At 32.2% G+C, this 132,482-nt stretch overlaps 6 protein-coding genes and 1 long non-coding RNA gene across 9 annotated transcripts; 6 read left to right on the top strand and 1 right to left on the bottom strand.

Moving 5' to 3' along the window:
* The first annotated feature begins 1,711 nt into the window (after positions 1–1,711).
* Positions 1,712–11,760, top strand: LOC124945740 (endo-1,4-beta-xylanase 5-like). Its single transcript, XM_047486232.1, has 7 exons — positions 1,712–1,756; positions 2,356–2,481; positions 9,690–9,918; positions 10,004–10,167; positions 10,347–10,445; positions 10,523–11,299; positions 11,389–11,760. Exons 1-7 carry the CDS (start codon positions 1,712–1,714, stop codon positions 11,758–11,760), a joined length of 1,812 nt encoding a protein of 603 aa, XP_047342188.1.
* Positions 11,761–29,021: 17,261 nt separating this feature from the next.
* LOC124919103 lies at positions 29,022–29,524 on the bottom strand. Its single transcript, XR_007097555.1, has 3 exons — positions 29,498–29,524; positions 29,321–29,395; positions 29,022–29,250 (listed from the first exon to the last, which is right to left on the bottom strand). It is a non-coding gene; the product is annotated as an uncharacterized LOC124919103 (long non-coding RNA).
* Positions 29,525–33,435: 3,911 nt separating this feature from the next.
* LOC124945729 (endo-1,4-beta-xylanase 5-like) lies at positions 33,436–42,357 on the top strand. The gene is made up of 7 exons (XM_047486220.1): positions 33,436–33,480; positions 34,092–34,217; positions 41,143–41,371; positions 41,456–41,619; positions 41,799–41,897; positions 41,975–42,190; positions 42,250–42,357. Exons 1-7 carry the CDS (start codon positions 33,436–33,438, stop codon positions 42,355–42,357), a joined length of 987 nt encoding a protein of 328 aa, XP_047342176.1.
* A 121-nt stretch (positions 42,358–42,478) lies between these two features.
* Positions 42,479–43,212, top strand: LOC124945721 (endo-1,4-beta-xylanase 4-like). The gene is made up of 2 exons (XM_047486209.1): positions 42,479–42,751; positions 42,841–43,212. Exons 1-2 carry the CDS (start codon positions 42,479–42,481, stop codon positions 43,210–43,212), a joined length of 645 nt encoding a protein of 214 aa, XP_047342165.1.
* A 27,463-nt stretch (positions 43,213–70,675) lies between these two features.
* Positions 70,676–74,000, top strand: LOC124943183 (mediator of RNA polymerase II transcription subunit 7a-like). 2 transcript variants are annotated; one of them, XM_047483734.1, is made up of 5 exons: positions 70,676–70,947; positions 71,094–71,163; positions 72,874–73,040; positions 73,296–73,369; positions 73,657–74,000. In XM_047483734.1, exons 1-5 carry the CDS (start codon positions 70,810–70,812, stop codon positions 73,718–73,720), a joined length of 513 nt encoding a protein of 170 aa, XP_047339690.1. In that variant the 5' UTR covers positions 70,676–70,809; the 3' UTR covers positions 73,721–74,000. The 2 variants fall into 2 exon arrangements, with proteins under 2 accessions (XP_047339690.1, XP_047339694.1); XM_047483738.1 differs by having other exon boundaries at positions 70,677–70,947; positions 73,661–74,000.
* A 2,496-nt stretch (positions 74,001–76,496) lies between these two features.
* Positions 76,497–78,149, top strand: LOC124943177. Its single transcript, XM_047483729.1, has 2 exons — positions 76,497–77,128; positions 77,777–78,149. The coding sequence occupies exons 1-2, from the start codon at positions 76,559–76,561 to the stop codon at positions 77,846–77,848; spliced, it is 642 nt and encodes a 213-aa protein (XP_047339685.1). The 5' UTR covers positions 76,497–76,558; the 3' UTR covers positions 77,849–78,149.
* A 1,182-nt stretch (positions 78,150–79,331) lies between these two features.
* Positions 79,332–96,306, top strand: LOC124919957 (peroxisome biogenesis protein 1). Of its 2 annotated transcripts, XM_047460328.1 has the most exons (18): positions 79,332–79,695; positions 79,779–79,952; positions 80,736–80,835; positions 82,122–82,604; positions 83,474–84,199; positions 85,316–85,398; positions 86,146–86,219; positions 86,354–86,576; positions 88,391–88,484; positions 88,849–89,003; positions 89,755–89,982; positions 92,940–93,140; positions 93,775–93,900; positions 94,002–94,063; positions 94,677–94,794; positions 95,305–95,589; positions 95,662–95,722; positions 95,920–96,306. In XM_047460328.1, the coding sequence occupies exons 1-17, from the start codon at positions 79,492–79,494 to the stop codon at positions 95,698–95,700; spliced, it is 3,375 nt and encodes a 1,124-aa protein (XP_047316284.1). In that variant the 5' UTR covers positions 79,332–79,491; the 3' UTR covers positions 95,701–95,722; positions 95,920–96,306. The 2 variants fall into 2 exon arrangements, with proteins under 2 accessions (XP_047316284.1, XP_047316283.1); XM_047460327.1 differs by lacking the exon at positions 95,920–96,306 and having other exon boundaries at positions 95,662–95,907.
* The last annotated feature ends 36,176 nt before the right edge of the window (positions 96,307–132,482 follow it).

Below are 132,482 nucleotides of genomic sequence, written 5' to 3'. Positions count from 1 at the left end.
TTAGCAAAGTGTGTTGGTGGGGTCACAAGATGAGAGGTCGATTGGATTGGTGGTTCGTTTATTGAAGTGAGGGTAAAGAGGTCACGGTAATGATATGATATGGTTGAGGTACAAAATACTATAAGTGAGGTCACGAGATTAGTAATGAAATATTCATTGGAGAACAAATAATATTGGTGGTTAAATATTATTAATGAGATATTCAACACATCATCTTATCATTTCTTACTATATAATTCCAAAAGTCTTTTCTTATTTTTGTGAGTGTTCTTCGAGTTTCTTGACTCAATTATTTCCGTTTGATACATAGTGATTGGATTCAAGTAATTTTGTATAGTTCTCTTTGTGGTGGTTTTTTTGTGCTAAACTATTATAGGTTCTATTGTACCATGGGAAGCAGCCACCGACAAAACTCTCTAGCACAAACGAGAGACGATGAAACTATTTTAAGAGAACTGTAATTTTCATAGGCCTTGGAGCAAACAAGAAGATTTTTTCTTCGTTTTATTTAATAATCTATTGTATTTCTTCTATTATCATTTTTCTGTATTTATATAGTATTATTTATGTGTATTTGTTCGAGATAAGATTACCAACAATCTTAAAATAGTTATCATATTACTTATCTAGAAATTTTACAAGTTTCTGGTTTATTTCATAAATGACTATCGAAATACCTACTTCCAACATGAGGATGTCGATTTCTTGTTAACCATCTAGATAAGCCGGAAATGTTTGACGGCTCAAACTTTAAGACATGTCAGCATAAAATGTTTTTCTCCCTCACGACATTGAGTTTCACACGATTCCTCACGGAGGATCCTCACACTCCTAAGATTATGAGACAAATGTGGCCTCATAAAAGGATGCAAACGTGCATCCGAAAGTTGATGAGCAAGCGGCATCGGCCATTAATGCTTGGCACCATTCATATTTCTTATGTAGAAAATATGTATTGAATAGTTTGTCAAATTCATTGTACAATGTGTATAGTGAAAAAAATACAACCAAAGAATTATGACAATCTCTTGAACGTAAATATAAAACTGAAGATGCTGGTGCAAAAAGGTTTATAGTCGGTTGATTTTTGGACTACAAAATGGTATATTTCAGACCGGTCATTGAACAAATTCAAGAAATGCAAGTTATTTTGCATGAAATTCATGATGAGGGTATGAATCTAGGAGAAACTTTGTAATTGGCAACTATTATTAAGAAGTGGCCACCGTCTTGAAACAATTTCAATAACTACATTAAGCTTAAGTGAAAGGAGATGAACACAGAAGAATTGGTGATCCGTCTACGCATTGATGAGGAAAGTAAAAGTGCTCCACATAAATACTTTATTCAAAATGTGGCTAAAGAAAAATGTGGTGGAATATGGTAAAGACAATAAGAAACACAATTCTTTTGTCAAAAATCAAAACCTTCATCTCAAAGGTGAAATTTTTAAAAAGTTCACGGGAAAGTGTTTTATTTGCAATGACATGGGCCATAGATCTTCCGATTGTAAAAAGTCGAGGAGTGTTTGAGAGGCTAACTTAACTCAAGGATTGTCTGACATGGATATGTGTGCGGTGATATCTGAGATTAACTTGGTGGTGTCTAATCCACGAGAATGGTGGATTGAAATAGGAACTACAATACATGTTTTCTCCAAAAAAGAAGTATTTTCAAGTCTCGAAGAAGTGAAGAATGGTAAAAATAATTCATGGGGAATTCTGTCACTTTGGACATACAAGATGAAGGAAAAGAGGTATTAAGGTTACTTAACTTTGACTAAGTGTTGTATGTTCCAGAAAATTTGGAAAAAATGGTATTTGATTCCTTTTAAGTAAGCATGGTTTTAGATATGTGATTGAGTCGGAAAAATTAATTTATCATAAAGTGGAATGTTTGTAGGTAGAAGTTATGTTAATGATGGGATCTTTAAGCTCAATGTAATGGCAATTAAACTAAGTGTAAATGAAAAAAAAAATAACTCTTCTAATATTTGTTAGAGACTTCCATTTTATGACATGGTAGGTTAGGTCATAATATTTATGATTTGATGCATCGATTAATATAAATGAAGAGTATACCTACATTCAAAATAAATAAGAAACACAAGTGTGTAATTTGTGTTGAAGAAAAATTGACAATATAATCCTTTTAAAACATTGAAATAAATAATAGACTACTTAACTTAATTCATACAGACATGGGTAATTTAAAAGAAACATCAACATGTGGTGGAGACAAATAATTTATTATTTTTATTTATGATAACACAAAATATTGTTATGTGTATATTTTTAAAAGTAAAGATGAAGCCATAGAGAAATTCACTATTTATAAAAATGATGTTAAAACCAGCTTCGTAAAAAGATTAAGGTGTTAAGAAGTGATAGAGAGGGTGAATACGAATCACCTTTTGCCAAGTTATGCGCTCAACGTGGTATAATCCATGAGACGACGTCAACTTATTCTCCTAAACAAATGGTACGGATGAGAAGAAAAATAGAACATTAAAATAAATGATGAATTCACTTCTATTAAGTTCTAGTCTACCACAGGACATGTGGGAGAAGCTATTTTGATGACTAATTATATTTTAAATAAGGTCCACGAAAGAAGCTAGATAAATGTCGATATGAGTTATGTCATTAAAGAAAATCATCATATGAATACTTACGAATGTGGGGTTTCAAGCTAAGGTAGTGTAATATTACCTAAAAAGGTAAAAATTGGACAAAAAATTATTGATTGTGATTAAGACGTCACCCTATTCTTCTAAACAAACGGTACGTCTGAGAAGAAAAATAGAACATTAAAAGAAATGATGAATTCACTTCTATTAAGTTTTGGTCTACCACGGGACATGTAGGAAGAAGCTATTTTGACAACTAATTACATTTAAATAAGGTTCACGAAAAAAGCTAGATAAATGTCGATATGAGTTATGTCATTAAAAAAAATCATCATATGAACACTTGCGCATGTGGGGGTGTCAAGCTAAAGTAGCGTAATATTACCTAAAAAGGGTAAAACTTGGAAAAAAAATTATTGATTGTGATTAAATTGGATATGCACATGACAATAGTGCTTATCATTTTCTTGTGATTAAATTGGACATTCCGAATATTCATAAGAATATGATAATGGAATCAAGAAATATATCATTGTTTGAACATGTATTTTCATATAAGTCTAATAAGAATCACATTCTCCAAAAATATTTCTTGAATAAGATGAACAAGAAAAGGAAAATAAAGTTATGATTGAACATAGACGAAGTAAACGAGTTAAAACAGAAAAATTCTTTGGTCCAAATTTTTGTACTTTCATGATAGAAAGTGAATCTCAAACGTATAATGAGACAATTACCTCATCTAAAGGGCTTCAATGGAAAGATGCAATTAATTGTGAGATAAAATATATCTTGAAAAACCAGACGTGGAAACTAGTGGATCTTACTCTAGGAAATAAACCACTAGGTTGCCGATGGACTTTCAAAAGGAAAATAAAATCTAATGGATCAATCACACAAAAAGATATAATACATAATGACAAAAAATAAATTTATTAAAAAATGAAAATTCAAACGTTAAAGTGAAGGAAACTAATTCCTTAAAAAACTTATGGAGATCCTTAGGAGCTAGCACAACGAATTTTACAAAAAAAAATTATTTTAGAGTACCCAAAAGGCAAATTCGATATTTTGCTTGTAAAATAGGTTTTGGGAGTTTTAAGGGGTTTGGGATGTTATTTTTTCTAAGGTAGCTAGATAATAGCATTTATAATCCACCCTAAATATTTGATCTGAACATTTGAAGTACAACGCTCGAATCTCCGAAAATGGCTCTAAGTTACCATAGTTCCTTTAACTTTGTTGGTTTTAATTGAAATTACTGGCGAATTTGAATTTTACACATCCATAAGGCGATAAACACTTTACAGAGCTGAATTCGGAATAAAATAAGTGAGAAAATATGTTTTAAAAAATTATTAGAATCTTCATGTGGCTTTGACTTTGTCTATTGGAATTCTGTTTAAGAACAACATGAACAAGCCCAAGAACTTTGCCTGGGCTTTTCTCGGTCGGGCCTTCCGTCAACATTTTTTCTTCCTTTTTCTAAAATAATTATAAGACAAATAAATTCATAATAGTATCAAATAAATTCTCCAAAATTCATCTATATATCAATAAATAACTTATATTATATATTGTGGTTTATTTTACCCAAAATTAAGTTTTTCAGAGTCCAATCGATACGACCACCACGACTCCAAAAGTTACTATTTATCTATAAAAATATATCAATAGTGAGTTAATTTATTCAAATCTAAGGGCTTGTTCTCCTTGGATTTTTTAAAAACCCAACCCAAATTAATTTTCCAATCAATCACTTCTCAACAATCACATCACTCATTTCATTAATAAAATACCAAAATATCCTCTATTTTAAAATATTATTTATTATTTTATTTATATATACCAATACCCTTTAAGTCTTTTTATCAAAAATAATCATCACCTCCTCAAAATCATCACCAATCATTATTTTTTTCTTCCTATAGTTTTTTAAAAAACCTCAATCCGAACAAGGCCTAACTCATTATATATCTTATTATTTATTTGAAGTCCGAATTAATTATTTTGAGAGTCTAATCGTCGCGACAATGTCTTCAAAAATATTTATTTATTTTAAAATCCGAGCAATAAGTATAGATATGAATTTTATATAATAATTTGAGATACCCATATTTTGGGTTGACCTAAACACTAACCCTAACTCAAAATATGAATTTGGTTAAGATAATTTACTTTGGGTTAAATTTGGATTGGCTTGAATTTGAGTTGAGTTGGTAAAAGTACTCAAACAAACTATTAAAAAAAATTTAACTCTCCCTCTTCATCCGCTCCCTCCAGCCCTCTACTGATTCTAGATATTCCCTCCTCCCTTATCCATACATTATTAATTTTCTAACTTATATATTTAATTTTGTAAATAAAGTGTTAAAAAAATTAATTTTGATAAGTTTAAAAATGTGTTAAACAAATCAAAACTAATTAAAAATGTCAAAAACATGTTGTTGTTTTTTGGGAAAACGGTTAAAATCATTTCATTAAAATCCCAAAAGTGGGAAGGTCATAAATCAAAGTTAGACAAACCCTAGCTATGATTAAGGATGACAATCAAAAGACCCTAAAAAAACTAATTAGTAGCATTCATACATTCTAAAACAAACAGAGATTATAAACAGAAAAGACTACATTCAAACCTAACTATCCCAGCCTGTAATTTTCGCATCTCATCTATCTTCATTGAGAGGCCTTCTTCCCTTTCCTCTTCCCCTTCCTCTTCCCCTTCCTCTTCCTCTTCCCCTTCCTTTGAAGATGTAAGGAGATTGTATTGAAGAGGATGATGAGTATTGTTGTTTCTCATTTTGAATTCTCTCTTTGTACGAGACCGTAATTAATTTGATAGAAAGAATTGTTTCTGAGAATTTCAGGGCTTTTACCTTTGTTATCTTCAACTTGAATTTCTGTGTTTTTGTCTTCCTTATCTTCGGCTTAAGCTTCAGACTCTTGACTTTTCTAGTTTTTCTGCTCTTCTTCTTTAATTTTATCACATTTATTGTGCAGGAAAATATTACAGAAAGCACACATCTTTGGTTTCCATTCATAAGATATCTCCATTACATTGTGCTTTCCTTTCTGTCAACAAATGTCATTTTCATTGGCAGGACACTCCTAGGATGCACTTCAATACTAATTCTAACAAACGACAAGTGCTCTCCTCCTTCAGTTATTGGGTCCATATACAATGGTTTTCCAATTATACTTGCAAAATGACTAATTGCTTCAGCATTTACATGTGGGCTGGATTGTTCCAAAGCTTTAACCAAAACTGGGCTGTTTCTTTTATTTTGCTTTGTAGATTCATCTCTTTTGACCACTTTTCCAGCTTCATGCAACTTGATCCTATGTAAGTATGCACTTTCTCTAAGATTTCTTTCAGATTTGAGCCCTTTTTGAACTGCATGAAGCTAGAGATCATGTATATTTGCATAAACTTTTTCAAGCCCCTTTTCTCCCACTGTTTAATTAGAGCCTCTTTAGTAGTTGGGAATGATACTCTATTTTTCCAATAATATTTTCAAACACTACAAACTCCCAGTCTTCAATACATTTCTGCTCTACTTTAGAAGACAACTTGAATTCAAAAGGAGAGTTGAGTAAATTTTTCTTTTGTAGGCATGTTCTTCATATTTCTTTTCTGCTTTATTCTTCCTTACCTCGTTGACTTTCCATGTTGAATTACTCCTGATAGTGTAAGTATTGGATTTGGGAGCCTTCATTAGCTCCTTCATTGCATCAACTAACCATTTAACTATTTCCTCATATTCTGTTTTCTTTAGTAAATTCTAGTCTTTGAGATAATGAATATTAAGTTGGACTGTTATTTGTTGAGCTTTCTCTTTACTGATTGTGATTTCACCCTTCTTAGCATGCATTAGGAGTTTTGTAATCTGGTTTTTAAGACCAAACAGGTTGGCTCTTTCATTATAACTAACATTCCAAATTACTTCTTTCTTTCCCTATTTTCCTGTAGCATTTTCTTCGGAGTTTTTAACAGCAATTGCTTCCTTACTTTTGCTGCATTCCTGCTTTTCCTTGATTATTTCTTCAGCAATCATATCAATTTTCTTTTCAGCCACCTCCCTTAAACCTTCCATTACAAATTCTTTGACTTCTTTATACTTATTGTTTTTCTTTCTTCCCATTTTAAAGAAGAATAGAACAAAACAACAAAACAATTGAAAAAAGAAATTACAGAATATGGTATACTAGAAACCCTAAACCAGAAGCCCTAACCTTCCAACCAAGCTCTGTAGATGAATGACCGACCTAACAATTAGAGTCGATATCGTGTCGTTCGTATCGATTGTGTCGATTGTGCCGATTGTGCAATAATAAGCGATCCACAACCTTAATATCGTGCAAATCGTGCAGATCGTGACGTTCGTGTCGATAGTGCAGTTTATGTTGATCGTGCCATTTGTGCTGATCGTGCCGTTTGTGCCGATCGTGACGTTCGTGTCGATCGTGTTATTCGTCTATTCGTGATGAGAGAATTTGCTACCGGAATTTTCGCTAAAAACCTAAAATCTCCAGAGCTTTTCTCTCTCTTCTTTGAGTCGAAATATGATGTCAAAACTATGTTAAACGAGACTAAATAGTTATAATTACTAGACGAGCTAAAAATATGTTAAATGAGTAAAAGAGAATTAAACGATTCAAAGACATGATGAGGCAAAATAAATCAAATATTTGTTAAACGGATTAAAAACGTATTAAACGAGTCAAAATGTGTTAAACGAGTCAAAAATATGTTAAATCTGGTTAAAGACGTGTCAAACGGGGTATAACGAGACAAATATTTGTTAAACGGGTTAAAAAAGTGTTAATCGAGACAAAAAGTGTTAAAATGAGTTTAAAATGTGTTAATTGAGATCAAAATGTGTTTAAACGGGCTTAAATATGTTATTGAGACAAAAATATTTTAAACGGATAAAAAAATGTTGGACGAGAAATACGTTCTTAACAAAATAAAAAAATAAAATTAATTTGAATTATGATCCAACCCATAACTCATAATCTAATCCATATTAGTGAATGATATAAGTGAAAATTAAAATCCATATAGTGAATGATATAAGTTGAAAATTTTAATTTAATTTTAATACTTATTGAATTTACCCATTTTTCAACTCAGTTATGAGTGTCATTAATGTTAACTTAGTGACGTAACAAATATTGTTTTTTTTTTATCATTCCAATTTAGTTCTAGTAAGAATCTATTAATTGGTATTGAATTGAAATAGAAATTGAAATTGGTGGATTCAATTTCAATTCTTAAATTTGATAAATTTTTTAATATTTAAAAATTGAATAGGAACTATTATTTCATTGAAATTGAAATTAATATATTAGTGTAATTTTATAGATCTCAATTCCATTAGTTTAGGTCGGAATTGTAATTTCAAATTTTATTTTATTTATATTTTTTCAAACAAAATAACTTATTATTTTATTATTTAAAACATGATTAAAGTTTTTAATCGATAATATATTTTTTTTTGAATTTATGATATTAAAATATCGAACCAATGTCTTTTTTATGTGAACCAATGTCTTTTTTATGTATTTATTTAATAAGTTACATTTTGAACTAATATTATATATATATATATATATATTTAAAAAGTTAACATTTTGAATCGATATTTTGTTTTTGAATTTAAAAAGTTAAAATATTGAACCGATATATTTTATTTTTTAAATTATAAAATTAACATGTTAAACCGATATTTTATTTAAAAAAATTGAAACTTAAAAAAATATTTTAACACTTGAGTTATATTATTGGTTGTCAAATCAATATTATAATAAAATAGATAATATATATTAAAATTATTATTATTATTATTAATTTTTTCAAACATATGAATTAAGATTGAATTATAATTTATAGTTTTTTTAAACATAGGAATTGAATTGTTATTTACTATTAATTTTTATTAAATTGGAATTAGAATTTCAATGTCAATTCCAATTACATTCATCCAAACATACTCTTAGTGATAAGGGGAGTGAATTTAGGAGAGGGAATGGGGAGGGAGATAAAGGGTGAGGAAAGAGAGAAAAAAATTGTTATTTTTTCAACGAATTAAATTGCACGTAATTCTCTCTCAAATATCTTCTCCCAAATTCCTTCCCCAAATCATTTCTCATAATTTTTTATCATTTAAATTACTTCATTATAATTTATACAATTATAAGTTTTTCTGTTTTGTTATATATTTTACTACATTTTTATTGCTATGTAATTTTCTTAATCATTACACTATATATATATTATTTCTAAACTTAAAATTTATTCAAAATAATAATAATTAGTTATATAATAATAAAAATATATCATAATTGTAAATATATAACTTGAGATTTATTTCTATTATTGACCATCATTATCTTATATATAAAAATTTATTACTAAGCAGATTTATTACTATTTAAATAGATATATTTTATTTAATTATATTAAAGAAAGTTTAATATTGAAATTAATTGGATGTTATCTATAATGGTATAATTATAGCCATTTAATAATAGGTATTAAAATATTGGAACTAAGAATAATTTATCAACTATAAATACAAACCTTTGATTTCCTGACATTTCAACAACAAAGTGTATTTCATAATTGATCCAAAGAGTCTTAAATCAGAAATAGGTTTTGAGAATGGAGAACGAAGTAGCAACAATCTTCCTCTTCATTATAATCTTATTTTCTCTCGTCAACTCGGGTTTGTTTTCTATCGCTAAAAAAATTCTAACAATTTTTAAGTGGTTAAATAAAGAAATACATTTGTTTCTTTTTCTTTGATTTAAAGATTACTAATCATGCATTGTACATACGCATCATGTGCTTGTAGGGTTGCCAGTCGATGCTTTGCCATATGATTATAGTTTCACTGCACAAGTAATATTCTCAATGTCTTTTTAGATTTATGCATATAAAATATTATATATTATTGTTTTTGGATACACTTATTGTTCATATAACCGATTCAAAGGTGGATATATTTCTAAATGTGTACACAAGTTTAAATATTGCATTTTGTTTTTATCTATTTAGTGTCTAGCAAAGCCTTTAAAACCACAATATGGAGGTGGAATTGCGGTGAACACAGAATTAGATAATGGAATAGAAGGTTGGGTAGCATTTGAGGATTCTAAAATTGAGTATCGAGTATCCTCCGACGATGGCAACAACAAATTTATTGCAGCTCATCAAAGAACTCGAGCATTTCACAGTCCATCTCAAAATTTCTTCTTGGAGAAAGATAAAATCTACACTTTTTCGGGTACTAATTGATTTCTTATATAGTTTGTTTGACTGTGAAATAAAAAATAGTTAAAAGTATGAGGATTTGTTTTCCTCAAATGTAGCTTGGTTACAAGTTAGCAGTGGAAATGCAAGCATATATGCCATATTTAAATCACCATCTGGGTACCATAAAGCTGGTATTACAGTGGCTCAATCAGGCTGTTGGTCTATGCTTAAAGGCGGTTTATCTATGAACGTTTCAGAGTCTGCTCAACTCTATTTCGAGGTAATGATAAACGTACAATAAATTTTATTTTATTTTTATAGAATGATAATAAATAAAAGATTCTAACATTAAAAGTTATTGAATACAAAAAAACTGTCGTTGTTGTTCTTTCACGTGTGTGCATGTATATGTATATATGGAATTATTTTCATGATTTTAACCATTCTAAACAATTGCAGAGCGATAATACAAATACTGAGATATGGGTAGATAGCATATCATTACAACCATTTACTTTAGACGAATGGAGATCTCACATTGATCAAAGTGTTGAGAAGGTACACTTACATATTGTAATCATATTTTAATACAATTGTGGTATAAATTAAGTCCTGACTATTCACAATTATAATAGGAACGTAAGAACCATGTAAAATTGCGGTTGGTAGATGTTAATGGAAAACCCTTAGCAAATACACACATCAAAATAAGCCTAAGGGTGCCCCAATTCCAATTTGGCTGCGCCTCAAACAGTTACATCTTATCAAATAGTGCTTATCGACAATGGTTTGCCTCTAAACGATTTACAGTGACCACCTTTGAGAACGAGATGAAATGGTACAGTACCGAGGTAACTCAAGGGCGAGAAGACTATACAGTTGCTGATGGTATGCTAAATTGGGCCAAAAGCCAAAGTTTGTCGGTTCGTGGGCACAATGTCTTATGGGACGACCCCAAGTACCAGGTTTCGTGGCTCAATTCACTCTCAGGAAAACATTTCTATCAAGCCGTCGTTAAAAGGATAAAATCTATCGTTAAAAGATATTCGGGCAAACTAATTGCGTGGGATGCTGTTAACGAGAACTTGCACTTCAATTATTTTGAGAGTAGGCTTGGGAAAAAGATCAATTTGTTCAAAATGATAAACTCATATGACCATCATACACCATTGTTCTTGAACGATTATAATACAATTGAAGAGCCAAGTGATAAGGCTAGCTCACCCGATGCATATATGAAAAAAATTCGAAAAATAAGGGACAACGGATATCATGGCCCATTAGGAATTGGGCTTGAATCCCATTTCAATACACCCAATTTAGCTTACATGAGAGCTTCCATCGATAAACTTGCAACCCTAAGTCTCCCCATTTGGCTCACAGAAATTGATGTTGGTTCTTCTCCTGATCAGGTAAAGTTTATACATTATATACATTCTTGTCCTAATCAGTTTGACTTTAACTCTAAATTCTGACTCGGTTTTTTTTATATGATCTTCAGGCAAATTTATTGGATCAAGTGTTGAAAGAAGGGCATGGGCATCCTGCAGTTGAAGGACTAGTAATATGGGCAGGATGGAAACCAACAGGATGCTATAGAATGTGTTTGACTGATAATAATTTCAATAATCTTCCAACAGGAAATGTCGCAGATAGATTTTTGAGACAGTTTATACGCATCGATGACCATCTCGACGTGACCGACGATATGGGTTATTTTGAGGCAAGACTTTTTCATGGAGAATACTCATTGAGAGTCAATAATACAACTTTAGAACGTTACATGAACCTCAATGAAACTAAGGAGTTTGGTTTTAACGTAACAAATCATTCGGACAAACCTCGACACCAAGTTCAACTTATTACAGTTTGACATTAACCCTAAGCATAATAGATCAGTAGATTATAGATAGATGTACAACTTCAAAATTATGAACACTTGTTGAGAGTTATAACATTGTATATTTCTCTCTAATTAAGTGTACTATTTGTAAGGCATCTAATAATATTCTATGAATAAAAATAAATATCTTTTCAATTTAGTTTTCCAACCTTAATAATATCTTTCTCTTATTTAATAGTATCTTTCAGTACATGTGAGAATGTGTATTTAATATTAAGTTTTCTATTATAACATGCATACAAGAAATGTTTTTGTCTGCCAAAAAAAGTTGAAATTATAAAATATAATGGATTTAATATATTCTAGGTGTCACCCGCTAATGAATGTGTGAGGGCAAGAAATTATAGCTCTAGAAATTATATTCTAGGTGTCACCGTCTCCCGGGGAAACGAAATCAAGATCTAAAAGTTAGTTTTAGAGTTATAACTTTAATTTAAAATTAAAAAAAATATTTTAAATATAAATTGAATTTGTGATTTTTAGTTTTTTAGACACTGACTTTTAACACTTGAACCCCTTTTATAAGGATGTAAGGAGTTACATGACACACAAATATTGGAATATCGCAACGTTTAATATTGTTGCGAAATTTGTAGATAATTTTTCTCTGTAATTTCATGCTGAGATAAAAAACACTACCTTAGATTAATTATAAATATATTTTTATTAAGAAATCACATCGTTTTTCATTTCTTAAATAAAAAATAAATAAAAAAAATTACCTATCTCTCAAACTTGAAAGAATTTGTTTCACATTAAAGAAACTTTATTTGAATTTTGTTCTCGAATTGGAAAATGTCACAAACATTAATATTTAGAATTGATCCTCCTTTCTCAATAATTCATATGTTTCCACTAATATTCCAATTAATCAGAATTTTTTATCCACCTCATAACTCTTCAATTTCTCAAACTTTATAAGATAAAATCATAAAAGTTTGAATGATATGTGCATAAAAAAGTTGCATTATGGTTACTCGTATTAGTCATGAGAAGGTTGAATCGGAAACTCATTTACTTTTGCATTATATAAGGGTGTTTAGTATATGAAGTCTTTTGTGGAGTATTACTGATATTAATTGGGTGATGCCCGAGTATTTGAGTAGTTGTTGGAAAGTTTGGATTTATGAGATTAATATGACATACCTACATATTTTGGGTATCATTGATGAATTGATTTTTCTCTCTCTTCTCTCTCTCCTCACCTTTTGTCTTTTTTCTAACTAGTGATATGGTGACACGTCATTCCCTCCCATATTATCTCTCCCAAATTCTCTTCCTTTATCACTCTTCTTATTTAATAATCTATTATATTTCTTCAATCATCATTTTGTTGTATTGGTATATTAATTATGTGAATTTGTTCGAGATAAGATTACCAACATTTCTCAATTAACAACAAAGTTTTAGATTCCATGTGCTTGTGAACTTTGCAATGATCATGAAAATTCCAAAACGCATACTTTTCTACCCTACCCATTTATCAAAGCTATCTAATTTCTTATCTCCATATAACTCTTTCCCTCAAAGTCTTGGCTTCTCAGAATGGATCAAAATCATTTTTGGATTACTCCATTGAAAAAAAAATTACAGAGTTAAATATGGAATTTATATTTTTGGAATCAACTACTCTCACTATAGACCTAAGAGAAATTATGTCTAAATATTTTAAGTATAATCAATTCCATGTTTTTGTGAACTACATTATTCTCTATTAACTTGGACATGAAGACACCAAATACACTCAATTCATTTTTGTGATTGTTAATATCGTTATTTTAAGGTAACTGGAGTAATTCTTTCTTGTAATGAACAAGGTGATATTATTCACGCATAAACAGAAATTAGCTAAGCTATTCATGCAAATATATTAGAAACAATTGCAATTAAGTTAGAGTTTTTATTCCTGAAAGTCAACAATGATAAAGGTTTCATTCTCTTATCAAACTTATTATTTAACATCAAATTATTAATGGCACAAACAAAAGAAAAAAGATGAGGTCATGAGATGAGAGGTCAATTGGAATTAGTGATTGGTTTGTCGAGAGAGATCACGAGATTAGAGGTCAATTGTGATTGGTAATTGGTTTGTCAAGAGATTAAAAGTATGTAGAAGTATGAGGTCACGAGATGAGATGTCGATGGGATTAGTGGTTAGTTTGCCAAGGGATAAGATGCCAATAAGATTGAGATTGGTGGTTGGTTTGCTGAAGGATAATAGACCGGTGAGAAAGGATCGTAAGATCATGAGATTAAATGTCTATAATAATTGGTGTTTGAAAATATATGTGAATGAGATGTTGATTGACCAAAGTGTGAGGTCATGATATTAGAGATCGATTGGGATTGGTGGCTGATTTCCAAGGAATAAGAGGTGTCTAAAAGTGTGAGTTCACAATATGGAGAAGTCAATTGTTATTTTGGTGGTTGGTTTGGTGAGGGATGAGAGACGTGTGAAAGTGTGAGAGGTCACAATATTAGTAATGAGAGTTGTCTATTGGGAAAAAGAATATCAGTGGTTAAATGTGTGAATAAAATGATTGTTTAACCAAAGTGTGATGGTAGGGTCATGAGATGACAGGTCAATTGGATTGGTGGTTGGTTTTTTGAAGTGAGGGTAAGGATGTCACGGTAATGATATGATATGGTTGAGGTACAAAATACTATAACTGAGGTCACGAGATTAGTAATGAGATGTTTATTAGAGAACAAATAATATTGGTGATTAATATATGAATGAATATGTTGGTTTAGCGAAAATGTGAGGGTAAAGAGGTTGGTGATATGATGCAATGGTTAGTTAGACAAAAGTGATGGTAAAATATGTTAGTATTGTTGAGATGGTTGAATACAGAAGTGAGGTCACGAAATTAGTAATATGAGAGATTTATAAGGTAAGAAATGATATTATTGGTTAACCAAGTAATGAGAGTAAGAGGTCGAAGAGGAATAAGCCGGTGTTGATGAGAAAAAAGTTAAATAAATGTTTTCTTATTAAATTTGTTATCCTTTTTATGAATAATAAAAACAACGATGAAAGAGAGGAAAAAACGATCAATAGGCTATCACAACCATTGAAGCTCCCTCATGTTCAAATCAATAGGCTATCACTGACATCTTTGGTTATGGTCGACATTTTTCAAGAAAAGCTTGAGAATAGAAACAGAGCTCTGATACCAATTAATAGGATCGGCTTTATCGATAGAGAGGGGGGGTCTGGCTATTGATGAAGGCTTATGAAAAACGGTTTAAAAAAAATCTTGTTAGGAATTTAATTCGTTTTCTATTCTACGCAAGCCCTTGTAAACACTTGAAACAAAATCAAGGCGAAATTATTTACATAGGTTTTAAGCTCAAGATGAAAAATGTGAAGATGACATAAATAAAACGACACATCAGTTTGTTTATGGATGTTCAGAGCAAACTCTCCTACGTCACCTCTTCTTCCAACCACCGAAAAGATTCACTATAATATGATTCGAATCAAAATACAATTTGCACACACTTGGCTCACTATTGAACAGAACACACTCTGTTCAATTTACAAGATGAAGAATAACACTCAGCTAAAGATGTTTTTGATTCTAGCTCTCTCTTGATTCACACACAGTACAATCAGGAAAGCAGCTTACGGCTTGAATATTCAAATAATAGATTTCTCAGTAATTCCAGTAAGCAAGATGATTGAGAGATTGAAGAGTCGAGTTGTCGAGAGATTGTCCGTTGTCTTTGAGATATGATAAATACTGAGCAGAGACTAACGGTCGAATCTTCATAATGATACGTGGCACTCTTCTATTGGAAAGCCTCCATAGTACACATCAGGTTCTAAGCACAAGGATCGTGGCCGTACACCAACTAGTAGTGCGCCGAATATTCCATCAGAGATGTACCTGGAAAACAAGTAATATGAGGGAAATTCTCTTACGTAGAATTCGTTGGTTGGTTGCGTATAACTATCGTACTGATCTTCACTAGAAAGTGGAGCATGAGTAGAGTACAGCTATAGCACGTGGGTAGGCGGGTGCTAACTTCGAGCATACTACTTAAGCATAACATTCGACGTATTTCAGTTAGACGACCTCGTTTAATGAAATCAAACGTCCCCGTCTAATAACAGAATTCATTAGACCACCTGGTCTAATGGGATTAGACTTACGTTTAATTATAATCACTTCAGACTAATCTGAAGGAGTTAGACTACACGTCTAACTTTCACCAATTAGACTTCACGTCTAATCTTTCACAAACCATTAGACTGCACGTCTAATTCTGGTTCTACTTCAGACTTGTCTGAAAGAGTTAGACTACACGTCTAACTTTCACAATACATTAGACTACACGTCTAATTACGAGATCCATTAGACTGCACGTCTAACTCCACGAGTTAGACTACACGTCTAATTACGGGTCTACTTCAAACTTGTCTGAAGGAGTTAGTCTACACGTCTAACTTTCACAATACATTAGACTACACGTCTAATTACGAGTTTCATTAAACTGCACGTCTAACTCAACGAGTTAGACTGCACGTCTAATTCCGAATTCATTAGACGGCACGTCTAACTCCGCGAGTTAGACTGCACGTCTAATTCCGAATTCATTAGACTGCACGTCTAACTCAGCGAGTTAGACTGCACGTCTAATTCCGAATTCATTAGACTGCACGTCTAACTCCGCGAGTTAGACTGCACGTCTAATTCCGAATTCATTAGACTACAATGCACGTCTAACACCGCGAGTTAGACTACACGTCTAATTCCGAATTCATTAGACTGCACGTCTAACTCCACGAGTTAGACTGCACGTCTAATTCCGAATTCATTAGACTGCACGTCTAACTCCGCGAGTTAGACTGCAAGTCTAATTCTGAATTCATTAGACTGCACGTCTAACTCCACGAGATAGACTGCATGTCTAATTCCGTGCATCTAATACCAAATCGGTCTAATGAACCTCATTAGAACCAAGTCTCATGAAATTTGATTTCGATACACCTGCATCAAAACGCATAAATCATTTCATCATCAAAATCCTAGTAGTCAAACTATTTCAACACATAGTCAAAATAATTTGACCCAACGATTTCCCCCTTTTTGATGATGAAATTGAAAACTTGCATATATATATATATATAATAAAATATGCATTCATCATATAAATAAACTTCTGTTCACTTACAGCAAACTTCATAGAATTCCAAAACTAATATTCAGAACATAATCAAAGAAACATAGTTTGAGAAACTTAACAGAGTAGGAGATAAGAAATTATTGTTCTTCCCTTTTTACTCGAGGATCGGTTGGGCTCATATCTTGACCGCTTAACAGAATTTAAAAAGGAGGAAGAATGCGACTACCACGACTGCTTTCACTTGATCTCCCACCACGATCACCGCCATTGGCACGACCTCTTTGATCAATACCAGATTTCCTACCACGACCACCACCACTGCATCGGCCTCCACGATCACCACCGCTTCGACCTCCGCCTCTTTTAGTTAGCCTTGGATTTTCATCGTTGCTCGACGCTCACCTAGATCTAGTGTCGGTTAACACACCGTCACTTCTTCTACTTGACTCACCTTGGGTGACACGAGGTTGATCTTTTTCAGCATCAGCCTTCGCATTCTCTTTTGCTTGAAATTTTCTCGCAATAGAGTCAGCATACTCCATCCGTTCTCCATCTGTTCTTCTTAAGCAACCTTGAATTTCTACCATCTAGTTTTTCATCAAACTGAGTTCCTCCATAGCTTCTCGATGACGATCATCATTGATGTGCCTTTCAAGGTCCATCATTTCAGATTGACGACTGTAGAGCTTCTTTTCAAATTTGGAGAAATTTGAATTTGAGATGCGAGTCTTATACGTATTCTTCTTCAGAGTATTGTCCAATTAATTAAGAACTTTGACAAAATCAGCAAATTCCTTTCTATCTTCTTTCTGGGTATTTAGAGCCTTTATCATATTTGATGACATAGATGCCACGTTCTTCTGAAGAGAAGAGAGCACAGACGTCATAGACTTTAGAAACTTGATACCATCAGTAGAGGATTCTTCATTAGAGCACAGACGTCATAGATTTTAGAAACTTGATACCATCACCAGATTTTGCAGTAGACCCTCGAAATGTGCGACTTTCTTTGGCAAGTGACGGATTCCAACCCTTTGCTAACAGGAAAACATCGTACAACATTTTACCGGTAATTCTCATCCCATATAATGTCGCTCCCACTATATGTATGAACACTAGCAACTTTCTTCTGTCCATGTTAATTCCCGGACCAAAGGGTCCGAGAGATTGCATTGACTTATATCTTGAGCCACTAATTGAAGAGTTGATGGAATTGTGGTATACCGGTGTGAAGACATACGATGCAAGCAAAAAACACTTTTTTAACTTGCGGGCAGCTCTTATGTGGACTATTAATGATTTCTCCGCATATGCAAATTTGTCTGGATGGAGTACAAAAGGGAAATTTGCATGTCCATATTGTAATCAGAACACCGCATCATTGAGGTTGACAAATTATCAGAAGGAGTGTTACATGAGTCATCGATGATTCCTCTCGCCTAATCATCGTTGGCGCAAAGAGACTGATACGTTTGACGGGCGTACTGAGCATAGAGGTCCTCATGTTCTACTATCGGGTTCCGAAATTCAATTGTAAGCACGAGATCTAAAGGAAATTTGTTTGACAAAGTACATGCCCAATAAAACGAAATTGATTCATGAATCCCGGGGTGATAACTGGAACAAATTTAGTATATTTTTCCAATTTCCTTATTGGAAATCGTTGCTGTTGAGACATAACTTGGATGTCATACATATTGAGAAGAATATATATGTGATAGTTTGTTGGGAACTTTAATGATTTCAAAGAAAAAACCAAGGATGGGATTAAAGCGAGAAAAGATTTGGTCATATTGAACATAAAGCATTCCTTACATCCTGTTGAGGTTGATGGTGTTCTTCGGTGTCCAGCAGCCCCTTATACACTAACAGCAGAACACAAGAAACGATTATGCCAGTTTTTGAAAGATGTTAAAATGTCGGACGGTTTTTGTTCAAATATTGGCGTATGTGTAAACGTAGATGACAAAAAAATATCAGGATTGAAGAGTCACGATTGTCACATTTTATTACAGTATCTCATTCCACTAGCAACACGTGGCCTACTTCCTGATGATGTGTATGATGCTGTTGTGAATTTGTCAAGATTTTTTCGGTTGTTTTGCCAAAAAAGTTTACAACGTGATTTATTGGAGAAACTACATGACGACATTGTCTTGACACTTTGTAAACTGGAGAAAATCTTTCCACCATCTTTTTTTGATATAATGGTGCACTTGCCAGTTCATTTAGCTTTTGAGGCTTGCCTTGGAGGGCCTGTCCAGTATCGATGGATGTATCCAGTTGAACAGTATATGAGCACACTCAAGAAATACCTAAGAAACAGGAACTCTCCAGAAGGTTCAATTAGCGAGAGTTACCTTGTGAATGAGAGTATGAGCATGTGTGCCTGATATTTGGAGGATCAAGAATCACGAGATGCCTCGATACAAACTAGTAATACATTGTCCATATTCTTTGCTACGGAAGAGCTATCTAATGGCACGTCATACACATATCAACCAGGGGATCGTCAACGTGCTCATTCGTACATTTTAAAAAATTGTCGCGAAGCTGAAGAATTTTATAAGTAAGTACTTATAAGCTATCTAATTTCATTACTACTTATAGTTGGTTTAAGTACTTTTAGAATTAAGTTAATTTAACATTTATGCAGCGATTTCAAGCAATCATGTCAACCCAATATTTCCAATGAAGAACGGGATAAACAATACGTTAGTTATTTCAAAGGAAAAGTAAGTATATAATGAATAATTTCCAATATTCTTTTAAACATCACATTCTATATTGGGTTAACGTTAATTTCTAATGAATAATAGGTTGAACAATTAATCGATGACTCCGATAGAACAATGAATCTTAAGATTTTAGGTGGCGGACCCACAATATACACTAAAAAGTATAACTCATGCAAAATAAATGGGTACAAGTTCAACACGGAGAAACACGACGAGAGCTTGACCACCCAAAATAGCGGTGTATTGGTTGTTGGAAATAATGGGGCAGCGACAATTAACTACTATGGAGTGCTCAATGAAATCATAGAAGTATCGTTCTTTAGTGGAAGACGCGTGGTTCTCTTCAAATGTAGATGGTTTGATGTTCTTCACAAAGATCGGGGCATTAAGGTTGACAAGTACGGTTATGTTAGTATCAATATGAACAGGACTCTACGAACTCAAATGAATGACCCATTCATAATGGCAAGCCAAGCACAATAAGTGTTTTACTCTACGGATATGGCATCAAGGAGTGAATGGAAAATTGTTACTCCAATAAATCCTCGTTATTATAATTAAGGTTTACTTGTGTTTATTAAGGAATGGGTTAAAATCGCACATTTTTCTAATATACATTACATTCAACACACACATACTAAGAAACCAAGTCTACAGTGATAGAAAAATTAAGAAAGTTAATTTTCAAACCGGCCACACATTTCAAGTTTTGAATATTTATTCTAAATAATCAAAAAGGGAGAAATTGATAGAAAAATTAAGTAAAGTTAATTTTTAGAACCGGCCAAAAAACTAAACAACTATTAACTTCTATGTGCAGGAACAGATCGAACTGCATAAACCAGCTGGAGCCTCACAAACCGGTTGAAGAACACTTCAAAGAAATCCAGTTCCAAGTGATCAAGTCAAGATCAAGAGGAACCGGTTTCAACATTCTCAAGGGACCGGTTAGCAAAGAAAAGTCCACATCCCAGCCGGACTAGACTATGTAAAAGTCAACCGGAAACTAAAATCTACAGAGATGACGTAATATGACGAAATAGACGTGTCTCGGAGAAATAAAAGAAGATAAGATTCGATCAGAAGCATGCGATAAAAACAATGATGATTTACTGATCCGGCTTCGACAGCCGGAGGGTGCATGCTTGACACGTGTTCGAATCTGCAAACCGGCTACGTCATCTTTACCTGAGGAGTATTTGCATGCTTGCCAAGTGTTAGGAAGGTGAAACGTGCAAGCAACCTCTCTGCACCGGCGTGACTCTGAATTAACCAATCCCACAGTGAGAGAAGAAAGTGACCGTTGGAAGACTCTTCACTATAAAAGGAAGACGAAGCGACTTCATTAAAAACAAGTTATGAAAATCTTAGAGAGATAAAGAAATCTCACGCGCGATCCAAAACCGTTGTGTCATTTACCGAAAGCTATTGTTGTGTTGTGTTATTGTATTACATCAAGAGTGAGTTGGTGTAACCGGCGAGTAGTATGTTAAGGCTCGACCGACAGTATAATTGTTGTAATCTTGAAAGTTAGTGGAGATTCTTCTCATAACCTGAGAAGAAGAGGTGACGTAGGAGAGTTTGCTCCGAACATCCATAAAAAAATCTTGTCTCGTGTCATTTATTTTATTTCCGGCTTATTCACTTAACCTAACCACAAACCAAGACAATCTTACTCCTTAGATCAAACACCGGTCCACTCACATTTTTAAAACCGACTCCTCATAAACATCATTTAAGTCGCATACGTTGCTTTAGACTGAAACAGGCATTTCAGCCCTTGAACCCGGTTCAAGAGTCTGTGACAGTTTGCAAAATGCTGAGAGCGGTTGTAGTCTCTAACTAGACTATCACCAAAGTGTGTTGCGTGTTGTAAGCGGCCACCCTTCTAGAAACCGGAAACACCCCGGTCCTCCAAGGGCATCCCCGATCCTAACATACATGATCCAAATTCGGAGATCTCCGATATTATTATTGAGAAAGTGGTAAGTGTGGTTTATTTTATATGTTTAATTTGTGTTTGTACTAATCCAAAAATAATTGTGTTTGTAGTCTACGTTGCGCACTGCTTTAGAAGAAGACCCGACTAGAAATGAACTGCAGTTGACAGATTACGCTTTCGGGTCTCAAGGACGTGGTAGAGTTGTAGGTATGGGGGCAAGCGTACGACCAACATTGTATAGAGCAGATGCTCGAGGTTCTTCGAGAAGTTATCATCGCACAGACACTCAACAATTACGCGAGGACAACCAAGTTCTACAAGAAGAAATGCACAAAATGCGAGAGGAACGTGAATTGGAGATGAGGAAGTTTCGAGAGGAGCGTGAAGCAGAGAAGATAGATCTGCAAGAGGAGATTGAGGCTCAGAGACGACTATCGCGTGAAGAGATTGAGGTTGAGAGACAAATTTCACGTAAAGTTATTGAGGCTGAGAGACAGCGTTGCGAGGCTGAGAGACTGCGTTCTGAGGCTGAACGTGACCAATATAGGGAAGAAATGCTTCAGATGAAGAATCAGATGGCAATGATGTTATCTATGTTTCCCAGTGGTCTTCCTCCCCGTCCTCCACCTCCTTTGATGGTATTTTGTGTATTTTGGGTGTTTTGAATTATGATATTTGTATATTTTGAATTATGATATTTGAGTATTTTGAATTATGATATTTGGGTGTTTAGAATGATGATATTTGAGTATTTTGAATTAATGAGATTTTTGGGTGTTTTGGATTATAAAATTTGTTTATTTTTGGATTACAGGCAAATTTTGTGTATTTGGTTATTTTGAATTAATAATTAAAATAAAAAATGAAATATTAAAAATTTCTGTAACGGTTTTATAATTAAGAATGTCGTTACAGATTTCTCATAACAGTAACGGTTCTTTAATTCAAGTGCCATTACAGATTCCTCATAACAGTAACGGTTCTTTAATTCAAGTGCCGTTACAGATGCTAATAACAGTAACGGTTCTTTAATTCAAGTGTCGTTACAGATGCTAATAACAGTAACGATTATTCTATTCAAGTGTCGTTACAGATAACTGATAACAGTAACGGTGTTGAATAGCCGTTACTAATAGTTCATAAGTATCTGTAACGTGCGTGTCTGTAACGAGTCGTAAAGGCGTTATATGCCCTTACTGAAGATCAATAGTAACGGTTTATGGTGCTTTCTGTAACGGCGTTAGCCCTTACTGATGCTTTTTTTTTACTAGTGATATATTCTAGGTGTCACCAGCTAATGAATGTGAGAGAGGGCAAGAAATTATAGCTCTTTTTCCATTTTAAAAAGAGTTTATTGCCGTCTCTACTTGCATGCCGTGGTATTTTTCCGGGGCAACGAAATCAAGATCTAAAAGTTGGTCTCTACAATTATAACTTTAATTTAACCTTCTTATAAGGAGTTACATGGCACACAAATATTGGAATATCATAAAGGCACAACGATTAATATTGTTGCAAAATTTGTAGATAACTTTTTTCTTTGTAATTTTAATAGTGTTGAGATAAAAACACTAACTTAGATTAATTATAAATATATTTGTATTAAGAAATCACACCGTTTTTCATTTCTTAAATAAAAATATATAAAAAATTACCCATCTCTCAAACTTGAAAGAATTTGATTCACATTAAAGAGCTTTATTTGAATTTTGTTCTTGAATTGAAAATGTCACAAACATTAATATTTTGAATTGATCCTTAATTCGTTTCTCAATAATTCATATGTTCCCACTAATATTCCAATTAATCAAAAAAATTTATCCACTTCATAACTATTCATTTCTTAAAATTTTATAAGATAAAATCATAAAAGTTTGATGTTCTTATGTACATAAAAAAAAGTTGTATTATTTTTAGTTGTATTAGTCCTGAGAAGGTTGAATCGACAACTTACTTACTTTTTCATTGTCTAAGGGTGACTAGTATCTGAAATCTTTTATGGAGTATTACTGATATTAATTGGATGATTCCCGAGTATTTGAGTAGTTGTTGGAAAGTTTGGATTTATGAGACTGATATGACATATCTACATATTTGGGGTACTATCATAATTATTTTTTGTTAGACTATCTATTTGGAGATAAATTGTCGAACTTTCAATTATTGTAGTCGTCCAATGAGTATCCATCATAATGTTATTATTATGACATTTTTTCATATTCGTTCCGAAAAGCCAGTAAAACCGTCGGAGTTAATCTTTTTTCTCGAAAACTTATGAGTTCAATAACCTATTGAGTAACGTTTTTTCTTTTATTTTCATGTCATGCTTTGTCGTTGTGCTTAAACAATTTTTATTTACTTGAAAAAATTTAAAAAAAAAATTCATAAAGAGTTGAAACTGTTTCCAATCATTTGATTGAATTTCGATAAGTTGATGATAATTTTTTTTTTTTGGAGAGAATCAAATTCAAGACATGTTACCTCAAAATCCGCTCATAAATTTATCTCCACTTCAAATCAATTTAATTAAATATATGATGATAAAAAAAATCATATGAAATTGAAATCTTTCTTTATCAAATTATCATGTGAGTTTTCTGTTGAGATTAAACTAATTCTATTAATTAAATAGAAATGAGAGTTTGGGCAATATGAAATTCACATCAAATTCAAATTTGAAATATTGTTAAAATTTAAATAAAATGAAATTCATACCAAATTTAAATATGAATTAAGATGAAATTTAATCCAAATAAAAATGAACGTGTTAATTGTTATAATTAACATTAATGCCTTAAAGCTTTCATTTTCAGCAAAGGTCACGCATTACTTGTGAAATAGTAAAGACACCCCCTTTTCTTAAAGTGATATTCATCATACCAGAAGAAAGGCATGATCGGCACGGGCGGCACAATATTGTCATATACCGTAAGTCATTAAATCTGCGCCGAAATCACCATTAATCAAAAGAAGCACGATTGGCACGGGCAGCACGATAGACACAAGAGGCACGACACGATCGGCACGAGCGACACGGTATTGTCGTGTGATATTCAATAAGTTTAGCTAGTCTAGGGTTTCTTGTGCATTTTTAAATGCCCCTAGAATTTTTTCTCAATTGCGGTTTATCTGTGATCATCTCTTAGCAGGGACGGACCAAGAAATTATGATAAGAGTGGGCTTAATTTTTTTTAATTGTTTTGTAAAACTAGAATAAAAAATAATATGTACAATAATGTGATTTTAAAATTATCACATTAGTCAATAGAAAAATAATATTATTGTTATTGTATTTAAAATGTAATATATATTTCTAATGATGATATTAATTAGTTTAATAAATTATTATAAATTATTATTTTACATGAAAATAAATAAACATAATTTGAGAGATAAAATATCTACAAATTATAAAATATTAAATCTTAAAAATAATTATCATCCAAATAATCGTAATCAAACAAACTTTAAAAAATAATAATTATAATGAATGCATTTAGAACTTGTTTGATATTAGGTATTTTATAATTTTATCTCAAACTTAATATTTTTTACATTTCACTTTATTTATCTCATTATTTATTTTATTCATGAAATAATAAAATATTATTTATTTAATATATTCTCTAATTTTTCTCTCTCATATATTTAAAGAGTAAAATAATTTATTAATTTTATAAATTAATTAATGTAAAAATTAAATAAAATAAATATTTTATCTAAAATCTCAAAATAAAATAATTAAACAAACTTTAATAGTATAAACTCCTCTCCCCTAAAATCACAACCAAATAATAATATATCTCAGAACTATATATATATTAAAGTACTCTATATAGGTTATATATATAAAAGAAATTATAAAATTTTAGGGTGGGCTTAAGCCTACCCTAACCCATAGGTCCGTCTGTCCCTGTCTCTTAGGGTTTCTATAATTATTTTGTCTCTACCATTATGGGGAAGTGGAATAACAAAAGTAATAAATCTAAATAAATTAGGGATTTTGTGCTAGAAGGAATTAAGAAAGTAGCAGTCAAAGAAATTGAAAGAGTTGTTGAAGAAATTATCAAAGAACAGCAGGATACCAACACAAGTAAGTAATCTGCTCCAATTGCTATTGGAAATATTCCTGCTGAAAATCATGCAGGAAAACAGATGGATAATGAAGGAGTTTAGAAAAATACACTATAATGAAAGAACTAATCTATTTGGACTCAAGAATCAGATTACAAAGCTCCTTATGCATGCCAAAAGGAGAAAAATTGTCATTAATAAGGAGAAAATACTGCAGATTACAATTCAACTCAACATTCATTATCTTTAAGACTGAAATATGCTGAAAAAAGAAAAATATGAAGAAATTGTTCAAATGTTCAGATGCTATAATGAAGGAGCTGATGAAGACTTCCAAATCTAAGTCATATACTATCAAGAGCAACTCAACATGGAAAACCAATGAAGTCTAGAAGAATAACAATGCAAAAAAGTCAGAAGATCATGCCTATAAAGAGAAAATCTACTTGGGAAATACACATACAAAAGTGGAGGTACTAAATTCTTCATTTGAATTTAAATTGCCTGCTGAAGTAGAGGAAAACTGTATAAAAGAATGAAAAAATGTAGTTGTGAGAAACTATATAGAGAAAAACAAAGCATCCTTCCCAATTACTAAAGAGGCATTGTTGAAGCAATGGGAAGGAAAAGGGTTGGATAAGATTTTAGCAAATGTTCATTATTTATATTTTCTGAAATTCAAGAAAGGATCTAATCTGAAAGAAATTATAGAAAATGGACATACATATATAGGATCCAACTATATGAAGTTGGAAAAATAGTCCGAAGACTTGAACCTATTGAGTAAGCCAAAAGAAACTGCACATATATGGTTTAAGCTCTGGAATATACTTGTACATATGTACAATTATGAAGCCCTTAGTCATTTTGCAGGTTTATTGGGTAAACCATTATACATGAACCCAATTACTAAAGGAGGAGAGCACCTATCATTTGCTAGAATTAGTATTAAAGTGCATCCTAGAAGCACACTGTTAAAAAGTATGACAATAGTAGACAGAAAAGGAAAACATACTATCATGGAAATCACTTATAAGTGGAGACTAGACAGATAATCTTTCTGCAATACCTTCCAACATACAAACTCAAAATATGATTTGGCTAAGGAAGAAGATCAGAAAATACATAAAGGTTAGCAAGTAAAGATGCAGGAAAATGAAACAAAGGTGTCTATAATCAAATAGAAAAATGAGGTTAAAGAACATGAAACAAAAGATAAGAAAATTTTGTACAAGAAGAATTCAGTACGAAAGGATAGTTGAAGATTCACAATAAAATCAAGTTAAAGTGGTTGCTGATGAAAACAGAGAGAAAGATACTCAGGCTAATTAAGAAGAAAAGAAAATTCTAAGGTTGATACAGAGAAATCCAAATTTGCTGAGGATTCTAATGTTGAAGTTGAAGTAAATGAAGACAATGATCTAGAAATTCAAGCTGAGAACAATAAGGTGAAGAGCACGGAAATCCTAGAAAATAATTATTTCTATCAAATCAGAACGGGTTCATATAAAGAAAGAAATTAAAATGAGAATAGGCAATATTCATCAACTTTTTTAGTTCATTCCAATTTCATTACAAGAGGAAGGAAAAGGGGATGACGAAGATAACATGTTGGTATGGAAATAAAAATCCTAATTTGAATAATTAGGATTTGATACAGTTTATAATATTTATTTGTAATTTTTGTTTGTATGTTTGATTATTATTAATCAGGTTCTTTATGGACATTTAATTGTCATCTTTTAATCATAACTAGGGTTTGTCTAACTTTGATAATTGACCTTCCCATTTTTTGAATTTTAATGAAATAATTTTAATCGTTTTCCAAAAAAAACCTTAATGCTTTGAATGAGTCAATTAACAAATAATGTTAATTGCTACTGTAATAAAAAAAAATACTTATTGCTATCAATTATGTGCTCATAAATTGAACATTTGTAGCTTGCATTTTCTAATGAAGAGGAAATATTAATGTAATTTGCATTTTCTAATGAAGAGGAAATATTAATGTAATGAAAAGGAAAACAAGGTTAACCATTGATGAATGTATTTTTGGACGTTGAATTAAAGAATTGATGAATGGTTTTAGGGTTTAATTTTCAGCTATATACATTCCTTCATTTTAATTCCTTTCAACACATCATCTTATCATTTTTCACTCTAGAATTCCAAAAGCCTTTCTTTATCTTTGTGAGTGTTCTTCGAGTTTCTTGACTCGACTATTTATGTTTGAAACCTAGTGATTGGATTCAGGTAATTTTGGCAAGTTCGTTATTGTAGTGATTTTATGTGCTAAACTATTGTAGGTTCTATTTAACTTTGGGAAGAAGTCACTGACAAAACTCTCCAGTACAAACGGGATACGATAAACTATTTCAAGAAATTTTGATTTTCACAACCTCATAACAAATGAGAAATGGTTAGGGGAAGGAATTTGGGAGAGGGAATGATTTGGCGCAATCTAATTCTTTGAAAAATTAATAAATTTTCTCTCTCTTCTCTCCTCACCTTTTATTTTTTTTTTTCTAGTTACTAATGTGGTGACACGTCATTCCCTCTCATATTTCCTTTCTAAATTCTCTTCCCCTATCACTCCTCTTATTTAATAATCTATTGTATTTCTTCTATTATCATTTTTTGTATTGGTATAGTAATTATGTGAATTTGTTCAAGATAAGATTACCAATATTTCTCAATTAACAACAAAGTTTTAGATTCCATGTGTTTTTGAACTTTGCAATTATAATGAAAAATCCTTAACGTATACTTTTCTACCCTACCCATTTATCAAAGCTATCTAGTTTCTTATCTCCATATATCCACTAGTAAAAAAAAGACCCTATAGGGATTACTAAAACCTCTAAACCAATCGTTATAGGCCTATAGAGATTGGTCATATACCAATCGCTCTCAATCGGCAAAAGTCTTCTCGTTGTTGCCTTAATTGGAAACGGCAATTGGTAGATAACCAATTGTTATAGGCCTATAACGATTGGTGTAATAACCAATCGTTGCTCACTATGGAAATTGGTTTAGTACCAATCAGTAATGTTTATTAAGGCTATGGTGATTGGTAATTTAACCAATCGCTATAGACCCTTTTTAAAAAATAATAATAAATAAATCTCATTCATCAACGGCTTTCTTCAACACAGTCATTTTTTTTGACACAATCATTCAAATTAAGGAACGACAATATCATCAAAAATGAGATCACCTACAAACCAAAAAGAATTCCAAGATAAGGTTGTTGCTAAAAAAATAAAGGAAAACTCAAATCAATTAATAAAATAAGGCACACACTTAAATAAATATCACTAAAATCAAGAATGAAACTAGGTCTCCATGATATTTGCTCCTCCACGTTATTATCAATATTGTCAATAAATGGGTAAGAACTTGTGGAACCTTTTTCTTCCATATGTATATTGTCATCCATTATGTCAGAATGTATTCAGATAAAAGAAAGGTCCAAAATCACCAAATCAACTTTTTTGGAAGCCTGGGAAGATATCTTAAATTTGTCTTATCTATTATGGATACACGCTCATCTATTCGAATTTTTTCTACAACCTAAATAAAAATCCGAGCCATTAACCAAAAAACTAAAGAAAATAATCAAAGCTAAAGGAAATAGAAATACCTTTCGGATTAAAAACATAAAATCTTCTATGAGAAGTTTTCCTCTTTTAGTAGCAGTATCTTGAGCTTTATGCACCTGCATATAATTCCAAATTGGACAAGTGAAATATACCCATTAATCTAGAGAAAGTAAAGAAATTAAGGACACAAAAGATGTAGAATCAAATTCATGATGTACCATATTAGTGACATACTCCACAACAATTAAAAAAAAAATAACAGTTACATAAGCTCAAATTAAGCAATTTATCTGATGAGTTTCACCTAGTTTAATAATTTAATAAGAATCTACATACAATATTAGTCTAAATATAAGAATGAAAACCCATTTATTAATTTTCTCAAGATACGTGTACAAACCATTCTTAATAAGTAATAACACAGGTCAGTCACATAGCATTTTCTCAAACATGTGATATGCAAATGGTGCATCCACAATGTAAACACTCGATAATTTGAACATTTTCGAGCAAATGGATAAAAGGCATGAAACATAAACTTGCCTTTGTATCTTTTGTATAGTTCTTCCACATGTCTAGAATATGCATACGATCTAACCTGTGGGTGGCTGTAAAATACATCAAAAGCACCTTCAAGATAAAGTGTCAATCACTTGCCTTCAAGGCCTTAACTGTCTTGAAAACATAAACTGTTAAAGCTTAGCTTAATAGGACAGCAATTAAAGGATTAAAGCTTGAAAACTAAAAACACTTACCATTTTTCAAATCTGACAGAAAGAAACCCTTGAATTCCGGATAGAAACTCTTCTATAAGCGGAAGTGCGTCGCCGTCTATTGCCGTTGGGCGAACTCCGTAGAATTCCACTGTTTTGGGCTTTCTAGTAGAAAGACGAGTTTGTTTGGTAATTGACCTAGGGTTGAAACAAAACCAACCAAAAACGAGTCTAAATCGAACAACCGATTGTTTATGAAATGGCAGGATTAGGATTTGAAACCCTAAATTCCGAGATTTCATCTATAATGCCAATGGATGAAATCATTAGAAAAACCGATAGTTGTTCATCGTCGATTAGTATAATCGTAGTCTTACAGTTGAGAGATCCGATTAGGAGATACGAACGTATTAGAGGTCCAATGATAGCTTTGATTAATGCAACGGGAGAGATCCGATTAGGATTGATGATGATGATGAACGGGAGAGGAGATTGAAGATCTAAAGTAGAGATCTATTAATTAAAGGTAATAGGGTTTAGGAAAGGGATCGGAGATAGTAGAGGAGCGGGTTAAGGAAAGGGAAATAGAGATGTATTAATTAAAGGTAATAGCGATTGGTCACTTATCCAATCCCTATTAAGTAAGTAAAATGGAATGGATTTTATTTTGATCACTACTAAGGACTAACGCTTCTAAAACGCGTTATTATCAAGGTAGTAGCGATTGGAATTATAACCAATCGCTACTACCTTGATAATATCAATTGATCTTTACACCAATTGCTATTATTGCTCGCTATTACCCCTATTTTTACTAGTGATCTCTTTCCCTCAAAATATTGGCTTCTCAGAATGGATCAAAATCATTTTTGGTTTACTCCATTAAAAAAACATTAGAGTTACATTGAAAATATGGAATTTATGTTTTTGGAATCAACCACTATAGACCTGGGAGAAATTATGTCTAAACTTTTTAAGTATAATCAATTCCAAGTTTTTGTGAACTACATCCATTCTCTATTCACTTGGACATGAAGACACCAAATACACTCAATTCATTTTTGTGATTGTTAATATCGTTATTTAAGGTAATTGAAGCAATTGTTGCTTGTAATGAGCAAGGTGATATTATTCGCGCATAAACAGAAATTAGCTAAGTTATTCATGCAAATATATTATAAACAATTGCAATCAAGTTAGAGTTTTGATTCCTGAAAGCCAACAATGATAAAGATTTCATTCTCTTATCAAACTTATTATTTGACATCAAATTATTAATGGAACAAACAAAAGAAAAAAAAATGAGGTCATGAGATGAGAGGTCAACTGAAATTGGTGGTTGATTTGGCGAGTGATAAGAGGGGGTAATAAAGGATTGTAAGGTCACGAGATTAGATGTCAATTGTGATTGGGAGTTGGTTTGTCGAGGAATTAAAAGCATGTGGAAGTATAAGGTCATGAGATGATATGTCGATGGGATTAATGGTTAGTTTTCCAAGGGATAAGATGTCAATAAGATTGAGATTGGTGGTTGGTTTGATGAGGAATAAAAGACCGGTAAAAAAGGATTGTAAGATCATGAGATTAAATATCTATAGTAATTGGTGGTTAAAAATATATGTGAATAAGATGTTGATTGACCGAAGTGTGAGGTCATGATATTAGAGATCGATTGTGATCGGTGGTTGATTTCCAAGGAATAAGAGGCGTCTAAAAGTGTGAGTTCAAGAGATGAAGAGGTCAATTGTGATTTTGGTGGTTGGTTTGGTGAGAGGTGAGAGACGTGTGAAAGTGTGGGAGGTCACAATATTAGTAATGAGAGTTGTCTATTGGGAAAAAAGAATATTAGTGGTTAAATGTGTGATTGAGATGTTTGTTTGAGCAAAGTGTCTTGGTGGGGTCACAAGATGAGAGGTCGATTGGATTGGTGGTTCGTTTATTGAAGTGAGGGTAAAGAGGTCACGGTAATGATATGATATAGTTGAGGTACAAAATACTATAAGTGAGGTCACGAGATTAGTAATGAGATATTCATTGGAGAACAAATAATATTGGTGGTTAAATATTATTAATGAGATATTCAACACGTCATCTTATCATTTCTTACTCTATAATTCCAAAAGTCTTTTCTTATTTTTGTGAGTGTTCTTCGATTTTCTTGACTCAATTATTTTCGTTTGATACATAGTGATTGGATTCAAGTAATTTTGTCAAGTTCTCTTTGTGGTGGTTTTTTGTGCTAAACTATTATAGGTTCTATTGTACCATGGGAAGCAGCCACCGACAAAACTCTCTAGCACAAACGAGAGACGATGAAACTATTTTAAGAGAACTGTAATTTTCATAGGCCTTGGAGAAAATAAGAAGATTTTTTCTTCGTTTTATTTAATAATCTATTGTATCTCTTCTATTATCATTTTTCTGTATTTATATAGTATTATTTATGTGTATTTGTTCGAGATAAGATTACCAACAATCTTAAAATAGTTATCATATTACTTATATAGAAATTTTACAAGTTTCTGGTTTATTTCATAAATGACTATCGAAACACCTACTTCCAACATGAGGATGTCGATTTCCTGTTAACCATCTAGATAAGCCGGAAATGTTTAACGGCTCAAACTTTAAGAGATGTCAGCATAAAATGTTTTTCTCCCTCACGACTTTGAGTTTCGCATGATTCCTCTCGGAGGATCCTCACACACCTAAGATTATGAGACAAATGTGGCCTCATAAATGGATGCGAACGTGCATCCGAAAGTTAATGAGCAAGCGGCATCGGCCATTAATGCTTGGTACCATTTATATTTCTTATGTAGAAATTATGTATTGAATGGTTTGTCAAATTCATTGTACAATGTGTATAGTGAAAAAAATACGACCAAAGAACTATGACAATCTCTTGAACGTAAATATAAAACTGAAGAAGCTGGTGCAAAAAGGTTTATAGTCGGTTGATTTTTGGACTACAAAATGGTATATTTAAGACCGTTCATTGAACAAATTCAAGAAATGCAAGTTATTTTGCATGAAATTCATGATGAGGGTATGAATCTAGGAGAAACTTTGTAATTGGCAACTATTATTAAGAAGTGGCCACCGTCTTGAAACAATTTCAATAACTACATTAAGCTTAAGTGAAAGGAGATGAACGTAGAAGAATTGGTGATCTGTCTACGCATTGATGAGGAAAGTAAAAGTGCCCCACATAAATACTTTAGTCAAAATGTGGCTAAAGAAAAATGTGGTGGAATATGGTAAAGACAAGAAGAAACACAATTCTTTTGTCAAAAATCAGAATCTTCATCTCAAAGGTGAAATTTTTAAAAAGTTCACGGGAAAGTGTTTTAATTGCAATGAAACAGGAACTACAATACATGTTTTCTCCAAAAAAGAAGTATTTTCAAGTCACGAAGTTGTGAAGAATGGTAAAAAAATTCATGGGGAATTCTGTCACTTTGGACATACAAGGTGAAGGAAAAGTGGTATTAAGGCTGTCTTCGAGGAAAGACTTAACTTTGACTAAGTGTTGTATGTTCCAAAAAATTTGGAAAAAATGGTATTTGATTTCTTTTAAGTAAGCATAGTTTTAGAAATGTGATTGAGTCGGAAAAATTATTTTATCCAAAAGTGGAATGTTTGTAGGTAGAAGTTATGTTAATGATGGGATCTTTAACCTCAATGTAATGACAATTAAACTAAGTATAAATGTAAAAAAATAATTCTTCTATTATTTATTAGAGACTTCCATTTTATGACATGGTAGGTTAGGTAATAATATTTATGATTTGATGCATCGATTCATATAAATGAAGAGTATACCTACATTCGAAATAAATAAGAAACACAAGTGTGTAATTTATGTTGAAGAAAAATTGACAATATAATCCTTTTAAAACATTGAAATAAATAATATACTACTTGACTTAATTCATACAAACATGGGTAATTTAAAAGAAACATGAACATGCAGTGGAGACAAATAATTTATTATTTTTATTTATGATAACACAAAATATTGTTATGTGTATATTTTCAAAAGTAAAGATGAAGCCATAGAGAAATTCACTATTTATAAAAATGATGTTAAAACCAGATTCGTAAAAAGATTAAGGTGCTAAGAAGTGATAAAGAAGGTGAATATGAATCACCTTTTGCCAAGTTATGCGCTCAACATGGTATAATCCATGAGACGACGTCAACTTATTCTTCTAAACAAATGGTACGGCTGAGAAGAAAAATAGAACATTAAAATAAATGATGAATTCACTTCTATTAAGTTCTAGTCTACCACAGGACATGTGGGGAGAAGCTATTTTGACGACTAATTACATTTTAAATAAGGTCCACGAAAGAAGCTAGATAAATGTCGATATGAGTTATGTCATTAAAGAAAATCATCATATGAATACTTACGAATGTGGGGTGTCAAGCTAAGGTAGTGTAATATTACCTAAAAAGGTAAATTTTGGACCAAAAATTATTGATTGTGATTAAGACGTCACCCTATTCTCCTAAACAAACGGTACGTCTGAGAAGAATATGATAATGGAATCAAGAAATATATCGTTGTTTGACATGTATTTTCATATAAGTCTAATAAGAATCACATTCTCCAAAAATACTTCTTGAATAAGATGAACAAGAAAAGGAAAATGAAGTTATGATTGAACATAGACGAAGTAAACGAGCTAAAACGGAAATATTCTTTGGTCCATATTTTTGTACTTTCATGATGGAAAGTGAATCTCAAACGTATAATGAGACAATTACCTCATCTAAAGGGCTTCAATGGAAAGATGCAATTAATTGTGAGATAAAATATATCTTGCAAAACCAGACGTGGAAACTAGTGGATCTAAATCTAGGAAATAAACCACTAGGTTGCCGATGGACTTTCAAAAGGAAAATAAAATCTAATGGATCAATCACACAAAAAGATATAATACATAATGACAAAAAATAAATTTATTAAAAATTGAAAATTCAAACGTTAAAGTGAAGGAAACTAATTCCTTAAAAAACTTATGGAAATTCTTAGGAGCTAGCACACCGAATTTTACAAAAAAAAAATATTTTAGAGTACCCAAAAGACAAATTCGTATTTTTCTTGTAAAATAGGTTTGGGGAGTTTTAAGGGGTTTGGGATGTTGTTTTTTCTAAGGTAGCTAGATAATAGCATTTATAATCTACCCTAAAAATTTGAACTGAACATTTGAAGTACAACGCTCGAATCTCCGAAAATGGCTCTAAGTTACCATAGTTCCTTTAAATTTTTTTTGTTTTAATTGAAATTATTGGCGAATTTGAATTATACACATCCATAAGGCGATAAACACTTTACAGAGCTGAATTCGGAATAAAATAAGTGAGAAAATGTGTTTTAAAAAATTATTAGAATCTTCATGTGGACTTTGTCTATTGGAATTCTGTTTAAGAACAACATGAACAAGCCCAAGAACTTTGACTAGGCTTTTCTCGGTTGGGCCTTCAGTCAACATTTTTTCTTCCTTTTTCAAAAATAACTATAAGACAAATAAAATCATAATAATATCAAATAAATTCTCCAAAATTCATCTATATATCAATAAATAACTTATATTATATATTATGGTTTATTTTACCCAAAATTAAGTTTTTTAGAGTCCAATCGACACGACCACGACTTCAAAACTTACTATTTATCTATAAAAATATATCAATAGTGAGGTAATTTATTCAAATCTAAGGGCTCGTTCTCTTTGGATTTTTTAAAAAAACCCAACCCAAATCAATTTTCCAATCAATCACTTCTCAACAATCACATCACTCATTTCATTAATAAAAATAGCAAAATACCATCTATTTTAAAATATTATTTATTATTTTATTTATATATACCAATACCCTTTAAGTATTTTTACCAAAAATAATCATCACTTCCTCAAAATCATCACCAATCATTATTTTTTTCTTCCTCTAGGTTTTTTAAAAAACCTCAATCCGAACAAGGCCTAACTCATTATATATATTATTATTTATTTGAAGTCCGAATTAATTATTTTGAGAGTCTAATCGTCGCGACAATGTCTTCAAAAATATTTATTTATTTTAAAATCAAAGCAATAAGTATAGATATGAATTTTATATAATAATTTGAGATACCCATATTTTTGGTTGACCTAAACACTAACCCTAACTCAAAATATGAATTTGGATAAGATAATTTACTTTGGGTTAAATTTGGATTGGCTTGAATTTGAGTTGAGTTGAGTTAGTTAAAGTACTCAAACAAACTATTAAAAAAAAATTAACTCTCCCTCTTCATCCGCTCACATGCCAGCCCTCCAGCCCTCTACTAATTCTAGATATTCCCTCCTCCCTTATCCATACATTATTAATTTTCTAACTTATATATTTAATTTTGTAAATAAAGTGTTAAAAAATTTAATTTTGATAAGTTTAAAAATGTGTTAAACAAATCAAAACTAATTAAACATGTCAAAAACATGTTGTTGTTTTTTGGGAAACGGTTAAAATCATTTCATTAAAATCCCAAAAGTGGAAGGGTCATAAATCAAAGCTAGACAAACCCTAACTATGATTAAGGATGACAATCAAAAGACCCTAAAAAACCTGATTAGTAGCATTCATACATTCTAAAAAAAATAGAGATTAGAAACAGAAAAGACTACATTCAAAACTAACTATCCCAGCCTAGAATTTTCGCATCTCATTTATCTTAATGGAGAGGCCTTCTTCCCTTTCCTCTTCCCCTTCCTCTTCCCCTTCCTCTTCCCCTTCCACTTCCTCTTCTCCTTCCTTTAAAGATGTAAGGAGATTGTATTGAAGAGGATGATGAGTATTGTAGTTTCTCATTTTGAATTCTCTCTTTGTGCGAGACCATTCTGATTTGATAGAAAGAATTGTTTCTGAGAATTTTAGGGCTTTTACCTTTGTTATCTTCAACTTGAATTTCTGTGTTTTTGTCTTCCTTATCTTCGACTTAAGCTTCAAACTCCTGACTTTTCTAGTTTTTCTGCTCTTCTTCTTTAGTTTTATCACATTTATTGTGCAAGAAAGTATTATAGAAAGCACACATCTTTGGTTTCTATTCATAAGAGATTTCCATGACATTGTGCTTTCCTTTTCTGTCAACAAATGTCATTTTCATTGGCAGGACACTCCTAGGATGCACTTCAATACTAATTCTAACAAACGACAAGTGCTCTCCTCCTTTAGTTATTGGGTCCATATACAATGGTTTTCCAATTATACTTGCAAAATGACTAATTGCTTCAGCATTGTACATGTGGGCTGGATTGTTCCAAAGCTTTAACCAAAACTGGGCTGTTTCTTTTAGTTTACTTTGTAGATTCATCTCTTTTGACCACTTTTCCAGCTTCATGCAACTTGATCCTATGTAAGTATGCCTTTTCTCTAAGATTTCTTTCAGATTTGAGCCCTTTTTGAACTGCATGAAGTAGAGATCATGTATATTTGCATAAACTTTTTCAAGCCCCTTTTCTCCCCACTGTTTAATTAGAGTCTCTTTGGTAGTTGGGAATGATACTCTATTTTTTTCAATAAAGTTTTCAACCACTATAAACTCCCAGTCTTCAATACATTTCTCCTCTAATTTAGAAGGCAGTTTGAATTCAAAAGGAGAGTTGAGTACCTCTACCTTTGTTTGGATATCCCCCAAGTAGATTTTTCTTTTGTAGGCATGTTTTTCATATTTCTTTTCTGCTTTATTCTTCCATACCTCGTTGACTTTCTATGTTGAATTACTCCTGATAGTGTAAGTCTTGGTTTTGGGAGCCTTCATTAGCTCCTTCATTGCATCAACTGACCATTTAACTATTTCCTCATATTCTATTTTCTTTAGTAAATTCCAGTCTTGGATATATTGAATATTAAGTTGGACTGTTATTTGCTGAGCTTTCTCTTTACTGATTAGCATGCATTATAAGTTTGGTATCTAGTTTTTAAGACCAAACAGGTTGGCTCTTTCATTATAACCAACATTCCAATTTACTTCTTTCTTTTCTTATTTTCCTGTAGCATTTTCTTCGGAATTTTTAACAACAATTGGTTCTTTACCTTTGCTGCATTCCTGCTTTTCTTGGATTATTTCTTCAACAATCATATCAATTTTCTTTTCAGCCACCTCCCTTAAACTTTCCATTACAAATTATTTGACTTCCTTATACTTATTATTTTTATTTCTTTCCATTTTAAAGAAGAATAGAACAAAATAACAAAACAATTGAAAAATGAAATTACAGAATATGGTATACCAGAAACCCTAAACTAGAAGCCCTAACCTTCCAACCAAGCTCTGTAGATGAATGACCGACTTAGCAATTAGGGTCGATATCGTGTCGTTCGTATCGATTGTGTTGATTGTTCCGATTGTGCAATAATAAGCGATCCACAACCTTGATATCGTGCAAATCGTGCCGATCGTGACGTTCGTGTCGATCGTGCGGTTCGTGTTGATCGTGCCATTTGTGCCGATCGTGCCGTTTCTGCCGATCGTGGCGTTCGTGTCGATCGTGTTATTCGTCTATTCGTGATGAGAGAATTTGCTACCGGAATTTTTGCTGAAAACCTAAAATCTCCAGAGCTTTTCTCACTCTTCCTTGAGTCGAAATATGATGTCAAAAACATGTTAAACGAGACTAAATAGTTATAATTACTAGACTAGCTAAAAATATGTTAAATGAGTAAAAGAGAATTAAACGATTCAAAGACATGATAAGACAAAATAAATCAAATATTTGTTAAACGGATTAAAAATGTATTAAATGAGTCAAAATGTGTAAACGAGTCAAAAATATGTTAAATCTGGTTAAAGACATGTCAAACGGGGTATAACGAGTCAAATATTTGTTAAATGGGTTAAAAAAGTGTTAATCGAGACAAAAAGTGTTAAAATGAGTTTAAAATGTGTTAATTGAGATCAAAATGTGTTTAAACGGGCTTAAAATATGTTAATTGAGACAAAAATATTTTAAACGGATAAAAAAATGTTGAACGAGAAATACGTTCTTAAACAAAATAAAAAAATAAAAATTAATTTGAATTATGATCCAACCCATAACTCATAATCTAATCCATATTAGTGAATGATATAAGTTGAAAATTAAAATCCATATTAGTGAATGATATAAGTTGAAAATTTTAATTTAATTTTAATACTTATTGAATTTACCCATTTTTCAACTCAGTTATGAGTGTCATTAATGTTAACTTAGTGACGTAACAAATATTGTTTTTTTTTTTATCATTCACAATTTAGTTCTAGTAAGAATCTATTAATTGGTATTGAATTGAAATAGAAATTGAAATTGGTGGATTCAATTTCAATTTTTAAATTTGATAAATTTTTTAATATTTAAAAATTGAATAGGAACTATTATTTCATTGAAATTGAAATTAATATATTAGTGTAATTTTATAGATCTCAATTCCATTAGTTTAGGTCGGAATTGTAATTTCAAATTTTATTTTATTTATATTTTTTCAAACAAAATAACTTATTATTTTATTATTTAAAACATGATTAAAGTTTTTAATCGATAATATATTTTTTTTTGAATTTATGATATTAAAATATCGAACCAATGTCTTTTTTATGTGAACCAATGTCTTTTTTATGTATTTATTTAATAAGTTACATTTTGAACTAATATTATATATATATATATATATTTAAAAAGTTAACATTTTGAATCGATATTTTGTTTTTGAATTTAAAAAGTTAAAATATTGAACCGATATATTTTATTTTTTAAATTATAAAATTAACATGTTAAACCGATATTTTATTTAAAAAAATTGAAACTTAAAAAAATATTTTAACACTTGAGTTATATTAATTGGTTGTCAAATCAATATTATAATAAAATAGATAATATATATTAAAATTATTATTATTATATTAATTTTTTCAAACATATGAATTAAGATTGAATTATAATTTATAGTTTTTTTAAACATAGGAATTGAATTGTTATTTACTATTAATTTTTATTAAATTGGAATTAGAATTTCAATATCAATTCCAATTACATTCATCCAAACATACTCTTAGTGATAAGGGGAATGAATTTGGGAGAGGGAATGGGGGAGGAAGATAAAGGGTGAGGAAAGAGAGAAAGAGAGAAAATTTTTGTTATTTTTTCAACGAATTAGATTGCACGTAATTCTCTCTCAAATATTTTCTCTCAAATTCCTTCCCCAAATCATTTCTCATAATTTTTTATCATTTAAATTACTTCATTATAATTTATACAATTATAAGTTTTTCTGTTTTGTTATATATTTTACTACATTTTTATTGCTATGTAATTTTCTTAATCATTACACTATATATATATTATTTCTAAACTTAAAATTTATTCAAAATAATAATAATTAGTTATATAATAATAAAAATATATCATAATTGTAAATATATAACTTGAGATTTATTTCTATTATTGACCATCATTATCTTATATATAAAAATTTATTACTAAGCAGATTTATTACTATTTAAATAGATATATTTTATTTAATTATATTAAAGAAAGTTTAATATTGAAATTAATTGGATGTTATCTATAATGGTATAATTATAGCCATTTAATAATAGGTATTAAAATATTGGAACTAAGAATAATTTATCAACTATAAATACAAACCTTTGATTTCCTGACATTTCAACAACAAAGTGTATTTCATAATTGATCCAAAGAGTCTTAAATCAGAAATAGGTTTTGAGAATGGAGAACGAAGTAGCAACAATCTTCCTCTTCATTATAATCTTATTTTCTCTCGTCAACTCGGGTTTGTTTTCTATCGCTAAAAAAATTCTAACAATTTTTAAGTGGTTAAATAAAGAAATACATTTGTTTCTTTTTCTTTGATTTAAAGATTACTAATCATGCATTGTACATACGCATCATGTGCTTGTAGGGTTGCCAGTCGATGCTTTGCCATATGATTATAGTTTCACTGCACAAGTAATATTCTCAATGTCTTTTTAGATTTATGCATATAAAATATTATATATTATTGTTTTTGGATACACTTATTGTTCATATAACCGATTCAAAGGTGGATATATTTCTAAATGTGTACACAAGTTTAAATATTGCATTTTGTTTTTATCTATTTAGTGTCTAGCAAAGCCTTTAAAACCACAATATGGAGGTGGAATTGCGGTGAACACAGAATTAGATAATGGAATAGAAGGTTGGGTAGCATTTGAGGATTCTAAAATTGAGTATCGAGTATCCTCCGACGATGGCAACAACAAATTTATTGCAGCTCATCAAAGAACTCGAGCATTTCACAGTCCATCTCAAAATTTCTTCTTGGAGAAAGATAAAATCTACACTTTTTCGGGTACTAATTGATTTCTTATATAGTTTGTTTGACTGTGAAATAAAAAATAGTTAAAAGTATGAGGATTTGTTTTCTCAAATGTAGCTTGGTTACAAGTTAGCAGTGGAAATGCAAGCATATATGCCATATTTAAATCACCATCTGGGTACCATAAAGCTGGTATTACAGTGGCTCAATCAGGCTGTTGGTCTATGCTTAAAGGCGGTTTATCTATGAACGTTTCAGAGTCTGCTCAACTCTATTTCGAGGTAATGATAAACGTACAATAAATTTTATTTTATTTTTATAGAATGATAATAAATAAAAGATTCTAACATTAAAAGTTATTGAATACAAAAAAACTGTCGTTGTTGTTCTTTCACGTGTGTGCATGTATATGTATATATGGAATTATTTTCATGATTTTAACCATTCTAAACAATTGCAGAGCGATAATACAAATACTGAGATATGGGTAGATAGCATATCATTACAACCATTTACTTTAGACGAATGGAGATCTCACATTGATCAAAGTGTTGAGAAGGTACACTTACATATTGTAATCATATTTTAATACAATTGTGGTATAAATTAAGTCCTGACTATTCACAATTATAATAGGAACGTAAGAACCATGTAAAATTGCGGTTGGTAGATGTTAATGGAAAACCCTTAGCAAATACACACATCAAAATAAGCCTAAGGGTGCCCCAATTCCAATTTGGCTGCGCCTCAAACAGTTACATCTTATCAAATAGTGCTTATCGACAATGGTTTGCCTCTAAACGATTTACAGTGACCACCTTTGAGAACGAGATGAAATGGTACAGTACCGAGGTAACTCAAGGGCGAGAAGACTATACAGTTGCTGATGGTATGCTAAATTGGGCCAAAAGCCAAAGTTTGTCGGTTCGTGGGCACAATGTCTTATGGGACGACCCCAAGTACCAGGTTTCGTGGCTCAATTCACTCTCAGGAAAACATTTCTATCAAGCCGTCGTTAAAAGGATAAAATCTATCGTTAAAAGATATTCGGGCAAACTAATTGCGTGGGATGCTGTTAACGAGAACTTGCACTTCAATTATTTTGAGAGTAGGCTTGGGAAAAAGATCAATTTGTTCAAAATGATAAACTCATATGACCATCATACACCATTGTTCTTGAACGATTATAATACAATTGAAGAGCCAAGTGATAAGGCTAGCTCACCCGATGCATATATGAAAAAAATTCGAAAAATAAGGGACAACGGATATCATGGCCCATTAGGAATTGGGCTTGAATCCCATTTCAATACACCCAATTTAGCTTACATGAGAGCTTCCATCGATAAACTTGCAACCCTAAGTCTCCCCATTTGGCTCACAGAAATTGATGTTGGTTCTTCTCCTGATCAGGTAAAGTTTATACATTATATACATTCTTGTCCTAATCAGTTTGACTTTAACTCTAAATTCTGACTCGGTTTTTTTTATATGATCTTCAGGCAAATTTATTGGATCAAGTGTTGAAAGAAGGGCATGGGCATCCTGCAGTTGAAGGACTAGTAATATGGGCAGGATGGAAACCAACAGGATGCTATAGAATGTGTTTGACTGATAATAATTTCAATAATCTTCCAACAGGAAATGTCGCAGATAGATTTTTGAGACAGTTTATACGCATCGATGACCATCTCGACGTGACCGACGATATGGGTTATTTTGAGGCAAGACTTTTTCATGGAGAATACTCATTGAGAGTCAATAATACAACTTTAGAACGTTACATGAACCTCAATGAAACTAAGGAGTTTGGTTTTAACGTAACAAATCATTCGGACAAACCTCGACACCAAGTTCAACTTATTACAGTTTGACATTAACCCTAAGCATAATAGATCAGTAGATTATAGATAGATGTACAACTTCAAAATTATGAACACTTGTTGAGAGTTATAACATTGTATATTTCTCTCTAATTAAGTGTACTATTTGTAAGGCATCTAATAATATTCTATGAATAAAAATAAATATCTTTTCAATTTAGTTTTCCAACCTTAATAATATCTTTCTCTTATTTAATAGTATCTTTCAGTATATGTGAGAATGTGTATTTAATATTAAGTTTTCTATTATAACATGCATACAAGAAATGTTTTTGTCTGCCAAAAAAAAGTTGAAATTATAAAATATAATGGATTTAATATATTCTAGGTGTCACCCGCTAATGAATGTGTGAGGGCAAGAAATTATAGCTCTAGAAATTATATTCTAGGTGTCACCGTCTCCCGGGGAAACGAAATCAAGATCTAAAAGTTAGTTTTACAGTTATAACTTTAATTTAAAATTAAAAAAATATTTTAAATATAAATTGAATTTGTGATTTTTAGTTTTTTAGACACTGACTTTTAACACTTGAACCCCTTTTATAAGGATGTAAGGAGTTACATGACACACAAATATTGGAATATCGCAACGTTTAATATTGTTGCGAAATTTGTAGATAATTTTTCTCTGTAATTTCATGCTGAGATAAAAAACACTACCTTAGATTAATTATAAATATATTTTTATTAAGAAATCACATCGTTTTTCATTTCTTAAATAAAAAATAAATAAAAAAAATTACCCACCTCTCAAACTTGAAAGAATTTGTTTCACATTAAAGAAACTTTATTTGAATTTTGTTCTCGAATTGGAAAATGTCACAAACATTAATATTTAGAATTGATCCTCCTTTCTCAATAATTCATATGTTTCCACTAATATTCCAATTAATCAGAATTTTTTATCCACCTCATAACTCTTCAATTTCTCAAACTTTATAAGATAAAATCATAAAAGTTTGAATGATATGTGCATAAAAAAGTTGCATTATGGTTACTCGTATTAGTCATGAGAAGGTTGAATCGGAAACTCATTTACTTTTGCATTATATAAGGGTGTTTAGTATATGAAGTCTTTTGTGGAGTATTACTGATATTAATTGGGTGATGCCCGAGTATTTGAGTAGTTGTTGGAAAGTTTGGATTTATGAGACTAATATGACATACCTACATATTTTGGGTATCATTGATGAATTGATTTTTCTCTCTCTTCTCTCTCTCCTCACCTTTTATCTTTTTTCTAACCAGTGATATGGTGACACGTCATTCCCTCCCCTATTATCTCTCCCAAATTCTCTTCCTTTATCACTCTTCTTATTTAATAATCTATTATATTTCTTCAATCATCATTTTGTTGTATTGGTATATTAATTATGTGAATTTGTTCGAGATAAGATTACCAACATTTCTCAATTAACAACAAAGTTTTAGATTCCATGTGCTTGTGAACTTTGCAATGATCATGAAAAATCCAAAATGCATACTTTTCTACCCTACCCATTTATCAAAGCTATCTAATTTCTTATCTCCATATAACTCTTTCCCTCAAAATCTTGGCTTCTCAGAATGGATCAAAATCATTTTTGGTTTACTCCATTGAAAAAAAAATTACAGAGTTAAATATGGAATTTATATTTTGGGAATCAACTACTCTCACTATCGACCTAAGAGAAATTATGTCTAAATATTTTAAGTATAATCAATTCCATGTTTTTGTGAACTATATTCATTCTCTATTAACTTGGACATGAAGACACCAAATACACTCAATTCATTTTTGTGATTGTTAATATCGTTATTTTAAGGTAACTTGAGTAATTCTTTCTTGTAATGAACAAGGTGATATTATTCACGCATAAACAGAAATTAGCTAAGCTATTCATGCAAATATATTAGAAACAATTGCAATTAAGTTAGAGTTTTGATTCCTGAAAGTCAACAATGATAAAGGTTTCATTCTCTTATCAAACTTATTATTTAACATCAAATTATTAATGGCACAAACAAAAGAAAAAAAATGAGGTCATGAGATGAGAGGTCAATTGGAATTAGTGATTGGTTTGTCGAGAGAGGTCACGAAATTAGAGGTCAATTGTGATTGGTAATTGGTTTGTCAAGGGATTAAAAGCATGTAGAAGTATGAGGTCACGAGATGAGATGTCGATGGGATTAGTGGTTAGTTTGGCAAGGGATAAGATGCCAATAAGATTGAGATTGGTGGTTGGTTTGCTGAGGGATAATAGACCGGTGAGAAATGATCGTAAGATCATGAGATTAAATGTCTATAGTAATTGGTGTTTGAAAATATATGTGAATGAGATGTTGATTGACCAAAGTGTGAGGTCATGATATTAGAGATCGATTGGGATTGGTGGTTGATTTGCCAAGGAATAAGAGGGTTCTAAAAGTGTGAGTTCACAATATGGAGAAGTCAATTGTTATTTTGGTGGTTGGTTTAGTGAGGGATGAGAGACGTGTGAAAGTGTGAGAGGTCACAATATTAGTAATGAGAGTTGTCTATTGGGAAAAAGAATATTAGTGGTTAAATGTGTGAATAAGATGATTGTTTAACCAAAGTGTGATGGTGGGGTCATGAGATGACAGGTCAATTGGATTGGTGGTTGGTTTGTTGAAATGATATTATTGGTTAACCAAGTAATGAGAGTAAGAGGTTGAAGAGGAATAAGCCGGTGTTGATGAGAAAAAAGTTAAATAAATGTCTTCTTATTAAATTTGTTATCCTTTTTTATGAATAATAAAAACAACGATGAAAGAGAGGAGAAAACGATCAATAGGCTATCACAACCATTGAAGCTCCCTCATGTTCAAATCAATAGGCTATCACTGGCATCTTTGGTTATGGTCGACATTTTTCAGGAAAAGCTTGAGAATAGAAACAGAGCTCTGATACCAATTGATAGGATCGGCTTTATCGATAGAGAGGGGGTCTGGCTATTGATGAAGGCTTATGAAAGACGGTTTGAAATAAATCTTGTTAGGAATTTAATTCGTTTTCTATTCTACGCAAGCCCTTGTAAACACTTGAAACAAAATCAAGGCGGAATTGTTTACATAGGTTTGAAGCTCAAGATGAAAAATGTGAAGATTATATAAATAAAACGACAGATCAGTTTGTTTATGGATGTTCGGAGCAAACTCTTCCACGTCACCCCTTCTTCCAACCACCAGAAGGATTCACTATAATATGATTCGAATCAAAATACAATTTGCACACACTTAGCTCACTATTGAACAGAACACACTCTGTTCAATTTACAAGATGAAGAATAACACTCAGCTAAAGGTGTTTATGATTCTAGCTCTCTCTTGATTCACACACAGTATAATCAGGAAAGCAGCTTACGGATTGAATATTCAAATAATAGATTTCTCAGTAATTCCAGTAAGCAAGATGATTGAGAGATTGAAGAGTCGAGTTGTCGAGAGATTGTCCGTTGTCTTTGAGATATGATAAATGTTGGGCAGAGACTAACGGTCGAATCTTCATAATGATACGTGGCACTCTTCCATTGGAAAGCCTCCATAGTACACATCAGGTTCTAAGCACAAGGATCGTGGTCGTACACCAACTAGTAGTGCGCCGAATATTCCATCAGAGATGTACCTGGAAAACAAGTAATATGAGGGAAATTCTCTTACGTGACATTCGTTGGTTGGTTGCGTATAGCTATCGTACTGATCTTCACTAGAAAGTGGAGCAGGAGTAGAGTACAGCTAGAGCACGTGGGTAGGCGGGTGCTAGCTTCAAGCATACTACTTAAGCATAACATTCGACGTATTTCAGTTAGACGACCTCGTTTAATGAAATCAAACGTCCCCGTCTAATAACAGAATTCATTAGACCACCTGGTCTAATGGGATTAGACTTACGTTTAATTATAATCACTTCAGACTAATCTGAAGGAGTTAGACTACACGTCTAACTTTCACCAATTAGACTTCATGTCTAATTCTGGTTCTACTTCAGACTTGTCTAAAGAAGTTAGACTACACGTCTAACTTTCACAATACATTAGACTACACGTCTAATTACGAGATCCATTAGACTGCACGTCTAACTCCACGAGTTAGACTGCACGTCTAATTACGGGTCTACTTCAAACTTGTCTGAAGGAGTTAGACTACACGTCTAACTTTTACAATACATTAGACTACACGTCTAATTACGAGTTCCATTAGACTGCACGTCTAACTCCACGAGTTAGGCTGCACGTCTAATTCCGAATTCATTAGACTACACGTCTAACTCCGCGAGTTAGACTGCACGTCTAATTCCGAATTCATTAAACTGCACGTCTAACTCAGTGAGTTAGACTGCACGTCTAATTTCGAATTCATTAGACTGCACGTTTAACTCCACGAGTTAGACTGCACGTCTAATTCCGAATTTATTAGACTACACTACACGTCTAATTCCGAATTCATTAGACTGCACGTCTAACTCCACGAGTTAGACTATACGTCTAATTCCGAATTCATTAGACTGCACGTCTAACTTCACGAGTTAGACTGTACGTCTAATTCCGAATTCATTAGACTGCACGTCTAATTCTGAATTCATTAGACTGCACGTCTAACTCCATGAGTTAGACTGCACGTCTAATTCCGTGCATCTAATACCAAATCGGTCTAATGAACCTCATTAGAACCAAGTCTCATGAAATTTGATTTCGATACACCTGCATCAAAACGCATAAATCATTTCATCATCAAAATTCTAGTAGTCAAACTATTTCAACACATAGTCAAAATAATTTGACCCAACGATTTCCCCCTTTTTGATGATGAAATTGAAAACTTGCATATATATATAATAAAATATGCATTCATCATATAAATAAACTTTTGTTCACTTACAACAAACTTCATAAAATTCCAAAACCAATATTCAGAACATAATCAAAGAAACATAGTTTGAGAAACTTAACAGAGTAGGAGATAAGAAATTATTGTTCTTCCCTTTTTACTCGAGGATCGGTTGGGCTCATATCTTGACCGCTTAACAGAATTTGAAAAGGAGGAAGAATGCGACCACCACGACCGCTTTCACTTGATCTCCCACCACGATCTCCGTCATTGGCACGACCTCTTTGATCAATACCAGAGTTCCTACCACGACCACCACCACTGCTTCGGCCTCCACGATCACCACTGCTTCGACCTCCGCCTCCTTTAGTTAGCCTTGGATTTTTATCGTTGCTCGACGCTCACCTAGATCTAGTGTCGGTTAACACACCGTCACTTCTTCTACTTGACTCACCTTGGGTGACACGAGGTTGATCTTTTTCAGCATCAGCCTTCGCATTCTCTTTTGCTTGAAATTTTCTCGCAATAGAGTCAGCATACTCCAGCCGTTCTCCATCTGTTCTTCTTAAGCAACCTTGAATTTCTACCATCTATTTTTTCATCAAACTGAGTTCCTCCATAGCTTCTCGATGACGATCATCATTGATGTGCCTTTCAAGGTCCATCATTTCAGATTGAGGACTGTAGAGCTTCTTTTTAAATTTGAAGAAATTTGAATTTTAGATGTGAGTCTCATACATATTCTTCTTCAGAGTATTGTCCAATTCATTAAGAACTTTGACAAAATCAGCAAATTCCTTTCTCTCTTCTTTCTGGGTATTCAGAGCCTTTATCATATTTCATCACATAGATACCACGTTCTTCTGAAGAGAAGAGAGCACAGACGTCATAGACTTTAGAAACTTGATACCATCAGCAGAGGATTCTTCATTAGATGAATTTTCTTGAGATTCTGTTGCCATACTCTGAATAGGATTAAAATGGATATGGATCTATAGGGATTGCTCCGGTTGATCCTTCTCAGACACATTACCAGATTTATTCCGCTCGTCTTCTTCCAATTCCCTTTCAGCTCTCTGAAATTTTCATACAGATTTCTCTTGAAGCGAAGAGGATTGTTGATATTTTCATGAACACTTCTCGCAATGATCTCAGGGAATGGAAGAGGCCTGACATAACTAGCATTTTGATTTTGTTCCTCCTCAGATGAGGAGCTCTCTTCTTCTGTATCTTTGTCTTTGGACGGTTCCCCCTCAAATCTGATAATTTATGGCTGAGTTACTTCAGCCCCCTTCTCTTGGGCTTCCTCTGTTCTTACAACAGGGGATATCACAACTTCTTCATCATTAGGAGCTTGAGCAAACTCCTCAATAACATCTTCTTCAACAACTTCTTCTTCATGAGTTGGAAGAGCTTGTTCAGGCTCTTGAACAATCACTTCTTCTAAGTGAGGATTCTCTTGAACGGGTTGATCCAAAAGACGTCTTTCTTCAATAGAAAGACTCCCAAATTCAATCAGGAGAGCAGCATCTCGCTCATCTGTATCATTGTTATCATCAGAGATATCCATTGGTTCATCATCAACAAAAAGATTTGCTTTAGAGCAGTTAGCGCCATGAACGTATCGGGTAACAACCGAGACGTAATCAGCCATGATGTTGTCTAATCTCTTCAAGACTTTCACTTCCACTTTAAAGTCTTTCTCAATAGGATTAAAATTTTCCTTTCTGGCTTCAAGAATGGGGAATAATGTTCTTCCTCTTAAACACGCTTTAACAAGATCCTTTCTCTTCAGAGCTTCAGGAACATCTGAAGTTTTGGCCCACTTGAGAACCTTCTTTTCATTGGCTACACGCTTCTTCCATTCACAAATTATTTCAGAATTTTTTAAGGCTTCATCATACTTGACAAACAATCTTTCCAGGATCCAGGATTCATAAATTTCCATCTTTTCAGCCGCAATGGCTTTGACTTGATCTAACACGAGGTCAACAATGTTTGTTGCCTCCGAGACATCTTCATTAACAGCAGTTGCAATATTCTTACCTTTTCCAGCAACCTCGACAGGTTTTGGAGCAGGTCTAGGTTCACTAAATACAATTCCACACGACAGTCTTGTGGAACGCATTAACTCGTACGCAGATTGGGGTTTCTTGCACAATTCAGCAGGTAGTTCTCCACGAGTTACCTTCCCGGTTACTAAGGAATCCTTAGAAATGGGATTTAACGAGGGAGACTCTCTGATAGAAATAGAGGACTCCTTTTCAGCAGAATTACCAGCAACAAGAGTAAGAACTGCACCTTGTTCTGGTTGGTCAATCTCTATAGCACCTGCGGCTACTTGATCAGGTTGATTAACGAGAGACTCAGTCCTGTTAACATTTTCAATATTCAGACCAGATGACTCAACAGCGGGCCCTTTAGCAGATTCCTTTTTAGGAGTGAAAACAGATTCAACTTGTTCCATCACAAGAACATCAAACTTGGGCACAACGGCCAAGGGTCTAGAAGAAGTTACCTTTGATGACACCTTCATTGATTTAGACGCACGGGGAGCCTTAGACTTCTTTTCTTTCGAGACACAAGATCTCGAGGATTTTCTCAGGATGGTCGCTAGAGAAGACAAAGAGGACAGGGGAGTAGAAGCAAGTACAATTGGACCTTGCCTGATTCTTGAATTGACTGATTCAGAATCCTTCTTTGTAGAGCTTTTCAGACTGGAGGAACTAGCCTCTGATTCATTGATGGTCTTTTATCTCTTCGCCCCCGTTGACATAATAGAAGCAGACGACTGTCTGGATCGAGTAGCAGGCCTACCACCTGTCTGTTGACTAGAGGCACCTGAGGGAGATTCCATATTGTTCTACATTCTCATCAGGGTGCTGGCGACTGTAAGGGCAGAGAATATCCTGGGAGAGTTGATCTGCTCAGGTTCACCCATCGGAACCCCCAAATACTCCAACAATCGACTTAGTTGAGCCGCGAACGTTATACTTTCCTTGTTCGCTTGGTTGATAGAAAAGCTAAGGTTTTGAAAAAGAGTTGAAGCCCAGTTTACTTGGATTCCCTTTGAGATGACGCACATATAGTCAAAACGATCTTGACTATAGAGATTGAAGGAATCAGCATTCCCTTGGAATGCTTTTGCTATCACATTGTTTAGCAAAATAAAGTGAGGTTTGAGGATCTTCTTACTTCCATTTACATGAATCGCCGAGCCATCGACAGAAAAAGCTTTCTTCATTTCTTGCATTATTTCTGATGAGAGAAGCATGTCGAACGTATGCCCCTCCGTCGGAAGTTCGAAGAACTCCGCATATACAGTCTCGTCGAATGATATTCCCACGCCATTAACGGTTGCTATGATAAAGTCCCCTACCATTGTTGCAGATTTGAATAACTCGCGAACTTCCTTTTCGTAGAATATGAATGGACCACCAAGATACTTTCTAAGACCAAAGTACTCTAGGGTTCTGAACATATCCACCACTTCCGGCTGATCGAAAGTGTAGACCGAGTGAAAATCCACCTGTAATGTATAATGACCCAGCGTGATTCTCTTGTTCACCATTTTTAGAAGAATATGTACAGACACAATATTAAGAGAGATTTAGAGAGAAGGATGCAAATAAAACTAGGGTTCTTAAGAATCTCGAGAGATGAAAAGCTTTCAAACTCATGCAAGGATGTCCTTATATAGACAGAGAAAAGATATACAGGATAACCGTCACTTTTCTTAAGGGTATGTCCCATCAATTAATGTTAGACGTCCTTTCCAAAGAGTCATCATTAAAAATGAGGGTATATCAGTCATTCTCTCTAAACTTGAAAGACGTGTGTCTTCATGTTGTTAGAAGATGACTGTTTAATATTTGAGCGGGAAAAGCAGACAGCTCTTCACGTGGGACAACTGTCCTTGATCAGTCTAATCAGCACGTAGTTAGACGTTTTTCTTACTGCACAAATCCATATAACTAAACGTTTATTAGACGGGTGGGTCCATTAGACGCATACGTCTAATTCCGTGTTGTGAAGAGTACGTCTAATGTCTTTTAGACATGTACATTTAATTACGCATGAACAACACGTGTTAGACGTGTGTTTAGTTAGACGTGAGCATCCACTTGCTCATGATGTAAAAACATCTAACGTCTATTAGACATGTACGTCTAACCGCGTAGGTTTTAAACCTCAACATATAGACTTAGCTGTATAGATTGTGAGCAAAAATACGTCTAAGTACAGACCGTTTCTTTTAGACACCCTTATCTAATAGATCGATTAAGGTCATTCGTCTAAAAAGTATCTTTACTTTCAAAGTAATTTTCCCTCTTATTTTGTATAGGGACAGAAAAGCATAAAAAACAGTTTTTGTGGTCCAAAGACCAAAAATATTTTTAACAGATAAAAACATTTAATCTAATAGAATGGAAAAGGCCATTGTTGATCTTCTAGGTTGTATACTCAAAAGAGTATTATTCCTGCTTCCTTCCTGCAATCCTCCTACATCACCTACAAAAGAAACTATTTACACATTTTGGTACCCATATTTAATTGGGTCCTCGATCAATTAGTCCCTTAGGAATCCATATTTGAGTTATTCTGATGGATTTCCCATTTTGTGTTGTGATTAATACATAAGATTTTGACTTAGTAGATGACTTTCTACTAGCCACTGATCCCTTAGCTTTTGAAGAAGACTTTATTTTAAAACTCATTGACTTTGAGTCAGGTTTTAGATTGCCAGACTTGTTAGTTGTTTCTAGCTTATTCTTCATCTAGCTAACAGTCGGCGGAACATAAATTATTTCATTTTTGAAAGTTACTTCTTCATGAATAGGATCAGATTCAATGTAAGTCATACTCCCTTTTACAAAACTCATTGGCTTAAGCTTGTCAGTTGCTGAGTTTGACTTTTTGCATGACAAGTTAGGGTCATTGCCATCAAATCCCAATCCGGATCTAGATCCAGAAGGTTTTAACTTACTGATCTTATATTTGACAACTTCTCTAGACCTTGTCCATGCACAGACAACATAGTTTAACCTCTTGTTTTCAAATAAAAGGGTTTGAATCTATTCTCTGAGCATCTCATTCTCAGATGAGATCTCTTCAACCTTCTTTTCGAAAACGTTTGACTCTTCAGTTTGAAATAGAATCGGTTTATTTACATATGGTGAAGATTTAGTTTCATTTAGGGATTCTGCTAGCTTTCTGTACTCGATGACCATGTCATCTAGTGCAGCTACCAGTTGTTCCCTTGAAAACCTTTCGGAAGAGAAGTCAAATACCTTAGTCTCCTGAGTCCTTTCTTCATCTTCTCTTGCCATGAAGCAGGCCACCTCTTCTTCATCACTTTCACTGGATGAGAAGTAGGAATCACGGTTGTTTCGTTGGTTCTTCTCGTCACCTGCCATAAGAGCCTTCAGCTCTTTTTCATCATCCTTTGCATCTTCATGTTTCGGCTTCCGGCATTCCGATGCATAATGACTTTTAATACTACAGTTAAAACATGTAACATTAGCTTTAGATTTCTTATTGTCATTAGAATTAGAAGAGTTTGAGTTAGAGTTGTTCTTTTTCATGAAGTCGCCAAACTTCTTCACAAAGAGAGACATGGCATCGCTACTCAGCTGTTGAGCCGCCATCTTCACATCCGGAGCGGTTGGTGGATCTTCAGCAGTCACCAGTGCCTTGGTAATGATAACGGATGTGGATTGATCTTCTTCCATCCTATAGTTCAGCTCGAACTCATAGGCCTTGAGATCAGCGAAGAGATCAAAGAGAGAGATCTTATTAAGATCTTTGGATTCTCTCATTGTCATCGTCTTTATGTCTCATTCCCTTGGAAGAGCACGCATGACCTTAATAGAAAGCTCCCTATTGCTATAGGTCTTGCCTATGATGGATAGGGAGGAGACAATCTTGCTAAATCTGGTGTCGAAATCGTTCATTGTTTCTTCAGGACGCATTTTGAAACTATCAAACTGCTGAGTGGTAACCATAATCTTGTTTTCCTTGGTTTTCCCGTTGCCCTCACACAGTTGGGTGAGTCTATCCCAATCCTCTTTGGCAGTATCGCATTCGATGATGTAGTTGAACATGCTATCATCGAGAGATCTGTACAGAATATCAAGAGCCATGTTGTTGAGGTTGTTCTGCCTCTTTTCTTCAGCGGTCCAGTCAGCTTTCTCCTTATCGATCTTTATATGACCTTCTGTGATGACACTCCACATGTCGTCATGAAGAGAAGAAAGATGAGCACGAACTCTTTTCCTCCATACAATGTAGTTTTCTCGAGAGAAAGTTGGAATGGTTGTAGCACTGACATCTTTGGTTATGGTCGACATTTTTCAGGAAAAATCTTGAGAATAGAAACAGAGCTCTGATACCAATTGATAGGATCGGCTTTATCGATAGAGAGGGGAGTCTGGCTATTGATGAAGGCTTATGAAAAACGGTTTGAAAGAAATCTTGTTAGGAATTTAATTCGTTTTCTATTCTACGCAAGCCCTTGTAAACACTTGAAACAGAATCAAGGCGGAATTGTTTACTTAGGTTTGAAGCTCAATATGAAAAATATGAAGATGAAAGAAATAAAACGACACAGCAATTTGTTTATGGATGTTCGGAGCAAACTCTTCTACGTCACCCCTTCTTCCAACCACCGGAAGGATTCATTATAATATGATTCGAATAAAAATACAATTTACACACACTTAGCTCACTATTGAACAGAACACACTCTGTTCAATTTACAAGATGAAGAATAACACTCAGCTAAAGGTGTTTTTAATTCTAGCTCTCTCTTGATTCACACACAGTACAATCAAGAAAGCACCTTACGGCTTGAATATTCAAAGAATAGATTTCTCAGTAATTCTAGTAAGCAAGATGATTGAGAGATTGAAGAGTCGAGTTGCTGAGAGATTGTCCGTTGTCTTTGAGTTATGGTAAATACTGGGTAGAGACTAACGGTCGAATCTTCATAATGATACGTGGCACTCTTCCATTAGAAAGCCTCCATAGTACACAGCAGGTTCTGAGCACGAGGATCGTGGTCGTACACCAACTCATAGTGCGCCGAATATTCTATCAGAGATGTACCTGCAAAACAAGTAATATGAGGGAAATTCTCTTACGTGGCATTCGTTAGTTGGTTGTGTATATCTATCGTACTGATATTCACTAGAAAGTGGAGCAGGAGTAGAATACAGCTATAGCACGTGGGTAGGCGGGTGCTAGCTTCAAGCATACTGCTTAAGCATAACATTCGATGTATTTCAGTTATACGACCTCGTCTAATAAAATCAAACGTCCCCGTCTAATAACAGAATCCATTAGACCACCTGGTCTAATGGGATTAGACTTACGTCTAATTATAATCACTTCAAACTAATCTGAAGGAGTTAGACTATACGTCTAACTTTCACCAATTAGACTTCACGTCTAATCTTTCACAAACCATTAGACTGCACGTCTAACTCCACGAGTTAGACTGCACGTCTAATTCGGGTTCTACTTCAGACTTGTCTGAAGGAGTTAGACTACACGTCTAACTTTCACAATACATTAGACTATACGTCTAATTACGAGATCCATTAGACTGCCCGTCTAACTCCACGAGTTAGACTGCACGTCTAATTACGGGTCTACTTCATACTTGTCTGAAGGAGTTAGACTACACGTCTAACTTTCACAATACATTAGACTACACGTCTAATTACGAGTTCCATTAGACTACATGTCTAACTCCACGAGTTAGATTGCACGTCTAATTCCGAATTCATTAGACTGCACGTCTAACTCCATGAGTTACACTGCACGTCTAATTCCGAATTCATTAGACTACACGTCTAACTCCGCAAGTTAGACTGCACGTCTAATTCTGAATTCATTAGATTGCACGTCTAACTCCACGAGTTAGACTACACGTCTAATTCCGAATTCATTAGACTGTATGTCTAACTCCAGGAGTTAGACTGCACGTCTAATTCTGAAATCATTAGACTACACGTCTAACTCCGCGAGTTAGACTGCACGTCTAATTCCGAATTCATTAGACTGCACGTCTAACTCCACGAGTTAGACTGTACGTCTAATTCTGAATTCATTAGACTGCACGTCTAACTCCACGAGTTAGACTGCACATCTAATTCCGAATTCATTAGACTGCACGTCTAACTCCACGAGTTAAACTGCACGTCTAATTCCGTGCATCTAATACCAAATCGGTCTAATGAACCTCATTAGAATCAAGTCTCATGAAATTTGATTTCGATACACCTGCATCAAAATGCATAAATCATTTCATCATCAAAATCCTAGTAGTCAAACTATTTCAACACATAGTCAAAATAATTTGACCCAACAAAAAGGTCATTCATATTAAAAGAAAACTTCCTCTCAATCGAGTTATTTCTTCACTATTTTAGTAAAGTTAGGACAAGGACTATAAACTATTGTAATAGAGACAACCTCGTATTCTCTTAGATATATGTTAAACACAAGTCTTTGCCTTCCATCAATGCGTTCCTTATTAATGTTAGTTCAGGCCGGTCGAAAAAATCGAGTGATTGACCAATGTTCTTTTTATGAAACATTCAAAATCAATTAGCATTAGCCTTTGAAGGTTATTAATTTTATCTTCCAGCCTTCCTTGACTTTCATTCTTGGATTTATCGCGTTGGGATATTCCATTTCCATGAATGTGATTTTAGGATAATGAAGGCGGTGAAAATAATAATGATGATCACAAAGAAGTAAGTATTGTTTATTTCAACTTTGTAAATTTGATTTTTATTTATCCTTGCAACGCAAAGGCATTATGCTACTATATATAATAATGTTTAAATTTATAGTGTTCTGATTGTCGGGTCAAGACTATGATTAATTTGGATACTTATGTAAGACCAAATGGATATTTGGGTCGAATTTTTATTATTAATTCGGCCGTAAGTTAATGAGTATGAGTATAAGTTATATCAAAAAAAATTGTAATTATTATTTTTATTTAATAAATATATATATATATATTAAAAAATAAAGAATGCGGTAATTAATTATTTAATTTGAAAAATAGTATATGAAAAGATTTTTATCTTTTTAACTCTATTTTATATTTGATTAATAAATAGTTATATATACTATTCTATTTATATTAATTATTTTATTATCTATATAATGATATATTATATATATAACAATCCATTTAAATAAAAAAATTTATTAATTATCATCATTTTATATTTATATTTTTTAATTTTATCCATATTTAACATATACAATATTATTTTAATTATTTTTAATTTAATTTTTATATTTTTATTCAAAATAGAATTTTTTTTAATAAATAGTAATATATATTTATATCATTAATTTTATTTATATTAATTTATTTATAATTTATAATTATATATATTATATATATACATGGATCATTTTTAAAAATTATATTATACATAAAATATATTTAAAACATAATTTGCGATATATTTAAATAAAAATAAATTAACATTTTTTCTATTATTTGTCTACATTTTATATTTGAAAGGGTTAAATAATATTTTTTATATTGAAAAAATAGTTGTGGTTTATTAATAAAAAATAGAAATGTTATTTATGAATTTTATCAAAAATAATTAAAATTTTATTAGTTTACAAAATATGCAATATGCATACACAAAATTATAAATAAAATTCATTCATTACAAGTAGTCTAATGGTTAAACTGATCATCTTCTACACTCGATACTAGAGTTCGAATCCTTACAAATTCAAATTTAAGAGAATTATATATGGATAAATATCGATTGTGGTTGGTTTGTCGCGGGACATGAGACTGATAACAAAAGATCGTGGGTCACGAGATTAAAGGTCTATTGAGATTCGTGGTTGATTTGTCGAGAGTAATAGACATGTGAAAGTGTGATTGGGGTGATCGTGGGTCACGAGATTAGAGGTCTATTGAGATTCGTGGTTGATTTGTCGAGGGTAATAGACATGTGAAAGTGTGATTGGGGTGTAGTTTGTCGAGAGATAAGAGGTCGGTAGCAAAAGATCGTGATCTCACGAGATTAGAGGTCGATTAAAATTGTCGGTTGGTTTTTCGAGAGATAAAAGACATGTGAAAGTGTGATTAGGGTGTGATTTGTCGAGGGATAAGAGGCTGGTAGCAAAATATAGTGAGGTCACAAGATTAGAGGTCGATTTAAATTAGTGGTTGATTAGCGAGAGATAGACATGTGAAAGTAATGAGGTCATAAAATGATAGGTCAATTGAAATTAGTGGTTGGTTTATTGAGGGATAAAAGACCGGTAATAAAGGATCGTAAGGTCACGAGATGAAAAAGGTCGATTGAGAGACAAGAGACCAGTAATAAAAGATCGTGAGGTCACGAGATTAGAGGTCATCAAGATTCATGATTTATTTATAGAGGGATAATAGACATGTGAAAGTGTGATTGGAGTGTGGTTTGTCGAAGGATAAGAGGCCAATAGAAAAAGATTGTGATCTCACAAGATTAAAGATGGATTAAAATTATTGGTTGGTTTGTTGAGGGATAAAAGGTGTGTGAAAGCGTGATTGGGGTGTGGTTTTCCGAGGGATAAGAGGTCAGTAAAAAAAGACCGTGAGGTCACAAGATTAGATGTCGATTGAAATTGGTGGTTGGTTGGCGAGATATATACATGTAAAAGTAATGAGGTCACATTATGAGAGGTCAATTGAAATTGGTGGTTAGTTTGTTGAGGGATAAGAGACTGATAACAAAGGATCGTAAGGTAATGAGATGAAAAATGTCAATTGGGATTGATGGTTGGTTTGTTGAGAAGGATAAGAGACCGATAATAAATGATCGTAAGATCACGAGATTAGAGGTCTCGATTGAGATTGGTGGTTAAAAATATATGTGAATAAGATGTAGATTTGATCGAAATGTGAACACTTATAGTAAAATGAATATTATAAAGACTATTTCATGATATATATATATAACATGATTAGGAGTATGTGTTAATTTTCTTACCAATTTTGATACTCATATTAATGTAACAATGAGTTTCAATGAAAATTCACATAGATTAACTTACATAATTGTACGAATGTTGCACTTAATATTATAAAGGTATATAATGTTGAGTATCTTCTGAAAAAAGTGTTCATCTTTTTCATTATTAGATTTGTTATTCACAATTCAAAATTTCAAAATTGGTTCTTTTAAAGGTTAGATTTTTAGTCTTTCCCAAAAAGTTTGTAATATTATAATTTGTTTATCAAACGGTACAGTTAAAATAATATGAACTCTCTCACTTAAAATTGTAATTTGTATGACAAATTAACTTAACAGCTAGCATCCCAAAACTTGTGTACTATTGTAGATGTTTCTAAAACAGCCCACATCAAGTTAGAGTTAGTTTTCCGAAACTAAGTAATAGTGAAAATATCCTCATAAATTTTGTGTATTGTATTTTGGTAAGAGATTTACCATTCTAGTTTCATTTCATACCAAACTCAAGTTTTGGTTAGACAATGAGTTATTTAAAGTACTCTCATCTGATACTCAAATTAATGTTACAAAATACAGTTTTCTCCGGGCCCGGCCCTTCCCTTAGTGCCTTATTCTAAACAATATGAATTTCATTTTCATGGTTGTGCACTATTATTTTAGGTTGAAATGGTTGAGTACTATTATTTTAGGTTGAATGGTTGAGTACTGTTATTTTAGGTTGAATTGAAGTGATTCGCTAAGAAGATTATGGACATCATGAAGCAAGAAAATTTCTAGCTTTAATTTTCTTTTTCTTTTTTCCAATTACCAACATTAAATAAGATATAATATTCATTTATGTTAACAGATTTCATACAAGGTATATAATAAAATAAAAGTGATTGCATCATAAATCAATTAAGTATATTTCATTTAACGATAATGAAATGTCACTTTTATTGATAAGTAGTAATAGAGAGAAAGTAAAAAATGTAAATAATAAATAAAAAGAGACTTATCACACACATGTCTAAATATTCTTCTTAGTAATCTTCCTCTCTTTTTGTGGATGTAGTCATTCTCGATCCAAAATATCTCACAAATTTCCACTAGAGTTTTGTTTTTCATCATGTCAATTTTTTCAACAAATTTAAAAGATGAACAGTCAATTCAAGAATGCATGGATTCTTTATTAAGGATTCTCATCACATAATGCATAATAAAAAGTGTTCAGTTCATACAAGTCAAGTAATTTGTTAGAAACTAAAATTATTTTAAGCGGTCAACGATTACAAGGTTTTGAATATTTAAATTAAATAATCAAAAAGGGAGAAATTGTAGATAAATTAGATAATTAATTAGTAGGTAATTAATTATCTAAAAGAACTTAACCAAATCCATCATTTGTGTAGGATAAAAGGAATCCGGAAATCTAAGAAGTTCGGTTTCTATCAAAAGCGGAAATGCAGGAATCGGTAAAACCAAAACCGCTAGTCAATTCCTTCGGTTTTATAAATCGGCATTAAGTTTGGCTATCTACCAAAGAGGAGCAACCAGTTATATGTTCGGTTCGGAAATAAAAGTCAGTTTTACCGCTCAGCCCAGTTGACCGATGTTATAAAGACAACACAAATCGGTCTTATCTAATCGGCTTTATATTCAGCTATCTATACAAGAAACAGAATCAGTAGTGGATCAGTTCGGTAGTGAGAAATCGGTTTTACCGCTCAATCAACTGACCGGTAAACTTATTAGTTATGTATCAAGAAGAAGAATCGGTAAACCGACCAACAGTATGACCGATATTATATCTTCGATTTCATAAAGACAGTGCAAATCGGTTCGGTAGTGAGAAATCAGTTTTACCGCTCAATCAACTGACCGGTAAATTTATTAGTTATGTATCAAGAAGCAGAATCGGTAAACTGACCAGCAGTATGACATGTATTAATATCTTCGGTTTCATAAAGATAGCGCAAATTGGTTCAGTAGTGAGAAATCAGTTTTACCGCTCAATCAACTAACCAGTAAACTTATTAGTTATGTATCAAGAAGCAGAATTGGTAAACCGACCAGCAGTTTGACCGGTATTATATCTTTGGTTTCGTAAAGACGGCGCAACCGGTAGTTTGTTTGGTAATTTATTCGGTAAAATCTTCGGTTCTTATACAAGACACGGAATCGGTTATTTGACTTGTTTCTACCCTAAGAAGTGGAAGCGGTAATATCCATGCAATGGTAACTTGATCGGTTATTTACAAAAAGGGTAAATCGGTAATATGATCGGTAGTATAACCGGTCAGATTCAAGAGGCAGAATCAGTTTTATGCTAAGATAGATTTATATTAAGGCCATCTCCAATCAGACGCCAAACGCAAACGCAAATTTTGTTCCAACCGGACGCCAAACGCAATCCCATAATGGGAATTCACACTCTCTCTTCAAAAAAACCAGTATCACTATTCATTTACACCATTTTTGGTCATTTTTAAAAAATGACCCATAGACTTATTTTTTTATTTTTTTAATAACTTTTAATTTCTATTCATATAAATTAATTCTTAAACTTATATTTTTTATTTTTAAGATAGAAAATTATAATATTTTTTAAATGTATAATTAAATTATTAAATTTATTATACTTGAAATTTTATCTAATTTATTTTATATTTTTACGTTATATTTGATAATTTAAATTTTATAAATTATAAATTTCTAATTATAAATTATACAAATAAACATAGAAAATACTTAATATGTTTGTTTATTTAAATGTATTATTGAATTATTTTGTTGTTTATGAATTATTGATATATATACTTAATTTTATTTTAATATTATTAAATGAATGGAAAAAGATTGGGGTTAAATATGTAAAATTGATAAATATGTAGATAATATTAATAATGTTTAAAAGTTAGTGTAAGAAAGGAATATTCTAAGAATATTCTTTTGGGTTTGAAAATGGGTTTTTGGGTTGGAGATTAATTACTGTTTGATGTGACGTTTATAGCATTTTGGGTTGGAGAATGAGTTTGTGGGTTGGAGATGGTCTAAGAGCAGCCGACAGTTTCCCTGTTAGTGCAACACAAAACATTTTCGATAATTACAGAAGGGAGCCTTCACATGATCAGATTGTGCTATTGTCATTTTAATATAAGTTTGATGAAATCTTTTGGGAAGAAGAAGCCTGCTAAAAGAAGATTAGTCTACCATTTTGGTATAAGTCCAAAACAGTACACTAGGAGAAGATATCTATCACATTACCCTAGATAGTCAAATCATTAGAAGACAAATCTGCATAATGATCTGCTCCTCGAAAATCATTAACACAATTAATGGTCATATTGACTTCTTATCAAACAAGATCAGAAGATATCCCAAGAATGTACTTCAACAATCCTCAACCAATTAGAGCCAAGAAACGATGTACTATTAAAGAAATATATCCGTTGAAGAAGAAGAATATGACTGTTGTCATATTCCTATTTAAGAGAACTCAACTAAACTAGAAAAAGCACCTTACAACCTTGAAACCTTACGAACTGAGAACTTTGCAAGAACTTTCGAACCATCTTTGCTCACGTTCACATATTACTTAAGCATTCAAATTAGTGTGTGTTAGAATTTCACGTGTATTACAAGTTCATCTATTTTGTGTGAGTAGTGAGTGTTGTAAGTTGACAGAATCTGTTTCTATTCAACAGAGTGAGCGTAGTAAGAAGTCGAAAATGAGTAGTAAATAAGCCTCAGGTGTTCGACATACGTACTATAAACTGTTTGAATATTCTGAGTAAATATCCTTCTCAATGTTAGAAAAGAAGGGGTGACGTAGGAGCTTTATCTCCGAACATTCATAAACCGTGTATTGTGTTTTATTTCTATTTCGTATACTCTCATTGCTGTTTAAATTGTTCTTGTGTTTCTTCAAGTTGAAATGAATATTTCTACACTTGAACTCGGTTCAAGAGTTTATGACAACTTGCGAAGTATTGATACCGATATTAACCTCTAACAGGGTTAGTATCAACCAGCGTGTATATAAGCGTTCACCTTAGCGAGACTCTAGTCTCCTTCGGCGATCTCGATCCTAACATAATTTTAGTTTTGTTCACTTAGGTGACAATAGATGATGTAGTATTATTGGCATAGGTGAAATCAAAATTATGATGTATGATGATATTGTTAGAACTCTTTGTAATGTTAGGCATATACCTAAAAGTATTGGTTGTCCAGTTTATGTGCTTGTATTGGGTGATGAAAGATTAAAACATGATCCAAAGTCTAAGTAATGCATCTTTCTAGGGTACACAAAATGTGTTAAGGAATACAAGTTTTGGAATCCAACTACAAAGAAAACTATGAGCAGTAGAGATGCGGTATTTGATGAGCAATCTATATTGTAGCAAAGTAAATACAATATTGTGAAAAAAATTTCTATTTCAGATACAGTACGGATGGATTCAAAAGAACCCTTGGTTGCATATAATAGTGTTGAGATGGATTTAGAACAACCTTTAGTGGTATCTGATAGGGGTGAGAGTCAAATTCAGATTCTGAATGTCGTGATACAAATGGTTTGCAAGACTATAGTCTAGTTAGAGATAGATACACACTACTATGAAGCCTCTTAATAGATTTGGTTATGAAGACATGGTCTCGTTTGCACTACTTATCGGTGATGATGATCTGGTAAGCTTTTAGGAATCTATTATAAGTTAAGTGAAAGATAAATGGATGAGTGCGATGGTTGAGAAATTGAAGTCTTTGCGTAAGAACCAAATATGTGAGCTAGTTGAGCTTCCTGAGGGTAAGAAGGAGATTGGGTATATATGAGTCTATAAGAAGAAACCAGTATTATCAGAAGAAAAAAAAGAGGAAAATTCAAGACTCGATTTGTTTCAAAAGGATTTTCGCAGTAGAAAGGAATAGATTATGATAAAATCTTTTCTCTGTTGGTTAGGCATACTTCAATTAGGGCATTGTTTGTGTTAATAGCCAGTTGTGATTTGTACTTAGAACACATGGATGTTAAAAATTACTTTTTTGTATGGTGATTTGGAGGAGCAAATTTATATGAAGCAACTAGATGGGTTCACTCAACTTGGACGTAAACATTTGGTGTGTAGGTTAAAGAAATTGTTGTACGGGTTAAAATAGTCTCCAGGATAGTGGTACAAACGGTTTGACTCCTACATGATTAAAATTAGTTATAAGCAATGCGAGTATGATTGTTGTGGCTATGTCAAAAGCCTTGATGACGGGTCTTTTATTTTTCTGTTACTTTATGTGGATGATATGGTAATTGTTGCACAACATATGCATGATATTGTTAGCTTGAAAGTTTTGTTGGGTCATTAGTTTGATATGAAAGACTTAAGTGCTGCGAAAAAGAATCCTTAGAATGGACATTCATAAGGATAGAAGCTCAAGAAAAGTGTGGTTATCTCAAAGGGAGTATGTTGAGAAAGTACTAGATAGATTTGGGATGAGCATTTCAAAGTTAGTGTCCACTCCTTTAGTGAATCATTTTAAACTTTCTTATGAACAATGTTCGAAGACGGACAAGGATATTGAAGAAATGTCAAATGTTGCATATGCAAGTGCAGTTGGTTGTTTGATGTATGAGATGTACACGACCGGATTTGGCTCAAGTTGTGAGTCAAGTTAGTAAGTTTATGGAAAAACCAGGTAAGAAACTATTAGGGTCTCCAAATTAATGCATCGGTCCTAGAATAATTCCAGCAACCTTTCTCGGCACCCTTTCTTGGTCCTATTGTGCACATGGGCCAGATTTTTATTTGTTATTTTAATATTTTGTTTTGCTTTCCTTTTCTACTTTACAAACCGAATTCTGTTATTTTTTAGTAGTTGTTGTAACCGAATATTTTGGGGCAAGACATCACCTATATAAGGCTGATCTTTCTTCCCCAAGGACCCATGAATGGAATAATGAAGATATGAACTTCGCCCCCATTTGTCTATTATTATTTATTATGGACTGTTTGGTATAGACCAACAATATTTCTCTTCTCACCATTGGTTCTTCTATCCCCTCATCCCAAATTCTCTAATAAAAAACCTTTCGATGCCCTTTGATTATAGAATTTCCACCGGTCCTAGAGATTAAGAACTTGATTCTTGAGATCAAGAACCCATAAACACACCTTACGAAACAAGTCGTAACATTCTTGGTCTCCCTTCAAAATTCGTCGCCCTCGACGAAAAAGACCGTGGCCTGACGAGCCTCTAATGCGCATGCCCCTATCTTCAAAGAGAACTCTTTTTTCTTGTTGTCCAATCGAATTTTCAGCAGGTCCAGCAAGTGTCGGGGTGTAGGACCGCATTTATTTAAAAGTCTTCGGTCTTCCAGCTCTAAAATCAGTCCTTCTTTCGGCCCAGCACGCCAGGTGCAGCAAAAGGGTCATTTTTCTTCCGGGCATACTCTAGAGTGTCTTCAAACAACCCTGCCCAGTTCTTTTTTTGGACCAGCAATACATGTGCAACAACATAGCCATGTCTTCTAGTAACCTTCCTGGTTGGGTGTCGGTTGTTAGGTTGCTGGTTGAGCCCTTTGATTATGTGCTGGAAATTTTCAGGAATGTCTTTCAAAACAAGTGAAACAATTTGGCATTCGTTCTTACTCTTTATTTGTACCGTGGCAGCAACATTAATATTTTCTAAGGTTTTTTCTAGATGGTTTCCTTGTATTATGTTGACCTGCGACCGAGGGGTACCTTGCTGGATCGTGAATATGTACAAAGAAATGACATGTTCGTCCCTTGTCTCAAGCAGCAAAGGTGGGTCATAAAAACATGATTCTTGGACGGGTTCATGGACTTCTTGGACTTCTTGCTGATTAGTCGGGGCCATTAATATTTTGGATTTGCACCTATGATTGGGCTCCCATTTTTCATTGCAAGTATAACACAGGTCTTCCTTGGGATCGGTTGTCCAGTTCGTGCTCGGCCAAGCCGTGTTAACATTGCATGGTTTGGGCAGTGGCGGCGGCTTGGCGTTGTACAAGGGTTTGCTGCTCATTAGGGACCCATAAGTTGCTTCTTGAGCAGCACTAACCTGTTCAAGTTCATGCATTGTCTAATGGGGGTGTCGTGTATAGGAGGACCGAATCGCAGCAAGAGATCCCTCTTGAATACATCCCACATTAAGGCTTCCATATGGTTGCGATTTTGCAAATATGAGTCATGCCACGTTCTTGCCCCTTTTGAAAAGTGAGTGCGGAAAATGTCTAGTTTTGTGGCATCATTCGTCTTGCCCACCTTAAAGACTTGCTCAGCAAATATGAGCCAGCCCTCCAAATCAGTCCCATCAAATTCAGGAATATTAATATTTGTGAGTTGGGTTGGAGGAAGGTAGTAAGAAGCATTAACATAGGGTCGGGTGCTGGGATCTTGGCCATTATTAAATGCATCACTTTCAATGGATGTCAAGCTTTTTCTAGCAGCATACCTTCTGTCCATATTTTGTTGAAAGACATTGTACACAACAGCCTGTTCGGTCATGTGTTGTTGCAGGGAAGCTTGCATGGAGGCATATTGTTGAGTCAGGCATTCGAGTAGGGTCTTAAGAGCATCCATCTTTGTTTGCTATCGGGTTTCTTTCATTTGAGGATCGTCTTGCTCTGATACCAAGAATGTTACGACTTATTTCATAAGGTGTGTTTATGGGTTCTTGATCTCAAGAATCAAGTTCTTGATCTCTAGGACCGGTGGAAATTCTATAATCAAAGGGCAGCGGAAGGTTTTTTATTAGAGAATTTGGAATGAGGGGATAGAAGAACCAATGGTGAGAAGAGAAATATTGTTGGTCTATACCAAACAGTCCATAATAAATAATAATAGACAAATGGGAGCGAAGTTCATATCTTCATTATTCCATTCATGGGTCCTTGGGGAAGAAAGATCAGCCTTATATAGGTGATGTCTTGCCCCAGAATATTCAGTTACAACAACTACTAAAAAATAACAGAATTCGGTTTGTAAAGTAGAAAAGTAAAGAAAAACAAAATATTAAAATAACAAATAGAAATCTGGCCCATGTGCACAATAGGACCGAGAAAGGGTGTCGAGAAAGGTTGCTGGAATTATTCTAGGACCGAGGCCTTAATTTGGAGACCCTAACAGAAACATTGAGAAGAAATCAAATGGATCTTCAGGTATCTGAAGGAAACTTCAAATTATGGTATTATTTTTGATGGTCAACGAGTTGATTCTATAGTTGTTGAATATGTGGATTCAAACTATGTTGGTGATATGAATGATAAAAGGTCTACAATTTGATTTTCCTTTACTCTTTGTGGGGACCTATATGTTGGAAATCAACACTCTAGTCTATTGTGGCACTATCAATAACTGAAGAAAAATACATGGCAATAATTGAAGCTACTAAAGAAGCATTGTGGCTTAATAGGCTAGTAAAGGAACTGGGTATTGAGCAAGGTGGAGTTCAATTACTTTGTGATAGTCAGAGCGCCATTTATTTGGCAAAGAATCGAGTGTACCGTGTTAGAACGAAGCATATTGATGTGAGATTTCATAAGATCAGAGAGTTGATTGCATCTGGTGAGATATTGTTACAGAATGATCATACTAGTGAAAATGCAGCTGATATGTTGACGAAGTCAGTTACCATCGACAAGTTCAAACATTGTTTAGGCTTGTTGAATGTATCAAGCTACTATAGGAATGATGGTAAGTCAACTCAATTGGAGTGTCTGAAACTCTATATTGTTATCTTCTAAGAAGGCTTGAATATCTTGAGGGGTGGAGGTATGTGATTTATCTTCTATGAGATGGAATATTCACCAAGGTGGAGATTTAATGTATGTGACTTATATATACACATGTTAATTAAATTTAGAGTTAATGGGTTGGACCTAAAGTATTTAGTCTTTATGACCTAATTACTATTCTATAAATACCATGTAATACAAGGTTTAACCCTAAGAGTGAAATAATATATTTGTATATACTCCTGATGACGTAAAAAATTTGGCCGAACATCGTTATATATTGTGTTCTTTCTTTTTGTTTTCTCTATTATTATTAGTCTCGAATCAACACATAATATATTAATAATTAAATATTATAATATCTATAATATATATTTGATGATGCAATATTGTGTGTTTAATTCTCAATTAATAGGAATATAACAAAACTAAGTATTTTAAGTGATATGATTTTTTTATAAAACACTAAATGTTTATGAGTATAATTTTTATTAAGAAAGTCTTAAAATTATAGTCAATATCATTGTTTTTCAAAGATATTTATTATCATCAAATACAGGTCATCTATGTTAGGAATAAGGTACGCTTAATCCCATCCCGAAAAAAAAAATAGTTTTTTACGCAAAAAATGTGACATAATCTCATATTTTAAAAAAAAATTAATTTAATATTTACATTAATTCACCCGTTTTTATTTATAATTTTCTCAAAACTTTTTAAATGTGATCCATGTTTTTTCAAGCTCAATCTACTTTAATTCTTAAATTTGTCCCTATTTAAATATTTATTTTTCAAAAATAAAACTTAAGTTTTTTATGCAAAGTATTCATTATGACAGAAATAGATTTGTGAATTAATGTTAAGTAATTTTTTCAAGAATAAAGCTTAAGTTTTTTATGCAAAGTGTTAAGTAATGAACTTTCCTCACACCTATATTATTTTTATGTTCATATCTATCTATATATATATATATATAATGATGCTTAATTTTTAAAGTGTCCGGATTGCCGGGTCGAGAGTTGTGATTAATTTGGATATATATGTGATAGTAAATAGATACTTGGGTCGGATTGTACATTGACCCGATAAACTTAAAACGGTTAAAAATAAAATTAAAAATGCTATAGGTATGGTTCAAACTTGCAACCTAATAAAACATGTACAACCCTTTAACCAACTAGGCTAATAAAACTTTATTTTTAAATTTAACACCAAATTTGATGAACGTGGGACATTTTAAAAATATAAGTTCAACTTTTTAACTAACTAATCTATAATGATGCTTAATTTTTAAAGTGTCCGGATTGCCGGGTCGAGAGCTGTGGTTAATTTGGATATATATGTGAGAGTAAATGGATACTTGAGTCTGATTGTGGGTTGACCCGTCCATAAACTTAAAACGGTTAAAAATAAAATTAAAATTGTTATAGGTATGATTCGAACTTGCAACCTAACAAAATAAATACAACCATTTAACCAACTAAGCTAATAACACTTTATGTTTTAAATTTCAACACCAAATTTGATGAACGCGGGACATTTTAAAAATATAAGTCAAGTTTTTAACTAATTAATCTATGAGGAGTGATAGAGAGAGGGAATTTGGTGAGGGAATGACTTGGCACCACCTTCATTGGTTGGAAAATGTAAAAGTGGGAGGAAAGAGAGAAAAGAGAGAAATTATTTGATTTTTTTTAGCGAATAAGATTATGCCAAGTCATTCCCTCACCAAATTCCCTCACCTAATCATTTCTCTTAATCTATATATATGTGTATATATATATATATATATATATATATAATGATGCTTAATTTTTAAAGTGTCCGGATTGTCGAGTCGAGAGTTGTGGTTAATTTGGATATTTATGTGAGAGTAAATGGATACTTGGATCGGATTGTGGGTTGATCCGCCCATAAACTTAAAACGGTTAAAAGTTGTGGTTAATTTGGATATTTATGTGAGAGTAAATGGATACTTGGATCGGATTGTGGGTTGACCCACCCATAAACTTAAAACGGTTAAAAGTTGTGGTTAATTTGGATATTTATGTGAGAGTAAATGGATACTTGGATCGGATTGTGGGTTGACCCACCCATAAACTTAAAACGGTTAAAAATAAAATAAAAAATGCTATAGGTATGGTTCGAACTTACAACCTAACAAAACAAGTACAACCTTTTAACCAACTAGGCTAATAACACTTTATATTTTAAATTCAACACCAAATTTGATAAACGCGGGACATTTTAAGAATATAAGTTCAACTTTTTAACTAACTAATCAATATATATAATGATGCTTAACTTTTAAAGTGTCCGGATTGCCGGGTCGAGAGCTGTGGTTAATTTGGATATATATGTGAGAGTAAATGGATACTTGGGTCGGATTGTGGGTTGACCCGCCTATAAACATTTTTACCATAATATTATTTTCTTGATTTTTTATATTATTACTCGTGCAAATGCATGTGATACATGCTAGTTATATCAAAACAACAAATTTATTAAAATATTTGAGAATAAATATTGAGCTATAACATTTATCCACATGATGTTCAAATTCAAGTATCACCTACCTATCTTTAAAGAATTCACAATTTTTAGTTCCAATATTTTTAAATAAAAAGGTTAGATACAATGTTTAAAACGAGCCAAAAGTGATTTTTTAAAACAAGTTTAATTTTACTTAAAACGTCTTAATTAAAAATAATAACAGTAAAATCACTTAGTTATTAGACCTCTCTATAAATAAAATGAAAATAATTTAAGTAACAAAAGTCAAATGAAAAAATATTTACAATTCAATTTAAAACTTATATATATATATATATATATATATATTAAATTCAAGTCACATTTTATAATTTTTCTAAACTTAAAAATTAATTACAACAAAATAGGATCAGGAGGAAAGAGAGATCCCCATTCCCCGCCCACCTTCCTCTTCCGCCATCGCCGTTCTACCTCGCCAACTGTCATCGGCGGCGACATATAGTTCCGTTTCAGGGAAGAAGCTTGGAAATGTCATCATCGGCGACATATCCACCACCACCTCCATACTACAGGCTCTATAAAGACTATGCTCAGAACCCTAAATCGGCTCCAGAACCTCCCCCACCAATCGAAGGCACTTACGTTCTCTTCGGTGCCAATTACAATGTCAGTACTTCTCTCTCTTTCTGTTTTATAACTGAATCTTGTCGTATGGTCTGCAATTTAATTGCTATATGTTAATTGATTTTGCTTCTCTATAACAAACATACCTAATTGCTCTTTTTTTGTGTGTATGTTTTGGATGTTGATAGACAGATTATGTGTTGCCTAGCCTAGAAGAACAAGGAGTTCGTCAATTGTATCCTAAAGGACATAATATAGGTATTTTCAAATTTCAATAACTTTTTGTTAAATACTATTAAAGTTGAAATTGTTGGACGTAATGTTATACATGATCATCTTGTCTGGTTCATAAAATTGGGAATGTCATGTTCTTTAAATCTATGTTCTGCTTGAAGCTAGACTTGTTCGCGTTAAGTTTGAATTTGATTGGGGCGAGAGAGACTCGTATTAGTGAGCAATACAGTGAATTGATCATAGCATTTCAATATATTGAGCTAGTGAGCAATTGCACTATAAGTTGATTCCTCTAGACGGAAACAAAGTAGAATTCTGCAATTAATTTATGCTGCTAGTTTAAACTCATATACTTTTATAGGCCTTGACACAATGCTATATGGTTTTGTCAAGCATTCTAACTTCTGATTAGATATTATATGGTTATTCTCAATCATGTGATTAAACTATTGGACATAACGAGTTTATTTGGAAACTGGTGTTTTGTCACAATTACGATTTCATTTTTTTGGTATAAATATATTATAGTGTGTATTTTGGCTTCATTTAGTTTAGGGGTTTTATTTTCAAAATCATGATCGGGATTATTTTCTAGATGTGATTTTGTCAAACATAACAAATGTAGATTTTGTTTGGATCATGATCCTGATCATAAAGTGGTAATAAATTGGCTAAATGTTATTAGGAAACCAGTTAGATCATGTTTACTAAAATTGGAAATCCTTGTTCTTCAAAACTGAGTTTACTTGAGGCTGAACTGGTTCCTTTATATTTTGGATTTGACTTGAGTTTGAGTTTCATAAGAGAGGCTCATATAACTGAGAATCACAATGAGCTGATCAATTATCTTAATAGATTAAGCTGGTGAGCAATAGCTTGGTGTGTAAAATCACAAAATAGACCAATCTTCATTTTCTGCAATTAATTCTACTGCTACTCTATTAGTGCAAACTTTAACATATAAACTTGTACGAAGATTCTCAATTATGTTCACAAAAAGTTATACAGAACATGTTTTGATCATCTTGCATGTCTTTAAAGATGGAATCTTTATGTTCTTTAACTTAAATTACTTTAATCTGGATCAGTCACATATATATTTTGGAGTAAATGTTTATTTTGAGTTTGATAGAGAAGAGAAGGGCTTATATTACTATGTGGGAGTTACAATGAATGAATCATAGTGTTTAACAGATCAAACTGGTGAGCAATTTCTTGGCATAAATGGAGTTTGTGAAAAAGAGATAAAGTAAATAAGTCTTCATTGTCTGCAACTGCAACAGAATTGAAATGTTTATGATTTCAAATCTATTTTCAGAAGAAGAAGAAAAACTATATGATTTTTATGTTTCAATTACATCCTTCTCACTCTGGATTGTAATTCTATGATTTCTCCAAACGTAATAATTGAATTGCAATTCAATGTCAGTTTATATAAAATTAGAATTAGAACGTAGCCTAACTGGAGTTCAATATTTATTTTTATGAAATTCCAATATAGCTGAAGTGGAGGGCATCATGTAAATTGTTATCAAGGGTGATTTTGTGATTTCAATATTGAAATGGATTAGTAGTGAGTCTAGTGACATTAATATTTAGAATACTTACAGTCTGCAGTGATTCTTATGTTCTTGGAGATATTTTTGTATGAATGTTGTGTTAATGTGTATATTTTAGTATCGCATTGTTAGGATTATTGATGTTGGAATTAACACAGTATTGTGCGACTTTCAGACTTCAAACATGAACTAAGGACACTAAACAGAGAATTGCAATTGAACATGTTAGAGCTTGCTGATGTACTCATTGAACGACCATCTCAGTATGCAAGGAGAGTTGAAGACATCTCCTTGATATTTAAGAACTTGCACCACCTCCTCAACTCATTACGTCCTCACCAGGTACAAGTTAGAGATTGGAAACTGATATTTTGTCGCAATTATTTTATAGATCATGGTGTAATTTTTGTTGTTTCATTTGAATATCTTGACGATGATCAAATTATTTTCCAGAGTCCATCTTCTACACGATTGTGATTTTTGGAAAATAGAACTGATTTAGATTTTTGTAAATCATAATTTTCTATGCCACAATCCTCTTTCTTTTGCATGTTAATTTTTGCCATTCGATTTTTACCCTTTCATCTTCTTTGTCAGGCAAGAGCAACACTAATTCACATTCTAGAGATGCAGATACAACGTCGAAAGCAAGCCGTTGAGGATATTAAGAAGTACATTTCCTGTTTTTTCTTTTTGTTTCTTTTCGATTTCTGCGCTCTATAAGATAACAGATTCGTGGTGGTTGTGGCAATTTCAGTGTTGATCCTAGATAATGGATACAATTTGACCTATTTGGAAATGAATTTCTAAATCTGGGTCCCCATTTACAAATGCAATCCCATCAATCCACATCTTGGATGAGAAATATGTTATTTTCGAGTCAATGTCTTTATCCTAGGATGATGCTGGTAGTAGTAGTAGACTTTAAAAATGTTGGTTTTTGTCTTTCTTTGTGCAGAAAGAGAGAAGATGCTCAAAGACTTCTGAAAGAGGCACTTGGAACACTAGAAGAAGGACAATAGTTAGCTGTAATGTATCTTGACTTTGTTGAATGACTTTTCAGGTATTAATAGAATATGATGATGATAACATCCTTAATTTCGTCGTGAGGTTATTCTAGCTTCCTAAATTTTAAAAAGAAAATTAATTAGTTTCGTGTTTTAGTAGTAGATGGTGCTTACTGAATTACATTACCTAATGTCAGCTCGGTTTGGTGGATTATAACATTAATCTATAATCCTAAAAAGGTTAGAATAACAAAGTATCCATTTGAACATAAGTAAGAATTGAAATTTCATTTTTTAGACTCTTTAATTTTATTAGAAAATTCCAATTCTCCAGTTGCAATTTAAGACAATGTTCAATTTGGGCTATCAATATCTAATTCCAATTTCCACAAGCAAACTATTCATTAATATTGAAAAACTCTTTTATTTTCAATTACAATGTAATTTTTTACTCAAGTATAACATTTTCATTCTTTATTTTATTTTATAATAAATAGAATAATAAGATAATGGGGAAAATAAAAGATCAATAATTAATTAATTTTATATTTTTTTTTCTCACACAGTTATGCATTATATATGTATATATTATTTTGAAAATTATTAAAAAAGTTTTATACATAGAACAAATTTAATATATATAATAATAAATTTATATCAATAATATATATATTTTAAAAAATATATTATAATATATAATTTAAAATTAATAAATTTATATTTAAGTATATTAATATATATATATATAAAAATTTAAATTTAATTATATATATAATTAAGATATTTAATAATTTAAAAAATTAAGGATAATTATTAATTTTTTACGGCGATATATATAATGAAAATTTGTTACCTGGTTTATTTGTAGGGTAACATTACTTTTATTTAGTAAATAAATAATCACATTATTTAAATTATCAATCAATGAAATTTTATTTATTTTATAGTATTTTAAAATATTTAATAAGAATATTTTCAACATTTTACCTAAATATTTCACCTTTTCTCAAGTTCAAAGTTATAGTAACCATTTTTTTTTTTAAGACTGGAGAGTTTTGACTTAGTTATTTAAAGACAAATAAGATGATTAAGTATCAATTTACTTTTAAAATTTACAATTTTAGAGATGGTTTTTTAGTAAATTTATAAATAGATAAAATTTTAAGATTTTAAACCTAACATAATAAGATTTTATTGTTTTAAGAGTTTATAAATAATTTTACATTAAAAAGAATTATATTTATAAATTAAAAAATAAAGTTATTATTTATTTAAATAAATTAATATAATTAATTTTGTAAATATAATTTTTTTTTATAGTGTTATTAGTTATAATTAATTTTAATTAATTTAATATTTAAATATATAATTTTTTAAAATTAATTAAGTATAAAAAATTTAATTATATATACAATTAATAATAATAATAATATATAATTAATATTTTTTAAAATTAAACTTTTACATTAAACTCGTTCTAACTATTATTTATTTTAAACTTTTTAATTTTGATTAAATTGGTTAACTTTTTTTTTATTTGACTTAGTGAATTCAACATTTGTAAGACTATTCATTCAAGAAGAAGGCTGAGAACTTTACTAGAGAGGAATTCAGGCTGGCCAGCCCCTAGAATAAACCCATGGATTAGGGACAGGACCACCCTGAGAAGAATGTGAGGACCACCCTGAGAATGAATGTGATTCATAAAGTTACAAAATATGCTAAATAATATGACACATTTTAGTTTATAATATTTTAAATATCAAAATGTTAAAAAAAATATTTTTTTTGTTATTATTAGTGAGATATTACAAAATATGAGCCTTTAGAATTTATTTTCAGAACAATTTTAATATATACAGTATTATTAGAGTACACATTTTAAAATTATTTCTAAATAGAAGTAAAAGAAATTAAATCTAACTTTTTATTTTTTTATTTTATATTTTTCTTTTTAAAAAATAATCATATTATTCAACAAATTATTTTAATAATGTTTTAGTTAATTTATTCGTTATCTTTTTTATTACTTTATATATATATATATAAATTAATTAATTAATTTATAAAATATATAAATATATATTTACAAATTAATAATTATGGATAAAAATTATTATTTAATAAAAAAAATATTTGTTTGAATTTTATTTTTAATAAGTCTTAATCTCCATTATACATCATTTGCTCTTAATATATATATATATATAAATTAAATATATAATTATAATATCCTGTCTATAATTTTTTTATAATAAATATATAATATTTAATATAATTAAGAGAAAAATATTTTAATTGATTAATTTCATATATTAATTAAATAATAATAATACTATAATTTTGAAAATTTTGTAGGCCGAAGATGCAATTGAATAGGGTGCTTTATCATTATTTTTTAAAATTTATTATTTATAAAAATTCAGTTATTTAATAAATTGAAAAATTAATATGCATAGAGCACCCAATAATTAGGCTAAATTTAAGAGAACATAGGTCAATTTAGTTGTAACTAGTTCAACTCATGACTCTATTCATTGGAGGGTCTATTTAGTATTTATTGCTTTGAAACTTTAAACATGTTCAAATAATATTTTTTTTCTGTTTGTTATGATTTGAATGTTTATTTTGATAAATAATATAATAATTTTAATTTATTTTGATACCTAGATTTAAACTACCTCCTTAATTTTAGTGTTAAATTGAATAAGTCTTGAGAAAATAATATTATAAATAATGTTACAAAATCATAAATTTTATTATTCAAAAAAGAAAACAAAAAAGAAAGAAGCTTGAAGACGATGGTTTGAAGCCTGCGGTTTCCCAAATTTGTCATTCCCTACTAAGAATCCAATGTCCTTCTCTCCTCTTCACTTTTCCCCTTTTTGTAAACTTAATTCTCTTCTTCTAAACCCTAATTCCAGATTCAAAATGGGTAATTTCAATATCATCTCATCAATAATTCTCATTTTTCTTCTTTCACTTACATTATCTCCATCATCCGCTTCAACAATCTACGATGTTCTTCGATACCATAACCTTCCAATCGGTCTTCTTCCAAAGGGTGTTACTAATTTCACTGTTAATTCATCTACCGGTCGATTCCAGGTTCTTTTGCCGTCTGCTTGTAGTGCTCAGTTTGAGTCTCAAGTGCGTTATGATTTTAATGTTTCTGGAACAATCCGATCTGGAAGAATTGGTAATTTATCTGGTATGTTAGCTCAAGACCTTTTCCTATGGTTTCCTGTTAAGGATATTCGTGTTGATGTTCCTGATTCTGGGCTCATTTACTTCGATGTTGGCGTTGTTCGTAAGCAATTTCCTCAATCTTTGTTTGAAACTCCGAGGGATTGTACTGCCGAGGATCCTGATTCTCCTCCTCCTGATCTTTTGATGTTTAAAGATGGTGATCGCATTATTAAGGTACTGATTCAAGATAAACCCAATGTTCTATGATCTTAATTGTGCTTAGTTTAATGGCTTAATGCAATGAACTTTGATTTCCCCTGCATGCAGTTAATTAGTCTTTAGGGATATAAAATCTCTTTTGTAGATATCAATCTTGAGTTTTGACCATGGATTCACAAAGGGTAAAAGTAAAAACTCAAATCAAGACTCAAACTTGCACTATATTAAAATTTGGGTTTGAACTGCACTTGCACAAGATGATCTAGAACTAGGGTTTGATTAGCTTAAACACTAACTGCTAAATGATATGGTTTTTGTTTTTTTAAATGAAATTTCTGTTTAACAAGTTCATTGATTTGCATTGAAGTTACATTCATTGATATTATTGAGTTTTCAGCCAATTCTAATAATTTAGTTTCCTGTTTTACTCATAAAGACTCTTCCTTTCACTTTGTTGGTTTCTTGTAATCTTTAAGTCTTTGTAATTGGTATGATTAAGATTCAACTTAAATGTCACATACAAGTTTAGCCTTTGATTGATAATTATTGAGTTTTCTGGGTATTTTGGGTATTTTAATTCGTGATTTGATGGATTGAAGAGAATCAGATTAACAAAATCAATTTTGTTCTAATGTTTCATAAAAATCTTCTCTTTCAATACAGAATAAGATGAAGAATCGTTACAGGCCTAAGAAAGAACTTGATGTGAAGCATGTTTCCATGGCAGCTTCATGAAATGGAAGAAGAAGAAGATATATGAGAGAGCTGATAATTTTTTAATTTTTTCGTTTTTTTGTTTTGTTTTTTTTTCGTTTTTTCGTTTTGTTTTTTTTGCTTCGAGTGCGTGTTATCAGATTTTCCTTGGCTTCTCTATTTGTGCAGTCAACATATTATTATTGTTGTCAAGAGAAGGCACAAGTAAAATAGGTAATATACAATGATTTAGAGGTAGTGAAAGTAACACGAAAAACATATAACTTGCCATGTTTCTTGCACGATGAGAACTGATTACATTCGTATTAACGGCATTTATTTCTATCTTTGTTTCTTCTCTATCTGTTTCTAACATAGAAATGTCTAAATATGATGTTGCTTACTTACAAATTGGTGGGGGTGCATTCATCAAATCTTTCATGTTTGGTATTAAAATCTTCCTAAAGACACTAATAATAGTTGAAGTTTGAATAGTCCATAACTGTTCTTGTCTTCTTGAAGAGAACATAAAAGATAAGCAACATGAAATTATTGTTCAATTTTAAAAGTACCATTTATCCAGAATTGTGTGAAAATATTAATATTATATATATTATTTTTTTTTTAAAAACTTCAAAATCAAGAGTGTAAGGCAAAAATATATATAAAACATTTGTAGAAAACAATAAATTACAAGCAATTGGTAGAAGTATATGTTAAGAACAAAAATTTGTAAAATTAAAAGTTTATTTCAAATATTAATATACTTATTATTATTTAAATATTTAATTAAATATAAAATTAATTCAAACATAATAATACATAAATGATCCTATTTACTAAAATGGATTATATGAATTTCATTGAATAAATAATATATATTTTTGTAAATTTATAAATATAATTTTTTTTTCTCATAAATTAAAATTATTTATAAATTTGTAAAATTATAAAATTTTACTAATGTAAAGAGACTGTATCTATCTATAAATTTATTTTGAATTATAAAAAATTATTTAAATCAAATCTTGATTTGTGAGTTTGATTTATAATAAAAATTTCTTAAAAACACCCTCATGAATCTTTATTTTGTGAATCAAGTAAAAACGTTAAAAATTAGAGTCTAGATAGGGACAACGAAGTTGAGAACGAAAGTAATGCGACGAATGACGAATCTAACGGGTTTACCACTTGTGCATGAGAGAAAAATAAAAAAAATCTCTCGAACATGGCCATATTCGAGATAAAAATCTCCCGAGAGCATAATTATTTTCTTGATTTTTTTTTTCTCTTGGACATATAACAGAGCACATCAGATTTCGTGGCATTTGTTTTCGGTTTTCGTATAACTTTTGCCCAAATCATTTTTCAAAGAATTATTTACAATTTCTTATCTAAATTATAAAAAATAATAGTTTCCAAAGGATCTTTTCTTCTAAACCTTCTTCTTTTCAATTAAGTTGTGTATTATCCTCAAGTTACCCGTGTAAACAAAACACGCCCTTAATACTCAGTTCAGTAACTTCAGCTCATTCCTCCAAAGCCGTATGTTCTTGAATCAGAGTCTTCTTCTTCTTCACCAAAAATTGATAAGCTAAGCTAAGCTAGCAACCATACAGAAATGGCATACCATTGATTCCTTCTCATAGAGTATCTCCTATTTCATATCCAACCAGTTGACTAACATGGAAGTCGAGGTAAGGACAGTTGCATCAATAGAGAATTGCTTCATCTCCCTTCCAACCCTTCTCATCCAAACTCTCGAGAACACTTTCTCTGGTCCTGGCTCTCTCCCTCCATTTCTAGCACTAGAACTCCGTTCCCCAAACACCGAGAATCTCTGGTATGTCGCCTGGTCTGGCTCTGCATCTTCCTCTTCTGCAATCGAGGTACAATTCCATTGTTTCCTTCAATTTATGCAATTGGGTATCTCTTAATTCCTTCTTTTGGATATTCAATTTCATTTTTGCAGATTTCCCAACGGTATGCAGAGTGTATCTCTCTTAAAGACCGAACTAGAGTTCAAATGCGTGCCGTTCCTAATTTTCCTAAAGCTACTCTTGTGACAGTAGAACCCTATACAGAGGATGATTGGGAGGTTTTGGAACTGAATGCAGAGCTGGCAGAGTCCGACATTCTTAGCCAGGTTTGTTCCATATATGATCACAGTTATTTTTTCTATCTCTTATAAGAGCCCTAGATAAGAGATTGAATCAGTAATTTGAAAAATATTGTAATTAAAAGGATAGTGTTCAAGATACAAAGTCACAGGAGGATTTGTCCGAAATATAGACACCATTGGTCAAGGAAATAATAATACATAGGAGAATGATCAAACATAGTGACCCAGATTATCAAATACAAATATAAGAAGAATCCTTCCATTGATAATGCATGCGTATAAGCCTCCCAAGTTCCTATTTGAAATAATCTCAAATAAACAGTTCCTTAAGAGTAGAGTAAGCTGAGACCCAACCACTGAAAAACCCCTACGACAACAAATATTTATCTCTGATCAAGGGATATGTTAATACCAACTACTAGATTGGGTGTTGCTTAAGAGTAATCAGCCTCGTGCATGGCCTGTTGATGAAAATTCTAGGAGAGATGAGATGAAAAGATCTTCCCGCGTAATTATTCAAGCAATCCAATTGACCGAAACACTCTATAACTTTATATCCACTGCTCGAACCAACATATGAATGAGAACAAAAAACACAACACAGGAGAATTAAAAGAGGCGTTAGGTTTGAGGACAAAATGAAAATCAAAACAAGTAGAATATCTCTCTTTGATCCCTTTTATGTGGCAAGGCAAACAAAGTAAATATTTCATTTTCTCTGTAATCATCTATCATGTGCCTGGTATATTTTCATATTGATTACATAATTAAGTTGCATCCCAACATTCAACTTTACTTCAAATGCAGGTTGGGATTGCTCAAGAGGCTATGAGATTTCCCATCTGGTTGCATGGTCGAAATGTTGTCACGTTTACTGTAGTTTCTACATTACCCAAAAGTTCTGCTGGTAAGGATATATGCTAACATGGTTGTACCAATGAAAGAAAATGTGTGCAAGATAATGGATTATTATCATGTAGCTATAGACTAGGTATGTCACAATTTTAAAGCACTATCCTTGTTTTCTTCTAAATTGACTAGAAAATGTTATGACCAACAATCATTACTGTTTTCCTTTTCAACACTTCTGTTGGTGCATAGCCTATTATAATAATAATAGTTATGATGTTAAAATGTCCATTTTCTATATTACCTGGTATTGAATGACAACATAAACTTTATAAATGGAAATTCCTTCAGAGAGAAATGAGAAAGAAGACCTAGCATTGGGTAAATATAAGCTAATATGGCATTCAGTAGACAGAACCAAGAAAACCATACTCACTATGTAATATTTAGCTCGAAATTTGAATAAAACCATAAACCTCTTTCTACATCTCTTGGCCAGTGAAATTTTATCAATCCTTAATTGCAATAGCCACAAGTCTATATTTTGTATCAGGTAACATCCCACGGCCTAGGTTGCTATGCTGGAGATTTAATAAACATTGGGTGGGTACAAGAACACCTCACTTTGGAATGTGTACAAAATTATATACAACAAAGCCCTTCATTTCTTGGAACTCCTGTTAAAGAAATTTTTTTATTTGTTTGAAATGGGATCCACTTTTTATAAATAACAAAAAAGATGAACACGAGGAGCGTTCAAGTTACTAAACAAAATTACAGCTGAAAGAAAAATACACCAGACACAGTAAAAAGAAACGATAAATTCCTATCAGATCGTAATAGTCCCATCTGGTGCATATCCCTCTCTTTTTTGGTTGAATATTTTTCAAACTAGACAAATCTAGTACAAAGTATTTCCATTGCTTGCATTCTAAACCATGTACATTACAGGTCAATGCTTGCATTCTAATCAATATTGCTCCTTAAGAGGAAGTTTTGCATTTAACTCCTGTACTTCAGGCTTACTTATATTTTTTGGCCTTAGAAGAGTGAATAAGATGATTATGTTCATTTAGTGTATACACCTTCATGCGATCATGGCTCTATTTTATATCTCCCCATCTGAGAACGATCTTGAGGCTCTCTCTCTTTGCATACGGTACATTTCCTTGCATTTGTCTCATGTGATTCAACTTCTAACAATATTACTTTAATTGTTTTGTGTAGATGCCTTAGCTGTTATACCTCCCTTTTGCTTTTGTCAAAATTTTGGCTGTGGTGGAAAATTAATATATTATAAATTTCGTATTGAATGATGAAATGCTTTGCATGTGTTTTTTCTAGTACAACTTGTGCCTGGGACTGAACTTTCCGTTGCACCAAAAATACGCAAAAGAAGTCTAGGTTCTTCTAAAGATTCTTCTATGCAATCTTTATCTGAGGAGCATTCAATGAGAAAAGCATTGTTGCGGGTTCAAGATCCTGGAAGTAGATTAATGCATAGTTGTGAAGCGAATGGGGTGGAGATGGATGTTGAACTCACATCTGCTATATTCATCCATCCAGAAACTGCCAAAAAATACAAGTTTGAATCACCTCAATTAGTTGTAATTGAGCCTAGATTACCATGGAAGGGTACCATAAATGCTGTTAGGTCAAGCAGTAAAGATGGTTTGGTTGCAGATCAACATAATAGTGAAATCCAAACTAAGAAGCAGAGTTGTACTCAGGTAGTTGTTAATCTATTGATATTGGAGTCCGTGGCTAAGGGACATGTAATGGTTTCAAAGTCTATTCGTTTGTATTTGCAGACAAGCATACACTCATGTAAGTTAACTCAGCAATTTGAACTAGCATAAATTTCATGCTGCATTTTATTTTCTTGCTGGTATATCACCGTATATTTAATAGTCATGTATGCATACCATTCTTGTAGTATATTTGTTGTGGAGTTTGGCTATGCTGACTTGTGAATGGAAATGATAATCTTATTTTCCTTTTACATATTCTTTCATTTAAGAACTCAGAATTTTGAAGTGTCTTTTGATGTTTGTGAACTCACTTGTCATCATGACAACGTATTTCTTCTATCTGTTGTAAGATGAAAATATCTTATATCAACCAACAAAGTAGCTGCTCTGTAGCTACATGGATCTTTTGCACCATGCACAAATGAAGAGTTTCTTGCAGTTTATGTATATGTTCACCAATTTACATGAATGGAAGCTTGCTTTGTTGTCCATCTTCAACCTATATGTTGGTCCTAGTGATCTTTCTTTAATGCTGTTTGTTGGTTGCTAAACTGGATATCCTGTCTTTCCACAAGAAAACCCTGGATATGTATTGTTAATGGTTGAATTAGGACCTTTTTTGTTAATATGATGGATGGAGTTTTTGTTTCCTTGTCCAAATATCCACCCTGAAATCTGTTTTTTTGTTGTTGTATTATTCCTGTGCCTATTCCTTTCTGTATTCTTTATGGAAAGCAAGGTGCATAAAAGCCGATTGTTGGATGTTGAGAGTTTTGTTTTGCTAAACTTTGGGGGCTCTTATATTTGTTATGTTCCAACAATTTTCTAGCGAATGGTTCATGTATTGGTGAATGTTGTTCTAGTTCCTAATATCATTCTGCTTCATATTATTTTGTACTGTGCTCTGAAGTTGAAGGTGACAGTCAACTCTTTCAACCATTACAGGGATGTATGTGAAAGGATGCAGCTTTAATATGAAAAAGGAATTTCCTTTGCTTTCAGTTTCTCCATTTCAATTTAAGATGTTTGGCAACTCTGAGGCTTTTGATGATAACAGCTATGAGGCTGCTAGGAACCAAGCTAATCTTACCACAAAAGATCCTTCTCTCAAAATGAACTTAAATGCAGATACATTTGATCGGAGTATACACGAGAGATTTGTAGCAGCTCTTTCCAGTAACTCACCTTCTAAAGATGGTGAAGAGATTGATATTTTATCCAAAAGAGAAGTGGGATTGTCCTGTCTCTTAAAAACATGGTACCGTTCCCAACTTCATGTGATTGCTTCAAATGCGAGCGTGCAACTCAATTCACTGGCCTTAGGAAACACAACTTTGCTTCACTTTGTTTTGAAAGGTGACAAACTTGTTAACAATGGAAAGGTACAACCATTGTCTAATGTCGAAACCAGCAAACCATCAATTGATGTCATGTATCTTCTGCAAACTTGTGATGAGCCTTTGCAACATGAGAATTGGGATGCATATGAACTTGATGAGAGTAATTGGGGTTCTAATGATGTGACTAGCTCAGATGCATTGGAAAGGAAATTGAAAATGGGAGAAAGTTTCATTCTTCCTACAATTAAGGAAAAAATCTCGGACAAAAACTTTAAGTTTCACATTTCTTCCTTAAGCTGGATGGGAACAGCTGCTTCTGATGTTATCAACAGTAGGTACTCTTCCCTTGATTGTTTGGATGTTTGATTCTCTTACACCTCATTAAATGGAAAAGTATGGTTCATGAATATGTTTGTTATTTCCTTCATTTGATTGTTCTGGTTTTCCCCCCTACAGTTCTCATGCTCATGGTTTTACTAATGAAAGCGAACATGTTTCATCTTGTTTTCTAGTGGACACTCTTTGTTTTGGATTATGGTTCTATTTTACATGTTACATATGCTTTCATGATAACCTCAGATTTAGATAATTTATTTACATTAAAAGAGTCAAAGATCATTTACACTGCTTTTGTATTTTTTTTCATCATAAGGTTTTTGTACATAGGCAGTTTCTTCATTCTCTAACTTAACATTCGTTCTGTAGTACCATGTTTATCTTCCATTTAGTTTTGCTATATCATTGCTAGGTGTCATTTCCATACACATCATTTCCTATTTCTTAAAGTAAGTTTTTATTGCAATATGGGTTATTTATGCTCTTCTGTACTTTTTAGCAGATAAACCCCAATTTAGGCTTCATAGTAAGTGAAACATATGGGTATGCTAACACATCATAAGCTTGAAAAAGCTTATTTTATTTTTGTGCTATTAACAAGAATTTTGTTGAAAAAGGGTAAACTTTTCATTAAAAAAAATGCTTGTTATGTTCGTGGGTTACATAGGGAAAGTGAAAAAGCTCAAAAAAGATGCAAAAATGTTATTAACGAGAAGTGCCTAAACATTCATTGCAAAATGCAGCTATATTTTGGTTATACATCAGAAAATACTGGTGATAGCAGTTAAAAATCGTGTATGTCAATATAAGCCTATTAGAATAGAACTTTAACCAATTGCATATATTGTGATGGGCACAATTATGTCTTATACTTTTTGACCTCCCACTGAAGTCTTCGATCATTCGACTAAAGCTTGGGTTCCTTAAAGACACATTTGATGTGGTAGAATGATAATTACGTGTGCTACCACATTAGATTTGTGACTGTTATAACATGTACTTATGACCTCTATCTAGTTTGGCATGGATGCTAATGAAGCTTTATTATATGACCATACTTGTCTCCCAAGAGAACTTTGATATCACTAATATTCCATGTTTTCTCATGCAGGATTGAGTTTGTTATTATCTCCAGAATATCAAATTACTTACAATCTGCCCCTTCCTGGACATATTCTTATATATGGGCCTCCTGTAAGTAATATTTTCCTGTTATGTGAAATCTTACAAGGGTTTAATAAGAAATAATGTGCTTCTGAATTCTTTTAGTTTAATTCTCGGTGGAAATGCAATAATTTTGTTAAACTTGGTGATGTAGACTATTAAGAGAATGGTGATAGAAATCCATGAAAAACAAGGAGGTAGAGAGCCTTTAGTTGAAGAAACATTGTGGTGGAATGAGGTGCTCATAATAAAGTAAATGGTAACATGTTTAAACAAGCTTGGCAAAAGAATAAAAATGATCACAAAATATAAATAGTTAAGCAAAGAGAGCTGTTAAAGATAATGAGAGAAAAGCTTGTTCTTAACTGTTCTGTAAGCAAATGATAAATGCCAAAAATTGGGTAAATGACCAAGATTTAACTCACATGAGCTAAATTGTTTAACTAGAGTCTTATATTTCACCCCAAGCGGTTGGAAAAAGGGCTCGTGAATTTCAATTGGTATTTGTTGCACATAAAATCATCATCAACATAATAAAAATCTTTATAGAGGTTTAGTTACTATGTTACCTACTGTTCTTTTTTGTTGCCTTTTAAATTTCTTCCTTATCTGCATCATTTCCTTACTCATGGCCTGTGTGCGCTCTAAAATTAATAAAATATTGCACGTTCAGGTGCAAACAATATATAAACTGTTTTGAGTGCTTGTTTCATTTGGATTGTCATAATGAAACTAATTATTACCTTTCTGATGTTTCTTTTGGAATACTTGTGGAAGGGTTCTGGAAAAACATTATTGGGAACAACTGCTGCAAAATTTGTTGAGGAACATGCAGAAATCTTGGCTCACATGTATGACCTTGTGTAGTCTTTTAATATAGTTTGGTCCAGTTGTTTTTTTGCTCTCTCAAATATTTTTTTTCCGAATATGCCAGAATTCTCTTGAAAGGAGTTTCGTCTTTCACTAATAAAATCTAGATCTCTAGTGTTTTTGTAGGTTGTTCTAAGTTTTCTTCGGAGAAGTCAGCAAATATTCGCCAAACACTATCTGGATACGTTTCTGAAGCTCTGAATCATGCACCATCTGTGATCATTTTTGATGATCTTGATAGCATTGTATCATCCTCTGACGGCTTGGAAGGATCTCAACCTTCAGCCTCCGTTGTTGAGCTTACACAGTTATTTTTGGATATTATGGATGAATATCAGGTGAAGTATATACAAGGTTCATACTTGTTTGATTTTTGGCATGCATTTGGCTATATGGATAAACCGGAACAACTAAGAAAGGTCCTGGAATTTGTGATATAGAAAATGAAATTGTGTTGCTATTGTAAGTGAAAAATGCAGAAAGCCCTTATTAGTTTTATCTTGTGACTATTTTGAGAAATATTATCTTCTCCTGCTCTGGAGTTGATATCTTGTGAATAGCCCTTTCATAGACAGACTGAATTATGTACAGAGATCTCTACTTACTACACTTCTTACACCTTGATTTTAGTATGGTAGCTGTTACTTTGTGGAGAAAGATCTTGGCAAATTATTTATTTATTATTATTTATAAAAGGCTTTTGTTTAGGAACATGGTTTTCTAATTGACTATAAAGGATCAGTGTATCATGCTATGCTTAGTTGGAAAGTTCAGCAAGGGTACTGAATGTATGAACCACATAGGCTTCCCACCTTTTTCATTGAACAAAGTTCATTTCATTAAAAGGAAAAAAAAACATAAGAACACATGTTAGGTACAAGAATGCGTAGGCTTCCTACCTAGAAGGCAGTGGAATGAAACAATTGATATTTTTATTTCCGGAAAGGTACTGTAGGAACTTAGTGAAGACAACGATTTGGTTGTATTTCTTGAATATTTATCTCATAATGAAGCTATGCCTTAAATAGGCCCATAAAGGACTAATTAGGAAAGAGCTACATAAGAAAACTCAAATGACTAATTAGGAAAGAGTAATTAAGGAAACACAAATAGACTAACTATGATGATTAACAAAGTCTAATTAAGGAAACACAAAAGACTAACTATGATAATTAACATATTTCCCATACTCCCCTCTCAAATCCAAGTTAGTAATTTCTACAACTGACTTGGATTTGCAACACAGTTTTAGGATTCAATAGTAACAACACCTTTGTTTCCCTCTTAGGCTTTGTCTTCCCTCTCTAGGTTTCATTTCTCGCTCTTAAGGCTTCGTCTTCATTGTTCTATTCCTCTGTTTCAACAGCTTTTTCTCGAACCTTCCTCGTATCCATAGCCTACTTTGTCTTTAGCAGCTTCGTCTCTAACTCAATTTACCTCTTTGTTTTCAATGGGAATAGATGAGATTTTGGACTCTCTTTGCTAATTAGTAGGAATAATTGAGGAGGGATGGAGCTCCATCTTAGCCACAAACTAATCTGTTGTCATTTTTCGTGTGTTTTATATTCGTCCATCCTGCCAACCAGTCATTCTGAGATACAATGGGAGCTAACCATGTTGTCTAGCACCCACGCTGATGAACTGAGTACAAACTTAAAGTGTTAACCTCTTCATATTAGAACTCTGCCTTGATTCTTCATGCCCTTTCGCTTTTTCGTGATTGGTAATTGAGACGGTACACAGATGACCCCCTTGCATTTTATTAGGGCAAGGGGTCAAACAGCTAAATCATGTCTAGGTTGTCTATCATCTGAATATCTTGAGCTCTACCTGAATAAACAACTTCATTTCAAGAGTGTCAATTACCTTGATAGCAAGCAAGTTCCATAAACATACTGCTGCATACTGTTCTTTATAGAACACATGTTAGCTTAGGCATCACTTGGAATTTGGCTGACTCAAATTGTCAATTTGTTATCCTATCTTGGGAGTGTCTATATATTTTATTTTTTCGCATGTTTCTGTGGTTCATTTTTCGTATGTTGAAGGTCAGACTGCAACATCAATTACTTCAATGTTTTAGATCCTGAACTAATTCTCTTCTCTCCATTTTTTGGGCTCTCTAAATGGACTCTCTGGGTTACATTACCAGGAGAAAAGAAGAAATCTATGTGGAATTGGCCCAGTTGCATTCATAGCTTCTGCACAGAGCCTTACTAAGATTCCACAATCCTTGAGCTCTTCTGGTTAGTCATCATTTGTCTGTTAAATGCCTTTTCTTGTCATATCCATAATATAACCTTCATTCTTTTCACAATTTTAATATATATACTCTAAATTTATATTATTTTAATATGTATATGGTTTGATTATTAGATATTCACCTTGAATTTATCCATCCCCTTGTTTGTTAAAGAGTTGTTTTGATTAATTCAAATAATTCTTTATAATTTTATTAATTAAGTTATCAATTAAAATCAAATTATTTATATTTATATTTTATAGAATGGCAGTTGAATCACTGATGGTAGTGGTCATTTCTCTTTAAGATCTCACTGTTATTTTCTTTTTCTGATATCCCTCTTTATTGCGGCATGCAACTTGTGCCAGGGAGATTTGATTTTCATGTCCAGCTGCCACCTCCTACTGCGACAGAACGTGGTGCTCTACTGAAACTGGAGATCCAGAAGCGATCCTTAAGTTGTTCTGATGACATCTTATTTGATGTTGCTTCAAAGTGTGATGGATATGATGCATATGACCTGGTATTTACTCATATATTAGTTCTTCATGTTTTTCATTTTTGTAATTGTAGAACTCAATAATTTATTTAATATATATTTTAAATGTTAAAGTTTGTATCAACAGAGTTATTGTGAAGACGACTAATAATAATACAAACTATACCGAATCTGTAACACATGACTTATAGCAAGTCTTGAATACGTGACCACATCACTATTCATTGACCAAGTCATCCATGAGACCACGCTGCACAACTCAATAATTTACTACTCATATAAGTCATTGTAGAATCAATTACAAATCATTTAAAAAAAAAAGAAATCAATTACAAATATACTAGGGTTAGTGCTAATGCCCTAGGGTTGAATAGCAATTAGTAGCGGATAGTAGTGGTTACAAATAAAATAGTATAAGTAGATTAGTAGTGGTTACGTTGTAGTTAAGAAATTAGTTGAATACTCTTGTTTGAGTTCTATCTCTCTTATCCCAATTGTATTCTCCCTAACATCTAGGGGTTCTATCTTTCCCCATTAATTATTCTCTTCTCATCTTAATATAATTCTCTTTGATTCAATGTATCGCTTCACAATTATATTCTTTGATTCTATATATCAAACCTAATTCTAGTCCAAAGTATATCATAGACAGCCATCATTTACTTTTAATTGTTATTTTCTCCAATTTTATTTGTTTTGAAATAAGTCCAATTCCTCATATGGAACTTAACACTCTTGAGATATTTACATTGTCAAAAACTATTTGTTTTTGCAGGAAATACTGGTTGATAGGGCTGTCCATGTTGCAAGTGGCCGCTTTCTCTCCCCTGATGTGATTTTAGATTCGGATAAATTTGCTTTGCTTAGGGATGATTTTATGCATGCAATGCATGAATTCCTTCCAGTTTCCATGCGTGACTTAAATAAAACTGCACCAGAGGGAAGTCGATCTGGGTGGTTAGATGTGGGCGGTCTTACAGACATAAAAAACTCTATTAAGGAGGTATTTATCATATATCCTCTGATCTGTTGTTGCATGTTATCATTTGGTGAAAGAGACTTTTCTGCTAACTTCTGTAAACAAATTTTCTTTGCTGCTCTCTATGTCTGATGTTTTTTTCCTTCAGAAATTTATATTAGCTTCACTGTCATAAATATTCTGAGGTAGCTAACATGGACCTATGGAACTGCAGGTTTTACCTGTTTGTCTCAATTTTTCTAATGAGTTTAATCTTCAGTTTTTGTAACATGTCTTATGAGTATATTTGTTTATTCATTTGATAAGGCGTAAATGTAAAATTTTAGTTCTTGTAATTGATTAGAATATCAACTTCTAAATTTAAGGGAAGGGCATGCATTAATAAACTTATAAACCTGCTACCACAATAGGGCAAATTTAAATGATAATCATGATCCAAGTTATTTGATACTTGAACTAGAATACATGTCTATGGGTTTTCCTGGTTGAAAGGGGCATATTTTTTTATTCTCTTGGAGGCTTTCTGTCTCTAGATCTTTGTCATCTACTGGGTTGGTTTTGAGTCGTTGAAGCCTGCTTTTAGGGATGATGTATATACATGTTTGATGCCTTTTGGGATATTTTTTTAATTCTATTTCCTGCTTGTAGATATTTTTATAAAGAAAAAGAAGAGAGATAAAGCTATATGTTAAGAAGAAGCAAAAACTGATATTTTAATTGATATCTTTAAATGATATATGGAATACAATAGATACTAGACATAGGAATACTAATTAAAGGAAAATAATTAAATAAGAGGATTAAGTCCCAAGACTTGTAGTAGATATGTTATAGGTACACAGGATATTTTGGTCCTTAAACTTGTAGTAGATTTTGAAACGGGCAACATGTATCAATAATTTACTAGAATGTGAACAAAAATCAGGAGTTGGTAAACGTTTTCTTTCCATGTTGGAATGTTCAAAGGAATCCATGTTTCACAGTTTGATTGCCATAATCTTAATTTTGTGAACTTGGGGTGCCTTTAGTGTCTATCGATCTCTGAAAACAAGGGGATGGAGATAACTCATTTGCATGTTGAGATGATTGAGCAGACAATCTACATACCAGCATACCCAAATAATGAAAAAAATCTTTTAGCACCTGCTTTACTAACGGAAATACATGGGAGGGTAAATCAAGATCAATTAAACCATCAACAATTAAAGGAATTAACTAAAGGTGACATTCCAATTGAAGGACAGTTGGGCAGTTAGCAACATAAAGTAAGGAAGATTATGCCAATCAACTAACTATTAGCTAAAGAATTGAAGACTCTCACTGCTGATCAAATAGACAGAAATAAAACATGAATCCAGGGGGGAAAGGGGCGATTAAAGAAGAAAGCCATCTGAATTACGAGTCTCGGCACCATTTATCACTCAAAGACCAAGTGGCTTACGAATTATAGAAGTAGGATCCTTACCTTTCTTGACTTCTTAGTCTAGTAGTTATCTTTCTCCGATGCTTTGGGCTCGCCAAAGCACTTTTTCTTTCTAATAAGGTACCGCCATCGTGAAGCCTTTTCTGATTCTTGATTATCTTCTGATCGAGTGAATGGGGATCGATTTGCGAAGTGCTATGAGATCTCATGGAATAAGGAAGAATTTAGAACACTTAATCTCCTCTATGGTCGAGCGTCTTGGGGATCTGAACCCTTTGAGGGTGAGATTATTTCTGTAAACATAGGGGTCAAATGACAAGGTGAGAAAAGAGCTAGAGTTACGAACTCTAAAGAAATTCAAATTGATGTGCTCAAGTTATTTAGTTAGCATTAGGTCCTTGATGGTTGCCAAGTGATCATTTGATGCGAAGAGATGCTATGAAAGGGAAATCTTTCCAAATTTGAAGATGTTTTTGATAGGAATGGGAGACATGATGGAGTTCAACAAGGGACACATATTGATCAGGCAGTCTTTTCCAAGAAAATGACATTTTTCTGAAGGATCATTGTGTTATTCATGATGTTTTTTTAATAACTTCATCCTTTTGTGTGTTCTATTTTTTTTTTTCAATCTGAGAATTGGGAAGGGGAGGAGCATTGAAATGATTAGATTCATTGAAGAGCAATTACATTTGCTCAAAAGACACCAAATTATCAAGAGGTTTGAAGATATCAAGAAAGAGAATTTGCACTCAAGAATTAATTTCTTTGACATTTTGATCCAAATAATCTTGTTATGGGTTGTTAGTAGCTTCCATCCTTGGTAGCTACTTTGCCTATTTGGAAGCTTTACTCTTTTTTATTTGTTTCTCTTTCCTTCACTTTTCTTTCTATTCGCTTGTAATCATGAATTCACTACCTTTATGATCCTTTAATCTATGCAAGGTTTAACCTTATTAAAGAAGATTGTGAAAAACTTATGATATGGAAACAATTGCTACATTAATGATGACAAGAGACTCATAGTCAAAGATCTCAGTCAAGACACTCACTTGCGATACTACATTCTCCTTACCTCTTATATATTGCACCAAAATTGTAAACCTAAATTTGTAAACCCATTTCTCATGACTAGAATGATCTTTTGTTAGAAAATGCTTTTAACTCTCATGATCAGGCTTAAAATGATGAAAACTGCAAATAAGACTTTCACTTTCCATAGTATGAATAAGGACTAGTAATTCATTTTCATGAACGGAGAGTAGCCCGTGTCTGGATGAAGGAACTTTATCCAATATAATAAGAGGTCACACAGCCTGCATTTTGCTAGAATTCTCTACCTTTGGTTTATCATCCTGTTAAGCTATAATTGCGGAAGTCTAACTTTATGGTTGGCAGCAGCTTCTTTGCTTATGTTTGTATATTTTGTGATTTGTTGCTCAATTATTATTAGTGTAATGAAACAAGCATATTATTGCTAGTCTTTCCATCCATTCCCTCTGCTAGTTCTTACATCCAAGTTCCACTACGAGTTTATGCTCATCTGTTTCTTTGTCAGATGATTGAATTACCCTCGAAATATCCAAATGTATTTGCAAAATCTCCTTTGAGGCTGCGATCAAATGTTCTGCTATATGGTCCGCCTGGTTGTGGGAAAACGCATATAGTCGGTGCTGCTGCTGCTGCTTGTTCCTTGCGGTTTATCTCTATCAAAGGACCCGAACTCTTGAACAAGTACATTGGTGCTTCTGAACAAGCTGTAAGAAACTATGAGTTCATTTTTCAGTTTATTTCATGCATAGGTTGATTTGGATTGGATTCTTGATCTCAGACTCGTTAATATTCTTACCTGTATGTCAATTGTTTCTGAGTTCACTATTGTCTGTTACAACAATAGTTACAGGCTTGGGTTTACTCTGTTGCCTTCCCTTCATTCTTCCTTGCCATTCATTTACTGTTTCATGGAAATGTTGTCCTCTGGGAATCATTGACATAAAAAAAGATAGTATCACATGCATAACCTTTACAAGCATTTGAGCAATTATCCTCTTAACAAGTATTAATGGTAATAATTGTACAATTTCTAACTAAATAGTATTCAACAACAATGCTGTGACTTTTAAAAAACTACAAAATGTTGGTAAAATTGGTTGATGGCGTCAAATTTGATTTTTTATGTCCTGAAAAAATAAAAAAGTTACAATAAATGGATTCTGATCTATGTAACCTATATTGTATAAGAATTCTCCATGTAGGAACTTGAGGATAGCATAAAAAATAGTTTATTTGTTTTGAGAAAAGACATTGCCTTTTATTATGTACCATGAATTTTTGTGGAGTGTTGTCCTGGTAGTTATGTATTTCACTTCTTCAATCCAATTCTTTGGCCTCAGGTTCGCGATATTTTTGCAAAGGCAGCTGCTGCAGCTCCATGCCTTCTTTTTTTCGATGAATTTGATTCTATTGCTCCAAAGAGAGGTCATGATAATACTGGAGTGACTGATCGTGTAGTTAATCAAGTAAAAATTTCTTGTTCTCCCGACATTTATTCCATTCAGTTCTACTTCTAGGGAAAAAGTGTTTTTCTTCACAACTTTTTTTCTTATACATTTCTCTTCAGTTCTTAACAGAATTAGATGGTGTAGAAGTCTTGACTGGAGTATTTGTTTTTGCAGCAACCAGGTAACCTCTGTTTAGCTTTTAAGATCTTTGCATAGTACAAGTTACTTCCTTCTATTCAATTTACATGGTCTTTCACCAAAAACTGTGAGAGTGTTTTAACCAAAAAGGCTTTCTTACATTGTAATGGAGGTAGTAGCAAATAAAATATTACTATGGAAAGAACTGTTAAAAATTTATGTATGAATGTGCATATGACAGGTAAGAATTGAAATACTATGTGATGCGTAGAATAAAATGTGAATATGTTGTTGCCCTTAAAGGTGATCTGTTTGCATTGGAACTTGTTCATTGATACAGTTACTTGTGCATATAGCAATATAGTATGTCTTTTAGGGAAAACAATGATTCTGTTATTATTGATTATGATCATACTCTTCCCTTATGTTAGTTAGAGCTCTCAAAAGCAATTTGTTCTATAACCTTAATGCTAATAATTTTCTATTTACTTAAGGTGTTGCCCTGAAAGTGTCTGGGATGATGATTTGTCTATTTGGTTATAATGAATGTTAAGTTTTGGTATCATGATTAGAAACCCATTTTTTAACCATTTGAACTTGTTGCTTATGCTTATGCTCATCTGTTATTAATCTCTTCTCCCCATTTAAACTAGCAGTAGACCAGATTTACTTGATGCTGCACTACTACGACCTGGTAGGCTAGATCGACTTCTCTTCTGTGATTTTCCTTCAAGGCAAGAGAGACTGGATATTCTAACCGTTCTTTCACAAAAGGTTAGTGATAGTATCTAATTGGAAAACATCAGTGAGTTGCATTCTTCGGAGTTTGTTGTATATAACATGGTCTTTTGCTAGGTTAAAAAAACAAGATTTTTAGTGATGGAAGAAAAAGCTTCAGTTTCAGTTTCAGATTTTATCACTTAATCTAAATAGTTAATTGCTAATTTGAATTAACTTCATTTGATAAATGTTATTTAGGTTCAGCTCAAATTAAGTAGAAAATAATTAAGCTAGAAAATCTGGCATAACATATATTAAGAGCATATAAAATAGACTTTAACTAATTTTACTGCAATAGTTCCACATTTTATCGGACATATCGAGTACTTAAAATTAAGATATTTTCTAGTTCGTCATTTATTTTCGAGACACTTAGAATTCAATATTCAACATTCCACACATAATTTTCAGTTTTATCAAACGCACCATAGACAAAACTAATTTGTGGGGCAATATTTGTATTCTGAAACATGATATTTATAATAAGTTAAGACATGAATGCAGCTGCCTATGGCCGGTGAGGTTGATCTAGATTCTATTGCAAATATAACGGATGGGTTAAGTGGAGCAGACCTCCAGGCTCTTCTTTCAGATGCACAGCTTGCTGCAGTTCATGATGCTTTAGATAAGGTGGAGATTGACAAGCCAATTGAGAAGCCTTTCATTTCCAATAATCTCTTGTATTCTGTTGCTTCCAAAGCAAGACCTTCTGTATCCGATTCAGAAAAACAGCGATTGTATAGTATTTACAACCAGTTCTTGGATGCAAAAAGATCGGTCTCTTCACAGGTTCTCTTTCTCTTGTGAATGTCTTTTATATGCATTTATTTATAAACTAACAAACAAATAACTTGGTTGCAGACTAGGGATGCCAAGGGCAAAAGGGCTACACTGGCTTGAGTTTAAGAAGATTAAATTGTAGGTGCGTTCCATTCCAGTTCTCAGTCATTAACACCAAAAATAATTTCCCCTATTTTATTATTAGTTCCAATAAACAAGAAGGGGGGATAGTTTATTTTCAAATAAGTATAGAGCTGTGGAATTTTGTGTATTCGATTTTGAAAATAAAACATTTCAATAATATGGTTGATGTTGATGATTCTTGAATCTTGGTGACAGCTATTGTGATTTATGATGATTTTCCGTCGTATGGGTTGGGTTGGAAACTTTGTTGATATATTTTGTTCATGTTTGGAAACATATATCTGACCCAAGTGGGTTCGAGTATAACCCGATCTAGAGATGGCCACACCCTAACCCCAAGGCTCACAAGGGGAGCGAACTAATGGAGTTATTAACTCAGAAAATTGCTTCAAAAATAGGGATTTCATTTGACAAGTAGGTGTTCTTTCACAATGGACTGCTTCAAATTCCCTTTGTGAGAGGATTATATAAACAACAATGAGTGTTATTTGTTGATTGTTCAATTCAAATGTCCAAAATAAATCTGGGAAGTAATGCTTGTATACATTTTTGTAGAATGTTTGGCTCATAAATAATGTGTCATAGATTATCTTGAGTGTCTTCAATATTTTAAGTGTCTTTCATTTAGTTCTCTTGTCTATTTCAAAAAGGTCATGTGGCCATATGTTAGATTGCATTTACTATGGCTTAGTGGCTGTGTTCTAGGGTTTATTTTGTATTTCATGTTTGGAAAAAGACGTAAACAATCCTAGAACAAATTAGGGATGACAATGGGTACACTATTGTACCGACCCTGTACCCAATTTCAATATAGTTATTCATCCATGTCCCGTGATCCGACAGTACTCTAAATATTTATATTATAGCATTTCTCTCCTCATTCTTGTCTTTGTCAACTTTCACTAAGAAAAAAAATGAAAATGAAGAAAGGCTAAACTTGTTCTTATTATTATAAAGAAGAAAGATGTATTAGGGTAGGAAAGTTCTAAATATTACATATCATAACTTATTATATATATGAGCTACTTTTACGTATGAATTGGGAATGAGTTTTGAGGCTAGTTATCAACCAACACCCAAATCTGATTTGAAATTATCCAAGGTATCATGTTGGATGTATCCTCATCCTATATTCTGCAACACATAAAAGATGGATACTTGGATGTATATCCTCATCATATATTCTACATATTTCATAAGATCTCAGTCTTATTCTGGTTAATTTATTGATATACCTTTTAAAAATATTTATAATTATATTTAATTAAAATAGTTAAAACCAAAATCTTAACAAATATAAAAAAAAAGGTTTGACTAACCAAAACATTAATTTTCAAATGTACAAACATTCAGAAAATCTTCAATTTGATTTATTAAAAACTTGATTTTTTAATAATAATTTAAAATTTCATAAGATTAAAAAGTTATTTAACAAATTCAATTCAAATATTACTAAGGTGGTGTTTGGTTGTGAGATGTGCTTCACCTAATATATCCTAAAATTTTACATCCAATTTATAAATTTTAAAATAATTATTTTGAATAAATAAATTTAAGATAATTAAAATTAAGACCAAATCATAATTAAATAATTGATTAAAATAATTATTGTAATAATTAAATTTAAATTAATTAAAAAAAATACTAAAATAAATAAAAAAATAATCAAAGATAAAAGTTGTATTTAATTTTCAAAAGAAGTTAAAATAAATAATTTAGGATAAATGTTATATTCATTTTATCCCAAATTAATTATTTATAAATTTCAAAAAATATAAAAATATAAAAATAAATAGGCAAAATAAATATTATGTCTATTTAAAATATTTTGTAAATTAAAAACAAATCAAATGGATAAAAAAAAATCAATTTAAAACAAGGCATACGGCTGCAAAAAGATCGTGATTAATTGGAGCCAAAATCGGAAGAATCTGCACAATTGTCAGATGAGCTCCCATGCCTCATCTTACGCCTAACAGCCAACTGTGTCACTAACTACAATAGAAGGCACGTGCTTCGCGAAACAGCGGATCAACTAACGCGCGCCTCAACATCGTTAGCCCGAACACTAACAGAACGCCCATACGCGACGAAGTGGCGACTGAACACGGTTGAAATGCCCAAACATTCACATTTCATCCCTAAACGATGACGGTTCGACCTCTGGTTTCTCTTATTTCTTGCGACGAACATCAATGATGATCGACCGAAACTTTTGATTTTTTAAAAGTCGAACTCGGCCGATACTCAACCAAATTCATTTATTTAAAGGCTGAAATGATCACCCTAACACGGTGATCTTTTCACCTACGATTATAAGAGCAATCATGTCCTTTAATGAAGAACAGACAAAAGTCATTAATGAAATTTTGTCTAAAATTCGATCTATTTGATCAATAAACCGACTTAAGAATGCTATAAATAGCTCTACTCAGCCAAAACGAAGACAATGATCATAATCCCAAGCCATCAATCCACTTTATACAATGAGGAAATAATTGATTAATATTGTTGAGTATAAGTCCTTGATTTATAATTGTTAAATATATTGTTTGTAATTTGTTAGATGGTTTATAATAGTTAATTAACTGCTAAGTGTTGTTAGAATTGTTAGAGGTATTGTTAAGAGTAGTTAAATAACTGTTGGAAGTTTTAAATAAACTGAAAGTTCAGGGACCACTTTGTATAAGTATAAATACATGAATAAGATTAATAAAATATCATTGGGTTATTTTTTCTCATTTCACTCTTCATCATATCTTCCAGCTATTAATTCTTACATCTATTAGTTTATCTTGTAAACAAATTCAGATTAAATTTGTTCATAGTATCAGAGCTTAATTAAGTGAAGAAAAAAGATCAATTCAGAGTTATTCAAGACATGACATCTAATTTACTAACTCCATTAGTAAGTCCTAACCCTATCTCAAGCCCTAACGAAAATCTGATGCTATTTCCGTCAATCCCTACCATTCTAATTCCGATTCTGACAAATCCAGTCCAAATTCATGTTGATACACCGATTCCGATCATCAACCACATGCCAACAAAAAGGAAATACAACAATGATCCACTTATCATTCATTCAACTGATCATCCTAGTCTCTACATTGCTACATCGATTTCACTAATAGAGAAACCTACTTTGGATGGAGTTTAAGTGTGAGACTAGCATTATAAGCCAAAATAAAGATAGGTTTTATTGATGGCTCTTATTCGCAACCAAATGGAATTTGATGAAGGTAATCAATGGGAGATTGTAGATGCGTTTGTAAGAACATGAATTATGAATATGATCGAACCAAAAATTGTAAAAGATTCCAGTCAAAGAAAACAAGTCGTGATCTGTGGATTAAAGTAAAATCCCGCTATGAAGGCATCAATAGACCAAAAAGATATGGATTACAAAATGATATAAGCTTCGTGCAACAAACAGATCTAGATCTTAAAGAATATTACTCTAAAGTAAAGCTTCTATGGGATGAGAAATGAGATTGAAATCACTTCATAGGTGTACATGTCAAGCAATGAAAATTGATTGTGATAGATGTTATCTTGAAGCAAAAATGCTTCAGGATGACGAAGAGCGGAAACTATTACAGTTTCTAATGGGCCTAGAGGAGAGGTACGAGTATGTGAAGGATCATATTCTACTTCAAGATTCTTGGCCGAACATTTACAATGCTACAAAATGTGGAGAAGAAATTAAAACAGAAAAAACCTTACCATGAGTCAGCAATGATAATGGAAGAAGAAGATTCAAAGACTGTAAATCAGTTTATTGAAAAGAGTAGGTGTTCTTTCACAATGGACTGCTTCAAATTCCCTTTGTGAGAGGATTATATAAACAACAATGAGTGTTATTTGTTGATTGTTCAATTCAAATGTCCAAAATAAATCTGGGAAGTAATGCTTGTATACATTTTTGTAGAATGTTTGGCTAATAAATAATGTGTCACAGATTATCTTGAGTGTCTCCAATATTTTAAGTGTCTTTCATTTAGTTCTCTTGTCTATCTCCAAAAGGTCATGTGACCATATGTTAGGTTGCATTTACTTTGGCTTAGTGGCTGTGTTCTAGGGTTTGTTTTGTATGTCAGGTTTGGAAAAAGACGTAAACAATCCTAGAACAAATTAGGGATGACAATGGGTACACTATTGAACCTTTACCCAATTTCAATATAGTTATTCATCCATGTCCCGTGATCCGTCCCTGTACCCAATTTCAATATAGTTATTCATCCATGTCCCGTGTGATCCGATAGTACTCTAAATATTTATATTAAAGCATTTCTCTCCTCATTCTTGTCTTTGTCAACTTTCACTAAGAAAAAAAAATGAAAATGAAGAAAGGCTAAACTTATTCTTATTATTATAAAGAAGAAAGATGTATTAGGGTAGGAAAGTTCTAAATATTACATATCATACATAACTTATTATATATATGAGCTACTTTTACGTATGAATTGGAAATGAGTTTTGAGACTAGTTATCAACCAACAGGTATTTCAGTTTTACTCCGTATCCGACCCAAATCTGATTTGAAATTATCCAAGGTATCATGTTGGATGTATCCTCATCCTATATTCTGCACAACATAAAAGATGGATACTTGGATGTATATCCTCATCATATATTCTACATATTTCATAACATCTCACTCTTATTCTAGTTAATTTATTGATATACCTTTTAAAAATATTTATAATTATATTTAATTAAAATAGTTAAAACCAAAATCTTAACAATAAAAAAAAAAAAAAATTGGCTAACCAAAACATTAATTTTCAAATGTACAAACATTCAGAAAATCTTCAATTTGATTTATTAAAAACTTAATTTTTTAATAATAATTTAAAATTTTATATGATTAAAAGTTATTTATCAAATTCACTTCAAATATTAGTAAGGTGGTGTTTGGTTGTGAGATGTGCTTCACCTAATATATATATATATATATATATATATATATACTAAAATTTTACATCCAACTTATAAATTTTAAAATAATTATTTTAAATAAATAAATAAATTCAAGATAATTAAAATTAAGATCAAATCATAATTAAATAATTAATTAAAATAATTATTGTAATAATTAAATCTAAATTAATTATAAATATATTAAAATAAATAAATAAAATAATCTGAGATAAAAGTTGTATTCAATTTTATCTCAAATTAGTTCCAACGGTCAAAAGAAGTTAAAATAAATAATTTAGGATAAATGTTAGATTCATTTTATCCCAAATTAATTATTTATAAATTTAAAAAATATAAAAAAATAAAAATAAATATTATGTCTATTTAAAATATTTTGTAAATTAAAAACAAAGTCAAATGGATAAAAGAAAAATCAATTTAAAACAAGCCATACGGCTGCAAAAAGATTGTGATTAATTGGAGCCAAAATCGGAAGAATTCCGCACAACTGTCGGATGAGCTCCCATGCCTCATCTTACGCCTAACAACCAACTATGTCACTAACTACAATAGAAGAGACGTGCGTTCGCGAAACAACGGATCAACTAACGCGCGCCTCAACATTGTTAGCCCGAACACTAACAGAACGCCCATACGCGACGAAGTGCTGACTGAACACGGTTGAAATGCCCAAACATTCGCATTTCATCCCAAAACGATGACGGTTCGACCTCTAGTTTCTCTTATTTCTTGTGACGAACATCAATGATGATCGGCCACAACTTTTGATTTTTCAAAAGTCGAACTCGGCCGATGCTCAACCAAATCCATTTATTCCAAGGCTGAAATGATCACCCTAACACGGTGATCATTTCACCTACGATTATAGGAGCAATCATGTCCTTTAATGAAGAACATACAAAAGTCATTAATGAAATTTTGTCTAAAATTCGACCTATTTGATCAATCAACCGACTTAAGAATGCTATAAATAGCTCTGCTCAGCCAAAACGAAGGCAATGATCATAATCCCAAGCCATCAATCCACTTTATACAATGAGGAAATAATTGATGAATATAATTGAGTATAAGTCCTTGATTTATAATTGTTAAATATATTGTTTGTAATTTGTTAGATGGTTTATAATAGTTAATCAACTGCTAAGTGTTGTTAGGAATAGTTAATTAACTATTAAGAATTGTTAGAGGTATTGTTAAGAGTAGTTAAATAACTGTTGAAAGTTTTAAATAAACTAAAAGTTTAGGAACCACTTTGTATAAGTATAAATAAATGAATAAGATTAATAAAATATTATTGGGTTATTTTTTCTCATTTCACTCTTCATCATATCTTCCAGCTATTGATTCTTACATATATTAGTTCATCTTGTAAACAAATTCAGATTGAATTTGTTCATGGTATCAGAGCCTAATTGAGTGAAGAAAGAAGATCAATTCGAAGTTATTCAAGACATGACATCTAATTTCCTAACTCCATTAGTAAGTCATAACCCTAACTCAAGCCCTAACGAAAATCCGATGCTATTTTCGTCAATCCCTACCGTTCTAATTCCGATTCTGACAAATCCAGTCTAAATTCATGTTGATACACCGATTCCGATCATCAATCACATGCCAGCAAAAAGGAAATACAACAATGATCCACTTATCATTCATTCAGGTGATCATCTTGGTCTCTACATTGCTACATCGATTCTCACTGATAGAAAAATTTACTTTGGATGGAGTTTAAGTGTGAGACTAGCATTACAAGCCAAAATTAATATAGATTTTATTGATGGATTTTATTCTCAACCAAATGGAATTTGATGAAGGTGATCAATGGGAGATTGTAGAGCATGAATTATGAATATGATCAAACCAAAAATTGTAAAAGATTTCAGTAAAAAAAAACAAGTCGTGATCTGTGGCTTGAAGTAAAATCCCGCTATGAAGGCATCAAGGGACCAAAAAGATATGGATTACAAAAGGATATAAGCTTTGTGCAACAAATAGATCTACACCTTGAAAATATTACTCTAAAGTAAGGCTTATATGGGATGAGATGATGGGATTGAAACCACTTCATAGGTGTACATGTCAATGAATGAAAATTGATTGTGATGAATGTTATCTTGAAGCAAAAATGCTTCAGGATGACGAAGAGCTAAAACTATTACAGTTTCTAATGGGCCTAGAGGAGAGGTACGAGTATGTGAAGGATCATATTCTACTTCAAGATCCTTGGCCGGACATTTACAAATCATGTACAATGCTACAAAATGTGGAGAAGAAATCAAAACAGAAGAGACTTTACCAAGAATCAATAATGATAATGAAAGAAGAAAATTCAAAGACTGTAAATCAATTTATTGAAAAGAGTAAGAACAAAAGTGTATATTGTTCTCAATGTGGAGAAAAATGACATATAAGGAAGACTGTTTTAAGCTTGTAGGCTATCCTGATTGGTGGAAGCAGCCTAAGGAAGGAACTGTGAAGAGAAAGAACACAAAAATTGCAGTAAATTCAACTGCTGAAAAAGAAGATGTTGAGGACATATTGATGGAGGAATATTGAATGTATAAACAGTTTTTGAAAAATATGCGAGAGATTAAGAATAAAGGAAGTGGCTCCACTTCCTCTACAGGTAAGTCATCTTATCATAATTCATTTAATTTGAATATATTTGATTATAACCTTACATGAATGAACATATATAGGCATAAAAAATAAATGGTTAATTGATTCCGAAGCATTATGGCATATATGTAACAACAAAAGTTTTTATAGTGATATTAAGAATCTTAATTTTCTTAAGACAATGTACTTAGCAGATTAAACTTGTAGAAACATAACTAAAATAGGAACAATGAATATTTTGAGAATTTTGAACTTAAGGGTGTATTATTTGCACCTTCTTTCAAATATTGTTTAAAAGCAGTATCTAAACTTACAAAAGAAAAGAAGATGAACTGGGTTTTCTCATAATCCAATTGATTTTTATAGGACCTTAATAAAGAGGTCAAAGTGAGTATTGAGAAAAGGATTGAAAATCTAGATTTTCTTGAAGACAGTACATCTTTGAACAATATATTTTTTTTTTATTTTAACTATGTTAATAATGTTGTTGATTTCTCTCTTTTCCATGAGAGACTTGGACACTCAGCAAATGGTATATTAAAATATGTATTTTCTGACTTGGTTAATAAAAAAAATTCATTGTTACACATGTCCTCTTGCAAAAATGCAAATATTACCTTTCAAACAAAGTGTCTCTAAAACTATGAATTTTTTTGAATGAATACATATGGGGACCATATCGAGAACCGCCCATTATAGATTCACCATATATGTTGACTATAGTGGATGATTTCACTAGATGTCGATGGATTTATAAGACAAAATTAAATGCAAATGGAAGTATTGATAAGTACAAAGCCATATTAGTGACAAAGGGGTATAATCAAATAGATTAAATATATTTTTATCAATTTTATGCTCCTATAGTTAAAAATGTAACAATACGAGTATTGTTTGCATTAACGGCTGCAAATAAATAGTATTTTGCATCAAATAGATATAAATAATGCTTTCTTACATGGTTGTCTTGAAGAGGATTTATATATGAAAGTACCTGGAAGTTTTGAAAGTATTTTATAAAAATAGGTATGTAAACTTAATAAAAATTTATATGGACTGAAATAATCATCTAAACAATGGTATTTACAGATATATAATATTTTGAATGATATTGGTTTTATTAAGTCTGAAAATGACCATTGTTTGTTTATTAAAACTGAAGGCATTCATATCATTTGTTTATTAATGTATGCAGATGATATTCTTATAGAAGGGAATTCATAAAATATTTAATGTTAAAGAAGCTATTAATATTAGATTTCAAATTAAAGATCTAAGAAATGCTAAATATTTTTTAGGTCTTGAAATAATGTAAATTGATAAAGGAATTTACATAAATCAAAGAAAGTATATACTTGATTTGGTTTCAGATTTAGGTTTGATTGGTGGTAAACCAACATTCACTTATATGATTGAAGGTATTAAACTTACCAAAGAACCAATTGATGATTCTCTTTGTGACTGTGAAAAATATAGAAAATTGGTTGGAAGAATGTTATATTTGAACTTTACTAGGTTAGACATTGCTTATTTAGTTCAACAACTTAGCTAATATATTAATAAGTCTTTTCAATCACATTTTAATGAAGCAATTCAAGTTATCAAATATTTGAAAGGAACACCATCATTGGGTTTATTTTATTCATCTCAGAATAATCTTAAAATCACTGCTTTTTGGATAGTGATTGGGCATCATGTTTTGACACTTGTAAATCTCTTTCTGGATATTGTATATATGCATGAAATGCATTAATAGCATGGAAGACTAAGGAACAATAAATTATTTCTAGATCTTCAACTGAAGCTGAATATAGGAGTATGATAGTCACAATTTGTGAGTTACAATGAATTAGTTTTTTTCTTCCTAATTTTAAAATGCAGGTTGAATTACCAATTATTTTTCATTGTGACAACAAAGCTGCAATGCATATAACACATAATCCAGTATTTAATGAACGAACAAAGTATATTGACATTGATTGTCATATATGGTAAGAAATAAGTATAAAGAAGGTTTTATTTCTTCAACACATGTTGTTTCTGTCTTACAAAATGCAGATATATTTACCAAAGCACTTGAAGTCTAACAATTTCAAGAATTGAGATTCAAGTTATTCTTACAAGATTTTCATTGATATTGTTGAGTATAAGTCTTTGATTTATAATTGATGAATATTGATGAAGAAATAATTGATGAATATTGTTGAGTATAAGTCCTTAATTTATAATTGTTAAATATATTTTTTTGTAATTTGTTAGATGGTTTATAACAGTTAATTAACTGTTAAGTGTTGTTACGAACATTTAATCAGAATTGTTAGAGGTATTGTTGAGAGAAGTTAAGTATCTGTTGGAAGTTTTAAATAAATTGTGAGAGAAACGCACTTAGAGAGAGAATTTTTCTCTGAAGATTTTTTTTCTCACATCGGGCACGACCTGCACATCAACGCCGCCGGAGCTTTTGACATCGGAATGATCTAAAATTTCTCCAGCAGGTGCGTCTCTTTCCCCCTACAATCTAATCGAAGGAATTTCAATTTGAACGGAGGAATCGGGAGAAATCACGATTATAGTTTCTAGATCGGATATTTAGGTCGTTTTCGGCACGATCGGCACGATCGGCACAATCGGTACAATCGGCACATTCGGCACAATCGGCACGATCGGCACAATCGGCACGAATAATACAAACGACACGGATTCTCGCCGCGACTGCGCTTCTACATCAGAAGTCAGTCGCCATCCTCCAGCACCTTCGATCGGTTGTCGTGCGCCCTCTGGAATGTGTTCTGTTGTGCAAGGAACGGTCGCGGTCATCTTCTCTTACCGTTGATCGGAGCATTTCGTCAAACCCCCTTCTGTAGAGACTTGACGTCGAATCGGCGTCGGTCGCCCTCCTCTTCTCACTTTTCGTTTACAGGTTAGTTCGGACATCGGTCGGGACATCAAACCACACCGCGAGGCGCGAGTAGGTCTCTATTGAACTTCTTTATCGCCGTTTGAATCAAGTGTTCGGTCTGGAGGAAGCTTTTGTAGCTACAGACCGTTCCAAAATTGATTAAACCCTTTCTTATTTGAGCAATTATTTTCAAGCCCCTGTTCCGGTGCGATTGGTTTCCAATCGTGCTGTTTGCGCCCACCCTTTGTTGCAGAATTCCAACCTCTATGGCTCCTTTGAAGATTATGCAGTTTGCGCTTGATCTTTCCAATGACTGGTACGCGCCCGTCCAGTGTAGTTACTCGGGCAAGGGCGTCCTTCAAGTCCTCCCTGATGATCCTAAGAAGGTGCTGAAGGGGCCGTCGACAAGCAGCAAGGCTATGTCTGATAGACGAACTCGCAGGTCTCTTAACAATCCCAGGAAGCAGAAACCAGAAATCATGGATGAAGTCCGAAACAACGGAGAATATGCGCCTATTGATTCTATGCCAAATACATCATCGGGTATGAGTTCTTTTCCACATGCTGATGAATTACATGAGAATAGTTCTATTGGGAATTCATACTGTAACAATATGCATGTTCATAATAGAAATGATATGATTGAATTGATAGGAAAAGACAATACTGCATATAGAAATGATAGGACTTTAATTCCAAAAAATTCTGTTGTTACTGGACTTGCTACACAGAATGGACCGTTAAAGTCGCTGATTGGTACCCTAGACCTGACCGGTCATTCTGTTGGGAAATTGGATTTAAAATCTTGTCTTGTTGAAATTGATGACAATCTGGTCGCTTGTGCTGAAAATTCGGTCCCAATGTTGGAGATAATCTGTCAAAAAGGCTCTAAGGTAATGCAGGAAAATGACATAAATTGTACAGGTTTATTGGGTCCTATTGAAAACTCAAAATTGGGGTCTGTTTCTGAATCAGGTGAAAACATTATGCTGAGATTTATGTCTGTTTTAAATGATCATACTGAAGTTGGTACTGGTGTTCCTATTGAGGTAAGTATGACAGAGCTGAATAAGACTGTTGATCGAGAATTACTAGGTTCTAAAAATATTACAAGGTCGGGGTCAGTTTCAGAAGCAGGAAAACATGACAGTTTGGGTAATTCAGGTGCAAAGAAAGATCAGAAAACAAATTTTACCGGTCCTGCTAGAGAGGATGCTAAACTGGGCAAAATAGATCATTTTGAAATTGCCTCTACAGGGTTGGAGATATCAGCTGCTCATAGTGTATTAGGTCCAAAGAAGGATATAATTTCAGAGTCTTGTTCTGCAATGAGAAATCTTACAAATCTAAAAGACTCGGGTTCCATTAATGCTAAGTCTACCTGTCCTGCTAAGGATCAAATAGAAAGTCAGATATCCAGACTATGTATTAGGCTTGAAAAAGGTTGGACAGAAGACACTAAATGCGCCCAGGATTCTGAAACTGAGGCTAAAATTGCAGGATCTTCTAAACAGCCTGCACATCTAGCTGAAACTGTTAAAGGACATAGTCTAACAGAATCTGGAAACACTGAAGAAATTGAATCTGAGTTAGAGCTATTCATGGAAATAAATTCAGCTAAATTAGAAAAACATAATAATACAGATCTAAAGGATGATGAACTGAACTTGATTCGTTGATTGATGACATCATGAATGACAATCTGGGTCTGGGTATGGATCTCATGGAAGATAAAAATAAGTTGGGTCAGAATATAAGTCAGGGTATAAGAGGTGAAGAATGTATGAAACTGGAAGAATTAGCCAACGGTTTTCGCTTGGCCGGGTCTGATGAAGGGTTAACCAACGATTTTCGCTTGGCCGAGTCTAATATGGGGTTAGCCAACGGTTTTTGCTTGGCTGGGTCTAAAAAAGATTATTGATCCTGAACACGTCGGTCCTGGACACACTAAAACTACTCATGGCATTGGTCATATATCTTCAAATGCCGGTCCTAGCTCTTCAAATGCCGGTCCTAGCTCTTCAAACGCCGGTCATAGCTCTTCAAATGCTGGTCCTAGCTCTTCTAATGCCAGTCCTAGCTCTTCTAATTCCAGTCCTAGCTCTTCTAATGCCGGTCCTATCTCTTTAAATGCCGGTCCTGACATCACATATCTACCTTCTACCGGTCCTAATCGCCAAGATAATAAATCTACTAACAAAGCTATGAGCCACCGGTCGAATCAAAAGAACCAAAGCATAAATGTTGATTTGGAATCAGACGATAGCACTGACTATGATGAAACAATAATATGCGACCTCAAATATCATAAGTCCATGAAGAAGATATCGGCAACAAAGATCAAACCAAAAGCAAAGAGGCATAATTCTTCCAAAACAAGTGCTGAAATTGAAAAGATCGATCAAGAAACCGGATCGAATAATTCTAAAACAACTAAGAAGGGTAAGAATGGATCGAAAATCAAAGAAAGGAAAAATATGAAGGCAAATAACTCAAGTTCTAAGAAGAATGCTGAAGTAAATCTCAAGGAAACTGTGACACCCGAGGCTAACCCTGAGATATTGAACATGGGTGTGTTTTCTCCAATCGTTAATCTGGATCCTGAAATGCCAATTGATAGCATTCAAAAGAGGAAAACTGATACACAAGAGAAGAGCACTAAAGGGGATATTCTAAAGAAGATCAGAACAATTGAAGGCAACGGTTTTGTGGGAAATATAAGGTTAGATGGGCCGAAAAGAACAAACAAGTCAGGAAAGATAGCATCCCTGAAACAGTCATCTCCTCAGCTCCTCCTACTGCTGCAATTCTTGGCAAAGAAAATACTCAGGCTGATAACAAGGATCCTACTGCTGGTCCAACGTGGTCAATGAGGAAAAACGAAATAGCAAATTTGGCAGGACTGAGAAACTAGATGAAGAAGCTATTTTTCCAAATTAATAAACAAGAGATTACGATGCCCCAAAAAAGAAATGATCAATTGAATGCTCAGTTAAACAGTCACTATCTAAAGAATTGGAATCTCTTCAACAAAGACCAATATGATGAAGTGATCAAGTGGACGGTTGACGCCATGAAGGAAATTTCGAAATGTAATAAAACAAAGGTGTACACAATCATGAGCAACCCAAACAAAATCTGGAAAGAATGAAAGGTGTGGAATGGAAATGCCATGAGCGATCCAGAAAAGGGAAAATTCCAGATAGACACCTTATTCCCAAAGGTAATTACACTTGATCATCCGCACCGGTTTGAGCTCCCTCCAAAAATTGAAGAAAAATGTGTCAATGCATGGGAGTTTGTCATAGTTGGTCATTTTATGGGCAACATGAAGGCACCATTTGCTGAGGTTAAAAGAACGTTGATGGGTCAGTGGGAATCCTCTGGTCTAGAGAGGATCACAATCAATGATCACGGATTCTACTTTCTATCATTCAGGAATGGAAGCGAAATAAAGTCGGTCATAGAGAGCGAATATACTTTTATCAGGGGGAAAAGATTCAAGTTGTACAAGTGGAGCGAGGAACTTAATACTAATCATAGACCGCCTGAACTTGAACAAATCTGGGTGAATCTCAAGAATGTTCCACCACACATGTGCAACCCGATGGGCCTGGCCTATATTTCAAGCATTATAGGCAAACCACTTATGTTTGACCCAGCAATGGAAGGCTACGAGCGTGCATCTGTGGCCAGAGTTAGTGTCGAAATCCATCCAAGTAGCTCTCTTCCAATCAAGCTTGAACTTAAAGATAGACTGGGAAATTTATTTGACATTGGAGTATAATACGAATGGAAACCAAATCGATATATATGGTGTAGCACTTTCACACACGCTACGAATAAATGTCCAATCAATAATAATCTAAAATCGAAGGCCAATAACAACACTCAAGTAAGCAATATCAATGACTCTAACCGGGCTCAGGTTGAGAGAAATGTGAACAGGTCTGAGCTTAACAGCAATGAACGCACTAAGGATGATAAGATGGGCAACCAAAAGAAAGAACATATAACGGTAAAGAAGAAGATAGGAAAAAGAATGAAGTGGGTAAGGGTACAAGCTGGCCCTACTAACGTTGATCATATTGGTCAGGTTCAGGGCACCGGTCCTAGGGATTCTGTTTTCTCAAGAATAGGTCCTGTTCAAAATGTCAGTCCTGGTCAGGGTATCGAGCCTGATAAAGCAGGACATAGACACACCAGTTCTAGAGTTTCTCATAAAGCTACTATTCCTAGCCATATTGACCATATTAAGCCTGGTCTTGGACTTGTTAATCATAAAACTACTCAAGCTACCGGACTTGCTACTACAGGTCCTGATGAAAAATGTGCAACCATTGCTGATCCCGACTATATTGGTCCTGATACTGGCACAAGTCCTATTATTGTGGATGATACTATTGTTGGTCCTAACTCCACCGATCTCAATACTGATCAAAGAACTGGTCTTGATGTAACTACATGTCCTAGTTCCAAAGTTTCTGAAATTCAAAGATCTATGGGACGGGGAATACTTAGCCCATATGAAACAAGCAAAATTGGATCTGAAGGCACTCTAATAGGTCGTGAGTCTACTCTTCACAGTTCTAGGAATGCAAGCAGGAACCGAAAAAACAATGTCATCAAAATTCGAAATGACCCGATCCTTTGACTCAGAGCCACCTTTCGAGATGATGAACAGGAGAATCTTGGAATAAGTAATAAAGAAGCTCTTGAGAATGGACTGGGAAATCTTGGTTTGTGAAATCAAAAGATCAAGTGCAGAAGAAGACAATTTGGTCTTGAATAAGACAGTGAGCCTTAGTTCTGAAGTAGGGAAAATTAAAACCGATAACAAACATGAATCCAGTAGTGAAGAGGTTCAAAGTCAGAAAAGACCTACTAAAGCAGAACAAGATGAAAATCGAAGACAAAGCAGAAAGATCCTGGATCCAGAAGCTACTAAATCTATCACGGAAGAAGATGAGATCTACATGAGGTAACCCTCACTCAATGAAATAGTATTCCATGTAATCAAACTGTAGCCATTGAGGATAGTGAGGCAAGTGATGCTTATGATTTCTCTGATGAAGAGGTCTAGGACAGTCTGGAAAGTCAGGAACCCAACACTTATATTCATTGATGAATATAGTGACATGGAACATATGGGGACTCAATGACCCTCTAAAATTAAAATAAATCAAGAGGATCATTGAGAATCAGAAGATCACTATTATGGGTATTCTTGAGACAAAAGTCAAAAGTCGGAACGTTGAGAAGGTTAGCAAACTGTGTATTGATAGTAGCTGGGAAATCATTCACAACTCAAATGACAAAACGGGCAGAATCTGGATTATTTGGGATAACAAAGTTGTTGAGGTGATGACTCTCTTTTCGAATGATCAAACAATCCTGGTGGAGGTCAAAGACAGAATCACAAGAATCGTGTTTAATCTTGCTATTGTCTATGGTAGCAACTCAAGCACTGGCAGAAGACTCCTCTGGAATTGTCTTAGAAACAAGATCGGTATTGATAAATCTTGGGCTGTCCTCGGTGATTACAACGTAACCAGAAACGAATCTGATCGTAGCCCAGAATCTGAAATTACTCGGGATATGATTGACTTTAATGACTTCATCAGAGATATGGGTTGTATTGAGCCTACCAATTATGGGAACTTCTTCACTTGGTCTTCTACGAGAGGGAATGAGCAAATTAGAAAAAGTAGAATTGACAGATGTCTGGTAAATGAGAACTGGATTAACCAATTTTCGAGATGTCAACTTCATGTTTTGAATTCGGGTATATCTGATCACTGCCCGATTAATTTGTTTTGGGAAAAAGAAGAAAGATTCAAAAGGCCCTTTAAAATTTTCAATTTCTGGATGGATAATGATAAATTCAAGAGTATTCTCGAAAGTGTATGGTCAACAGATGTCAGAGGTTCCAACATCTACAGGGTTTCTGAGAAGCTTAAGCTTCTGAAGAATCATCTCCAAAGCTTTGACAAGAAGAAGTTCATCAAAATATCTCCAATAGAGTTCTGGCTGCTAGAGAAGAACTGGAAGAGGTTCAGAAAAAGTTATTAAGAGATGATAGTGATGAACAACTCAATGAAACAGAAAGATATGCGCTTGAAAACTTCAGGAAGCTGAGTCTACTTGAAGAGAATTTTGTTAGACAGAAATCAAGACAGAACTGGCTTTCGTTGGGTGACAAAAACACAACTTTCTTCTACAAAAAATGCAAGGCTAGAAACATGAGAAACAATGTGTACAGGCTGAAGAATGATGATGGTGAATATAATCAGGGTCAAAAGGGTGTCCAAGATCTGGCTATTGATTTCTATAAGCAGCTTATGGGTACAAGAAAGCAGCATCAAAGTCACCTGAATACCTTGTATCAAATTATTGATAGGAAAATCTCTGCAGAAGATAGTCGCGAGTTGATAAGGGTTGTCACGAAGGTTGAGGTTAAAAAAGCTCTGTTTAGTATTGATGGGAATAAAAGCCCGGGTCCTGATGGGTTTAATGCATAGTTCTTCAAAGATAATTGGTCGGTTGTGGGTAAAGATGTTACTGATGGGGTTCTGGAGTTTTTCAAAAACAGGAAGATGTTAAAGCAATGGAATACAGCGGTCCTAACCTTGATCCCCAAAACTGCGGTACCTGAGAAAGTACAAGATTTTAGACCAATTTCCTGCTGCAATGTGATTTATAAAATCATTTCAAAAATCATTTCTAAACGTTTTAAAAATGTAATAGGAAAAATAATAAATCTTAATCAATCTGCATTCATCCCCGGTAGGACAATCTCTCATAATATTCTTCTCATGCAGAGCCTATTAAAAGGCTAAGGGAAAAAGAAAATATCTCCGAGAGTGGCTTTCAAAATAGATATCAAGAAAGCTTTCGACTCTGTTAGATGGGAAGGCATTCAAGACTTTCTGGTTGTTTCTGCTTTTCCTATGATTTTTATCGATTGGATTATGCAATGCGTTTCATGATCCTGCTTTGTTGTTAGCGTCAATGGAGTCCACAAAGGCTATTTCAAGGGTGAAAACGGGGTAAGGCAAGGGGACCCCCTCTCTTCTTACCTTTTCGTAGCTATCATAGTGATCTTTGAGAGCATCTTCGCGATGTTCCGAAAGAATCGTCCATATATCTTTCACCCATTCTATGAGGTAGAGGAGGTAACACATTTATGCTTTGCTGACGATTTGTTCATTCTAGCGCACGCAAACGTTGATTCCATTAAAACTATTAGGGCTGCACTAACGTTCTTTTCTGAGGTAACATGTTTAACTATTAATGAAAGCAAAAGTGTGGCATTTTATGGAGGCGTGAAGGACGAAACAAAGCAGGACATCTTCAACATCATGGGCATCAAGGAAGGCAGCTTTCCCATAAGGTACTTAGGAATTCCGTTAACTGCGAAGCAGATCGAGATCTCACACTGCAAGCCGCTGATTGAAAAGGTAAAAAACACGATATCTGGCTGGGCAGCAAAAAAACTTTCTTATGCAGGGAGGATCAAACTTATCAAAACTGTGGTTATGGGCATAGTTGGCTATTGGGCGCAACAAATGGTCATTCCGAAGAAGGTAATGAAGGAACTCGACACGCAGATGAGAAACTTTATATGGGGTAGTAGTGGAAGAGGGGGAAAGAAAGTCAAATGGACCGCTATCTACAAACCGAAGGATGAGGGAGGCATCGACTTGAAGAACTGTATCGAGTGGAACAAGGCTCTAACCTTCAAGCATCTGTGGGCTTTGGAGCGCAACCAGGAGTCACTATGGATCAAATGGGTGCATACGAGGTTTATGAAACACGAAACCAGCATCTGGACCTGCAAAATTCACGAAGGTATGAGCTGGTCTCTAAAAAAGATTCTTAAACTAAGAAGCGATATTGCATATCTTTATGACATCCGACTAGGGGACGGGAAAAACACTCTATTCTGACACGACCCTTGGTTTGAAAACCAGCCTATCATCGACAAGGAGGAGTTTCAAAATACTCGTATCAGAAGGGACTGCGCAAAAGCGAAAATCAGAGACATCAAAGACGAGAATTGGAACTTGCTCTTGAGAAGAATTCTAGAAGGAAAGAGGATACTTGATCATATAAGTAACATACAACTACACGACAGACCGGATATTCATGAATGGAAAGTTGAGGACAATGGGAAGCTGGTATTGAAGAAAATATGAGAGGTAATCCGGGAAAAAACACAGAAAGTAGAATGGGCTCCTCTTGTATGGTCAACGAAGATTATCCCTCGACACCAGTTCATCCTATGGCTCGCCTTCTGGGAAAGACTCAACACTCGTGATCATATCAGTAAGTATATGAGCATCCCGGACGCGAGCTGTCTTCTATGCATAGGAAATGAAGAAACCATAGATCACATATTTAGGAGCTGCTGTATTGCTTCGGAGCTTTGGGACAGATTCTATAAAAGTCTGGAGCTGATCAGTTTCCCGAGCGAATGAAATGAAATCAAAGAAGCAGCACTACTCAAAGCCAAGGGAAATAGATTTGCAACAAGCGTGTTCAAGTGCGGCTTTGGAGTAGTGGTGTATAACATTTGGCAAGAACAGAATGCAAGAGTATATGACAGAACCCGCATGAGCATTGACAAGTTATGAAAAGATATTGTATCAGATTGCAGCGCCCTCGCGGTAACGTGGAGAAGAATTCCAAGCACGGAACAAAACTGGAATATCTGCAGGAACTGGAATTTACCGTTTTTTAAACTCACTAGAATTGAAAGCATTGTAAACAGATTATTCATTTACGTTTTTAGCTTTTTAGTTTTTATTCAGAATGTTACGACTTCAAAATCATTTTAGGCCTGTCTAGAATGATCTCTTAAACTCGTGGTTTTTTTTACCGTTTTTGGGAATTTTTAATGAAATGACGCTAAGTCGTTTCCCCCCCCCCCCCCCCAAAAAAAGTATAAATACATGAATAAGAGAAATAAAATATTATCGGATTATTTTTTCTCATTTCAATCTTCCTCGTATCTTTCAACTATTGATTCTTACATCTATTTGTTCATCTTGTAAAAAAATACATATTGAATTTGTTCATACGAAATTCGCCATTAAAAATTTTAAACTTTTCTTGAAAATTTTGAAATTTTGTATAATGTCGTAAGGCTTGGTTCTGGCCCTTCTGGGTAATCATAAAGATTCTAAAATGTTAAAAAAATGTTCTCCAACTCATTGTACTTTCCTCGATAATCATTGACATAAAACGTAGGTACTATTATTTAAATATTATCATATAATTTTAAATGCAAGAAAAATCTGTGCATATTAAAACTTGAAGAAAAATTGGTTAAATAAAACGTAACAAAATTAAATTTTTAAAAGACAAGATATTTTATAACATAGAGACCGTTCTTTAACGAGTACACAAAATATAACATCAAACCTCTTTTCCGAGTACTACTAAACATCGAAATTAAAAAAATCTTAATGAAATATATGTTTATACACGTATATAAAATATTTTATTGCTTTTAAATTGAAAATTAATTAACAACTTTTTCATCAAATAAATAATTTATTTTTAAATAACTTAAAATACAGATTTTTTAATACTATTTAAAATTGATCATAAAATTAATTATTGTTATAATTAATTTTTAAATATTAAAATACATTTTGTATTCATTTTTTAAAATATTATTTTATTAAAAAAACACGCAAATTGACGATGAAATACTCATTATTAAAAGGGAGGTGTTTTTCCCACCTCTTTGATATTCCAACTCCCGACATCACTTCTCACTCACCTCCAAAATTACTTATTTATCCTATCACTTTTATATATTTACATTTCTTATTTTATTTATTTTATTTCATTAAATTATTAAATTTTTTTTATCATTAAATATAACTAATCAATTAATTTTTAATATGTTTTTTTTTCTATTTTATTTATTTATTTAATTAAAATTACAAATTATTATTATTTTTATATTATAATTGTTTAAAATATATTAAATATTGAATTGTGTCCAATTTAATAAAATATAAATTTAATATTTTATTATATTAATTATACACTTATAAAAATAATAATGGAATGATTCAATTTTTTTTTTATAAATAAAATTATCTATCAAATGAATAAGATAAAGTCTTTAATATATTATATATTAAAGATTAGTCAAATTAAATATAATGTTTTACTTAATAATATATACGATAACATTGCATAATATTTTTAATAATATTTTTTATTAAAATATTTCATATTTAACTTTTTAAAATATTTTAAAAATATTTATTTTATATAAAATTGTTATTTTATTTTAATTAATTTATTATAATTTTACTATTAATATATAATATTTAAAATCTAATTGGAATAAAAAGAAACCGATAATGTGCAAGATCGTGCTTCCAAGGCAATTCATATATTATTTTAATTGAACATGCATGTGCCGGGTAGTTGGTGAGATGTTTTCTCGGCGCATTTCAGCTCAGCATAAATAAACTCCATTGCCTGTAGTGAAATTCAAAACCTTACTTGATAAAAAATGTCGTCATGTAAATGTGTATGGCGTGGAATGTTGAGAGATCTCTCGAACGACTTTTGAATTTCCCCAAATTGATTTGTTAACATCTTGTGTATTTTTATAAAAGATGTTTCCAGGGATGACATGTATCTCCCAAATACATTTTAAGTCTCGTATGTGCCCCTTTCGCCCTGCAATAGAAAAATGCATTGTGTTTTAATAATGGTTGGAATTTAAATAGTACAGTATTTAAAGTTAAAAAGTGACTACACTTTTGACTTGAATTACTCTCGAGGTGCATACATCTATCAATCCATGCTGAAACAAAATGCTCTTTGTAAGAGTGTAACAATGTCTCCCAAATGTAATTTAGGGCACCTTGGAATCGTCTATACTCCTCGCGCATGACTTCCCACTTATGATGGTAAGACCACTGTGTGGTTTAGGGCACCCTAGAATCGTCTATAGTCCTCGCGCATGACTTCCCACTTATGATGGTAAGACCACTTTGTGGATGAATTAATGAGTGATTGCCATGACACATTAAACATGTTCCACTTTAGACTAAGCATAGGCTTGCATTTTTTCATTACGTACTGGTTTATGTGCAAAAAACAGAGGATGTGACGTGCCGTAGGAAAACATATTTCAATGGAATTAATAAGCGCCATATCCCGATCTAAAACAAACACCGATGGCAACAATGTCCCATTTTCAAGCATCCACTTCTTTAAGGTACCTAATGCCCATGTTAGTTTCTCTTCCCTCTCATTGCTTAGATATGCGAACATAAGAGAGTAAGTTCGCATTGTGGATGTGATACCCACAACCTCCAATAGTGGTGACCGATACTCATTGGTCTTATATGTGGCATCAATGATCAACACGGATGGACAATTGACAAAAAGTAACAAACTTTTAGGGTGAACCCAAAGAATATCCGTGATTTCATTGGTGTCTGGATTTGTACGGTAATCATGGAGGTAATTTTTTTAATTAATTGCTCAAAGACATACTAGACTTGATTGAGACCGGCCTGTTTGGCGAATTTATTTGGGAAAATGGCATTGTAAATGGTTTTGATCCCTGTAGTGTTTGACGTGTCTCTTTGTTTCAATATATTAAGAACTTCACGAGGTGTGATGCTATTGGCCATGTCGAGCACAAATTGTCGCTACATTGGTTTTAACCTAGACGGGTACTCTTGACCATACATAGATTCTGTTGATTGATGGTTATAGAAACCACATACAACCCTTAGACGCCACATCACACCTTTTGGAGGTATTAGTATACCTCGCAGCTTGAATGGGCGTTCACATTTTTTGTCCCTATATTTCTTTTAAAGGATTGCCCATCAACAAAATACCGTGGCAGTTTGTATTTTCCTCCTCTTTCACACATTAAATGACACTTTGGAAATTTACCATGGCAGTTTCATTGATTGATATTAGTTTTTTTTTATAATTGATATTAATCTTTTCCAAAATAAATAAGAAATATGCATAAAATAACGATAATAACTAACATTAACGATTGTTGTTGGCGATGCTCTCCGAACATCATTCTCAAATGACTAACTATCTGAAAATGAACCGTTAGGTGAGTTATCAACAAAATAGATTTGTAATATTATTAGAAATATTATGGTTTGACTAATTGTTAATATATAATATTTTAAAGATTTATTTGATAGATAATTTTATATATAAAAAATTGAATTATTCAACTATTGTTTTTATAAGTATTTTAATATATATATAATTAATATAATAAAGTATTAATATTTATATTTTATTAAATTATATACACTTCAATATTTATATATTTTAAATAATTATAATAAAAAAAATAATATTTTATATTTTTAATTAAATAAATAGAGTAGAAAAAAATATATTAAAATTTAATTAATTAATTATATTTAATGATAAAAAAACTTAATAATTAAATAAAATAAAATAAAAAAGATAAATATATAAAAAGTGAGAGGGATAAATAAGTTATTTTCGAGATTAGTGAGAAGTGGGGTAGGGATATCAGATGGGTGGGAAAAATAATTTACTTATTAAAAGTATTTGATTTGTTTATAATGATTTTGATTAATTTGTTTGATTTAAAACAAATTAAAAAATATTATGTTAATTGCATCAAAATAAAATATATTTAGTATATAATATTTATTTATTTATAAGAAAATATTTTATTTATTTATATTTATGTTAATTTATCTCTGCTAATATTATATTTATATATATATATATATATATATTAAATATTTTTAAAAGTTTTAAAAAGAGTGAAATAGCAACAAGTGAAGTGCTCCATCTCAAGCGCGCGTTAATAAGAGAGTGGTCAAACGCACTTCACCTTAAACAAATTAAATAATCCCTTACCGTACTAATTATTTCAATTATTAAAATATTTTTGATTTGTTTATAATACTTTTGATAAATTTGTTAGATTTTTTTTATATTTTTTCAAAAATATTAATTAACCATAATAACATAATATTTTTTAGTATATAGATCATTTTAAATAAAAATAATAAAAATAACACAAAAACAAAATATATTAAATATATTAATTTAATGTGAAATATAATAATTTAATGTGAAATGTAATAATTTTAATTTATTAAAATTTGTTTATATTAATTTTTCTTAATTTGTTTGATATTTAAAAAAAATTACAAAATATTTTATTTATAAAAATATTATGTTAATTGTATCAAAATAAAAAATATAATATTATTTATGTTTAATATATAATAACTTTCTTATATTCATTTATTTATAAGAAAATATTTTTTATATATATTAATGCTAATTTATCTAAGCTCATATTATTTATATTTAATATATAATATTTATATTTTTTAAATATTTCCAAAGTTTTTAAAAACAAGTAAATAGCTAGAGAAACACATTCTTTTATTTATTTATTTATATTTATGTTAATAGGAGACATGAGAATGTTTAACCTTGAAATGCATAAATATATATTTATATTTTATTATTAGTTAAATCATTATTATCATATTAATTATTTTAATTATTAAAAAAATATTTGATTTTTATAATAATTTTGATAATTTTGTTTGATATTTTAATTTTATTTTTAAATATAAATTATCAATAATAACATAATATTTTTTTAATATATAGATATTTTAAAAATAAATAATAGGAAGAAGACAACAAGTAAATGTGTTAAATATATTAATTCTATATGGTGAATTTTAAAAATATATCAAATAAATTTATCAAATTTGTTGTAAGGAAATTATATTTTTTAATAAATTAAAATAATTAGATGAAGCTGTTTTTTTATTAACGTTTGAAGTGCACTATAAGGTAAAGAACATAACTTGTCATTTTTTCAGATTTCGGTTTTTTAACCAAATTGTAATTATTAATATAATATTAGAACCATATTTTGATTGGTCCTGAGCAAAGACACATAGTCCATACAAAAAAATTCAGGCTGAACAGATTAAAATATCGATAATTTTACTCTTTAAATAACTTTGTGATATATATTCACTCTTATTATAAAAGTTGAATGATATTTTTGTTATTTATTCTCCCTTTTCTCCTAGTTTTCTCCCCCCTCCCCTCCCCTCCCCTCCCCTCCCCTCCCCTCCCCTCCCAAAATTCAAAATATTTGTTTTTAGAAATCAAACTTATACGACAATCTAAAAAAACTAGTAGAAGCATATAAGTATTTATTTTTAAAAAGTATATAAAATTGTTTAAGTTCTTATATTAATAGTTTGTGACAAGTAAATATTTTACTAATTTTAAAACATTTATAAATAGATTTGTTATGAGATTCTATATTTCTCTTAAAAAAGTAAATGAAATTAGACTAAATGAAAATGATATAATAAAAAGTTGTTATTATTATTATTATTATTATTATTATTAAGAAAGATACTATAATTATATATATATATATATATTTTTATTTTAGAAATTATTCTTATCATTTAAACTATTTTAGTAGGGGTAATAAATTATTATTATATTAATAATTAATAGAATTTTATTTGTAGCATTTAAGCTATTTTGATTTTAAAATTTATATTTTTATAATATAAGAATTTTTAATATATTATATAAAAATATATTTTTATATAAATTTATCATAAACAATTTTAATTTAATTTTTTAAAATATGATATAAATGGTATCTACATCTATTTTTCAAAACCCAACATAACGGTAAATACATTCAAGAACCATTACTAAACTAAATTGATCAAATGACCGTACAAAATACAAAATTGTAAAAGATCCTTAAAGAAAAAGTCTTTGATTCATTTTATAAATCTTCTCAATCATCCTCAACCAAATTAAATTGTTTTATCATGTAACTATAAACCAACTTTATCAATTTTAGAAGTTTACTAAATATTAATTTAATTTCCCTTTCTCTTCAACTCCTACCCAATTTGAATTTCTCAATCACATCTATAGTATAAATTTGTTCACTTTCAAGTTTTGATTTTGTTTTTCTTTTCTTTTCTTTTTTCCTAATTCAACTGTCAAGACATTCTTTTGCATTCTTTAAAATAAACACCTTATTCATTCAATGGGTACTACACATTTTCATAAAATATTGCTTCTTATGATATTTTTTATTAAACAAAATCATGAGTATGAAAAGACATTAAAACATGACAACAAGCATCATAACATCAAAAGAGTAATTAAGATAAGGCTCAATAAAAATAACATGAAATTGATAAGAAACTCAACTCCTGTGATAAATCAATGTTCTGTTATGTTTGTGCGGGTAGTTCAATGTATGAACAAATTAACTTAAATATATTTATTTATTTATTTAACCATTCAACTCCTCCTTGAAAAAAAAGGTTAAGCCATTTGAAAATAAAAAAAGAAATATAAGTTTTATTGATGAGAATTGAAATATATGCATATAAACTAATTCAAGAACAAACCAAGTCATATTATTAAAAAAAAGGAAAAGCACATTCATTCCCATCTAGAGCTTCAAGGTTAAATCCAGTTTCTTTATTCTCATCTCGTTGTCTTCATCATCATTGTCGGATATCTCGATAACCTGTCTTATTGGTATATCCAACTTGTTGATATACGGCTTTGTGACACCGATCTGATGAGAAGAACCAGTATCCTCGTTGAACATATATCCAACTTGTTGAGTAGATGATTGCATTCCCAAAACTAGAGATTGAGTCGGGTTAGCTACCATGTACCCACGAGCCCAATTCATTTCATTGGGCACATGAGTTTGCAATGAAACGCCATGGTTCCGATTTTGTTCTACATGGGAATCCAAACCATTCTCGAGACAATAAAGCCTAAGATGCACCATGCTTCCATTAGGTAGAACAACATGGTTTCTCACTACATGAGCCGACATAAAATGTGTTAATAGGGTTGTAGCACTTGGGAAAACAATAGAACAAACCCTACATTCTACCAATGTTGAGGGTATTTCTTCTCCCATGGATTGCATTCCAAAACAATGAAAGGAAAATATATGGTTGATCTGTAAAATGCTATGTCATGAATTAATTTTATAGCCTAACAACTTGCTCACATCTTCTAATATTATTTATGTTTTTTAGCTTTAATTAATATCCTAAATCTTAATAATAAATCAGGGCATTGTGCCCTATTAATTCCTATCTCCACACCTTATTCATGGCTAAGATATTTAATGAGTGAGTTGGATTCTAGCTAATCTTTAGCCAACTACTATATACATATATATCATTAATTGCATTTATACTCAAAAGTGAACCCAATTCAATTTTTTCTAAAAGGATTTTGTAATATTGAACTGGTGTATTCATTACATTAAATGTTTTTAATATAAAAAACTAATAAATGGATTCCTTTTTCTTCTTCTTCTTGTATAAAGTATATCTATATTGATAAAAAAAATAAAGTTGATGCTGAAAGTCAAATAAATTGAATTATTTTTGAAATCCATCACCTTAAGAGCTAGTTTGATCTTGGGGGTTTGGTGAGTGCTTTTATTAACAATTCATCTATCACATTTTATTCTATTTTTAACTATTTAATCACACAATTTATTAAATAAAATACTAAAGATACTTACTTTAACATTATAAATTTAAATTAAAAAAAATACATGATCATATATAATTCAAATCAATTAAAAACTTAAATAATGTATTTTTTTCAAGTACATTTTTTAAGCCTAAATTACATATTCATCTTTTAAAAATAAAATAAAATAAACTACTTTTATATTTTTTTTCTACGTCATTTTAACAATGTCAGCAGGTCTTTTAAATAACATTTTTCTTCATTTTCTTCAATTCTATAGCGTTGCACTGTTTAGCAAACGAGCACTAATTACCAACCAATTCTTTTGTTTAAGAATTGTTTTTTTATATATTTTATATTTAACATTTTAACTTAATAATTTTTTAATTAAATTAATTGTGAATTAGAAGCCCTAATGATTAATTCATCAATTGTCTAATTTTTTAATAATTATTTTTTATAATATACATTCAGTATTTTAATAAAATTTTTAATAAGTGATTAATAATTTAATTTTTAAACACATATATAATTTATTTATAATGATAATTTTAAATAAAATATTTTTAAACAATATATTTTATAATTAAAATAATAAATTCTAATATATATATAATATTTTATTTAGATTAACTATTAAAATATTTACTAAATAAATAAGGAACCAATTTATTTATTAGAAAAAGTTCAAAATATTAAAAAATTATTATTATATATTTTAATATGTAATATTAAAAAATTATTATTATATATTTTAATATGTAATATTAATTCAAATTAATGCTCTTTCTTACTTTTTATTATTCTTTACCTTTCATAAAGATATTTTAATAAAATATTATATATCACTAACTTTTTAAATTTGTATCTTTATAAACTAGTATAATTTCAAATATATAAAGAAGAAAATTATGATAATATTTACTGAATATTATAACCAAATCCTATTACTTTAAATATTGCATGTTATCAACTATCACCGAAAATCAGATTGAATACACTATTTTTGTTTCGGTACCTCTAAAATTATAGGTTAGTTCGATGCTACCCATATAAGCAGTACCTATATCCACTAAGACAATACCACCTGTAAAAAAAATTAACAAATGAAGTAGGTGATTATTCACTTTTATATTTAGATATCATTTTATGAGTGGAATACATGTATTACATGTATAAGTAGCATTGAAATAATCTATGTTAATTAGGTAGATTGATGTGACTAAAACAAATCACAATCCTTTCTTGGTAAAAAAATAAAAATTCTATTTCAACTTATTTTCTTTTAATCCCTCTCATTAATTCAATCATCCCACATGTTTTCTTTCTCAATTACCTATATAAGTAGCATCTTAGTTAGGTAGATTGATGTGACTAAAAAAATCACAATCTCCTAGATAAACAAATAAAAAAAATTAAAAATCCTATGCGATGATTTTAGGAAGGTAATGATTATTTTTGATAAAAAGACTTAAAGAGTATTAATATATGAATAAAATAAAAAAAATAATAATTTTAAAAAAATAATATATTAGTATTTTAATTAATGAAATAAGTAATTAATTAAAAATTTGATTTTGTAACAACACCTTATTTTTTCTTCTAATTCCTCTAATTAATTCAATCATCCCAATGTAGCACATCATTAGAGACCCCATATTAGCCTACTTACGACATCATACCAACTCGTTCGTCGATCATCTCTTTCAGCTTCACATCAAAGATCATTGTTCGTCATCTACATCATCTTTTGACATCAGAGCTCTCTAGAATGCCCGCCATCTCTCTCACAGTCTCACCAAGTCTCAGGATGGTAGATAGGGGTAACAAAATCTCTCAAAGGATTCGTTCCTAAAAGGCACGACGGTTACTTTTTTAGGATATCTAATAATTTGATTTCATTTATCTATAGTTTAATTTATTTCTTAAGATGATTTTCTTTTCCGTGACTCCATTCTCAAGTCTTACCGATAGTTTTCCAAAGACATAACATTCATATTTTATTTTGTTCACAATGAATTTATATATTTAGTAGTATTTTCTGGTTGACTACTTGTTTAAGTTGAAAGAGGCCTATCGAATGACAACTTAGAAAATGAGCGTGGAGAGGAGCTGAAACCAGTCCCAAGCCCTTAGATTTGGTAAATTGTTTTCATTTCTCTGTTGTCTAATCTCTGTACTTACGCTGAGTTGCTTTGTTTTGGAGGTATGCTTATTAATCTGTTGAACAACTTCAATTTTGAGGTATAAATTTTATATGAAGATTAAGATGCTTCATCCAAATTACCCTTTGTCATGCAGTTATGTTCAAGTTCTTAGTTTTCGACTAGCAAAACCTGCCCTGTCCCTCACCGAATCTAGTTTGTTCGCAATTACTTTTCCATAAAAAATATATTCTACTCCAAATGCAACAACCCGTACTCCAAATGCAACAACCCGCAAGATGATTAGACTTTTGGCCATATTTATATTTGATCAATGATGCCACTATCCGGCTCATATGCTAATCTGCTACACCATTTTTGAGAGAAGGGTTTTGTTAAAAGAAACTAGATCTCGGATACCTAGTCTTCTTAATCTTTGTATCGCTTGACCTTATCTCAACTGACCAAATGACCGAATGAGGAATAAAACGATTCTTAAAATATTTACCCATAATTCTCTCAATTTTCGCCACCACACACTTGAGGATAATGAATAAAGATATCATATAGGTGGACATAAATGTTAAAACACTCTTGATGAGAACCAAACGATCCCCTTCAATCCCCTTCAAGATCATTTTTCTTTTCCAAATTGATAATTTACCTTCTATCATAGTGATGATCGGGTCTTAAGAGGCCCTAAAATGAGCTTTAGCATCCAATGACGATCGAGATATAACGACGGGAAGACACTAATACCGAAATTCAAAACATTTGCGAGCCTTGTTTTTCTCCTCAACAAAACAGAGTCCGGAAAAAAATAACAAATTTACCAAGATTCAACCATAGATCGGAATATGCACCAAATAATAAAGGATATCACGAAGGTACATGTAATTCTTGTACATAGCTTGAATAATGCAGAGTGAATCATAGACAAAAAGTAGATGAAATATGGACTCCTTGCCCCCACAATCCACCCCGCGGATAATTACTGCATTTCTTTGCCAAAACTATCATTCTTGAGAGAGATTTTATGACAATAAAAAACTAGAAAGGAGACTAAGAATCACATTGTCTCATCCCTCGAGAGCTCTCAAAATAACCATGAGAATTCCCATTCACAATAACTAAGAACTTGGCCGTCAAGCTGTAAAATCTTATCTAATCAATCCATTTTTCTCACATTCTCATTCTTCCCATGACATCCAATTAACATGATCATTATCCTTTTTCAATATTTAGTTTACAAAATCACATTTATCTCCTTCCAAATTAGTTGAGTCAATACATTCATTAACACTAATACCGCATCAAAGATCTGACGTCATTTAATGAACGCCATATGATTCCTAGAGATGATCGATCCTAGCACTCCACAAAGTCTATTAGCCAAACTTTTTACACAATTTTATAAAAAAAGAAACCAAATTGATAGACTAAAATTTTTCACATCAATAATTCTTACAGCCTTACTAGCGAGACAAATCAACGTTGGAATTATCGAAAGCTTCCATAATATCCTTAAAAAAATGCCACGTTTTCTTAAAGAAAGCCAAAGTAAAATCATCGAACCTTGGAACATTATCGATACCACCCCTTAATAGCCTTCTCAACTTCCTTCACTGTAAACCGAGCCTCCAAAATCTATTTTTGCATCAAATTAATGGAGTCGAAAGTGATGTCGTCAAATTTAGGTATGTCCTTATTGAATTGAACAATGCTAGTAGAGATGGTCAGTTTTCTTTCATGAACAACACTATGGGCTAAAATTAAATTAACTGCATTGTTCTTACCTTGTGCCTTAGAGATCCCGTGAAAAATATTAGTATTCTTATCTCCAACTCTAAGCTAGATAACCCTACTATGTTGGTGATCTCCATTTTCTTCATCCTTAGAAAGTGTAAGAAAATGAATAACCGTGTGAATTCGAGAACTAACTTCCTCTATAGAGATCCCAAAACTCCTCAACCCTATCGATGACGTTAATCATATTACATAACGCCCAAATCTTGGCACAAAAGATAGCACAGTCTCCCATGAACCAATTTTTAAGGAGTTTTTAAAGGTTTCTTAAGTTCAAAAAGAATTTTACTTCACGGGGAACCCGTCGCCATTTACTCACCCACCAAAATTGTACACACGATGTGAAATTATCATTAATTAGTCACTTATTCTTGAATATGAAAACACAAATTTCTTTTTGTTAACACTATTCGTTGTAACAAGATTAGATAATGGTCTGAACAACTCCATGGAAAAGACTTCTTAAAAATATTAGTCACCCCCAAAATATGGACTCACTGACTAGAAATCTGTCGATATAGAAATGACAATGCCCATCCCTCTCATTACCTCTCTAAAAGGTAAATTATTCGCATACGAAAGGCGGATCAATGAGTTCATGATTTTCAATATACGCATAAGGTTGATGAGCCTAATGATCCATTTCTTTTTAAATGGGAATCTAACTTTGTTGTTACTTGAAAAAAAAAAAATAGGTAAGTCCAGAGACTAGCCACATTTATAATTTCCTTAAAATACTCAGTTTTAAATTATGGAAGAACTGACCCATAAACCCATAAACTATAGAAATCACCCATTGAAATTTGTCCCCCAATTTTTTTTTAACTAAATGTTAACTAAGTATCTATTAGGCTAACATCAATTTTATCATACAATTCCTTATTATATTCCACCAAACTCTCATCTGATTGACCCTATAGAATTAAGGGCCTCTCATCCACTCATACATACGCCATTTACAAAGATTCTTAATATTTCACTAGTCCATATATCAATCTTTGTCTTACTAAAACAATATATTCCGCAATCATGGATTGCTATGAGAGATTTAATGACACCTCTTTTTACACCATCATAAATCCCATAAAAATTTCACACAATTATCTTTCTAATCATTATAAAAACTAATCGGATTAACCCTTCTTCGACTTCGAGATGCACTTTCCATTTTGTAGACAACCTTGAGGTAAATCCTTTAGTTTTTTTAATTGGCAACGTTGATAACTACTGGATGGAGGGGGTTCGGTTGTAAAGTGTACAAAAGAGGAGGAATCTCTTGAGCTTCTGGCCACACAAGAGTCTCAGACTCAAGACCACATGATTTATTCTCATACAACATCATATTATTTGTGGAGAAATTCACACATATCTCTTCATCAACATCATAGTCTAACTCTGAGGCCACAAATTTATCATTAGACAAATCATGAATGAAAACTAATATTTTAAGTTCAATGGGTTCGGGTTAGAAGGACCTCATAGAATTGACGTGAATATTATCGTCCATAGGTGATCAAATCTCTCTTTCTGCGCGTTCGATCATAGTTTGCTCGAACAACAACTCAAAAATATGATGATGAAAAAGGGTACATGAGGGCCTTATACACCATAAAATCCACTCAAAGGTTGTCCTCAACTAAACCAACCATGTTTCCAACCAAAAAGCTTACCCGGGTACTTGATGAGGGCACACCCACAATGGGATGTTCGGGCCACACCGCGACTCTAAACTTGACCGAAGCATAATCAATGTTAATAGACTCTAGATTTATTACATACATGAGCAACAATGACACACATAGTCTAGCCTAATGTACATCATGTGTGCTCATCGATATCCAAGAATCCTCCCAATTCATCACCTACATTTTTCAAGTTCGTGATATTTCAAAGTTTCATTGGCAATTTTAACAAAAAAATCCAAATATCGTTTATTCCCGTCACCTCCTCTTGCTCATTCAACGGCCTTCCGACGTGATTCAGCTCAACAACCTTCTTAAGCTTAAACATAAATTGGTTGTTTAACGCAAAAGTAGATTACACCTTAATGATAGTAATCAAATGACTATTTTCTAAACGTCGAATCCCCTCCTCAATTGGAGAGATAAAACATTTTGAACTGGGCATAATACACATGGTTATAAAATCAACCCAAAGTGCCACATACCTTCCTCTTGCATTATAATTAGACTCAAACTCACCGTCATTTGGACCGCCAAGCCACTAGTGATTCCATGTTGACCTCGATATAACCCTTTTTAACAGCTTCAAGTGATGAACATCAACATTGATGGATATTTGCTTTCCATTCTTAATCCCGGTAATCGACATCACACTCGACCAATCCACTTTGGTTTGAAATTCAAAGGATTTAGAAGGTGCCTCCACCACTTTCTTCCATTTGGTCCAAACTGTCCTTCCCATGACTATCACCTTATCTACGGGAAATTGAATGAAATGACCCTAATAATGGGCACGTTTTGGAAAATGACCCACGCCTAATAAACATTGCAAAAATGATATTTTCGGCCTATCTAAAGACGAAAATGCCCTTTCGCGTCACGTTACGCATGTAGTTGTGTCACGCGACGTAAATGACCAAAATGCCCTTATTATTATTTATATTCCCCATTATTTTTCATTTTTATCTTCCCGTTCACCCTGTTCTCGGTCTTATCCTCCTTCTCTCTAAACCCTAAGTGGCGACCAGACGAATGACGAACAAAACGACAAACGACGAACACAATGACGAATGACGAATACAACGATGGACAAATCCTTTCAGAGATCAAGCTTGAATTGAATTTATATTTTTATGATTATCATAAATTGAAAGTTTTATATTTGATCGATGTTTGAATGTTTTGTGTTTAATTGAACAGATTCGAGACTATATTTGATGGATTTGGTAGATTGCTACACTTTGTAAGTTGTTGAATGTAGATGATTGGTTGCCTCGCGATGATTGGTCGCCTCTCTTGATGGTTGGTCACGTCTCGCGATGCGTTGAACACGAAGAGGCACGCGTTTCTTTTAGTGCCATACTCTATTTATAAGTCCCTCCTTGACGCGCCTCTTAGGCTATAACCATTTCATATCTCTTCATCGCGTCTCTTTAGCCGTTGTTCATCTTCACTACTGTCTACCTCGACGTCTCTTCATTATTCGTGTTAGTTTATGTTTTTGGTTTATGTTTAGGGTTTAACAAAAATTAATCGCGTCTCACGACTATTTATGCAATGTTTTAAAATACGTGGTCTGACTGGCGGTCCAACCGGTCCAACCGCGAAATGGTTTATTGAGCGGTCCGAATTTTGTCTTCAAAATGGTAACATTTTGAACTGGTCAAAATCCGGTCTGACCGGACGGTTCAACTGCAAAATCAAAATGATTATTTCCGATTGAAAAATTATTATATACACTATTATTATTTTATTTCTTTAGTCTTTACTGATACAGACATCTCACATATCTCTTTCTTTTCTTTCCTAATACAAAGTTTCCTTAGGTTCGAAAGAAGAAAGACAAATATGGTATGATACTGATACTGAACTCTATAATCTCTTCCTCAATAGTTAACGACTTAACTCACCTTAGATCTACGACTATTCTTTAGATCTTCAGTTGTTCTTCAGATCTACGATTATTTTTCAGATCTACGGTTGTTCTTCAACTGGAACTCATCGGTAAGTTTATAATTTTTCATAGTATTTCCGATAATGACTTGGTTTATGAGCAGCAAATAAATCAATATAGAACTGATGTGTTTGGTTTAGAAAAGAATAAGTGCTGAGAATTATGATTCTTCAATTTGGGTAATGTAGGATTAGGTTCTTCAATTTGATGTGTCGTTTGGTTTACTAATTTGTAGATTTTTTTTTGGGAAAAACGACTTGGCGTTATTTCATTAAAAATTCCTTAAAACAGGAAAAAAATTAAAAAGATCATTCTAGACAGGCCTAAAATGATTTTGAAATCGTAACATTCTAAATAAAACCAAAAAGCTAAAAACGTAAATGAATTATCTGATTACAATGCTTTCAATTCTATTGAGTTTAACAAACGGCAAATTCCAGTCCTGCAGATATTCCAGTTCTGCTCCGTGCTTGGAATTTTCTTCACGTTCTCGCGAGGGCGCTGCAATCCGATACAATATCTTTCCATAACTCTTCAACGCTCCTACGAGTTCTACCATACCCTTGTATTCCATTATTTTCAAATGTTATACACCACTACTCCAAAGTGCACTTGAACACGCTTGTTGAAAATCTATTTTCCTTGGCTTTGAGTAGTGTCGCTTCTTTGATTTCATTCATTCGCTCGGGAAACTGATTAGCTCCAGTCTTTTATAGAATCTGTTCCAAAGCTCCGAAGCAATACAACAACTCCCGAATAGGTGATCTATGGTTTCTTCATTTCCTATGCATAGAAGACAGCTCGCGTCCGGGATGCTCATATATTTGTTGATACGATCACGAGTGCTGAGTCTTTCCCAGAAGGCGAGCCATATGATGAATTGGTGTCGAGGAATAATCTTCATTGACCATACAAGAGGAGCCCATTCTACTTACTGACCATAAAAAAATTAGTAATTATTTTTTAAAGTTAATATTGTCTTTAATTTATCATAAAAAGTTTTACCAGATTACTTTTGATGTGTTTGGATTTATTGATTTGTAACTTACTTTGATGTGTTTGGGTTTACTGATTTGCAAGTAATCTGGATGAATATGTGCTGAAGATGAAAAATATGATGAGTTAATAAATAGATCAAATTTACAAATTATTTATTCAATCAGTATTTTTAATATTTGATAAATAAGAAAAAAATAACTTATACGTATGTATTTGTATAACTAGCTCACTTAGACGTATATATTAATAAAAGATAATTTAAATATACGTCCTATCAAAAATAGATTCATTTAGCCTTTCAGTAAGACAAAGTTAAATTTTATTTTATTTATTTATATATTTATTAATTAAATATTAATATATTTTCTCTCTCTTTCTTTTTCATTAATTAACCCAGTTAAATTTATTTAATTCATAATTTTTTTTATTATTTTTATATTAATTTTTCTTTTTTTATTTTATTTTCCTTTTTATTATCCGTTTTTATTTATCATAATTCTTAAATTCTCATTTTTTTTTAAAAAAAATTAACAACTTATTTATAAATTTTGTGTTTTACAGTAATATTTTTTTAAAGATTTTTTTTCTTATTTAATTTATTATGAACAAAAATAAAATTAATAATTTTTTATTTAATTTTTGATTCATGACTTATAGTAGTAGTAAAGAACATTGTTTTGTCTAATATTTAATTATTACTCTTTTGTTGTTTGTTGAATCGAGCTGCTATTATTATCCAATTCTTGATTATTAATTAATTTTTTGTTGAAGGATTTTTATTGTTAAAATGATAAGTCATCGTTATATCCAAGCATTGTGACAAAATAATTTAAAATAATTAATAATCAATATTAATATATATAATCAATATTAATATAAGAAAAAAAATATAAAAAGAAGAAGAAATATGAAGTTAAAATAATTAATGATTTAAATATTTGTTTAGGTTTAATTATTTTTCTCCAACAAAATAAAATAATCATATATATTTTCTTTTTAATTAATATATTTAATTATATATTAATTTGTAATTATATTTGAAGATTTATCTCAAAATTATTTAATAATGTAGATATTATTTCTTTTTGTGTAATCTTACTTTAGAATATATAAAGGATTGTAAGCTA

Source organism: Impatiens glandulifera, chromosome 1, assembly GCF_907164915.1.
Source record: "Impatiens glandulifera chromosome 1, dImpGla2.1, whole genome shotgun sequence".
In the NCBI taxonomy this organism is placed as follows: domain Eukaryota; kingdom Viridiplantae; phylum Streptophyta; class Magnoliopsida; order Ericales; family Balsaminaceae; genus Impatiens; species Impatiens glandulifera.
The sequence above is the reverse complement of the archived record's forward strand: the minus strand, read 5'-3'. Positions and strand labels throughout refer to the sequence as shown.

Bases quoted from the DNA above. Each gene is read 5' to 3' on its own strand.
- LOC124945740 (XM_047486232.1), top strand. From the start codon at position 1,712: ATGGGGAATTCTGTCACTTTGGACATACAAGATGAAGGAAAAGAG. The intron at 9,919-10,003 runs GTACTAATTGAT...CCTCAAATGTAG, and splicing joins TAAAATCTACACTTTTTCGG to CTTGGTTACAAGTTAGCAGT. The intron at 11,300-11,388 runs GTAAAGTTTATA...TATGATCTTCAG, and splicing joins TTGGTTCTTCTCCTGATCAG to GCAAATTTATTGGATCAAGT.
- LOC124945729 (XM_047486220.1), top strand. From the start codon at position 33,436: ATGGGGAATTCTGTCACTTTGGACATACAAGGTGAAGGAAAAGTG. The intron at 33,481-34,091 runs GTATTAAGGCTG...TGTTAAAACCAG, and splicing joins TACAAGGTGAAGGAAAAGTG to ATTCGTAAAAAGATTAAGGT. The intron at 41,620-41,798 runs GTAATGATAAAC...AAACAATTGCAG, and splicing joins CTGCTCAACTCTATTTCGAG to AGCGATAATACAAATACTGA.
- LOC124945721 (XM_047486209.1), top strand. From the start codon at position 42,479: ATGATAAACTCATATGACCATCATACACCATTGTTCTTGAACGATTAT. The intron at 42,752-42,840 runs GTAAAGTTTATA...TATGATCTTCAG, and splicing joins TTGGTTCTTCTCCTGATCAG to GCAAATTTATTGGATCAAGT.
- LOC124943183 (XM_047483734.1), top strand. From the start codon at position 70,810: ATGTCATCATCGGCGACATATCCACCACCACCTCCATACTACAGGCTC. The intron at 70,948-71,093 runs GTCAGTACTTCT...GGATGTTGATAG, and splicing joins TCTTCGGTGCCAATTACAAT to ACAGATTATGTGTTGCCTAG. The intron at 73,041-73,295 runs GTACAAGTTAGA...CTTCTTTGTCAG, and splicing joins ACTCATTACGTCCTCACCAG to GCAAGAGCAACACTAATTCA.
- LOC124943177 (XM_047483729.1), top strand. From the start codon at position 76,559: ATGTCCTTCTCTCCTCTTCACTTTTCCCCTTTTTGTAAACTTAATTCT. The intron at 77,129-77,776 runs GTACTGATTCAA...CTTTCAATACAG, and splicing joins ATGGTGATCGCATTATTAAG to AATAAGATGAAGAATCGTTA.
- LOC124919957 (XM_047460328.1), top strand. From the start codon at position 79,492: ATGGAAGTCGAGGTAAGGACAGTTGCATCAATAGAGAATTGCTTCATC. The intron at 94,064-94,676 runs GTAACCTCTGTT...TTAAACTAGCAG, and splicing joins TTTGTTTTTGCAGCAACCAG to TAGACCAGATTTACTTGATG. The intron at 94,795-95,304 runs GTTAGTGATAGT...ACATGAATGCAG, and splicing joins TAACCGTTCTTTCACAAAAG to CTGCCTATGGCCGGTGAGGT.